The 144,179-nt window shown below is 34.8% G+C and overlaps 4 protein-coding genes and 1 long non-coding RNA gene across 6 annotated transcripts; 1 reads left to right on the plus strand and 4 right to left on the minus strand.

Annotated features, from left to right (window-relative positions):
* Positions 1–317: 317 nt before the first annotated feature.
* LOC120350412 lies at positions 318–5,648 on the minus strand. The gene is made up of 2 exons (XR_005570751.1): positions 5,431–5,648; positions 318–488 (listed from the first exon to the last, which is right to left on the minus strand). It is a non-coding gene; the product is annotated as an uncharacterized LOC120350412 (long non-coding RNA).
* Positions 5,649–6,783: 1,135 nt separating this feature from the next.
* Positions 6,784–23,375, minus strand: LOC111059488 (cell wall protein DAN4). 2 transcript variants are annotated; one of them, XM_039423631.1, is made up of 6 exons: positions 22,545–23,333; positions 20,759–20,982; positions 16,243–18,758; positions 10,599–10,652; positions 7,670–7,792; positions 6,821–7,025 (listed from the first exon to the last, which is right to left on the minus strand). In XM_039423631.1, the coding sequence occupies exons 1-6, from the start codon at positions 23,134–23,136 to the stop codon at positions 6,893–6,895; spliced, it is 3,642 nt and encodes a 1,213-aa protein (XP_039279565.1). In that variant the 5' UTR covers positions 23,137–23,333; the 3' UTR covers positions 6,821–6,892. The 2 variants fall into 2 exon arrangements, with proteins under 2 accessions (XP_039279570.1, XP_039279565.1); XM_039423636.1 differs by lacking the exon at positions 10,599–10,652 and having other exon boundaries at positions 6,784–7,025; positions 22,545–23,375.
* A 27,895-nt stretch (positions 23,376–51,270) lies between these two features.
* Positions 51,271–74,861, minus strand: LOC111048731 (protein TRC8 homolog). Its single transcript, XM_022334678.2, has 9 exons — positions 74,338–74,861; positions 72,243–72,756; positions 66,921–67,209; positions 65,458–65,687; positions 63,629–63,875; positions 61,529–61,662; positions 59,101–59,290; positions 56,798–57,015; positions 51,271–53,692 (listed from the first exon to the last, which is right to left on the minus strand). Exons 1-8 carry the CDS (start codon positions 74,606–74,608, stop codon positions 56,803–56,805), a joined length of 2,088 nt encoding a protein of 695 aa, XP_022190370.2. The 5' UTR covers positions 74,609–74,861; the 3' UTR covers positions 51,271–53,692; positions 56,798–56,802.
* Positions 74,862–75,195: 334 nt separating this feature from the next.
* Positions 75,196–93,252, plus strand: LOC111048732 (peroxiredoxin-2). Its single transcript, XM_022334679.2, has 7 exons — positions 75,196–75,398; positions 79,561–79,651; positions 80,551–80,680; positions 82,667–82,802; positions 88,407–88,535; positions 90,153–90,258; positions 92,912–93,252. Exons 1-7 carry the CDS (start codon positions 75,360–75,362, stop codon positions 92,998–93,000), a joined length of 720 nt encoding a protein of 239 aa, XP_022190371.2. The 5' UTR covers positions 75,196–75,359; the 3' UTR covers positions 93,001–93,252.
* Positions 93,253–124,310: 31,058 nt separating this feature from the next.
* On the minus strand, positions 124,311–125,132 carry LOC111058406. Its single transcript, XM_039419191.1, has one exon. The coding sequence runs from the start codon at positions 125,130–125,132 to the stop codon at positions 124,311–124,313; it is 822 nt and encodes a 273-aa protein (XP_039275125.1).
* Positions 125,133–144,179: the final 19,047 nt, after the last annotated feature.

The raw sequence follows: 144,179 nt of genomic DNA on the forward strand, positions 1-144,179 counted from the left end.
CCACCCAGGGGTAACATTTGCCGTGCTACCAATTTTCCTTAAACGGTTGAATAGCATATAACACCTATCACACTAAGGAAAGTTGTCGGCTCCAATAAAATAGATACTTGATAAACTGTAAATGGATCTATTGCCTATGAATGAGAAATCCAGTTTTTAATAATAAGAAAGTTTCTGTTGGCTAAAACTATTTTTAAAAATCCACAAAAATACAATATTTATATTGTGTTAGCCCCTCACATGCTGAGGCCAACTTTGTACTCCTACATTTAACACACATAAGTCTGGGTTATAAGATTTTTCAGGAAAATCTAGCATTGTATACATAAATTATTGTATTTTATATTAAACAATAGAAGTCGTATATTTAAAATCTCAGATCATAAAAATATTATTTTAGTATTTTGCTTGTTGTTTAGTTTCGTTTTCTGAGCACTCTTCTTGGGGCAACAGAGGTGGGAGAAGCAATTTCAACAACAGCAACGTTTCTGAAACACAATATGAAAGAGCATTAAAGAAAACCCAGAGAAAAATGAATTTTATTGTTAAAATATGTTATTGATATTTTGAAGAGATATCAAACACTGTAACGGTAACTGAAAAGCCCGGTCCTACATACTTATTATTAGTATGTGAAGGGTAGAAGTGCTGTAAAGCTGATTATTCGTGTGATATAAGTGAGATAAAGTGATATAGTGATATAAGCTAAAGTGATATAAAGCTGATAGATTCGAGAAATTCGAAGAACTACAAAACCTTTAATACAGTACCTTTTTTATCAATTGTATTTCTGGAATACGCGATATTTGACTTTTCATTCATGATTCAAATAAGCAATAAACATTGATGGTAATTCAATAACATTACAATAACACTGTAGTTCATAACATAACTTTATGAAATGCTGACCCTATGCAGCGCATAAGTACATCAAGGAATTATTCAATCTAAGCATCATAGAATCGGGTAACGGGCATTGTTGAGAATAACTGTTAATTTTCTTTGTTTGGACCCAATTGAAATAGCAATGAAAAACCAAATAAAACCAGCACCTAAGAGTAAACACCAGCGCTAACCTTTGTTTTGAATAACATTTGTCCAAAATTATTGACTTATTAATAAGGATTAACACTATGTGCCGGTCCAGTGTTCTCCCAGAGCCCTTACTCCCACCCCCCTCTTCTTCTTCAACATGCTCTGGATCTTTATCTCTTTGGAATGAACGTTTTTCTATTGACTTCGCTTTGTATCATGCTTTCTTTACTCATCTTTTATCTTCCTGTCTGGCCTTCCTTGGTCAAGCTCTTGCCTTTCAAGCCCTGGTCCCTAAACTACACGTTGGGGTCTAAGGGCTTATTTTTCCTTTCGATCAATTTTCCAACATGCTAGGCTATCAACTACATGTAGTGTAGTTCGAACAGCTATATGTACACTCCAGAGCGGACAGGCAAAATAACATCAGCCATAGGACACAGATATGTTTTTATACCCTTTTGTGTCCTTATAAACGCTTGGCGGTGGGGATTGTATTGGTTAGTAAATTAGTAATGAATTAATGATTGCATAAACAAACAAGGTACTTCCAGAGAAGTTAGTACACTGTCTTTACTTCGGTTGGCGACCAGACTAGCTTTGCTCTCCTGGTCAATATTAGAGCACACACAAACAAAATCTGGTGTGGCGCACTCACACAACTTTCCTTGCCGTTATGAAAATTGATCACTGACGCTAGTGTTCCCGCGCATCTCAAGTCTACTATTCAAATATTTGAGCCAGCTGGTGACAGGGCAATAACGCTGGAGACACACATGAGGTCTGCTATCTCTTCATAGTGAATGATTTAATAGAATCAACAATAATTTGCAATTGAATAATCACATTTTCTCGAATTTAAAGCTTATTTTCAATTTTAGGTGAAAATGTTACTGAACATTAATTGTAGAGATTTTCATGCTCAATCTACTCCACTTGATTTTTTTTGTTTCAATTGTATCTGAAGCCTGATAATTAGGAATCTATCTGCATTGATGGGGCGGAGCTCCTGAAATTTTTACAGATATGGGACTTGTGGCAGTTGATAGAGCTTATCGATGACTATTTTAGGTATGAATTTAATCAAAATCGTTGGAGCCGTTTCCGAGAAAATCACGAAAAACCCTGTTCTTGACAACATTTTCGCCATTTTAGCCGCCATCTTGAATTGCATTTGATCGAAATTGTTCGTGTCGGATCCTTATAGTGAAAGGACCTTAAGTTCCAAATTTCAAGTCATTCCGTTAATTGGGAGATGAGATATCGTGTACACAGACGCACATACACTCATACACACACACACACACACACACACACACACACACACACACATACAGACCAATACCCAAAAACCAGTTTTTTGGACTCAGGGGACCTTGAAACGTATAGAAATTTAGAAATTGGGGTACCTTAATTTTTTTCGGAAAGCAATACTTTCCTTACCTATGGTAATAGGACAAGGAAAGTAACAAGAAGAAGTAGCGAAATGAGCTAATGAACGAAATGAGTATCGAGCTAATGACCCAAATGGAATAGCACTGGTTGAATGGGTGGAGGATAATGACATAGAGCTTATTTTTGATGCTAAGGACAGAGCAAGTTTCCGCTCTGCTGCATGGAATAGCGAGTCAAATCCTGATCTTTGCTTTGCTTCGGTGGACAGTAGTGGCCAACATTAACCTATTAGATGAAGGGTCCTTTCTGACTTCCCACACAGCCAACACAGACCAGTTCTTTTTGAAACTGGATTACAAATACCACTTATCCAATCAACTCAACGACCAAGGTGGAATTTCAAGAAGGCTAACTGGAATGGGTTCACAACAGAATTGGATTAATGTATCAGTTGGATCCCTCCAACCCCAGAGAATTACAAGAGGTTTAAAGGTCTTGTTGTCGCAATTGCAAAGAAACATATACCAAGAGGTTTCAGGAAGGAATATATTCCAGGCTGGAGTAGAGAAAGTGACCATCTATACAAGCAGTTTCAGGAAAAATGACCAACGGATTGCAGGAGAGCTCCTTAACAGCTTGGATGAGGCACGTAGAAAGAAATGATCCTAGACAATGGAGGAGATGGACTTCAGACATTCTAGCCGCCGGGCTTGGAGTCTTCTCAGGAAACTGGGCAGTGCAAGAATTACTACACACCAGAGCTCCCCTATCCATCCAGATCAGGTGGCAGAACAAATAGTCAAAACATCTAAGGCTGCTGGGTGTTTGGATCATGCAGCGGAGGTAAGGAATGGACTGAAAGAGCTTAAAGCTATGGCTGTGGAGGACTTCCACCTGTCCAGTGATTTCTCAGTAGAGGAGGTGGATGCTGCTCTTTGTAATACCAAGTGTGGAAAGGCACCTGGCTTTGATGGAATCCATCCAGGGTTTCTGGTGCATGCTGGAGGGAAGGTTAGGCTGTGGTTGTCACGCTTTTAAACAAAAATTCTGCAAACTGGAAATCTCCCAGCAGAATTCAAGGAGTCTAAAATAGTTTCAATCCTCAAGCCTGGCAAGCCTTGTGATGATGTGAAAAGCTACCGCCAAATTGCACTGTTGAGTGTGAGTTACAAAGTTCTAGGAAGGCTTCTCTACAATAGGATAAGTAAAAGGATACTAGAGCATGTACCGATTGAACAGGCTGGATTTCGACCCAACCGGAGTTGTACAGACCAGGTTCTCTCTTTGACGACATATATCGAGGCAGGCTTCCAAAAGGGATAAAAAACATATGTTGCCTTTGTGAACCTGAGTGCTGCTTATGATACAGTGTGGAGAGAGGGACTCATCAAACTCCTGCATGTTCTACCAAGCCTAAAAATCATCCAATTTATAAATAACATGCTAAAGAACAGATGCTTCAGAGTGCTCATGGATGATAAGCTAAGCAGAAGAAAGGTACTGAATAATGGATTACCAAAGGGTTCAATCTTGTCCCCGCTCCTTTTCAACTTGTACTCAGCAGATCTTCCCAACATACCATCAAGGATCTTCATGTATGCTGATGACATTGCTGTGGCCACTCAAGACAAGAGTATGAAGACAACATCAGAGAGCCTCACTGAAGATCTATCTTCCCTTTCAGTTTATTTCCACAAGTGGAGGCTACACCCTAACATGAAAAAAACAGAGGTGTGCTGTTTTCACTTGAATAATGGGGAGGCTAGGGTAAAAGTGGATGTGAGGTTTGACAACACGCAATTGCAGCATAATTTCTTTCCAAATTACCTTGGTGTGGCGCTTGACCGCACTCTGTCCTACAAAAATCACCTTAATAATGTTGCTGAGAAACTATAAAACTAGGAATAATATTCTACAAAAACTCTGTGGAACAACATGGGGAGCATCAGCAACAACTTTGCGCTGTTCTGCCCTAGGACTAGTATACCCCACAGCTGAATACTGTGCGGCTGTGTGGATGAATAGTGCCCATGCGAATAGTCAACACTCAGCTGAATAATTCCATGCGACTTATTTCTGGGACCATTAGAACCACCCCCAAATATTGGCTGCCAGTTCTCAGGAACATTGCTCCACCAGGGCTGCGAAGATCTTTTGCTCTTGTTCGTGAGTATAATAAGATGAAAAATTACAGAGCACTCCCAATCCACAGAGATCTTCTGGAGCTCGGTAACAGGCTGAGGTCAAGGCGCCCTCCCATGCGCTTGGCTGAGCTGATAGAACGTGAGAATTTCTCTGTCGCTGATAGCTGGGAGAGAGAGTGGATGGATAGAGCGCCTCTCATGAGGTATTCTGTTGGGAGGAGTGTGGCTGGGTTTGATCTGCCAAGGCGAACACGGACAGCACTCAACAGGATTAGAACTGGGCACGGAAGATGTAGAGCATCTCTTAGTAACAGGGTAGATTGCCCTCCCCTGATTGTGATTGTAGAGAGGCTAGGCAAACAATGAATCATATCATCCGGAATTGTGCTATCCGAGTCTATCAGGGCGGTTCAGATGATTTTATAGCAGCTTTTCCACAAGCAATAGCCTACATAACCAACCTGGACATCCAAGTTTGGCTTGATTATTTCCTTGTGCACATATACACTTTCCTTTGTCATATATTTTTGTTTGTATGCTATAAACTAGATAGATGGTTTTATTTTGTTTTATTTTTTCAGGCTGACAAAGGTCAAATACCTGACTATTTTTGTGAATTTATGTGTGTGTATGTGTGTGTCTATGTGTTTGCCATACGCTAATAATAATAATATGTGCCGGTTAAACAACATCCGGTTAAATTTTAACCATGATTAATTACACGAGAACCAATCAGAAAAGCCTTCTCTGATTGGTTCTCGTTAAATTAATCACGGTTAAAATTTAACCAGCTTTTGTGCAACCGGGCCTATAACTGTAATTAAGAGTAGTTATGCAAGTCATGGGTGTGACGACTTACTCTTTGTTTTTAGCTTTCTTAGTCACCGTTGTTTTAGTGGGAGTAGATGATTCCACAACTGGCTCATCTTTTTTAGCTGTCACCTTTCTGCTTCTGGTCGTTTTGGCTTCCCTAGAGCAAAATTGGAATAATTAATGCGGGAACAATAACAATAACAGTGAATACATTAACATCTTGAATATGCGATCCTATTAAAACTATAGGACCGGCAAAGTATAATTACCTATAGTAAAACATTTACGGTAATTGATGAGAATTAGTAGAGCTTCATCAGCTTAAAATATAATGTTTCTTCATGTAACATTTTAGTTATCAAAGAGAATGAAATTCAACTCGAAATATGACACGTAATTTCGACAAGAAATGTGTGACCCAAACAACTTTCAAACTGGAAATGTGAAACCAAAACTGGAAAATATGTGTACTGCCAAAAAAATACAATAGGAGGTATATAGATTTACAAGATATTTAATTGATTTCTAAATTATTTAAATTTTTTGATAGGTACGGTAAGTTACACAATATTGGTTTTTAAGATTATACATTTTTTGCGGTTGATGCCTACATGAGTGTTTTGCTTTTGCGTGGGTGATGGAAAGTGCGAAGGTGGTTTGATTGGATAGAGTAATTCTATTGGAGGGCTATTTATGATTGGATGACCAAACGTCCACGCCTATTAGCAGGATTCGAACCCGCGACCAGGTAGCGCTAGTAGACTGAGTGCAACATCGCCTTAGTCGTCTCGCGATCCTGGCAGGAAAATTTATCAAAATTAATTTTATTGACTTATAGGCTAATTAATGTCCCTTGATTTCCTCATATCGGATTTTCTTCTTGAAATCTGACATATTTCCACTGAAAAGATTATGAAGCAACTAAGAAGGATAACAATATATAAGTAATTACTAAACAATATCCATTGCCCGAACTAACTTTGATTTGATGGTAAAGTCCCAGACGATAAATTAGAAGATGCACAAACTCAACAGTATCATCCGCCTTACCATTCTTCCTGCTCAGCCACTACTACGAAATGTATGTTCTAATTTTTATTGAACATTGAGCATCAGATACAATTTTAGAATTTCGTTTTGGGGACCCAAAACTTAATGTTCATGATAACTTGATCTTAGTAGATTTAGGCTCAACTCACACTTACGCGACTCAGTCGACAGCATGTGTTTTCAAATGGTGACGTCGCGGAGACTAGAATTGACTGGTCTGAGTTTCACCATTTGGAAACACATGCTGTCGACTAGAGTCGAGTCTCTTCTCGACCTGAGTCGCGTAAGTGTGAGTTGAGCCTTACTAATTCTTGACTTACGTACTCTCAATAATTATTGTACACCATCGAAAGGTAGTGCCAAAATTCGATCACAATATACTCGTAGGAATGTGAATTAGAATCGTATCGGTTGTAAATGTTTCCAAATAAATCGAAATATGAATATATAAAGATGTCTCACGTTGCTGCATTGTCCTTAGTTGTTCTGGTTGCGCGTTTCGCTTTCAATGGCTTGGCGGCTCCACTTGTTCCTTCACTGCTAGTCTCAGCAACAGCACCTCTCGTTCCTCTGGTGGGTTTCACTTCAGTGCTGAAAAACAATGACAGCATTTCAACCCCGAGTCAAGATTCTATTCAAACTAACAACTCTTTCTACAAAAACCTAAACACAATTCATTAGAGAAATTCAGGGATTTTTGGTTAGTCAGGCTATGCGAGTATGATAATATTTTCAAAACGTTACGTCATCAGGAAACAATACAGAGGAAAAACGTAAGAGTACGAGCATTTCCACAGGAAATTTCTTGTTAATGTGTGTTGCCAATCTTTGCATACGTTCTTGAACAGCTTTGCTTGAAAAGGTCCTCAAGTGTAGTAATGTATATAATATATCCAACTGTAAGCAAATTAAAATACAATCCAAAATCTCTTAATGGTGTGAATTTACGTTCATTTCAAAGTGTTTTAGCTGACTTTTAATTTATATAACTTGATAAATATTACTAGACAGATCAATGGGATGATCGTACTCAATTTATACAAGTTTTCATCTAAAATGGAGTCTTATAATTTGTTGAGATTTTCTTCAAATCCGAAGCTTCATTTTTTCATCTTTTTGTGGAGTCGTTATTTTCTGGTTCAAAATCTACCTAAGTTATTGAATAGAAGCACATTGATCCCAACTAGGAAAGGAACAACAGTAAATTGAACGATTATATGAATTTTGTAACTTACCTCTTCGTGGTTGTCTTAGTAGAGCGTCTACTTCTCGAAGGTGTTTCTTTCTCTGACAGGCTTTCTCCTTCACTATTTTCTGTCTTTTTGGTCTTTCTCTTTCCGCCTGAGGATTTCACTTCACTGTTAAACATTGAGAAAGAGATGAATGAATTAAAAATTATTTCTGTGACAGTATGGATGATTGTCGATACAATTTATTTACTGTTATGGTATGATATTAGTTTCAATGCAAGTACATTTTGAAAGAATAAGACGTTGATGTTGTCAATACCACTATATTTGTTTGAAAATTAATTCACATTACAGAACTTTATTCTTCCAATTATGGAGAAATACCACACCATCTCATACCATACAATCACATTATCAAGTTAATTTTGCTGATAACATATTCCAGGTACTTGAAATGTTTTTTAGTTTCTGTTTTTCTATTGTTGAATATTTTATAAGTGCAATTAATGATTCGATATGCGCAAATAGGAAAATAAGAATCCCATTAAGAGAGTTTATCCTATATTAGAAGTAATGAATGAAAACAATGAAATCCTTATTCTTTATTAAAACGATTATTCTTTAACTGAAATGATACATTGATATTTTTGTGAAAATTAAGCATTATTTTGTACGATTGTTTTTGTATGTCTTACTAAACTAAGACTTAGACGGAAGAGGCGTGAAACTTCAAGTTTCAATGGTTAAACGACTGATGGCAATACAAATAATTTCAATGTGGATAACGTTATGGACAAAAGCACAAAATAGCATAATAGTCAACAGGCTAGGTCTAAAGGTTAGTTATTAGAATGAATAGTCAGCATAAGGATAGCATGCCGATTCTTCAATGTTATTGGGAGAAGCTATTTCAGCCAACAAACATTCAAAGAAAGATATAAAAATGAGGAAAAGTGATAATAAATTCATATAAATATTGAGAGTTGATAATGTTGGTAATAAACTAATTAATTGTAGGCAGTCATAAACTTTATTTATACTAAGATCCGACTGAGTAGAAAAGTCATGATTACCTATGTCTCTTACTACTGAACTACTGACCTACTCGGCAATAACAGCTTTCTTAATCATGTATAGAGGTTTTCAAAAAATGTATACACTCTTTGACAGTGAATATATTGTTTACGCACAGGCATTTTTTACAGTTTGCATGCGGACTACTGATGTCACATTACCTACATCTTACTAAAGGCCCAATTCACACAGAACAGACGTCGGGCAGAGACGTGGCGCGGATATAGCACGGACGTGGCAGAGGCGTGACATATGCCATACACACCAAACGGGCGAGATGGTGTCATTTCAATTCCATGTTATTCAATTCAACTGTTTTTTTGTCCGTTCTCAATTTTGAGCAAGTGGCCCGTTCTTGTACGCCACATCCATTCTGTGTGAATTGGGCTTTACCTTCGATGCCTCGTCAACAGGAAATGTGGCATTTTATGAGTAGTCCACATGAAAACTTTAATAACTGCCATTGCGTTACCAAGATATTCACTATCAAAGAGTTTATATACATTTTTTGTACCCCTCTGTAGTTGAAGTGGCAAAACGGCATAATGAAATACTGGTTCATAATATCTGCATTAATTCATCATATAAACGTCATAAACTACCTTTCAGAGTTATTCACATATTGTGGAATTGCTATGATTGTTATGATAATCTCATCTAGACTAACTTATTAACCATTCAGGAGGGAAACTGTTTGGATTAATAATTTTGTAGTTTCTCTCCATCATTGTTTTGATTTAGTGCATGTGTAACTGGAAATAAATACAATACCGACGGAATACAAGTGTATTGATAATGAAATTGAAAGAAAATATATTATAAGTTTGTGATGTATTCATTGATTGGGTTCAAATAAAAATGTGTAGAATTAAGACTTTTCAATCAGACTCGTGTGTTCGTTCATTCAGTTGAATTTTCAGTGAGAATTTTTTATCGTGAGGAATTTATTTTTCTGTAGAAAAGTTATTTTCTCAAGTCAATATTTTGCTATCTCGCGTACGGGAAGACAGTCAGTTTTTAATTTAATACAGGGTTGAGGTATTCTCACGGATCTGTATTTCCGTTAGGGATGGAAAATATACTGGTATTTGGGAATATTTCAAACTTGCATTTTTCTTCTCTAAAATTGAAATTTAATTTTGCTCTGTCTCCACGTGGTCCGTCGTCTCGTTGGTGGAAGGGGAACATAATTTGCGTGGAAAAAAAGGATCAGTTCCATCTAGCCGCGTCCGGGATCACATTAAAATCCAGAGGTAGCCTCGAGGGCCCCGAATAAACGTGTTTGCTGTTTGAATGCATTATTTTGCGCCGTAAATTAGTATAAGTAGTTTATGATTAATTAGTGAAGTGAAATATGTAAATGTTCAGTGATATTATCAGTGAGTCATAAAAATAGTGTAGTAACAAGAGTTTCAAATCATAATGGATGAATAGTATTAACAATGGTGAGTGACATTATATTTTCCAGCTCGTGCTAAAAACCCTTGAATGAACGAGTCCCTAGAAATTTGCAAAAGTAAAATGAGTCCTTCTTTGGCAATTAGAATCCCCGATCAGTAAGCAAAATCTTACAGACAGTTTTCTTGAGTTACAGTGTTACAGATTCTTTGTTATCGACATTTCTAGTAGTTGATTCCGGCAATAAAATTTAGAAATCAAATAGAAAACAGAAGTTTGTTGTTTATAAAGTCCCATGACTCGGTACCTTTAGTGTAAGATATCTTCTGCCCCCATATGGGGTGGTTACACAAGCAAAAGAATACTGCTTGTGGACCCGTACTCTCAAATGTGTGTCTTGATATTCTCATTCGTAAGACATTTTAAAATAATTTCTACTTGTTATGAGTACAACAGATGTGATAGCTACTGCAATTCTATTGAAATTCTTTGATCGGCTCACCATTCTGGCGAATTATAATCCTCATTGAATGATATTGCATGAACTCGTATAAGTCTGTAATAAGAGAAATGATAAAATAACATCAGAAAATAGTTGAAAAGTTAACCCGATCAATAAGAGGTCCCACAAGAACTACAAAGGAATCTAATAAGAATACATTGATAAATGTTAGTGCTCTACAATGAAATATTTAAACATTAAACAAAGGATTATTTCAACATAGTTGTAATGAATTCGTTGCAACCGGATTCCTGCATGATTGTATTTGTGTGTGTCATTTTTTACAAAGATCCATGTACGAACGATTCGGTATTCACTAATAATTTGGCACAAACAGGGACCAACATCAATAACAAGCACAACAAACATTCTACAAAGAACGATTTCAACAAAATAGAACTGTTCGACATTTAAAAACACAAAACCAACGAGTTATTTGAGCCAATTTGATGATGAAATACAAAACTTATTGACTTCATAATTTTAAAAGAAAAGCATATTTTCCCCTACCGAAACAGAAAACCTAATCACAAACCCGAATTTAATAACCATTTCTTACCGATAATGAGCCGAATAAAACTGGAGTTAGTCACGACTACCATTTAGTAACGTCAAGTAAAAAACTATTCTTCGGAAAATTGGGGGATGGAGACGCAAGGCTGTGGACAAAGAGGAGTGGAGAGGCATTCTAGAGGAAGCCAAGGCCCTGGATGGGCTGTAGCGCCATGGAGTAAGTGAGTAAGTAAAAAACTATTACTTGGTAATGTGTAATTTGACAAGAAATGAACGACTTATAAAACTTATATTAACTAAAAATGAAACCTTTCCTAAAAGAAACCTAAGTTGGTTTGGACGAGAAAATTATCCTCTTACAATCGAATCAAGTCGTTTCATAAAATCCAGTCTAAGTTATTTTCAAATTGTGAATTTTACTGAAAATGAATTTTTTTATTACAGCGATTGTCTATCTAAATAAATATTATAGACATTTGTATAGTAGATCAGATTAGTTCTCATTTGTATGGAATTGCCATTGAGAGATACACTTCTATACATATTCTCTTTATATATAACATCATAGATGATATAATTACTTACTTTTCATTCATTTCACAAGAGCTATTTGATAGTTTTATTTATAGAATCACTAGTGCCCTCTTATTTATTTGAAAATCATGAATTTTATTTGAAAATAAAATAGTGCTAGAGATGCTATGTAATTAAATTATTTCTTTTTCGGGTGGATAAAATAGACATTCACCCAAAACTGTTGATTTAATAATTCCATCTCACATACAGAGTGGGTGAAAAGTCCGAGAAAGGCTTAATATCTCATACACTAATGTAATTTGATAGTGGGTGTGATTGGGGATCCTATTCGGATTGAAAATACTACTTTACTATGCACTATAAAAATCTGGTCCGCCATCTTGGATCCGCCATATTGAATGCAACTCAATTTTTTTAAATGGGAAGGTTGTCATGCGATACATGATTTTGATGCGGAATTTCAAGAAAACATGAATGGCGAAAACCGCATATTGGTATCTAAAACCGTTTCGAAGATATTCACTCTATTAATCAATACTATTCAAAGCAGAAAGGAGAGAAAAAAGTATGAGAACGGCTTCGTATCTCATAAAATATTGTGATTCCAAGGTGGGTGTGATTGGGGATCCCACTCAAATTGAAAATACTACTAACCTATGACTTTAAAAATCTGGTCCGCCATCTTGGATCCGCCATAATGAATGAAACTTTATTTTTTGAAATAGGAAGGTGGTCATGCGTTACATGATTTCGATGCGGAATTTCAAGGAAAAATGAATGGCGAGAACCACACATCGATATCTCAAACCGTTCAGAAGATATTCACATTATTTATCAATACCACTTATATAATTATTTAATTTCTATATGCATGATATTGATTAATAATGTGAATATCTTCTTAACAGTTTGAGATATCGATGTGCGGTTTTCGCCATTCATTTTTTCTTGAAATTCCGCATCGAAATCATGTATCGCATGACAACCTTCCCATTTAAAAAAAAGTTGCATTCAATATGGCGGATCCAAGATGGTGGACCAGATTTTTAAAGTCACAGGTTAGTAGTATTTTCAATTTGAGTAGGATTCCCAATCACACCCACCTTGGAATCACAATCTTCCATGAGATACGAAGCCGTTCTCATACTTTTTTCTCTTCTTTCTGCTTTGAATAGTATTGATTAATAATGTAAATATCTTCGAAACGGTTTGAGATATCGATGTGCGGTTTTCGCCATTCATTTTTACTTTCCTTGCCCTATTACCATAGGTAAGGAAAGTATTGCTTTCCAAAAAAAATTAAGGTACCCTAATTTCAAGTTTTCTATACGTTTCAAGGTCCCCTGAGTCCAAAAACATGATTTTTGGGTGTTGGTCTGTGTGTGTGTGTATGTGTGTATGTCTGTGAACACGATAACTCCATTCCTAATTAACCGATTGACTTGAAATTTTAAACTTAAGGTCCTTACACCATGAGGATCCGACAATAAGGAATTCAATAAAATTCAATTCAAGATGGCGGAAAAAATGGCGGATAATTACTAAAAAGCCATGTTTTTTTACGGTTTTCTCGAAAACGGCTCTAACGATTTTCTTCAAATTTATACCATGGATAGCTATTTATAAGCCCTATCAACTGACATGAGTCTCATTTCTGGGAAAATTGCAGAAGTTCCGTAATATTCTTAAGAAAAATTGCGGATAATCACTAAAAAAAAAAACATATTTTTCATGGTTTTCTCGAAAACGGCACAAACGATTCTCTTCAAATTTATACCATGGATAAGCTATTCATGAGCCCTAACGACTGACATGAGTCTCATTTCTGGGAAAATTGCTGGAGTTCCGTAATATTCCTAAGAAAAATGGCGGATAATTACTAAAAAACCATGTTTTTCACGTTTTTCTTAAAAATGACTTAACCGTTTTTTTTCAAATTCATACCCTGTATAGTTATTTATCAGCTCTATCAACTGGCATGAGTCTCCCTCCTGAGAAACTTATGGGGGGTCCACCCCATCCTAGAGAAATGAACTTTGCAACCTCCTTCTCGTGCATGAGGTAGGTAGGTAGGTAGAGCAGTTTATAAAAAGAACACATAGTCGAGATATTTCATCTGTAGAACAGCTGTTTTGACGACTTTAGAAAAAATCATCGAATTTCACAATTTACACAAAGGAAAAAGAACTCTGAAAACAATTATATATACACATATAGAGTAGTCTGATCGTAGTTCCTAATATATTACCGCCAATCGTCATTATGTTATTCCCCTAAATTCTTCTCGTTTGAGAATGAGGCTTACATTTCAATGAGCAAGGAAAGTTGTGTGAGTGTACCACACCAGATTTTTTCTTGAAATTCCGCATCGAAATCATATATCGCATGACAACCTTCCATTTAAAAAATAAAGTTGCATTCAATATGGCGGATCCAAGAGTGCGGACCAGATTTTTAAGGTCATAGTAAAGTAGTATTTTCAATCTGAATAGGATCTCCAATCACACCCAACGTCAAATTAAATTGGTGTTTGAGATATTAAGCCGTTCTCGGATTTTTCACCCACTATGTATAGTAACTTCAAGTCAAAAATGGCTACTACGAATAGGCTAAAAATATTATGCTTCAAAGGAGCGAACCAAAAATTGAACAGTAACTGAGGACCGGAATCGAAAACTATTCTGCCCTTTGTCTAGCATCAAGAAATGATTAATAGGATTTCCCACAGCATAGCAATTGAAAAACAGCTTTAAAATATTACCCGATGAACTTCAATTTGTTTCGACCAAGTTTCAGTTCATCACTTTTTCAGAAACCACAACTAGCTATCATGCTTATGTTAATATCATAAAAATATGCTTTGGCTATATTGAAAGGTGTGAGATTTACACATTTAAAATTGATCAACAAAATAACAAATTAATGAAAACAAGTGTATGCCAATCTAGGATATTTCTGATGTATTCTTGACAAATGAATTCTCAATTGCATTATTCGAACTTTCAAAATTATTATATTGAAATTCACTAGAATTCAAAGAGTTGGTTAAACACCTCCAACACAACGGAAAATTCAGATCTAATTTACACTGCATGCAACACTTTCAAACCAGACTACACATAAAGTCACAATTCGCAAAAAATATCGATAATAGATGAAAAAATTGTATGATAATCCATGCAACGTTTACAGAGTTGTTTAAAAACATAAATTTAATATAAAAATAAAATAAATATCCAATTTAAAAAAATAAAATTGAATAAATACCAATAAAAAATCATTTTAATGAATTGTGTTCTTTGTATCAATGAATAAAATAAATAAAAAACAAATTTTATTCCAAAGCAGTGTTATTAGTTTCACTTGACTTGCAATCAATAAAGTTTTAGCATAATTATGCTACTCTAGTTCTTTAGTATGTAGAATGGTTGACTCATCAAACTAGTGGATTACCAAAAGAATTCACACAATATTCAACAAGTACTGAAAAGGATAAACATAAGAGCTAAAGGAAAGTAACATTAGCTGAATAAGGTACTGAGAACATAGAAACAGGGATTCTAGCAAGCTCCAAACTGTTTCAAACCAATCCAACATGCAGCATTCACAATATAATTATGAACCCTGATGAAACGAATCACGGAAAGGTATAATTGGTTCAAGGTATTCTACATCACAAAGCCCTTTTTCGATAAGTTCTATTTTGTACAAATACGTTCAAGGCTATTCAAAATAATCAAATTAAGTGATTTGTTAAGTTCTATTTTGTGCAAATACGTTGACGGCTATTCAAAATAATGACATTATTTGTTTAATTGGCATGAATATGTGAACCGCGATTCAAACTATTTTTAATATTTAATTACGGTAATAACATAATCACGTGATACTGTTCTGTAAATTCGGCTCGTATTTGAAAAATGTTAAGCAAGTGATATGCAACGTAGTGTTGAGCATTTTAAGCATTATTATTATTCTATTTTTCTTATTATTATTATTCATTACATTAAAAATTCATTTTATGATGCTTCATACATGATTTATCGTATATGTATTTGAGCTGTATAATTCGAAATATATTAGCTCTAATTGGATTCAATTATCATCTCACAGGCTGAAAAATTCAGTAGCCTATAAGACTATATATATTATTGCAAGATAAAATTGTGATTGTATTGAAAGATAAGCAACCAATAGTCAATATAATCGTGCTTAGATGAAAAAGTACACGCATGATATTTTTGAAACGATGTTTTGACCTTTGATGGAGCAAACTTGATCTATCGTGAATAAATTGGAGTCACACTCTTGAAAATCACAGATTTTTCAGAGTAGACTCTATAGCCCTGGAGAATTATTGAGTTTAATCAACGTTCGCTCAGGCTGTCAAATTTAGTAGAATACTGTACTGCCATTGCAAAATTGAATTATAATCACGCCAAGTCGTTTATTACATTTATTATATGAATGGTCAATTTCAGTGACGATGACTATAAATTGTTGTACAGTATTGTAAAATTATTGATGTAAAAACTAAATAGTAAACTGTAAATGTAATGACAAAAACAAAATGTAAAAAATAGGTGTTACTTACGGGTTGAATTGAACTTTCTTGGCTGAAACAACGAGAACGCCACTGGACTTTCGTTTTCTCATATTTGATCGGAGTTTTGAGCTTCCAGAACTCCTTCTGGCCTCTGCAGATTTCTTCCCAGACTGTGTTACTGCTGATCTAGTTTCCTTGGCGACATTCTTCGTCGTCCTCTTGGATGCTCTAGGTTTTGCTGTCACAGCAGCATCAGCATTTACTTGCGATTTGCTACTGGTTTTTCTTGCTGTACTCTTTTTTCTTGAACTTGATTTACTTTCCACTTGTAAGTCTGACGATTCGGATTCCTCGTTCTTCAATTCGTTAACATTCCTTCTTGTTCTTCGTTGCACGACCTGTTTATCTTGAGGTTTAATAGTTGGTGAACTCATTTCTTGCTTCACTTTTCTCTTTGCAGGAACCTCTTTTGTCACTTCAGCCTTCCGTTTTGTCGGCTGAACATCGCATTCGGTCTTGATTTGATTATTTTTAGGAGATTCTACATCTACTTTTACTTCACCTCGGTTGGCTAACGTAGGTTTTTGATCTCGAGTTATTTTCTCAATTTTAGGGCTACATTTGGATGGTGTAGCCATCAATAGATTTAGGCCACTCACATTCCTTAAATCGTTCTTAGGATCTTTCTGAGTCAAAAGTAATCTTTTCACACCCATGACATCTCGGAGATCATTCGTGGGACTTTTCTGTGATTTTGGAGATGAGAGCAATTTCTTCACCCCTCTCACATCTCGTAGATCATTCTTGGGACTTTTTTGTGCTTTTGGAGATAACAATTTCTTTACTCCCCTGACATCTCGGAGATCATTCTTGGGACTTTTTTGTGCTTTTGGAGATGATAACATTTTCTTTACTCCCCTGACATCTCGGAGATCATTCTTGGGACTTTTTTGTGCTTTTGGAGATGATAACAATTTCTTTACCCCCCTGACATCTCGGAGATCATTCTTGGGACTTTTTTGTACTTTTGGAGATAACAATTTCTTCACTCCCCTGACATCTCGGAGATCATTCTTGGGACTTTTTTGTGCTTTTGGAGATGATAACATTTTCTTTACTCCCCTAACATCTCGGAGATCATTCTTAGGACTTTTTTGTGCTTTCGGGGGTGATAACAGTTTCTTCACTCCCCTGACATCTCGCAGATCATTATTGGGACTTTTTTGTATTTTTGGTGTTGATAGCAATTTCTTTACGCCTCTGACATCTCGTAGGTCATTCTTCGGACTATTCTGTTCAGAAGAAAGTAATCTTTTTACGCCACTCAAGTTTTTTCTCAAGTCATTCCCTGGACTTTTTCGGGTAAAAATTTGTTTTACTCCACTAACATCTTGCAGATTGTTTTTAGGGCTTTTGGTTGGATATGATGCCTTTGCAGCAGATCGTGTTTGTGATCTATTCAGAGATTGTCTTGTACTATTCGATGTAGAATTAAAAACCTCAAGCGAATCACTTACTGGTTTGGTTACCGATTTTCTTGTTTGACTGGATGACAATCTTGAAGCATTTTTCAGATTGAGTCCGAGAGCACCCTGTGTGAGCGGAGAAACGAAATTCTCAACAGATATGTTCAATGTGTCGGTACTGATGTGAGGAGTGAGATAGACTTCACAATAAGGAAGGTTGTGAGTTGTGTCATTGGACTTGGAAGAGTTCGAAACGGTGTTACTCGCACTGAAATCTAGTGCCTTGGAGGTTCCTGGAGCAGGGCTTTTCGAATGGCTTGGATGCAACATCAGCATCCTTGAAGAAGGCGTGTTCACCAGCCAATCCACCTGTCGAGCTGATTGGATGGGAGTTGACGCATGAATATGCTGCGATTTGACAGAGCTCCTCCTTGTCCTCTTCATAGGTGAGCTAATAATAGTGGTCCCATCCATAAAACTGTCACATGATAGTTCCAAGGCAGCAAGGAAACATTTCGAAGGTTCCTCTGAGTTCACAGAAGTGTCTTTCACATTGCGAATGTCTGAAGATATTGACGATTTTTTGTCGGCTTGACTTGATTTCAGATTCAAATGAGACATATCAAAGTTCACTTTCTTGCAAGATATCAGACCACGTTCTTGTTTCATGGAAGATTTTAGTAGAGATTCATTTTTCATCGAAATATATTTTATTCCTACCACAGATGGAGTACTTGAATCATCTGCTATACTGCTTTTATTAGCATTTAAGTTCCTCTTACTTCTGGAAGTTTCAAGTTTTGATGTTGAAGCATTCGATTTCAATATCATCGGAGTTTTTACCGCATCATTGACTTTGTTCGAGATTTTTTGGGGAAGGATTTTACTAGCCGATGCTCTTGGCGTTCTCACTGAGGATGGAACAAGGTTGGGTCTTGCAGAAGGCTTAAAAGTCTGTTTCGGAGTATTTGATTTCATAGGCTTTCTAAGGTCTTTTTTAACTGATCTATTTCCAAGAGATTTCAGAGATTGTTTTGAAATAATTATGGGATCAGGAGAGTTTATATGTCTGTTACTGAAAGCTGGCTTTTTATTCACCTGTGAAGAAACCCAAAATAGAACTTATCAATCATGAAAAAATGCACGACATGATTATTTACAAATTTCATAAAAATGAATTGCAATAAATGGATAATTCTTTAGGAAAATTGATTTTTGTATTTCAATGGTAATAAATATGAGGAAAAAGGTAGCCATTAACTGTGTAATTGGTAAGTCCTCCATTGGAACTTAATTTCCCCATGACGCTTTGCAGCATATTTATTGATTAGTATTCCATCAAATTCTTAACAGTCTCGTTGTTTTGGGACTGGGATGAATTTGATTTTAGAGTTCTGAATCAAACAGTGTCGAAGTGTTGTTATGAACACTGTGAATGCTTCATTTCCAGGCGGCATTATTTTTACCCGAAACAGAGGTAAATTCATTACCAAATACCACCCCACCCCGCACCAAAGATGTGACGACCTGCAACCTTATTCTATTCTATAGATTAGGATTTTCATTCTATAAAAGTTTTCCAGAACGGTCCACTCAGAATAATATCCCAGCACTGAAACAACGAATTCGGAGCAAAATTTTATGGAATACCAGTCAATATGCTGCAAAATGTCAGTTTTCATTTGCAAATGTAAAAAAACTCAATAATTGCATGGAATCCAATGGAGGACATTAAGCAGTCGTTATATTCGAAAAAAATCACTTATTGTACCGCACAGTAAATGGCTACATTGGTAAAATTTGCAATATTTATTTGACATTGAAATGGGAATAAAATTATTACTAATTTAAATTATACAAGCAAATTAACAATCAAATAGGAAGGTGAAATAGCACAAGTAATAAATGCAAAGAGAACCTCTTAAATTACTAAAACTAGCCTGAATCAACTCAGCACAATATTCGTACTATAAAGAAGAGATTAGCACCTTATGAACTTATGCCTCATTATCTGTGAATGATTGTGAATAAAGATGTACTTAAATCAATTCAATGTTGCACAAGTATTAGTTAGTACTTATAAAATGATTTTCTTTTGAACTACACGTATTATTTTAAAAGCTCCTACTCCAGTATATCCATGTGATACATAATACAGTACCGTATTTCAGAACCAATATCTTGTGGTTTTCAAGTGGACAGTTGCAAAGCTACTAAGCTTGGTTCAAGTTAATTGTTTCATTGTACAGGTACAATATTTAGATCACTTAGAAGACAGAAGAAATTTCAAGAGTCATTGTACAAAACTGTACTTCTGGCTTGAGTTTAGTAAGTTCGAAAAAACTAAGTATGTGTACGTTCTGGGAACACGAAAAAGTGGTAAATTGTTCTAATTCCAGTGGTAAATTGTTCAATCACGTGACTAGTGCAAAATGCTCCCATGGAACGCTATTTCAAAATCGTTGGTTCAAGCTTTTGGCGGGCACTGTCTTATGAAGTTGATTTACACGAAAATGTGTCGTTTAAGATGCGTGAATGAAGAAAAGCTGTTTTACAACTAACATACCGTCTAGAAAAGTGTGCATTTCTTTCATTCCATTGCTCTCAAATTTTCTATAGAGAAAAATTCATTTAACGAATGGTTATCAAACATCATTTTGTTGGTAATGTATTCTATGACTATGTCATGGTAAACAAACAAGCTATCAGCGCTTGCGCAGAGAATCAAGCAGACTACAATTTCAATCGACCAATGAGAGCTCTGAAAGTTTGAACTGTTACAATTTACCAGGCTTCGACTGTGGGGCAGGAACTTCGAACTGGAACTAGTTCCTGGTACAGAATCTGTCATAATTCCTCCCATGGGACGCGCAACTTTTTACCTGGTAAATTGTGAATCAGACAATTTACCACATTCCATGTTCCCAGAACGGGCTCTTTGGTAATATTCCAACGGATTTCAAATGTCAATTTCATAAAAAGCTGTATTCAGATGGTGTGAATTGTCAGGGAGCAGAAGAGCAGAATGAAAGATCCATTATTTAGATTCAAAATCAAATCTATGCAATTTCAAATCTTGAGATAATGGTTATAGTTACCTGTATCATGATGTTTCTTGGTATGGTCACAGGTTTTAGATCATCTGCCTTGGAAGTTTTAGGTAAAAGCTGTTTGTTTACAGGTTTACGTTTCACCGCAGAAGAGTAGGACATTTTCGTTACTTCTAATCTCATTTCTCTCTTTTGAGTTCCACTTTTCTCTTGAGTAATCACTTTGCCATTAGACGTTTTTATGAAAGATGTTTGATCAACCTTCATGTTACCTGCGAAATGATAATGATGATAGAAATGAGGCTCAGGCTTTGGTAAATCATTACAAAAATTTTTCCAACATACTTGAACTTCTAAAATCCGTTCAATTGATTCACAAGTCAATGATAACAAATACATTTGATTTATTCTGGATTAGCTTATATGTTGCTTCATGAAAAATTCATAATTACAAAAAAATATATAATAACGAAAGAATTCTCTAGTTTTGTTTACACTGCTATCTGAACAATATTGAAGAGAAACCACATTTTTCTGGTGAATTTTGAACTTCTAATGGGTACAGCTAATGCTCTTCAGGGGTGTATTTCCTTTAGTCCAGGTGTTCGATTACTCCAGGTCGGACTTTTCCGTTTAGACCAGGACCTGGTCTAAACGCACACCTCGGCTAAACGAGACGGAATGCTTCGATTAACCCAGTAGTTCGATTACACCAGGTGGTCTAAACGAAACCTGGTCTAATCGGAAAAGTCCGACCAGGTTTTCAGCTTCATTGTAGAATCATAGGACCTTGTGTATACGAAACCTGGTCTAATCGAGACACTCCCCTCCTCAGTTATCATAGGCAGGCCCAAACAGGTTCTAAGACATGAACCAGAAAGGAAACAAGCAACTATAAACATAGTTATAAATGTCTGAGAGCATTTAAAAGAATGTGACTGGCATCTTGAAGGTCACAATAGCCAAGAGTGCCAGTGCTACTAGTTAATGTGCCATTACTTAGCGACGACTCTACGATTCTAGCCGCGCGTCTCTAGTGAGGTGGCTGTAGCAATCACGGAGCGGCTGGAGCACATAACCTATGAACTCCTCGTATTTAATGATTCGTTGGATCGTTATGTTGTATAAACTTTATGACGGCAGATGAATAAGGGCCAGACCATATTAAGCGTTTCCAGAGTTGGCAGGGCAGGAAGCTCTCCGATTGGTTGATTGGGTTGGTGTCTGAAAAGCCGCTTAATGTGTTCTGGCCCTAAGAAGTGTTGGTTATATTGCTTTTACAAGAACATGAGCTATTGTTGGCAACTGAAAATGGATTTAATCTCAACTATAAAACAGTTCAAGCTTGAAGACGTCGCGTCTGTTAGGACGCTGCGATAGCAGACTATCGAGCGGCTCGAGTTGCCTCGCTAGACACGTGGCTTGAATCTTTGAGTTATCCCTAAGGAATTAAACCTTAAGGAAGGGGATAGCTATCCAGGAGAGCTACTTTGGAGGGGAGTAAATGTTTTTTTTTTATTTCAACTTTGGTTTGTCATTAATTTTCTTAAAAATATTTTAAGAGTAGCTGCAGAACAGTCACTTGGCGTTAATCATACTAAACGTTGATAGGTTGAACTATATCACAATACAACAGTATCCTCAAAGTATGACAATTAGAACTACAGGAAGAATCAATAATGATTCAAAAAGGAGCCTTGAATTTTGCAGTACATATTGATAATCAAGTTTACAATCCAACGTTTTATGAAAACATATTATAATACGAATGAATGCAAGTTTTCAGAAATAGATTACTAAAGAAATATACATTTAGGAAGAAACGTCTACAAACCTTTGGATGCTGGAGTTTTCACAGTAGATTTGTCAGCAGATCTGGCATTGGATTCACATTGGTTTGTAGCTTTCGCTTGAGCAGGTTTAGTTTTAGTCAACGATGATGATATCTTTGCTGGCATACTTTTATTGAGAGCAAGTGGAGTTTTTTTGGACGATGACGATTTTACCTCCATGCTCATGTTTTTGGAAATCTTTTTATTGTTTATTGACATTCTCACAGGCTTATTCTTCTTAATAGAAAAATTTATATTTTTAGCGGGAGTTTTAGCAGATGAAAGGTTCATCTTTATATTACTAAAAGCCTTTCTAAGAGCCAATTGTTTGGTCTCAGAAATACGATTGAGAGAAGTATTTTTGGGAGAAGTTTTGGTTGTCATACTTTCCTTTCTGGAGGATGAAAAGCTTTTGCTGAAATTAGGTTTCTTTATTGAAGCTTTTACTTGAGGATCGACACTTTTCTTAGATGATGATGATGATGATGATGGCTTGTTAACCTCCTTTTTAGGAGATACTTTAGTTGGAGGCAGTGTTTTGGAAGAAAATTTGAAAGAAGATGGTATTTTCGAAACAAACGTAACAGTTTGCATTGGAGCAGCTCTCTTGGAAGGAGATAATTTCCTAGCAACTCTATCAAGAACTGATTTCTTTAAACCACAAATTTTTTTCTATTTTTGCTCTTATAACTTTTTGAAAATCGACGGGAAAAATCCATGCTGATTATGAGCTTATAGAGCATCAAATTCTCTTCAATTTTATGTATAATTTCACACTTTTACGAATTTCCCTACTCCTTTTGATGCAGCTTTAGTGTTGAGTGTGGAATCTCCTTTTTTGCAACAATAGACCAATTGACAAAGGAATTTGGAGGGAATGTTTTAAACAAAATATTTGACTTTGCAGCTTTGTTGAGACTATTTAGGAGGAGAACATGTCAAAAGTCCCCATTCCTAACCCATGTGCTAAGGTGATGAGGTGATGAGGGTGGTTTAAAAGTTTCATTTTTCAGCGTTTTGCTTCCACGCTCATATCTCGAGAACAATGCGCCCAACAGACATAACTAACCATTCAAAAATGAAGCTTGATAAATTCTCTAAACTATTTTTTCAGTGGAATTTTGTGATATTCCCAATTCTTCCCGAGATATTCGCTCTTGAAGTTGTGTAATTGTTAAAATAACAGGTTTTTATACAATGTTTTGCACTTTAAGTGCTTATAACTCTCGAACAATGCATCATAAATACTGAAGCTTATCGTAGGTTTGTAGAGCATTTAAATTATGTATTATTTCACTATTCCAAGTTTTCCTTTCATTGTTATAGTAGTTTCAATGTAGGGGGTGAAATTTTCATTGCTGCAACAATTGATCGTTTGACAATTTGACATTTTTAAGGGGTGTCTGTGACACAATTTTTGACTTTGCAGCTCAATTTGGACTAGTTAGTTAGTGAACATAGCAAAAGTGCGAATCTTTATGGTAGCTGTGGAACCGCTGAGTTGACACTTGTTGCAGCAATGAAAATTTCACCCCCTACATTGAAACTGTTATAACGATGAAAGAAAAACTTGGAATACTGAAACAATACATCATTTAAAAGATAATTAAATGCTCTACAAACCTACGATAAGCATCAGTTTTTATGATGCATTTTTGGAGAGTTATAAGCCCTGAAAAAGCAAAACATTGTATAAATACCTGTTATTTTAACAATTACACAACTTCAAGAGCGAATATCTCGGGAAGAATTGGGAATATCACAAAATTCCACTGAAAAAATAGTTTAGAGAATTTATCAAGCTTCATTTTTGAATGGTTAGTTATGTCTGTTGGGCGCATTGTTCTCGAGATATGAGCGTGGAAGCAAAACGCTGAAAAATGAAACTTTTAAACCACCCTCATCACCTCATCACCTTAGCACATGGGTTAGGAATGGGGACTTTTGACATGTTCTCCTCCTAAATAGTCTCAATAAAGCTTGCAAAGTCAAATATTTTGTTTAAAACATTCCCTCCAAATTCCATTGTTAATTGGTCTATTGTTGCAAAAAAGGAGATTCCACACTCAACACTAAAGCTGCTGCAAAAGGAGTAGGGAAATTCGTAAAAGTGTGAAATTATACATAAAATTGAAGAGAATTTGATGCTCTATAAGCTCATAATCAGCATGGATTTTTCCCGTCGATTTTCAAAAAGTTATAAGAGCAAAAATAGAAAAAAATTTGTGGCAAACGTGTTTTTTTATGTCACACCTTCAAGAGCGGATATCTCGAAAACTAGGGGAGATATAAAAGAAGTTATAAGATGACTATTGTAGGAAATTATGTAAGCTTCAATTTGTTATATGGCAATCAAGTCCTTAGGATGCATAGTTTTCGAGGTTTATGCGATAAACCAAAAAATGGTACCTTTAAACCACCCCCACCCTCTTAGCACAGGGGGTAGGGGTGGGGACTTGATATGTTTACCTCCTTACTACTCTATACAGAACTGCGGGGTCAAAAATTGTCTTCCCAACATTTCCCTCTATACCCTTTTTTGAGCATTCATTGCCTGGACTACAATGAGTGAATGATGAAAATTACTGTACCTACCAAACATAATAACATATAACCTACCTACATTTGGACTATCATTGTAAAAATTTGAATTGCTCTCGTATATTTTTGATAGTTATATTAATAATGTGACAGCTCTTAATATGTGATCGCACATATCTGTGACTAGCTTTCCAATCAAATATGTATCTAGTTGGTCAACATTAAAAGTAGCTCTGTGAACAGTAGACCTTACGCATTTATAAACCACAGCCTCCTCTAATACTGTCCATCAGAGTAAATTGTGTCCTGTCCTGTCGTGTCGGCGGAATATCGGTATGAAAACGACTAAGGGCTGTTTGGGTTGGTGTATCGACAATGCTAATCATCTGCTGTGAACAACTACTGTCATCAAAAGTTGACCGAGTTGAAAGCAGAGAAAGGTCGGGAGAAAATATGTTATTTCAAGTTATAAATTGAATGCAATTAATTGACAAGCAAAGTGAGGTCTAAGGGTACAATCACACTGAAAGCGGAGCGTGGCTTGGCGTGGTTAGAGCGTTCATGATACACACAGGAAGCGTCTGAGCGTCATGCGTCAAGGGCCTAGAAAATGCCGTTGTCTTGCACAGACATTACTTTGTGAGAACAATAACTTAAAGTATTTGATTTTAGCTAAGCCTGCTAGGACAGAGTGGGTCAATGAAATTAACTTAGATCGTCGACTATTTGGTGAATACCACCATCTGTTTAATGTTTTAAGAAAGCATGAGTCGCGATTTTTTTTGTATATGCGAATGTTAACTTCAACCTTTGATTATATTTTGACAAGAGTGAAGCCTGATTTAGAAAAATATGTCACTAATTGGAGGAATCCAATATCTGCTGAAAAAAGAATTGTAATAACACTAAGGTAACCTTTTTTCATTAGGCCTAGTAATAAACGTTCAACTATAAATAAAATATGAACCAAATTTCCCCCACAATATTTACTAGATGGTGAGAGAATTGATGAATTTAATTTGTTTTAGAATAGAATGACTGCTCTTATTTTTGACCTAGGATGGCGAAGTTAGGGCGCAGTCGGCCCTCTCTTACACTTAACCCACCAATACAATAAGCCTACTAAATTATAATTCAACAACGATATTCAGTAAAAGAAAAATGAAACAAAACAATATTTTAGTTAGATGAAGAAAAAGTAAAAATAATAATAAGTGGACTAGTTTAATAAACTTAGAAGTAGACAAATAGTCTTAGTGGATATGAATGAAAATGGATTAGAAAAGCCTTACTTTTGATTTCAAAGTGCAATAAATGAATTGCACTTTACAATAAATACACATAACACGGAAATTTGGACAAACATTAAATATACTAGTGTAGTAGATTGTGGGAAAATGTAGTAGATAATTTGCATTATTATGTACTTAATACTATATTAATACAAGTAGGTTATATTAATCTTAGATTATTATGTACAAGAGTAGACCACAAGTATATACATTAGTAGGGCACTCTCACTTTGACGCTCCGCTCGTAGACGCTACAAAAAACAAACCAGCTTGTTCCAAAGTTTGACACCACGCTCCGCTCCACTCCGCTCTGCGAGTAGACGCTTCCAGTGTTTTAGCTCATTACCTAACATTATATTGTTCACGACGCTCCTCAACGCTACGCCACACTCCGCTCCGCTTTCAGTGTGGTTGTAACCTAAGATTCAAGTCAAAGGTTTTGCATTTCTCTTTATGAATGTATTTATTTATGTATGTTCCGCATTTACGGCAAAACGCGGCAGTGGATTTTCGTGAAATTTGGCAGGAATGCTTTTTAAATTGCGCGTCGATGTATTTATAAGGTTTTTTGAAATTTTGCATTTTAAGGATAATATAAAAGGAAAAGTTATTTCCATCGAATACGTCAATATTACTATAAAAATCAGACTATAAAATTATTCATAATTAATCAGCTGTCGAGTGGATAATTTATTAATAGCTCAAAGGGATATAGTATTAATTTTATCTATACCTTTCTCTGCTTTCAACTCGAGCTGACTACAGTAACTATATTACCCACAGTATGGTCATTGACTGTCACGCTTCTGATTGGTTAGCTCGGTCACATGGTACAAATCCGCCATTAAGATTCCAAACAAACTTTCAAGTCCTATCTTATAGCTTTAGAAATTTGGAACTTATCACTTCTTTTACCGATTGTAAACATATTTTGAACTCACAATGAGTTTGATATATCATTTTCGAAGGGAAATTGATTATACTTTAATATAGGCAATAAAGAGCATTTTAAAAACACTAATAAAGCTTGAAACATTAATTTTCCTTCCTTCGGACTCATCGCAGACCACTTCTAGAGCTTTCGCGGACAACTTATTGGGAACCAGTGATCTAGATAGAAACATAAATTTCAATTTCATTTTATTTCCTCATCCAATTTATTGGATCGAACTTCAAATAATCCAATTTCAAAAAACTTTTTGCGGCTCAAAAAGTACTGAGTACTCAGTACTGAGTACCCTTTCCATAACATGTTCAATAATTATTGGTCAATAGTTATTGATATAATATGGATTTAGAGTTTCATTACCACAAGCTTAAGATTTGAAATATTACTAAATATGAATAATAATGGTAATGTGTTTTCTTTTTCAATTGCTTACATGTTTATTGAATTATTAAGTAGAAATATGGCTAGAACAATTGGCATTTCCACAGTTTATATCCAATGTTGTGTTTAAAATATTTTGGTCAGACTTATTGGCTGTCAACTAATAAAACAAAATATTTGAATGTTATGGAATCTATTGTGATGTGAATTCCATCATATTTCCACAAATAGATATGAGAACTTCATTATTCTTTGTCAATGGAACAACATTTATTACAATATCATGACATATTTCAAAAGCTTTTTGGAGATTCAGCTTTCAGGTTACGTTACCTACCTTTCATTTTTACTCGCTATTATCTACGAATTACTATTTCAAATTCAAAAACTATATTGGGAATATAGAAAAAACATTAAAGAAATTATATCGAAGTTAATATTCACAAAAATATGCTTTGATAAGTAAAGGCAAGCGATTTTGCTTATAATCGCCTATAAGCTCCATTGTAAAATTCAAATATTTGGAATCTTCATGGCGGCGGCGGGAAAAAAACTCCAAAGGCCATACTGTGGGTAATATAGTTACTGTAGAGCTGACCAGTTACCAGTATGTCTTGTGGGAAATTAGCTTTCCATGATAGTAGTTGTTTACAACAGACGATTAGCATTGTCGATACACCAACCCAAACAGCCATTAGCCGTCATCAGCCATATATCGCCGACATGACAGGACAGGACAGAGTTTACTCTGATGGACAGTATTAAGGTGAGTTTTCGTTTGTGCGTAACTAAGTAAATGCCGTCGTCGACCACGAAAGGCTGAGGATCTCAGATTGGGTAGATTTCAATTCGAGTAAATAGCCTAAAATATTATTTTTAATTATGTTTTAATGATAAAGTCCATACTTTCACATGGCAATATGTTGATATTAAACTAAATGTTTTGATTATTAGATGATGGTAAACACAAATAACGAAAAGTCATTAGATTAGCTGCTTCAGCACACTTGAAATTTGGACAATATGAATGTATTCAGACAACAATGCATTTCGTCGACGACTGAGGAAGTTTACGCACAACGAAAAACTAACCTTCAGAGGAGGCTGTAGTTTGTAACTGCGTGAGATCTACTGTTCACAGAGCTACTAGTAATCCACTCGACAGCTGATTCATGATGAATCATTCTATAGTCTGATTTTTACGGTAATCTTGACATATGAAGGATGCTCCTTTACCTTCTTCATCACCCTTAAAATGCAAAAACCTTATACGTCGACGCGCAATCCAAAAAGGAGCATACCTGTCAAATTTCATTAAAATCTATTGCCGCGTTTCGCCGAAAATGCAGGACATAAATATATATATATATATATATATATATATATATAATATATATATATATATATATATATAAATATAAACATACACAAGAACATAAATAAAAAAGAGAAGAACAAAACCGTCGACATGAATCTTACACCTCACTACGCTCGGTCAATGAAGAATCTATGTTTATCATCCTTTAAAATATTACACTTATTTTCACAAATATCTTTGAATACAAAAAATTATATCTAAAATACAAATATAAATAAATTGCGATTGTTTCAGGGTCATCAGTGAAAGGCGTCAAGTCGTATTCCTGCAATTCGACTTGATAAAATTATTTGTGATTGCCTAGTTGGTTTTATTCTTATATTTCACTTCAAACACAGCTTTCCTTTGTAATATTTTAACATTAAATTAAAGTAAAACTGCAGAAAGAGGTGCTTTGTGAAGTGCGTAGTTACACATCTACAATTTTTTTATTGAGCATTTTTCACGACCGAAGTAGAATGGATGAAGATTGAGGACAACAGGTTTCCTGGTCATCACTCATATGTTCGATTGATTTGTAGCAGGAATTTTAATGTAATTATATAAAAAATGCCCGATTCCAGTTTGTAGTAATTAGGAGTTACTTACATTTCAGTTTTTACTAAACCTCTAGGAAGACTTCCACGACTTTTTGGAGATCTTATCGGATTAACGGGCTTCGGTGTCTTTGGAAGAAATTTTTCAAATTTCTTCGGAGTCGCAAGTGAAAGAGATTTGTTTTTCCTTGAAATAGTAAGTTCGCCATTCGTCTGAGCTCCATCAGCGCAACTTATTGTTTTACGTCGTTTGTTATTATTATCCTGTAATGATTATGGAAATTTCGAAATTTAGAATCAACAAGATACTTTTCAAAATTGTAAATCAACAAGTTTCAAAGTCATAAAAGATATCATATAGTCATCAATATGATAAAATAATAACCTGAGACAAAATCCTTTTCAACTGTTTCTTCATCGAACAAGTACCTAATTTGACAACCTAGAACTTGGCTCAATATTATCTCAAATTTTAAGTTTACAATAATGAGTCAAGCGGGGTATAAGGTGGAGCCGAGGTTATCATTCTACTGAATCTTAGAACAATAAGATGGAAATTGGTGAAGATGACGGATTGCTTCAAACTAACCAGTGAGCACTCCGATCAACTGAACCATTATCTGATAAATAACAGAAACGGTTTTTATTTCACAGAAAAACAAATAAAGTGTAACAATAGCAAATAGTAGCAGTAATCTATATAAATAAAAATCGAGCCTAAAATTTTGACATTCAACAACTTTTATGTGTGCACCGAATTTACTGATTTTTTTTTAGTTGTGTTCGTTATGTTCAGGACCAGGTTTATTGCCTATCAAATTCATAATCCGACTTCAGGACTTTTTCCTACAGTCCTTCAAAGTTTTTACATGTAATCCTTTTGGGAGAAGATTAAAAAATCAGCTGTTATAATCATTGCGTCATACAACAGCCGTCGGTAGATAGTAGACAAGCGTGTGTGCTGCTCCATAACTGCCCATGTATTTCATTCTAGACGACCCGATTAAAAAAAGACTATTCTGTGTGTAAACATCCAGCAGTGCGGCCTCAGGTTACAGACTTACATGTGCTAAAGACATTACTTTGTTTCGAATAATATTGTGATGTCTTCCGTGTTTAGAATTGATTTTTAGTAAATTATTTATTTTGGAGTTGGAAAGTTATCTATATAAATAAAATCCATTAAAATTAATAAGTGGAATAATATGAATAATAGCATATGTTATTCAAAACTAATAAGCAAGAAGCACCTGGATGCAAAATGCCGCATCACGCCTTCTCAGGTGTTCATCCAGCTAAATTTTGTCATGAGATGCATTAACTATTTGGCGGTACGAAGTTCGCCGGGCCAGCTAGTTATTTATAAAACCAAGCACATTAAGATGGTTGGTTCATAAGGAACTCATAACCCGTGGATTGCATGCTACTTGGGGTTCAGTTCGTTATGAACCATCTATAGGAGAGATTTACACAATTCTCATATTTTTCAGGTTGAACCATTAGTCTGACTTACAGCTAGATTTAGTGCACCCTTCTACCGTCCTATAGCGTATCAATATGAATAATACAGGGTGTTTAGAAAAAGGACTCCCTAGTTTTAATGTGTCATAGAATCTGTAAAAAGTGATATAGACTATTCTAGTTTGTGGTATTTGATTCAGCAACTGTCAAAGTTTTGTCCCCCTGCAGTTGCAGACCCACCAACAAAATGGCGACCCTCCTCATTACAATAACCATGTGCGCGCGGCTCGAGACACTCGCTTTCCGGGAAGGTGGATAGGTATAGCTGGCCCTATTGCTTGGCCACCACGGAGCCCGGACCCCTCTGGACTTTTCCTTTTGGGGGCACATGAAATGTTGTGTACAATGGAAAAATCCGTGACATAAACCATTTAGGGGAAAGAATCGTCACGGCGGTTGGGACAGTTACACTTGATATGTTGGTGAATACATGGCGAGAGCTTGAATGTCGTCTCGGCTTGTGTAGGGCAACAAATGGATCCCATGTTGAAGTGTACTGATGTGAAACACAACTTGAAGATTCCCTCTTTCATTATATTATGTACTTGTTGATGTAGTTTTTCATCAATTTACACATTAAATTTATACCTAAAACTGGGGAGTTCTTTTTCAAACACCCTTTACTTCCCGACAATTATACGATTATACGAGTACGTCTATACTGTATACTATTATATTGTACGGTGTAATATGAGTGTTGGCAAACTATCTTAAAAAGACATGCAAAACTAAAGACAGCCTATACAAAGGTTTGAATGAGACTATTTAAATGCGGTATGCGCATAGAAGCCTGTCCTTGCCCAAGCTTCATTTAAATTGGATCAGAAATGAAAAAACTCAAAATCCACTTGATGCTATTCAATTTTTTTTTCAATATTGATTGTATTTTCATTCTAGGTACACATACCGGTCTAGGAAAGTCCTCCGATCTTTTCCTTTTTCTTCTGAGTCCTTCAGCTGAGTCCATTCTGAAACACTGTAAGATTCAAGATTTCTTTATTGCGAAAAACATTTATATACAAATGCATAGCATCGTCATAATAAATTTAACATGGTAAATAAAAAGTATTTACATTCATAGAAATAAAAATTCAAACACAAGCATACAAACAGCAAACAAAAATACCCTCAAATTAAAAACTCCTCTTTTCTATACGGGCATTTTTCTATTAAAATATTTTTCATGGTTCTCTTAAATTTACCCACTTCTAGCTCCTTCAAATGTGCAGGAAGCTTATTATAAGCTCTTATACCAAACTCCTTGAAGCAGTTCAATGTATTTGCATAATTGCACTGGTTCACTCTAAGAGATTCAGAATTTCTTGTGTAATGGTTGTGAACGTTGCTATTTACAGAAATACTTGCTAAATTAATTTTCACATACATAAGACATTCAAGAATGTAAATAGCTGATACTGTCAAAATGTTGAATTTTCTAAATAAATCCACACAATGAAAACGACTATTCACATTAGCAATAACCCTTACTGCTCGTTTCTGTAACACAAATAGTTTCTTTACATTCGTATCATTACCCCAGGCAACAACACCATAATACAAATGAGAATGAAGATAAGCAAAATACACTGAAATTAAAACACTCTTATCAACAATGAACTTCAATCTATGCAATATAAAAATTCCCTTCGATAGTTTGCCACATAATATTTTGATGTGTAGGTCCCATTTTAAATTGCTTTGAACTGTTATACCAAGAAACTTTGCATTATCAGGTTGTAATCTAAATCCAAATACCAAAAGTTGAGTTTTATCCTTATTAAGACACAATGAATTAGAAGCTGTCCAATCTTCAATTATCTCATTAACCGTTTGCAAGCTACCAGGAAGACTATTATTTTTTATTTGAACAGCTAAATCATCAGCAAACATAAAAGTTTTTACATTTTTACAACTGATTGCTGCAGGAAGATCATTAACGTATATAATGAAGAGGATAGGGCCAAGTGTGGAACCCTGTGGAACACCTGATGATACTTTTAAATAATTAGAAAAACAGCCATCGTAAAAAACAGTTTGATATCTATCACTCAAGTAAGAAGCAATTAAATTGGTTGACATATCATCGAAACCATAAAATTTGAGCTTTTGTAATAGGATGGGATGAGATATTGTATCAAAAGCTCGGCTCATGTCATAAAAGCTGCCTAGCAGATTACACCTCTCATCAATGAAATAGATACAGTTTTCCATGAATTCAGATATAGCTGTATTTGTGCTTCTATTAGGTCTGAACCCAAATTGACTATCGGAGAACAGTGAGTTATTTTCAAAGAACTCAACAATCTGACAATACCGAAATAATGCAGAAAGTTAAGGTTAAATTTAACTTATAATTACAAAACTTCAACAGCAGAATCATAAAAAATAAAAAATATTGTGCAGAGAAAAGACTATAAAATGAAAATAAAAGAATTAAAATTAAATTGCTATATTTAAGGTAAAGAAATATTCCCTCTTAATCCACTCATTGACGCTCTTTTTACTAATTTTGAAATCTAAGTCAAAAGGAATTGCATTGATCAGTTTACTGCTTGTGTAAATTAGCTGTCTTCTGATCAATGAAAGTTTAGTAGGATAAACTTGAAATTCCTCTGTTACACCCGGTCTGAAATGATAAGAGTGTTCTTGATCAACTTTGGAAAGATATTTTTATTTTTTATTAAGTATTTTATTAAGACTTTGACATATAGGTGTCTCACGGTAAAAACATCAAAATCCAGGAAAATTAGATTTGTTGAGTATAACCTTGGTTTATTCAAGATAGTTTTTATTGTATTTTTTTAATGATAAATAGATTTTCCATGATTGTGTACATCATATGCAGCACCCCATATCACTAATCCATATTGTAAAACTGATTGAACTATGGCATGATAAACGATTTTCAAGTTTGTCACGTTATTCTTTATAGTTAAATAACGATTAGCCTCCTGCTTGGCATCAGTCGGTAAAGCATGAGATTTAATATAATTAGGGCGTGGTTTTCTAATAGTATTCAGTCTTAAAAAATCTTGATAGGCCTAGATATGGGCTTCTCCAATAACTCTTGTAATTCAATAATAATAAATATATATATATAAATGATACTTATACTATAGAGATGAGGAATATAAAATAAATTGCACACCATGAAATTTTTACACATATATTACATAAATAATGCAAAGATCAGTCGAGGCAAAAAATATATATAGAGCGATAAAAAATATAATATAAAAATAGAACAATATTTGAAATCAATAAAAATATCACAGGCTAACTTTATATTCTAGATTTATGGCACGAATCATTACCATGTGCCTTTATCTTGAAATCATATGCATTCTTTGGCATGTAGCTGTGACATGTACTTGCTAATACTTGTCTGCTTGGATAATTCAATCATAAATATGTGCTCTAAGATCAGCTTGATAAATTAGCCACTAATAATCCAAATATATCTATATATTAAAATCTCTAGTATATTTAGTAGATTTATTTGTATCGAATATATATTTTTATCTCAGGGTGTAAGATTCGGCACCTGACGGAATAGGTAGAGCCATTCATCTAGTGAATTAGAACTATGATAAATTATCGCAAATTGTATTGCAAAAATTAAATATTGTATGCATACGTTTGATAGCCTAGATTTCGTACTTCTTTGATTAAATAGAAATTTCTAAAATATTGATCTATATTTTTCTTTCAATTAAATACCTTTAATACTAATTTTTTTTTTTTTTACTTGCGCAAGTATTACTCTTAATAATTTCTTAATTTATAATAACCCTTTCGGCGAGCTAGCTTTGATCATCAGATTATTTCGAAGCACTAGGGCGCCCATCACTAAATTCAAATTTAAATCACTCACGTGTCGAAAATCTTCTTGTAAGCCGCCGATGTCGATCCAACTCCATGTGGTCCGGGAATATGGTAGCCGGAATCGTCTCCTCCAGGGGGTTATAAATTTAATAAAAACGAAAAATGACTTCTGCTTCACAATAGCATCACGAAGTCTTTTAAGAAATTTAATAATTTACTTTAACTTTAATTTTTACAAAATTATTAATAAGGTACTTCGCTCTAAAATATTTGGGGTCCTCTTATGGTGGCATCTGGCTGGCGAGTGCTGGTTCTTCCTTCTCCAGTTTTACAGATTCTCTTTCCGACTTTCAATTTAGCATAAAATTTAAATATCCCAATCCTCCGCCATTAAATTCAAATAGATCTTACAAAAAATGCCAAAATATTGCTTAGATTATATGATTAATAATTTCTTTGCATTCGAGCCATATTGATAACATAGATTACACAAATTTTTACACAAAATCTACTACAATTATATAAATATATATAAATATTTTTGAATTGGCCTACAGTTGCCGCCTATTAACTGCCGTTTTACTATTGGTGCATGCAAATTTTATTAGGTATTCATGCGCCTGGTAACTCTTATTTCCTGAATACATTAAATTATTTTTATTTGGTTTTTTATTTATGCCCTTTGCATGCTAGTTAATATTCTATGTATTAATATTAATTCCATGCTAACTAATAATTAGCCACGTGGACGAGTGTTTTTTCACATTGCACACCATCCGAATGCAATAAAGCTCTGCCAAGGGGTTTTGGTCAGATTCTACGTTCTTCGGTTTGATCGATCTCTAGGTCACCGATCTGTGAATACATCTACCTAACCTCAATCTTCAAATATTTTATAAATAATCTATCTATGAGTAATAAACTTCCTTCAAATCCTTTTTAAGTTCTTGTACCATTTAGCCAGAACAAGCTGATGCTATCTTATCTTGATTATTATCTGCTTGGCGATATTAGCCAATTACTTTATTTTTAGACCTATTACTATTTCTGTTAGGGCTTTTCATCTACCCAGATTTAAATATGTTACAAGTTATTTATATTCAATATTTTGTTTAATTTATAGAATTTATAAGAAATGTAAAAGTTATAAGAGATTGCTATTTAAAGTTTTCATCTATTATTACCCCAAGATATTTAGTATTATTTACTTTTTTATTTCTGAGCAGTTACATATTGAATGATTTGTACAAAGTGAATGCAGTTTCAGCTTGAAACGATTTTCTGTTTGTCCAGTTGAATTTAGTGAAAAGTAGGCTAATATGAATTATGAAAATTTCGATTTGTTAATGAATTAGATTTCATACACGATGAACAGAAAAATGTTTAATAGGAAATAAAATAAAGGAAGTTATCTGCAAATTCATAATTCTATGACGGATCGTGAGTTTGCAAGTAACAATTAGAAATTGAAAACAGCCAAACATTATACCGGGAATAATAAGAGGTCCGAACGATCGACATCTCTTTCAAAGGCTAGCTTCACACGCATTCGGTTTCATTCGGTTCGGTTCGGTTCGTTACCGAAAACGAATGAGGCTTTCATACATGTCAGGTTTAAATTCGTACGGTTCTAATTAGGTATTTTCTTCTCAAACACAGCTGTGTTTGGATTTTCACAGCTGTGTTTGGATTTTCACAGTTCATGCTGGTATATTTAAATATAACAGCGGGTGTTAAATTGTAAGATGTTATTTCTTGAACAACAAAATTTAAAGTTAATTAAAAATTGGGAATTATTTGAATAGTTTCTTTTTGATTATGATAATTTCGGACGTTCAGAGAGATTATTTTTACTTTCCTTGCCTTATTACCATAGGTAAGGGAAGTATTGCTTTCCAAAAAAATTTAAGGTACCCTAATTTCATGTTTTCTATACGTTTCAAGATCCCCTGAGTCCAAAAACATGATTTTGTGTGTGTGTGTGTGTGTGTGTGTGTGTGTATGTGTGTGTGTGTGTGTGTGTGTGTGTGTGTGTGTGTGTGTGTCTGTGAACACGATAACTCCATTCCTAATTAACCGATTGACTTGAAATTTTAAACTTAAGGTCCTTATACTATGAGGATCCGACAATAAGAAATTCAATAAAATTCAATTCAAAATGGCGGAAAAATGGTGGATAATGACTAAAAATGTTTTTCACGGTTTTCTCGAAAACGGCTCTAACGATTTTCTTCAAATTCATACCCTAGATTTATAAGCCCTATCAACTGACATGAGTCTCATTTCTGGGAAAATTGCAGGAGCTCCGTAATATTCTTGAGAAAAATTGCGGATAATCACTAAAAAAAACATGTTTTTCACGGTTTTCTCGAAAACGGCTCTAACAATATTCTTCAAATTTATACCATGGATAGCTATAATTATAAGCCCTATCAACTGACATGAGACTCATTTCTGGGAAAATTGCAGGAGCTCCGTAATATTCTTGAGAAAAATGAGGGATAATTACTAAAAAACCATGTTTTTCACGATTTTCTCAAAAATGACTTGACCGATTTTTTTCAAATTCATACCCTGTATAGTTATATATCAGCTCTATCAACTAGCATGAGTCACGTCGATATTATTTATTTGTAGAACAGCCGTTTTGACAACTTAAAAAATCATCAAATTTCATAATTCAAACAAAGGAAAATGTACTCTGAAAACAATAACAATAGTATAATCGTAGTTTTAATAAAATTATTTAGCCACCAATCGGCATAATGTTATTCCCCTAGATTATCCTCGTTTAAGAATCAGGCTTATAGATCAATGAGCAAGGAAAGTTGTGTGAGTGTACCACACCAGATTTTTACTTTCCTTGCCCTATTACCATAGGTAAGGAAAGTATTGCTTTCCAAAAAAAATTAAGGTACCCTGATTTCAAGTTTTCTATAAGTTTCAAGTCCCCCGGAGTCCAAAAACATTATTTTTGGGTGTTGGTCTGTGTGTGTGTATGTGTGTGTGTATGTGTGTATGTCTGTGAACACGATAACTCCATTCCTAATCAACCGATTGACTTGAAATTTTAAACTTAAGGTCCTTATACCATGAGGATCCGACGATAAGAAATTCAATAAAATTCAGTTCAAGATGGCGGAAAAAATGGCAGATAATTACTAAAAAACCATGTTTTTCACGGTTTTCTCGAAAACGGCTCTAACGATTTTCTTCAAATATACCATGGATAGCTATTTATAAGCCCTATCAACTGGCATGAGTCTCATTTCTGAGAAAATTCCAGGAGCTCCGTAATATTATTGAGAAAAATGGCGAATAATCACTAAAAAACCATGTTTTTCACGGTTTTCTCGAAAACGGCTATAACGATTTTCTTCAAATTTTTATCATAGATAGCTATCTATATGCCCTATCAACTGACATGAGTCTCATTTCTGGGGAAATATCAGGAGCTCCGTAATATTATTGAGAAAAATGGCGGATAATGACTAAAAACCATGTTTTTCACGATTTTCTCAAAAACGACTCTAACGATTTTTTTCAAATTCATACCCTGTATAGTTATTTATCAGATCTATGAACTGGCATGAGTCTTTTTCCTGGAGAACTAATGGGGGGTCCACCCTATCCTTGAGAAATGGACTTTGTAACCTCCATCTCGTGCATGAGGTAGATAGAGCAGTTTAAGAAAAGTACAGTCATAGTCAAGATATTTCATCTGTAGAACAGCTGTTTTGACGACTTTAAAAAAATCATCTAATTTCACAATTTACACGAAGGAAAAAGTACTCTGAAAACAATAATTATATATACACATATACAGTAGTCTGATCGTAGTTGCAAATAATATGTTGCCGCCAATAATTGTCATGATGTTATTCCCCTAAATTATTCTCGTTTGAGAATGAGGCTTACAGTTCAATGAGCAAGGAAAGTTGTGTGAGTGTACCACACCAGATTTTTTAAATTGAAAATTTGTTCCTTGTTTTGACACATGGTAGGCTATATAAACTTCATCTCCTCTCTCCATTGATGAGATCAAGTAATATTCATGGAAAATAGAAAAAAAATTAAAATTCTCCCTGAGTTTTTAATTTATATCTTCCATATTTTTTTAGCAAACTATCCATTGAGAAAAAAATGTTCCTGTGAACTAACAGAAATGAAATGAATTGACCATATGATTTTGACTTGGAAAATTTTGAAACAGATAATCACGATATCAGGTTAAAATAAAAACAAAAAAGGCAAACAACAAAGGTTTAAAAGACTTGGTTTTTTCTTGTTTTCCTAACGACGAATTCGAATATGATGAAACCCATTCGTGTCGAGGGGGCGTTCGGTGCTATGCGGTTGCTATTCGGTACCAAATTCAAACCGAATCATCTTTCTACACTTATCGGAATTTGCCGAAAACGAAACGAACCAAAAGTGAGTGAAAGTAGCCTCTCGCTAGCAACGAATTGAAACCTGATGGAATTTATTAGTCAAGTGGGCGTTCGGGTTCTATGCGGTTTCTATTCGGTACCGAATTGAAACCGAATTACCGTTTCACATTTATCGGAATTTGCCGAAAACGAAACAAACCGAATGAGTGTGAAACTAGCCAAATTCTCTTTGAAATGATTTTCTACTTGCATTGAATCATACTGAGTGTACAATTCAATTAAACTGAAATCTGAACCCTTGCAACAAAATGGTCTTTTACTTAACCATTTTTTTTTTTCTTTTTCAAATCTTATTTCTGGCAACTCTCGTATTTCTTTATGAAGTATATTAAACATCACACATCTTTGAAACAAATGGCACTTTCAAAATATCTATTGAGTGAGATCAGTGTTGATTCTAGTACTGTAATAATATTGTGTTTGTTGTTATAATTATGGGCAGAACTATTGAAATGAATTTTTACTTGTATTAAATCATATTAAATGAACAATTGAGACACTTTCATAATTTGAAATCTGAAAAAATTCTTGCTACCGAAACCCTGGATGTAGGTCTGCTATTATTCTAACGATCTATCTTTTTTGCATAACTGCTATTCCTCCCAAAAATACTCTATAATTCAGAAGAGAATTAAATAAGCCAAAATAGGTTATTAACAGTATTTCTTTGGTTACACCATAAGCCATGTCACATCGAGCTTGCTACGCGGCGTAAATTTTGCAAAATTTTTAAATCTCACCGTGTTATTAAATAGAACCCAGGCTACACGGCGGTAGTTTCAGAACCCCTTCTAGAACGATTTTTCATATTACAGCCGTGGTACTCCTTCAGCGGTATCAAACTCGATGTGGCCTGGTCCTATGATACTAGTAATGATAAGTTACTAGCGCATGCCCGGAGCTGCAAAATGCATGGTCTATAATGGGTCACATATAATATAATACTTACTACCAACATGCGTAGTCACTCCTGTTATAAATTAATTCGTGCCACTGAACAATCATTATTTAAAATTTTATTTTAAACTATTTAATTCAGGAGAATCAATTAAATTAATTTAGGGTTACTTTTCTTTAATTCCTTTTCAGGAAGTTGAAAAGGTACAGTTTTCAGGGCAGAGCATTGGGTATGGTTGCTGATTACCTTGGTAACAGACAGCAGGTGGTATCAATCATGGGCGCTACTTGGGATAGAGCAGGAGTACCACATGGAGTACCCCAGGGCTCAGTGCTTGGACCACTGTTATTCCTCATCATGATAAATGACCTGCATCTGCGGAACTCCAGCCTGCTTTTCGCGGATGATACCACCATCTTGAGCCAGGGCAAGGGGCCAGAGGAAGCTAAGATGAAGGCTCACGAGCTTTTTGAAGAGGCAAAGAGTTGGTTTTGCGCAAATAAGCTCAAGTTGAATGAGAGCAAAACCTAAGAGATGCTGTGTCCACTGACCAGAACAGCGGTTGTCAGTGCTGCACCTTTCACCTTGCTTGGCTTCAGCGTGGACACCAAGTTGTCATGGGAACCTGCATGAGTTGAATTGCCCCAAAATATAACACCGTATGAAAGAAGAGAATGGAACACAGCAAAATAAACACTTCTAAGCGTTCCTGCATCCAGCAATTTCTTCACGGTTCTAAGAACAAACTTCTACTACTACAGAAACTGTGATTCTAAACAACTTTTAGTTATAATTTGGCTAGTTGAATAATTTAGTTGGTTATAATTATTTTATCATTTAGTTGTTTTAGTCTTATTTCCAGTAGGTAATAAATACCCACAAGTGTAGGTAATGGATGAAGAAGGAGGTATAAGGTAAATTTTTCTTTGTATTTATTTTTAGACCTAGAATTAGTTTTGATAGTTTTAATAATTGAATTTAATAGTAGCCTATTAATGTTTTAATATCAATAGTAGCTATAAAGTAAAGTGTATATTAATCCCCCAATATTCAAAGGCAATATAAAAATAAAATTATTAGTATTTAATCAACATAGTTAACCAGCATCATAGGATTTTGTTACCTAGAAGACAAGGGCGGACCAGACAAAAAATTGGGATACAAAGAACATACAAGCTCAAATACCAAAAATTATAAACAGAGACCAATATTAACATTTTTTGGAGGGAAAGACTGTTCTACTTATAATAGAATCCATTTGGCTTCAAAATGATATTATTAGTTGTTACAATCAACATTAATCCAGCCGGTGTAACACCTCTAAAAACTACCTCGTCTTTCAACAATTAATGAAAAGTAAGTTAAATCATTCAAAACTTTCAACTTGAAAATACTTTGGCAGAGTAGGTTCAAAATAAGTCTAAACATTGCATACTCAAACTGACATAATCAGTCTTGAAAACTCTTAACGACTAGGCCTAATGCTGATATTTACTTACCTAGTAATCACATAGAAATTCTTGCAACATAAAATCAAAATCACGGCTTTATAGAATATGACATAAAATCAATTAAAAACTTCACAAATATGATATTTTACAAACACTCATCGTGATAATCATTTCGTGACGCTACACCAAAATTAGGCTACACAACAGCAGCCTGCACGACACCAGCAGCGCCATCAACTTTTGAATACGCTTCTGTGATTGGTCAACTATTCAACGTCAAACGCGGTATCAATTCTTATTAATAATCATGTATAATTCAAAGTTTTATTTATGTAATTTTTTCAAAATAATAAATTAATTATATTTTTGAGCTATAGTTGCCTAAACTTATTTTTTTCAATCAGGGAAGACAAAAATTTATTTTGAATAGAGAAATTATCATGGTAGCATAGCAAATAAAGCCTTGTGGCGTGGCGGGTATAAACACCATCATTTGAAATTTGGTATTAGCAGAGTCAACATAATTATTAAATTTATGCTATCTTTTTTATGTGGTATTAGATATTGTGAGCTAACTATCAAATTCTATACACGTAAACTTGATGAAGAAAACAGAATTAGTAAAAGTTTGAACTGGATAAAATAAACTTTTCTTTGAAATTGCTATTATACTCTTTTATTATTTTTGCCTCAATGGCTCAAAGAGTTCATAGAGCTCACATTCACAGTTTATTAGCACTTATTAGCACATAATTTGAGTAATAGGCACAGGACTGTTTAAATGTGCAGACTGGGCTTTTGCCACTATAGTGAGGTCCACGTTATAATGACAGTATTTGATCTACTTTGGTTTTGCTATCATTGTCTATCATTCGACAAAGCCGGTGGTACTATCCTTTTCTAGGTCCACAACGATGCCAATTATGTTTTTGACAGTGTAGAAATATGATTAATTAATGCAGAGAATCGGCATCTTTATCCACTGCCATAATAACATGGACCTCACTATACCTCCGTAAACCTCTGTTTACGGAGGTAGTGCTTTTGCCCAGAACGCCAAATTTTTGGGAGCAAATGATAAAATATAATAAAAACGAATTGGAGGTATAAATTACCCACTAAAAATATCCATAGTGAAGTCCACGTTATAATGGCAGTGGAGAAAGATAGGAGAGCAACGTTGCCGATCCTCAGTCTTGTCAATGCCTTCTATGGACGGTAGGTTTACAGGTTTATTGATGTAATACTAACTTTCCATTCTCATTTAAAATGATCAATTATATTTTATTAAGCAAGAAATTATATTTTTCAATAATTCAATAATGAATTCTCATATTGAGAATGAAATATTTTGTTGATTAATTTTTATAGTTCTACACTGTTAAAAGACGATGTGGCAACAGAGCAAAGCGAGATAGAGATAGCGCTATCCACATTGTTGAATGATAGGCAAGGATAGCAATACCATTGTTAATCAAACACCGCCATTATAATATGTAGAAAAAAACAAGTAAATAAAATACATGTTACCGGAAATGTGTTTGGCGATAGAAAAAGTTTCTCTAGACATAGGCCTACCCTAAACACAGGCACCAACTTGTCAACATTATTGGGAGGGGCTTTAACCGGGGGGTAGTAGGTCCTTCCCCGAAAAAATTTTGAATTTATAAGACCTAGAAATGCTTTATTTAACTACGCAGTACATAGAACATAGGCACACAAGAAAATCACAGTTTACTCTTTTAGACACTATATTAAACTAAAAATATCATAAAAACTACGGTAAAAAATATTATCATTACTGAATGAATGAATATGAATAAAAAAGGCATTTATTTAACAAAGCTAAGAATAAAAAACAAAAAATCATAAAAACATTTCATATGCATAATTAATTACCTATTCAAGGAAATAATAAAACAAACTAAGCCATTCAATTTTGGCATAACCGAGAAGGTTGTCTGCCAGGAGTCGGTTATCAATATATATTATCATTACTATTCAAAAAGTAAAATTTTGGAAGAAAAAAGCCTAAAACTATTTATGGAAAATACAGAGAGTATGAAGAATAAATTACCGTATTTAACCCAATACTAGATAAAATAACACAACTAAAAGTTATTTTTGGTAAATTGAATAACTTTCTCAAAAATTAATATTTTCAGGGCATTCAAATCAACGCCGAGCCGAGCGGATTTGTACAGTCGGCTTGACGCCCAACTCGAGCGTTTTCGGCCAAGTGGATTCTGCCTTCTTCCAGTTTAGTTCGATCTTCCCACGTAGTGAGTTGCGCAGTATTTTGTATTTTTGTATATTTGAGCGAATCGGCAATCGGCCCAGCTTTGGTGTGAAATCCGCCTAAGCCCTCACTTCACTCGGTAAATAATGATTATCATGAATAACGTAAATTATCATAACATACGGTACTGTGTAATGAGATAAATTCAATTCCAATCCTACTACATAATCATGTCCAGGAATTGAATATCCCCCATTGACGCACTATGATGCATATTTTTGCACATATATATTATTATAAAATATAATGTAGGCCACAAATATTATTTGGTTGATGCATCATTACTGTATTTAAAGATGAGAGATAAAATATGTCACAAAATTAAACCTTCAATATCATTTATTAATACAAAAAAAGATCCAATCTTTGAAAAAATTAGTACCGGCTGATGATAATATTTTCAAGTAGGAGGTATTTTTATACAAGTTACTAGCCGTCAGGCTCGCTTCGCTCGCCATATTCGTCTAGCAAGGGGGCTCCGCCCCCTGTACCCCCGACTGGATTGTCCAAGAATGAGATCAGCGGGCTCGCTTCGCTCGCCTGCATTTTTCATTTGAGTATGCTTCATTCCATCAGAAAGTGAAAGTACTGAGAAAACGCAGAAACGCTGAGAAAAACGTTGAAAAAACGTTAGCGTTATTTAAAATCCTTTCTAACACAACATTATCAACCCCCAGCTGAGCTTCTGTGGTAGATTTGAACATTTTCTGTTCATTTGTTTTCGATAAAGCTGAGAAAGCGCAAAAAAACGCAGATTTTTGGCGTACATTTGAGGTTATTTTAAATTCCTTCTAACACAACATTATTACACCCTAGCTTAGCTTCTGTACTAAATTTGAACAATTTCTGTTCATTTGTTCTTGATAAATCTGAGAAAAAGCAAAAAAACGCTGGAAAAACGATAATTTTGGGCGTATCTTTGACGTTATTGCAAATTACCCCTAACACAACATTATTACACCCTTGCTGAGCTTCCGTACTAAATTTGAACAATTTATGTTCATTTGTTCTCGATAAAGCTAAGAAAACTCTGGAAAAACGCAGATTTTGGGCGTATCTTTGGAAAATTTTCTAAATCCGTTCTTAGTGCGCCTCTAAAGGGCCAACTGAACATACCTACCAAATTTGAACGTTTTTGGTCCGGTAGATTTTTAGTTCTGCAAGTGAGTGAGTGAGTGAGTCAGTCAGTCAGTCAGTCAGTCAGTCAGTCAGTCAGTGAGTGAGAGAGTGCCATTTCGCTTTTATATAATTATAAAGATAGAACTTATATGAAAAATTCAGTAAGTCAATCCTAATCTTTCTTCCTAAGTAGAGTAGGAAGTATTTTCATATAAGAACTATATTAGGCCTACATTAAATATAAATACAGAGCAGATTAAAGGCTTCATGCTCGAGATTTTTCTTTGTGAGTACCGGTAATTAAAATTCTCTTTATTCCAAACAACCTATTCAACATTGATATTATTCAGTACGGTAGGTAGAGTCGTAGAGTAAATGATAATGTTAGTGCATGAATGTCAATGCCTTGCAATGTCATTGCAATATACCGCAATGACAGACATTAATATTGATGTAAAGTAAGTATTAACTTATATGTTACTATATTTATCCATTTTCTTAATCATTCATTCAATTTAATAACAGAAATACGCAATGGAGGAAAAACAGGCATAGCCCTAACTATTTCTAACACAGTTTTGAAAAAAACAAATTTATGTTTATGCTAAAGGTTTTTCACTGCCAAAACTCCCAAAAATCATAAAAAATTAATGATCAATTTTTAATTTTGATACGGTATCAAAGCCAGAGAACACAAATTAATTCCAAAGTTTTATTAAAGATTTCAGTACTGTAGGTCAAGTTTTTAATTAGACTCTTGTGGAGCACGGATTAGTCATTTATAGAACAAGTAATTGTTGAAATAATAGGTACATTTATGTTAGAAATACTCTATTTCAACTATAAATAAAAATATAAATTTGAGTACCCTTTTTGAAATTATTTCGTCACGACATGTTTCGGCTATATAATGCCATTATCTATTTTAACTGTACCGTACCGTATTTACCAATAAAATATTACTCTTGATTTTTTATTTCCAGTAAGAAATCAGACTTATTAATTCAGCAGTCAATTAAGGAAATGATTCCGAAGCTTTAAAAGCTATAAAAAATTATTTTGTATTGAATATTTTAAATATAAATTAAGTTCATCAATAATAACAGAATGTTATTCCTCAAATATGAGGAATTATGAGGATATTGGTAAGATTCACCAGCATGAAATCGTATTCATAATAAAAGTATCATTTGGACGGTTTATACGGTACCTAAACACAATATATAATATTAAAGTAGGTAGCTGATGATTGATATAAGAAGCATTCATAAAATACTATTAATTAGAAATATTTTTATCCCATCAATCAGACCCCCCTTCGAATTTCCTATGTTATTATTTCTGCGTGATATTCCAATGATAGAATAATTTTGCGGCGCTCAGTTAAGGGCCCTACACACCTACGGATTTGGCTCGCGGATTTGGCCTGTGTCCTTGAACGACTCGGAGCAAAATCACTACCTACACACTAGTAGTAAGCAACGCGAGCCCCGGCCTGCCCTACTAACAAAACGCTATCCAAACCACCAAAATCTAAATCGTCCAATAATGGAGATAGAGGAATTTTGATTTCAGATTTGAATTCAGCGACCCCAAATTCTTAAGAGCGTGAGTCCCATTTTCGAAAACACCCGAAAACAAGGGAGTTGTGGCTGTTTTTAATATAGCTTCCTATTATGATAGTAAAAACGTACTAGGTTAATACGATAGTAATTTTTTGCTCACAAAGGGACAGGCAAAGGTTTTTAGAAGTGTTTGAACACTTGAAAGTTCAGGTCTAAACATGAACATTTTAAAAACTTTTTTTAATTTTAAACTTTGAGAAGATGAATCCAAATAAGAAATCAGAAAATCAACTATATGAATATGAAAAGAGTTGAAGATGAATAATTCAACTCTGACCATTTTCACTTCCATTTCCTCCTTATTGTTATGTTATCTGTCTCTCTATACACACACACTCTCTCTTTCTCTCTCTCATTTCATTTTCTTTAATGAATCAATTTCTCTCTCTCTCTCTCTGACGGATGTGAATTCAGTAGGGTTTTTGAGGTCTGCTTAAGTGCAGTTTCATTATCAGATCTTTCAACGCCACTCAAAAGTAATTGTGCTTTATTTGTGGTTTCTTTTCAATATATATATATATATATAATATATATATATATTATATATATATATATATATATATATATTATATATATATATATATATATATATATAGGCTATATATTGATCTGTGAGCCTCATTCTTAAAAGAGGATAATTTCGGGGAATAACATTATGTCGATTGGCGGCTAAATAATTAAACTACAATTATATTATATTAATATCAATTGATTATTAATGAGCAAGGAAAGTTGTGTGAGTGTACCACACCAGATTTTTTTAGAAAGCAATACTTTCCTTACCTATGGTAATAGGGCAAGGAAAGTAACAAGATGTAAACCTACCATACCTATTACCATAGGTAAGAAAAGTATTGCTTTCCAAAAAAATCTGGTGTGGTACACTCACACAACTTTCCTTGCTCATTGAACTGTAAGCCTCATTCTTAGACGAGAATAATTTAGGAGATTAACATAATGACGGTTGGCGGCAAAATATTTGCAACTACGATCAGACTACTTTAATTAATCTATCTATATATATAAAAGCGAAATGGCACTCACTCACTCACTCACTCACTCGCATAACTAAAAATCTACCGGACCAAAAACGTTCAAATTTGGTAGGTGTGTTCAGTTGGCCCTTTAGAGGCGCACTAAGAAATCTTTTGGCAATATTTTAACTCTAAGGGTTTAAAGATCGTCTTTTAGCATGTATATTCTTTTTCTCCCAATCTCTTAATTATAATTGAAATTTCCATATCATATGTTACTATAGAACTATAATCTAGATAGAGTACCTCTTCGAAACAGTTGTTAACTGGCAACTAAATTAATAATTTTGTCAGGTTAGCATTAAGTTGAGTTGACTTTGTTAGGTTGGCACCAAGTTGAAGATTTAAATGCATTTATTGCGGAAAAATTGATTGGGCACTGCTACTTCAATCCTGGGAATATTATATTACTAGCCGTCAGGCTCGCTTCGCTCGCCATATCCGTTTAGCCAGACGTTTAGTCTGGACCCCCGACTGGATTGTCCTAACATATGATAAAAATGCTCAAATGAAAAATGCAGGCGAGCGAAGCGAGCCTGCTGATCTTATTCTTGGATGATGCAGTCGGGGGTCCAGGGGGCGGAGCCCCCTGGCTAGACGGATATGGCGAGCGAAGCGAGCCTGACGGCTAGTGTGTATATATAATTGTTTTCAGAGTACTTTTTCCTTTGTGTAAATATTGTGAAATTCGATGATTTTTTCAAAAGTCGTCAAAACAGCTGTTCTACAGATGAAATATCTCGACTATGACTGTATTCTTTCTATAAACTGCTCTACCTACCTACCTCATACACGAGAAGGAGGTTACAAAGTCCATTTCTCAAGGATGGGATGGACCCCCATTAGATTCCCAGGAGAAAGACTCATGCCAGTTGATAGAGCTGATAAATAACTATACAGGGTATAAATTTGAAGAAAATCGTTGAAGCCGTTCTCGAGAAAACCGTGAAAAAATGGTTTTTTAGTCATTATCCGCCATTTTTCTCATGGATATTACGGAGCTCCTGGAATTTCCCCAGAAATGAGACTCATGTCAGTTGATAGGGCTTATAAATAGCTAGCTATCCATGGTATAAATTTGAAGAAAATCGTTAGAGCCGTTTTCGAGAAAAACGTGAAAAACATGGTTTTTCAGTAATCATCCGCCATTTTTTACGCCATCTTGAATGGAATTTTATTGATTTCTTATTGTCAGATCCTTATGGTATAAGTTCAAAATTTCAAGTCAATCGGTTAATTAATTAGGAATGGAGTTATCATGTTCACAGATATATATATATACACACACACACACACACACACACACACACACCACACACACACACAGACCAACACCCAAAAATCATGTTTTTGGACTCAGGAGACCTTGAAATGTATAGAAAACTTGAAATTAGGGTACCTTAATTTTTTTTGGAAAGCAATACTTTCCTTACCTATGATAATAGGGCAAGGAAAGTAAAAATTAAGGTACCCTAATTTCAAGTTTTTTATACGTTTCAAGGTCCCCTGAGTCCAAAAATATGATTTTTTGGTGTGTGTGTGAACACGATAACTCCATTCCTAATCGACCGATTGCTTTAAGGTCCTAATACCATGAGGATCCGACAATAAGAAATTCAATAAAATTGAATTCAAAATGGCGGAAAAAATGGCGGATAATTAGTCTACTAAAAGACCATGTTTTCAACGGTTTTCTCGAAAACGGCTCTAACGATTTTCTTCAAATTTATACCAAGGATAGCTATTTATAAGCCCTATCAACTGACATGAGTCTCATTTCTGGGAAAATTGCAGCAGCTCCGTAATATTCTTGAGAAAAATTGGGGATTACTAAAAACCATGTTTTTCACGATTTTCTCAAAAATAACTTGACCGATTTTTTTCAAATTCATACCCTGTATAGTTATTTATCAGCTCTATCAACTGGCATAAGTCTCCTTCCTGGGAAACCAATGGGGGGTCCACCGCATCCTTGAGAAATGGATTTAGTAACCTCCTTCTCGTGCATGAGGTAGGTAGTAGCGCAGTTCATAAAAATAACACATAGTCGAGATATTTCATCTGTAGAACAGCTGTTTTGTCGACTTTAAAAAAATGACGACTAAAAAAATCATCGAATTTCACAATTTACACAAAGGAAAAAGTACTCTGAAAACAATTATATATACACATATACAGGAGTCTGATCGTAGTTTCAAATATGAGCAAGGAAAGTTGTGTGAGAGTGTACCACACCAGATTTTGTAATATAGTATTTAAAATATTATGACGATTCATTGATTGAAAAAGGTTGTCATACTCGATATTATCCTGTAAAAAAATCCTTCCTCAATAAAACTTCACACAAGTAGACAAGAAAAATATAAAAATAAGTTCATTTTCATTGAATAAAAAATTGAAATATGTTTATTCTACAGCCAATACAAATTCTGGGGAAACGCTGGTATTATTATTGTACAGTACTAGTACTTTCTTGCTACAGGTTCAACCAAATTCTTCATTAATAACATTAAAGTGCTCACCGAGTTTTTATTTTAGACTATTTTAGAGTTCCCGCGAACTATTTTACTAATTCGAGGGCGCTGAATCCGAATCTGAAATCAAAATTTTGCTATCTCGATTTTTGGTAACTACCCGCGCCCGGCCGGGAGAGCCTAAACACTAACGAATTTCGCCCGAGCCGAGCCGAACCGCGCCACTCTGGACGGATTTGGCCTGGCTCGGCTCGCAATAAAATCGCCTACACACTCACGGATTTCTCCCGAGCCTAGCCAAGACAGGCCAAATCCGCGAGCCAAATCAGTAGGTGTGTCACACACCGATTAGTCAAGACAAGACTAGTCACGTTTAGTCACAATACTTCACATAGTTGCTTATGGAGTCATGTCTAATTGCAATGACTAATCAGTGTGTGTTGCGTCATAAGCAGCAATGTTATGTGAAGTATTGTGACTAAACGCGACTAGTCTTTTCTTGACTAATCGGTGTGTGACCAGCCTTGCCGCTATTTTTCAAACATGACTAATCATTAACGTAGTGAAAAAATAACTTACAGTCTCACAATTTCGTCCTTTCTCTATATAATTGGTAGGCATACATAAATAAGAATAACAAGATATAATCAACAAAATATTCCTTTATTTTTTACTTATTAGGTATCAATTGGAAAATACTAGCCTACACAAAAAGGAAGAATTGTCACAATAATAAAATAGACCTGCCAACCAAGAAACATATTTATACAGGGAATTTAAAAAGGTACAGTAACACCTTATTCCCTAATATTATTCATTCGTACCGAAAATTATGAAGAAATCAATAGGCATTTTCTTTTGTCGAGTATTGAAACTAATTGATAAAATTGGAAGATTAGTGATATGAAACAAATACAATAATCGCAGAAATGTTTTATTGATATATCAATTACGGTACCTGTTTATAAAATAATAATTAAAATCAGATCAAAACATGATTGATTCTGATTAACAAACTAAATTACTTAAAGCGCTCTCAGAAAAACTGAGGTTCAATGAAGTGAACAGATAATACTAGAAATGAGGATCATTTAAATTAAAACATGTTTCATAATTCATACAATTGAAACATGAATCAATAAGTTTTGGTAACAACATTCATTGATAGAAATAAATCTTTCATTAAATTTGAATATTGCTGAAATAATCACTTTCCTTCAATTTCCATTAAGAGTAAAATTATATTCTGTTGCATTACTGTACAGGAATAAAATTTAGCCTGTGAAACGTCGGTAGTATCTAAGGATTTTTCGTAACAGAGCTAATTATTATTATTAAAACGAATTCTTACTATTGAGTAGCCAAAAGCTTATAATTGAATATGATTACTGCTGAGAATGAGATTCAAATTCTACGACATTATTGAAAAAATCAATTAAGCGATAATAATTCATAATAAGACTAGTTGTTAATGGTAATTTGTGCAGGACTTCTGATTTATTAATAAAATAACAATTTTGCGCGTTAATATTAATAAAATAAATTGAAATAATTTGTGCGTTGGGGAAATCAGCATTATTAGGCTATTTATTCTATGCCTGGATAATAATAGTATGAAAATAAAAAACATGATTCTTACAAATAATATACCATTCTAAGTTTGCAATTTGCGGAACGGAGTGATTTTTTAAACGAAAATGTCGTGATTTTCAATCAAGTCAAGCTTGTTGCTATTGTTATCTAGCAATAAATGGGGTCAATAATTTATTGCGGATGTAAGAATTATATGGTTCACTCAAGAGGTTATATTGTTTGAACTATTTTCCAGTAACTCCCACTCATTGGCTGTAATATTAGCCAATTAATTGAGAAATGAATCAAACTGACAAAAAAATGAATGATGAAATGTTCATTAGAAAATTCGTTTCCAATATCACGGTTTTTATTGAAAGAGTAGAAGGTGTAAAACTAGACATGGTCTTTGCAACAAGAACGAGAAAAAAATCAACGGTTAGATAAGGAAAATATTTCTTTCACAAAGGAGATGATCGACCAAAATTAAGATCAATAACCTTTTTTCATTAAATGACTTTAACAGAAAACTCAATCCAATGTGGCTAGATATAGTTATCTGTAAGGTATTTTATGAGATACAGTAATACAAACATATTAATTTGATCATAAGATTGAATATTGGTTACACGAAGCAGGTTACACTAACGTCGAACACAATCAAATCTCTGATCCACCATTGAGATTCTAAGTATCAGTAATCAAACTTGATTGAGAATAATTTTGTAACAGACTGTCACGGTTTTGATTAAATACAGTTACAAACAACAACCTCAAAATTAGAATTACAAACTGCATCATGAATAAAGTTTATAATAGAGCTAGCCAATCAACCAATCGATATAGGAGAGGACGGATCATGCCGTTACTAAAGTTTGGTAACTACGTTCGAAATCGAGCATTAAGGTATTTTCCTCTCCTAGAGGAAAACAGGCACTTTTTACTTCCATATTCAATAATTTACTTACACACGTGAATCAATTGACTCTGAGATCCAATAAATTCACCGAAAAAATATTGAAGATGTAATATTGTGGGGAAATGAGCTACTAAACTTCCTAAAGCACTTTCTTACAACGGTTAAACCTCCTTTGTAACTAATCAATGCTCATTTCAGGAGTATTAATAACTAAAAAAAAAGTAGTGAGTGGATAAGTTTTGACAAGACTTTGAAAACATACAACTACCTAGTGTAGATAAACTAATAGAAGATCACCAACTTAATGCAGTTCAACAGTCACTCGAAGTAAATGTTGATCATATATATACTGTATATCACTCCCAAATAATATTAACAAAAACATATCACTAAAGTTTCCCAAATTTTACAAAAATACATTCAGACATCGCTTACAAACATACAAATTGAAAAAAAAAACTAAAATTGAAAGTGACCAACAATCGAATCTATTGGTAATGAATTAAAACTAGTCTAATTTAAATGTTGCTTGTCGTTTCGATTAAGTGGTAATTATAATACATTTGATGAATTTTAATATAGCGTGTACGTTAATCGGGTGATTCACCCCTCAAGCACAGTTCATAGTGGAGTTTTAATAAGTGTGACAACTTGTCATTGGTAGTTACACAGGATACAAACTAATACTAGATTTTGGTACATAAGTAACAATGAACATTCTAGAAATTAGTGATCAACAATTTTCATTGTAAAAGATTTGTATAAACTGATTCAATTCCTATAAGAAATTAACAAAAGTCTTCACTCTTAATAATTACAGTAATAACACCTCTCCACCATTATAGAATACTTTTCCAACAACCAGAAGATTTCTTGTCTCTCATCCTGAAAAATATAAATTATATTGTGAATAATCTGATCTATAACACTATTGTACATAATTAATACTACTTGGAAGGATAATTTAGGGATATAACAACTGAAAAGTGTTGTGATGTAGCAATGATTGCCTTAGCCCTGAATCAAGAAAAATAAGAAGAGGAGGCGGAGGTAGTGGGGACAGTGCATCGAAATAAAGTTTTTTACATTCTAATACATTTTTACTATATGAAAAAGGCATTATTTATTGAAAGCAGAAAGAAGAGTAGCAATCCTATTTGCACTATATTTATTAGGTGATAGAAACGTAACCTATTTTTGAAGTAGTATATGAATCAAAATTCGGGGAAGGAGCAGGGTTTTGGGCTATGCCTGTTGGTCCTCCCCCAATAATTTTAATGAATGATGTGTATGATTGAATCAATAAATGAATATGGATACGAATATAATATATTATATTGAGTGATTTTATCAATCAATGATCGATCTCACTCATAATTTTATTTTTGTGTGACTGAAAGCCATCACACATTCCAATGTCTCCGTCATAAATGATTTTTTTGCGGATGATGCCCACATGAGCTTTTTGCTTGTGCGTGGGTAATGACAAGTGAGAGGATGATTTTATGAGATGATCAAACGTTCATGCCTACGGCGGGATTTGAACCCACGACCAATTAGCTATAGTCTGTGCAAACCTTAGTCTTATGGAGTATAGCGCTGCCAGATTTCACAGAATCAAGAGAGCGTGTAAAATAATTGTGAGAAAGAGCGAAAAAGAGAGGGTAAGCCTTTTTGATAGAATCAGCATAGAAACGGCAACCGTGATCTCCTATTGTTCTATTGAAATAACATTGGCCTTAAAGCTCCGCGCTGCAGATTAAGGTTTGCACGGACTATAGCACATTACATCAATTTAATGAACACTCTCACACTTGAACTGAATTAATTTTTTCACTGTTTTAAAAAATGGCACTCTGATATTTTGAACACCTTGATCGTATAGAACCAGGAATTCTTCAATAAATTGTTCGCTATTCATGTTGCAACATTACCAACAAAACAAGTATGTGACTGTGCCGGCAACAAATACCGTGACAGAGCTTGTCCTTACTTATGTCTTTCTTCTTGCGTTTTTTTCTCTCTTCCTTCGGATTCTTGTCGGCGCGTGATTGGAGCGGTCAAGTGTGTTCCGACCTCAAAGACGAACGCACACAGCTGTTTAAAGACGCGTGCAGACAGAAAAAAATCAAACGTCTGCATGCAGATGTGAGCAGACACATGAAGACGCAAGACACACAAGACAGACGGAACATCTGTGTACGTTGCAACATCCTAACACTGGGAAGGGAGTTTTCCTCAGTCTGCATACGTCCGTCGATTTATGTATGCGTTCGCCTTGACCTTAAAACCAGTTACACATACATTGATTTTTGTACGTACGATGTTTTGCGTCCATATAAATTCTATCGAATTAAACGGAACTTGACAAACATCATCTGTTTAATCTGATAGAATTTATAAGGACGGCAAAGCATCGTACGTACAAAAACCGATGTGTGTGTAACTAGCCAAAGATTAATGATATTGAGGGGGCCGTGACGTCATCACGCCAACATGAGATTACGAACAGCTGATGAGAGATAATATCTCTATAATCTAATCTAGGTTCATTCCAAACCTTTGTTAGCATAATTGAAAATATTAGTGCTGCTGAAATTTTTGAGCCTTTCATCTTTCAAGACACGACACGTCTACAGTAGATGATGCATTCAAATTATTGAGTGTCACATAAAAACAACAACGATTGAAAAAAGTTACAAGCCCTAAGATGATTCAGACTAAGACGAATTCAAAGATGATTCAGACTCCTTTTAAGGATAAATTTCACTTTCTACTACAATGTTATGCTGAATGAAATAAGTGGTATTGTATAGGCAAAAATAAATGAGCTCATAATTCAATTCAGAATAATTGAGAAATTTTCTATAATCCTGCTTGTAATCACAGCTTCTGAAAAGTTTTATATAGACTAATTTCCAAGAGCGCCCATATTTTTTGGTTAAAATACAGTAGCAGTTATTTGTATCTGCCATTATGGGCTGTCATGATCAGGCCAATGAGAGGCTCTCTTCTTAAAAGATCATGTACCGAGTTCATATTTGATCCATACAGGATATTCAAATTTAAATTTGCTATGCTGAATGTATATTCTTATCTATGTTAGAATAGTTATCTTACGCTTTGATAATGATGTATTGGCAAATTAATTATTGATGATTTAGCCAGTGTTACATCAATTTATTGTATTATGGGCTCAATAGAGAAGTTGCTATGATGATGCTTTTCGATACCCCAGTTTTAAAATACTGGAGACTGATCTATTCTATGGATTTCATTGATAGACATGTCATGTCGATGGTTACACCAAGCCGTAAAACTCAATGAGATAATAGTGAACATTGATAACAGCGTAACAACAGAAACTGGTCTCTCATTAAATGAATTACTAGTAATGTAGTTGTAATCAGAGTGTATAACAATGTTTTTAATAACGCGTGATTGATTGGTAGGGTGGACATTACTGTCCAAACTTCACCACGTCATCAAATAATGAAGTAATTTCATTCTTTTCTATAAAAACTGTAATATCAACTCGACCACAAACACAAAGAAATATAACCACCAGCAAGGCTAGTATTAAGCATTATTTTCATATTGTGAAAAATCAAAAATTTCTTTGAGCTCTTTTTCTTTCTTATAAAAGTACGCTTTATGAATAATCTAGATAGCCCATTGACTTGCACGAGATTGGGGAGAGAAAAGTTGATATTTCGCTCTCTTATAGACTTACTTGCTTCAATGTTAAACCAAAGACTAATAAAGACTAATTTCAGTGTTACCCAGACTAATAATACAAATTACAGTAAGATAAATGTCAATGAGACGAGCATTTTAGGGACAAGACTATGGAATATACTTGGATAATTCATTTCATTCTAACTTGGGTAACTTTTGAGAACCAAAAAATTCTAAATCAATGAGTGTTGAATCAATAGAGAATTGAAGATAGAGTTGATTTTTTTATTTGAAAGATAGAAAAATACATACTTTATTCAACTTGCGATTGGTGTGCGTTCTTCAACTTGCGATGGACGTAGATTTGTTGCTAATGTATTGGCATTTATAGCCACTGGTTCATAGTTATCTAAAGCTTCCTCTCCAATTTCTAATTGGTCCTCATCTTCCCCTTCGTCGCCTTCCCCATCCTTGCCCTCATCGGAGCTGTCCACTCTGTAGAGTATCTTGTGACAGAGCGGGCAACGATCCTGCAAAACAAAGGTAGACATTAATGAGCCTATTACGGAACTACAATGAATATGAATCTATAGCGTACAAATTAATTAAAGGCTACAAAAGTATACATTAACCTTCCGTCAGTCGCGCTGTTTTAAAAAGTACAACAGTGTCAGTTTTTTTGCTTCACAAAACTATTGAATGGGGTGGTGTCAGTGAATGAGTCGCCTATGCATTCCAAAACTTTCTCCCATCACTCCACTGAGTTGCAGTATCAACCGAGCAATGGTTCAGTCTTTAGGTGTTATTTAGTCGCGACAGTGCACAAGATAGGGAAAGACTGTATACGGGGACTGTAAACGAACCAATAACACAGAATTGATGGCTTTGCTTGATGTACCTTATTGGGCTATGAAATGGTAATCATCCAAATGTTCATAGGCGTAAAATAATCCAAGAAGATGGAAAAAGTAATTATACAATCAATTAATATGTTTTGACAGTAAACAGAATACATAACACTTGGAAAATTGGATGTTGTAAAAAATACAACACGCGACTGCTCGTGTGATTGAGTAGGGCGCGACTACCGGAAGGTTAATGAGCCTATTAAGGTGCTTACAGATATACGCGCCGCGAACATGAGCAATTCACTTTTAATCAGCTGACTATATCTGTATTTTTACAGAAACGGTAAGATACAGATATAAAAAGCTTGGCATCAGCTGATTAAAAGTGAATTGCTCATGTTCGCGGCGCGTAAATCTGTACGCACCTTTACGATTCTAGGATAAATATGAATTATAGCGTACACACTGATTAAAGGCTAGACATACACATCGATTTTTGTTCATACAATTTTTACCGTCCTTAAAAATTCTATAAGCTTAAACAGATGATTTCAAAGAGATGTTTGTCAAGTTCCGTTTAATCTGATAGAGTTCATAAGGACGGCAAATTATCGTACGAACAAAAATCGATGTGTGTGTAACTGGCTGTGTTACAGTTTCAACATAATATTTGGATATGTATGAAAATGAATCTAAATTCAACATAATCATATTGAATAATTATTCATGTTTGAATAGATAATTTTTTTTCGGTGGCATTAGCAGGTAATGCCATGCATACTCAAGTAACATGCATCAATACTTTGTCAATGCTAGTGGAGGATAATTTTGCTATTAAATTTGTTAGCAAAGGTACCTTAAGCCAAGAAAGTGATGGAGTCAAGTTCTCAAGAGCCTTCAGGCATCAAGGTCTCAATAATTTGATTGTATGGGAGGAGATGTTGTGGTATTTCTTCATAATTGAAAGAATAAGACGTTGATGTTGTCAATATCACTATATTTGATCAAAATCAATTTAAATTACAGAACCAGGTTTCATGGCAATACCTGCCACATCATTTCAGCTGAAGGTGTGGCAGGGGTAGTCCTGAAACCTGGTTTTGTGATTTAAATTGATTTTAAGCAAATATAGAGGTATTGACAACGTCAACGTCTTATTATTTCAATCATCAAGGTCTCGTTGAGTTACAGCTATAGGAAAAATTGACAGTCAACTTAATAGGGTGGTGTGCTAATAGAATATGGCTAAACTGAAATCAACCAAACATTAATTTACACTATGAGCAGAGATATTATGAAATTTCTCCATATTAAGGTGAAATAAAAATTGTATTAGAAACGATTATTTGGAACTGACAATATCGTTTTTATTACACCTTAATCAACCAAACACGTTGATTAAACTAGTCATAATTAATTTTGAAACTCCATTAAAATAATCAAATTAAATAGGTAGTCCAACCAATTATTCAGAGATGAAGCCTTAAAAAATTCTACAGCAAAATAGAATTTATACAAGAATTTTATTTAAAATCTATTTGAAGAAAATAATTTATCACATGTCAATTTATGCTTTTTAATAAAATAGCATGCTTGATGGAGAAAGATCAAAGATATCAAAAATTTCCATAACTATGTATTTCAACTGATTTAGCTGAACGCGATTCGAAAGTGAAGGAGGAAATGAAAAAAGAATTGGACAAATGTAGAATATATAGTACAAATATGATTTCAAGACAAAGAAAACAAAATGTTGTCTATACTCACTTGCACATACAGCCATTTCCTCAAGCAGACACCATGGAAAAAGTGATTACAACGAGTGATTTTTGCAGTTTGCATTTCTTGATAGCAAATGGCACAAACATCATCTAGCTTTTGCAACTGTGATTCGCTTGCTTCTGGTAGTGAATTGATTTTATTTGCTGCTGTTCTTCGTTTCATGAACACGTTCCACCTGCGTCATAATTGAATAGAATATAACTTCTTACTAGTCCAGACAGAATAAAGTTAATTAGTTAAGTACAATATTTTTAGGGTATATATTTTAGTTTATAGTCATTTTGGACGTAAAATTATGTGTAAATTCAACATAATCTCAACACTATTTCATTTTAATAAGGGTTCGAAATAGGACAAATGCCTGTTATTTCTACCCGCATTATATGTATTGTCTCAATAAGTAGCAATGCAATTAAAAAGAAAACCTTCAGTCAATAAAACTCATTTTTAAGACACAAAAAAGAAAACACAGTCAATTAGGCGTAAACATTAACATTACACTGTGATTCATTATTTAGAAGACTGCTAAGTTACACATAAATTTTTCCCATAAAATCTTCAACAATGAGAACTTTTACTCATAAGCTCAAGGGAAATTTTTCTAAAACCTTTTTGAGCCTCTTGTAATTAAGTTGTCTCACCTCACTAGAATATTAGTCTAATTTCTGCATTTCAGGGATTTTGGTCAGTTATATAGTTTCTGCTTCAGGTTACATTGAGAGAATAACTAGATCCTGTAATATGAGAACCTATAGCACTTCTAATCTTCATTTTAACTATTATCTATTCAAACAGTGAGCACTGTATTATACAGAGTTGGGCAGGAAGGTAAGGATGATTTGAGTTAACTGTTTTACCCTCATTTCCAAACAAAGCTTAAAATTTATCTTCCTATAGTGTATTTGGATATTGCCTTGAAATGAGAAGGAATAAATTAAAACATTGATTACGTACGAAAAAAATATCTATCAAATTCAGTTTTTGGCTATACACTCGTATAGACGATAGAAGTTGGGTATCGTTTTTTGAAGTATCACGAGCTACTGCTGGGAATTATTATGTTATTGTTTCACACATGGCTTCAAGTGAACGTGGTTCGCTCATGTAAACATGTGATTCACGGTAGCCTCTTGAAAAATATAATGACAAGGTGACAGGTTCGGTAACCGAGGATGCTAGTCGACATCTTCACGAAATAAAGCGTACACCAGTTAACAGATGTTATTTTTCTTACGTATGTTGACTATGTTTTTTTTCTCCTAGCTTTTTGTAATGGCAACATCCGAAGTACTCACTAGTAAAATAAATTCTGAGGTTTGTTTAAAAATTAGGGTTTAGCAGTAATTTTAAATCATCCATACCTCCCTGTCCACTCTGTATTTAAGGAGATGAATGATAATATGCGAAGTCCTAGTACAATTTTCAAGATTGTATACTCTGGTAATGACTATGACAGCTCTTTTCTACATAATAGGCATTTCTTGTGATTATGAAGGGCAACCCAAGACTATAAGGTTGTATGAAATTTGGGATTGGAAAATGTCAAGTCAATGCTTGATAATGGAAGATGTCTAGAGAAATTTGAAGTGAACAGAAATTTTAGAAAAGAGTTTTCTGCTACAGCTCATGAATTATCAGTGAATTGTTGTCATTTAACAGATACCAACATCATAAAAATCCGGATTATTTGATCTTTCTCACAATTCAATTAGAATGATTGAACAATTTGAATCTGTAGTCACAGTGCAAAGCTTTTCCGTCAATATTCCAGAGTTGGACGTCGATGTGCAGTGCCTCATCGAAATACTGTACTTGGATGGGTTGTAGCGTTAAGAAGTACTGGTTCTGTGATACCACCTGGTCTTCCCAGTTCAGTTTATACTCCGGAAAACGTAGTCCGAGTCAGAACGGCAGTTGTTACTAGTTCTAGACGATCGACTAGACGAAATGGTCTCAGAACTATACGACACTGACTCGGTCTACATTTTCCGGAGTACGAACTGCGAGGGGAAGACCAGATGGTTTCTTTTTCATCACAGAATGAAAAACGTTGCAACCCATTGGAGTTCGGTATTTCGATCAGGCACTGCACCTCGACGTCCTACTCTAAAATATTTACGGAAAAGAAGTTGCACTGAAACTACAGATTCATTGTTTCTAGAAAAACTGCTCGACAGTAAACACATGATGTACGTTACAACGCTCCATAGCGAATGAAACGGCATAGTATGGGCCGTCTGCCAACATTCGTTCAAGGGCAGTATCCCCTCCCGTCGCCGACGGCGGTTCGAAAAACATGCGTTTCCTCTGCACCACTTTGTATTATACTCAATTTCACATAAGGACATGATGTTTTCTCAATGGATGTAAATCAAGAGGAAGCATTAAAGGACTGAATCAAGAAAAATCTTACCCTGCTCTGGCTTCACTCCATATATTGAAGTAGGCATGGATTCCGATCATGCCTGCTCTTACGGCACCTCCGGACTCGAAAAGCAGAATCCACGCTCCGTTGAAAAACAGGAATATTCCAAAGCAGAACTCAACCTGGAAGCAACCATGATAAAAATTAATTAATGAAAATTTGAAAGAAATCATTAGAGCAAATTGAACTGAAATTGAGAAGAGATTTCCAAACATTAATAAATAACAGTGACTTGATAGCTGATCATGGTGATAATATCGTGTTATAAATTTATGATAACTTACTTAGTCTAAATAGACTGGCTATCTAATCTGAAATCTGAAGATTAATGATAGTTAGATTGAATAATGCTCGACATGCGCATGATTATTATTTAGATAATTAATATTATTTCTGGCCCATATCGATAAATAATATCTAAATTTGTACTTCTGAATTTTTACAAACCATCAAATTATAGTACGGATCGTACGGATGAATTATGTAGATGTAGAAGTGGTGTATGTCCATCAAGATGTGGTGTATGTAGAAATAGACCCTCGGCGCAGTGCATCTAATTATAACAATATAGGCGGGATATGATGAAATTCTTATATTTAGACAACGACACAATAGGTGGCATGTAACAGGAAGCATAATACTCCCTTTTGTCTATAGCTATTAGGTGATCCTCGAAAAACTTTCAGCAGATTTGTCAAATTGTTCCAAGGAACATGTGTGCTTTTGGGTGAATTAAATGCATGAAAGAGGTATTTACAAAGAAGAAATTGATTACTTACGAGTAATGAATTTGAAGGGATTATTAATGGTTGAAAATTATCAATCATCAGAATGCCCTGATGCAGACATTGATGATTGCCACACACGATTTTGGTGAAGATTATTATCAATAAAAATGATGCATAGTTCCTATTATATTAAGCGAGCAATTTATGTATTTATTTATATGGTTATTTGGTTTTATATTTATGTCCAACGGATCTCAAAAACAGCTCTAACAATTTTCACGAAAATTGAAACATAGCAGGTTTGTGATATAAAAATTCGATTGCACTAGGGTCTCATCCCTGGGAAAACTCACTGAAGGACAATAATTATCCATCCTTGGAAAAACAGATGATAATTTCGTCGTTGTCGATAACAGAAGTTACGAGTGCATGTGTGGGAGAGAGACAGAATTATGTTCAGCTGTTGAATCAATCACCTTATCTCACATGAAATTCTATTATCTAGAAATTCTAATTGACTTGATCAAAATAATCTCATTTGTTGACATGACATGGTATATCATTCTAAATTAGAGTATATCATAATTTTCAAAGTTAATCATTATTTTACAGTTTTAAGTGATTAGTGCGTGTTATTTTGTTATTAAATTGTTTGTAATCAATCTAAATTAGAACTTTTCTGTTTTCAAATGTTTGGACCGAAAATTGGACCTGAATTCAAGTGTATGGAACATAACCTACTTTTTGGACTATCTGTAGTGTATAAATCGAAATTCGGGTTTGAAACAGTTTTGGACTGTGCCTGTTAGTCCTTCCCCAATCATTTTAAAGATATGTGTTCTGTTTATCAATAAATAAATAAATAACGAGCAAAGCTCGGTGCCCCGATATTAACATGCTTTCCCTTTTGATAACTTGGCTTTATGGAACGAAGATGAGAGTACAGTAAGACTGTGAATAACTATTTATGTATTAAGAGCGTAATGCGCGACTTTACCGCTCGCGCAAAAAAGTTATCACGCGACGCGAAGCGGAGCGTGATAATTTTGCAAGAGCGATAAAGAAGCATTAGGCGCGAATTACATACACATTTTTTTATACAACTGCCCAAACCTGTTAAATTGCTTATATTTTATCTGGTACAATGACCGACTTTTTGATTAAGATCTGACCTACTTTTGGCGAGCTGCTTATTATCAGCTGATTGGCGAGCATAAAGAAACACTTCTGCGCATGCGCGAATGATTAGCGAGCGAAAAAGTAGATTCTCCTCAGAAATAAGCTGTTTTACGAGGAGAATTGAGTATGTAAATTCTTTTTTTACGCGCAGTTGTAGAAAAAAGATTTTTTAATTTCTTACCGTATTTCCAAATGCACGAATGTAGTACACGTAGTCATCCAGTTTTTCCCAGAAAGTCAAACGATTTGCATCGATCAAAAACAGCATGTAGATGAGCAACGAGACAATGACTTTGACTATGACTTCAACACTGAACGCAGACACAGCGAGCAGCCATGTGCTGATTGGATGATTGGTCCACAGGTAGATCAACAGCGAAGAAGGATAGATTATCAGAAATAGGCATACGCCTAATGCTCTCACATGTCTGAAATAAAAAAAAAATTCATTTTCATCTTGTATACCCATATTCGTAGCATATTTCAACAATGATAATTTGTGGTTGAGGTAGGGAATACGATTAACGTGGATAGAGAATTTATTTGGAAATAATGAACTCAATAACTTGATTTGGAACCGAGATATACTCGCTTTATAACCCCTTGCTTGCAGGTTTGAACTTTGGAGGGGTGCTGTGGGAGAAGCAAGCGGGGAGAATCTACGGTTCCAGGCTATGTAAGTAATGTATGTATATTACTTTTGTTGATGCAAATCGAAATTCAACATGTTTTCTTCTGGAAAGCAATCATTTGCTTATGTTTCTGTTTGTGATTATCAAGAATCTCATCGACTTCTCTTAGATTCTCTGCAACGATATTCATTTGTGGGATGATAAAAACTATTCAAAATAGTTTAAAAATATAAAATACAATATTACTACTTTTTATAGACAAAATTTTTAACAATTTCTAACTTATAAATTCCAGTACGATTTTATGAAAAATCATCTATATAAATAAAAATCGAGCCTCGAATTTTGACATTCGATAACTTTTTTATGTGTGTACCGAATTTGATGTTTTTTTTTTTAGTTGTGTTCGTTTTGTTCAGGACCAGGTTTATGGCCTATCAAATTTATAATCCGACTTCTTTCCTACGGTCCTTCAAAGTTTAAATATCCTTATGGGAGAGGATTTGTGAGCTGGCCACACACAGAAATGAAAATCGACTGTTATAATCATTGAGTCATACAACACCCGTCGGTAGATAAGAGTTTGTGCTGCTCCATAACCGCCCATGTATTTTATTCTAAACGCCCCAACTAAAAACAAAATGACTGTTCTGTGTGTAACCATCCAGCAGTACGGCCTCAGGTTAAAGACTTATATGCTCTAAAGACATTGTTTTGTTTCGAATGATTGTGCTGTCTTCGGTGCTCAAAAGTAATTGATTTTTAGTAAATTATTTATTTTGCAGTTGGAAAATTATCTATATAAATAAAATGCCGCATCGCGCCTCCTCAGGTGTGCATCAAGCTAAAGTTTGTCATGAGATGCATAAAACTATTTGGCGGTACGAAGTTCGCCAGGCCAGCTAGTAAGATATTAAAATTATCACTGAATTGATGACGTCTTTCTCAACTGAAGAGTCAAACTAAACAATGGTTTTCAAACAAAAATGTAAAAAATGTTATGGTGCTTAAAATGTATAACTAATTCATTGAATGTTGTTTTTATTACATAGAATCATGATATTTTGTTGAATTCAGATTAGTTATATACACAATATGTATTATATTATTGAGTTTATTGAGAGATTAATCCAATGGCTTTTAGCTACTTGGCATGAGAAAAAAATCAAGCATCTCGCATGAAATTGATAAGTACAAAATGCGATATGCTCATACTGTTTTTATGAGGACGGTATTCAATTGAACTACATGTGGTTTTGTTTAATAACAATCTCTTCTATTCTAAAAATTCTGCTTGGACTTAAGATCAAGCTATCTAAGATTGTTTGGATCTGCTTGGTACAAATCTTGTGAGAAACGTCAATGAGAGATTGCTGACCTGTGTATGGATGGATTGTGCGATGCGCTGAGTGACATGAGAAGAGGATTAACAATGTTATGCAGAAAGTGGAGAAGAGCTGTGAACAGGAGACAAAAGTTGCGACAAAGCCGGATGAATCGTTTTTCTGGTTCCAGTGTCGTTAGACCTGTTTGAAGTGCGAGGATGTAGAACAGTATTGCTGACACTGTGCCTATACTTTTATCATCTTCTTCGCCGGTTAAAAGGATCTAAAACAACATAAAAATCCAATTAAACTTAAGAGTATTATGTTAAAAGAACATCTTAAAGGAACACATAATTAATATGATATATATTTGGTACCGGCAACAGGTTATTAAAAAACCTAATCCTTGAAGTAAAGATTATGATGATGATGATATTGAAGTTTATATATAACAAATTGATGATTCACCATGAAAACGCTTTACAAAGATTAACTAGTGAGAGGAGAGTGAATCAACTGTGAGAACCATAACCACAGAATAGATAAAGAATGGAAACTGTCAATCAAAAGCCTATTAAACCAATGCTTTTTACATGGCATAAATACTAGACACGTCACGTGACCTTAGGAAGTTCCAATCCTTGTCTTCTGATTGGCTCGCGGCAGTGAACGAGATCAATTTATCCGGATCAGTGAAGTGATCCGATCCTCCCATCAATACTATTACAATGCAGAACTTCCTAACAAGATGGAGGATTTTTGTGCTAGGGTACTCGCCGAGTTTCCATACTGTAGCCTATGTATACTGTGCCGTAACTAATCGCAAAGATTAGATAAGCACCACGCTCTCGGGTTTCCTGTAGGAAGAGTGGCTGATTGGAGACAACTACGCTTACATACAGCTTCAAAATTACTTCCCAGTGGTTTAGAACGCAACAAAAACAGTGAATTCATTCATCGGTTATTCATTATCATCATCCTCATTTTACTCAAGTCTAGAGATGGGCATCATTCTTAGGGTACCACATTTCACCAACAGGTTCTACTGGACAGATAAAAACCTGGACGTTAATGCTAACAGCTTCCGATTAAGGTATGTCGGCGTAAAGCGCTGTACAAATGGTTGGAGAAGAATAGAAAATCTTTCTGTTCCAACGAGTTTTTACAGTTGACCGTTTGTGTGAACTATTTGGCGAACCTGCTCTGCGGTTGCTATCGTTTTTTTCGGACAACTTCAAGTATTCAGTGGAGTTTCAAGTACAAAGATGTTGTGTTTACATCACTGCTTTCGTGTTTCATGAGTCGTTTCAACATATTCTGTACTGATATTTATGTTTTAATGATATATTTGTTACCAAATCGCTCTATTCTTCTCGAAAATTCAAATCGTTTCGACTAATGAAAACAGTAGATTGAAAGTAGCGTTTGTGTGCTCTTGCAAGTGAGGTGGAATATACCTATATGATGAAACTTTGGCTGGCCTTAGGAAAAATAGCAAACAATTGAGAACACTTACCCATTGGAAGAAACAGCCAATGTAATGGCAGATGTAGGATATGATGGAGGTCATGCCGAGCACAGCTGTGAGGGTGTCGCAACCGGTGATGAGCAGCGATTTGAAGGCGGCGAGCACAGTTGGCAGGGGGGGATCGGTGAGGAATAGCGAGGCATTGTTGCCTTTCCACAGGTCGTAGGCCAACGCACCCGCATGCTCGGCCACACGCAGCAGCCAGAATGTGCGTAGCACGCAGGGCACATTCAGACGCTGCCACTGCGTCTCCAGTAGCGTAGACAGCCCGAAATTGCTGCAACACAACATCAACATTCATCAGTTCAATAGAATTTATATCTGAGGAACAATATATTCCATATTATTACCCTTGAGTTGACAATTTTGTTTCCACTGACATCCCACTTGCATACAAATCAAGAATAATTTAGCAAGTAGTATTTTTGTTTTGACAGAAACTAACTGTATATAAGTTTTCCATCTTTATTCCACTGAGTTAGTGGTAGTAAATGATTTTAATTATTGTATTGTTTTTGAAAACTAGGTTAATACACTACAGTTTAACGATTTGGAAGTATGATACCAAAGAATGGTGCAAATAAAAATATAAATCTGGGTACCCTTTTAAAACATTTTGTCACATGTTTCGGCTACTAATCATGTAACTATTATATCGTGACAAAATAATTTAAAAGGGTACTCATTTATATTTTGATTTATATTAAAAGTAGCCCTAAAAAAGAAAAGAATGATACGATATTTAAAATAAATTCAATTACGACCAAAGTAGGAATTAAAATGATGCATTCAATATTCAATACAACTTAATAAGAGGTATACTCCGAAGCAAAAGTTTTTCATACATTGATTTGAACTGCTTTCAATTGATCTCTAATATTCGATCAATCCACAGAAACAAAAATGAGGAAATGGTTTTGAATTTCAAGTAATTTTACTATCACTTTTTTTTATTTTTTTAAATCATTAACTTAATACAATTGAAATTCAAAAATAACTTGGAATGTTATGCTGTACTTCAATCAACTTGGCAATTCTGTATAGACTACCTTTGAGTGAAGTACTTGAAAATTTTAAACTCAAATCTAGATTCATTTTTCATCATAACACAAAAATAACATTCTTATAGACAATCATAGTTTGTGTGATTGATCGTATTTTATGTTATAGTATTCACAAAAATATGTTATAGTATCCCGAGTTATTTCTGAATTTCAATTGTATTAAGTTGAATGAATATATTTTTTCAAAATTCACCAATTTACAGGGATGATTCACGCTTAATTTGTTTAGATAATCAGTCATGATTTTTTAATAAATTGAAGAGTCTCTGCTAATTAGCCTATAATTGATTTTATTTATATAGACATTCCATAAATCATAATTATCAATATACGAAGCTATTTTGATTCAGACTTCACCAATAATCTATGAATAGCTTTCAATTGCAGTTATTGTAATATTAGTGTCATTGAATATATCAAGTCAATTTATTAGAATTGATTGAATTCATTTGCGTTTGAAAATTTAAAACAGATTCGTTCCTTGCACTTGTGAGTGAAAAGAATAAAAGAGTAAATTCACTTCTCTAGTCATTATTGAGAAATAATTATATTCCTTAATAAGGACAGAGTATTGAGAATTTGAATATGTATCAGGTTGGAACGAACAACAGCTATTGAGACCTTGAAAAATCAAATCGTCTACAATGATTCATGTTGATTTAATGAGTAATCTAATAAGAACTGGTGTTGATATGAAGAGTATAATTAGCTAGTGTTTACGCTATCGGTTGGCAAGAGCTATAAAACTGATTTTAGTTGATCTATTATAAAGGGTGAGTAAGTTACTAGAGTAAATTTCCATGTATACAGAGTGATTCATAATTATGGTAAAATAATTTAATACGTGATAGTAGAGGTAAAAATAAGAAAAAAGTTCCTATAAACATATATCCATAAACGCTTCATTAGCGAGCTATACAGGGTGAAAGATTTCGCCCGGAATTTAGTTCCTCTGGTGAAATACACCGATGCTGAATTGTTTGGGGACTAGTTTTTGAAAAACTTATGCTGGATTCATATGGAAAAATATCTGAAAAATTGAATAAAACTAGTCTGGAAGCTGTAGTGTCAGTAGTTTTTGAGAGAAAAGTTGAAATATGCAAAAAAATCTAAGTAGAAAAACACAGACTTCTACGTTTGATGCCCAATAACTTTCTTTAATGACCAGTAAACAAATAATTTTTCGCAATAAAAATTGTAGATTCAATTCTGGAAAGAAAGATGTAAGCTGTGTAAACTAAATTTAAATAAAAGTTGAATAAAATGTATTCTTACATCTCATTAGAGAGCTATATCTAATGAAGCGTTTATGGATATATGTTTATAAGAACTTTTTTTCTTATTTTTACCTCTACTATCACGTAATAAATTATTTTACCATAATTATGAATCACCCTGTATATCTATATAAATAAAAATCGAGCATCAAATTTTGACGTAACTTTTATATGTGTGCACCGAATTTGATTATTTTTTAGTTGCGTTCCTTATGTTCAGGACCAGGTTTATGGCCTATCAAATTTATAATCCGACTTCAGGACTCTTTCCTACGATCCTTCAAAGTTTACATGTTATCCTTATGGGAGAAGATTTGTGAGCTGGCCACACACAGAAATAAAAATCAGCTGTTATAATCATTGCGTCATCCAACAGCCGTCGATAGATAGAGGAAAAGAGTGTATGCTGCTCCATAACCACCCATGTATTTTATTCTAAACGCCCCGTCTAAAAACAAAATGACTGTTCTGTGTGTAACTATCCAGCAGTGCGGCGGGCGGCCTCAGGTTAAAGACTTACATGTACTAAAGACATAGCTTTGTTTCGAATAATAGTGTGCTGTCTTTAGTGTTCAGAATTAATTGATTTTTAGTAAATTATTTTGTTACAGTTATTACATTATATTAGTTATTAGTCACATATATTCAGTCACCTATTTAAACTTATTATTATTTGATCTGTTTTTCAATTTTCTTTCTGATTCACAAAAGTTCAATTCCTAATAAAGCCGCGGTACGAACGACGTCCAAACTTGGGTCCTAGAACTCGAAATGCTGTAAATTTAAAATATGTATGGGAAAATCAGCAGCAAGGGAATAAACCATTCAATTTCCAGCGAGCTGCATTCAACTATAACTCGGCAATCGAGTAAAGTTCACGGTCAATTGTTGCTATTAGCACAATGAACATTGTGTGTCAGTACTGTGGGGCATATAAGTATATAAATGAAGCACCCGGATTGTGTTGCGCCAGTGGTCAAGTCAAATTATTGTTTCAATTGACTCCACCACCAGAACCACTTCATCCATTGGTTTCCGAAAATGAAGCAGACTCCAAACATTTTTTTGAAAAATATCCAGCAATAAAACAAATGCTTTAAATGACATCATTTGGGGGAACAACAATTGTTCAGGATGGAATTATGCCTACTTTCAAAATTCAGGGACAAATTCATCACTTTCATAATATTTCATTTATTTTCATAATATAATTTTTTTTTCGACTCCTACTCACGCAGAAGGGCTTATTGCTATTTTTGTTAGTGGTAAAATACTAGTAGTTCTGTGAACAGTAGACCTCGCGCACAGTAATTTACATTGACCTGTTGTTATGTTTTCTCAAAAATTAATAAATAATCTATCAATTTGAATTGTCTAGAAAAAATTCCAAATATAGAGCTTTCTGTCCTATCGTACCGTGACGTGTCGTCCCCGGAATGTGAGTGTCAGGTCTGGCTGCAACTGTCTACAACGTTGATGAAAAGTTACATTTTCAAGATGTTTATTTTTTTTTTGAACGGGTAGTATTATAAATAGTCAACTGTCTACTAACGTTGATGGAAAGATACATTTTCAAGATGTTCGATGTTTTTGAACGGGTAGTGTTATAGTCCACTAGACAGCTGATTTATGATGAATAATTCTATAGTCTGATTTTTACTCCAATATTGGCGTATGAAGGAGGCTCCTTTTTCTTGTTATATTATCCTTGGAATGCAGAATTTTCAAAAACCTTGTATATACGTCGACGCGCAATTTAAAAAGGAACATACCTGTCAAATTTCATGAAAATATATTACCGCGTTTCGCCGTAAATGCGCAACATAAAAACATTTAAACATTAAGAGAAATGCCAAACCGTCGACTTGAATCTTAGACCTCACTTCGCTCGGTCAATTAATGTTTAGCTTACTTCAATCATTATTTCTCATGCTTATCGACAATAAGGGAGGGAAGGGAAAAGGCTAAAAAGAAGAAGAAGAAGATCGACAATAACTAGAATAAGATCCAATGTGGATTAATGTGGAAATAATTTAAATTTTTGCCAAATTTTATTAGGCCTAATTAAGAAAACCGACGTTTTATGCTTTGTTTTCATAATTGTATAGATGCATATGAGCTGTTATGTTGATCAAGCAATGTAAACAATAAATTTGAATTTGAATGTTATCCTTATTAATAAGTTAGGTTATCCGTTATCAGTATTGAAATTGATTTACCATGTCAAATCCTACATGGACTTAACATGTGAAACTCGATTAAGCTGCTCTTACATTGGACGAGTTTTTGAACGAAACTCGATATTACTAATACCTCAGAAAACGAATGAACGATCCCAATGAGTTTGAAATAGATGTGAGTAATCACACCGCATTCGAAATGGACGTCAACACGATAGTTTATATACGAGATGAACGACAACACTTTAGAATACAGTTTATTGAAGCCTATTAGTTCATTTACGTACGATTAATTTTCATTCAAACTAAGAGAGCAGCCTTATTTATATTTCATTTGTATTTAATAATTTATGTTCATTTATTTCATTTTATGATTAAACTCATTCATTTGTACAAGCAATAATGTTGAAATGAAGTATGTTAGTTATAATTCCACTTCCACATGCTGGCCCAATGAAAGCCAATGACGACCAGCGCCAGTGTGTGGATGGGTGGTTTGCCAACGCGGGCTACCGCTGTCCATGATTGGGCACTGGTCACATTGTAGGCTGGGCCAACATGTGGACTAGGCATAAAAGATGTTATTTAGTCGCACCCGACTTTATGCAAATAAAAGAGATTAAATTACATGAGATGTGAATTTTGAAAATAATATTGATTGACAATAACTGTCAATATTGTTAGATTGAGATAAATGGTTCATTCTTTCTTAATGCTTGCCAGTAAATGAATGGTCAAGTTTATGTTAAACATAGAGAGATATGATTAGACCTAATCGCGCCAACTTACCTCACAAAGTTCCTAGCATAGTGAAATCCTCCATATATGGTTTGTATGATGGGTAGCGCGCTACACCAGAGCACAAACTTGACCAATGCCAAAGGCAACAGGGCGGCGAAGACGGGCGCATGATGCAGCACGGAAGAAGGCAGCGGCAGCAGGGACAAGATGGAGGGCGCCAGGAAGCTGGCAGGCAGCAACTTCTGGAGCAACGCGTACCGTGGCCCCAGGTGCACGCACGCAAACCCATAGGCAAGCGCACACTGCAACGCGTAGTTCTGCAGCAACGGCCACATACAGTATTCCGGATTCGTCAAGTTATCAATGTTCAACGACAGAAAGTCTTCCAGCACACTGCTCTGTGTCACTGATGTTGTGGCGACCACGATTTGTACGGTCATTACGTTCGCCCAATACGAAACGAATATCATGCCTACCGAAACTAGATACGTGTATAGCACTATGAGGTGTCTCGTCCATAGCATGAATATGCATGATGCCGACAAAAAAGAGAGGCTGCTTCCTGCAACAGAGGACAACAATGTTTACAGTAATGTTCCAAAATCGTGAAGAATAACACATTCAACTACCTATAGTCCTTTTGCAGTATTTAGAATGATGGATGCGGTTTCTATTTTTCTGCTACATTGTCATTATATTATTGGCTCACATTCAATTGAAGAAATAATGAAAACGTTTGCTACTAGTGGGAGATTCCATGAGTGACCAAGTAATTGTTTATCAGTTACTTTGAAGATGGATTCTTTTTTCTATTCAATTTTCAGTGATGACATTTTTTCAGATACAGAGACCAATTTTCAAACAAGGATCAAATTCGAATTCAATTTATGGAGCCGAAACAGTATGTACAGGACAAGTCAAAATATCAAACAGAAATCAATAACAAAACAAAGTAAAATTTTATGACCCATCAACAAAGAAGTACCTAGATGAGCAGAATGAATTGGAAAAGGATATTACACTTGATAATTGATTTTTAATAGAAGGTATTCAATAAATAGAAATGTAACTTATATCTTTAAATTTCCAAAGGGTATTAAATTATACAATTTTAAACCTATGAATATTGATCAAGAACAAAAAACACCTGAATGGTCAGTGGGTTAATTGTGTAGCCAATTAATTCAATTCATTGAAAGAGTCTAAAGGTTCCGGGTTCGAACTCAGATATGACCAAACGTTTCTAGCCAGGTTTTCTTGTTTCATCCAATGGTCTAACAGTTGTTGGGCCATTCCCGTAAGAGAATCCCCAACAAGTAAAAGCCATAAGAGCTCACTAATTCACTTTATCATAGAAATAAGACTTTAGTCACACCATACCAAGCTTGTCTTATTGTCTATGTTCTATGTCGCCGACACAACACTTGGTAGCTTTTATGGAATCATTTCCAAGATAACTATGAAATCAAAAACTATTTCATGACATCTAGTCTATATTGCCCAGGTTTGACAGTTATAGATAACACTTATCACAGACAAAGAAGATAGGCTACTCCATTTGATTTTACGAAGTCATATATATTATTGATATCTCAAGGAGTTACAAATAAAACTGACTTTCAAGCTAATATCAAAACAAGACAAATCTCGAAGGAAAAAGTGAATTGATTAGCTTAGATTCTATTAAAAACCTACCATGTGCATTTACTGTCACACACACACATGTCTCAAGCTTGTACAATAGCCTACTACGATATAGACGTTATTTAGAGATAACTATTTTTTAAGTACGACTACACCGCACGTTTTTCAAGATTCAAGGGATAGGTTAATTATTGTAATAGCTAAAGAAACAACATTGGTTTTTAAATAAAGTTGATAGGCCTAAATTATTTCTGTATTTTTATGTAATTAACTGGACACTGAGAGTTGGTTATTTAACGGAAATCAACACGGAATATACATCCTTCAAAAATCTATCTTCAAGGCTAGTGTTTAATTCCTGTATTTAATATGGAACTTAGTGAATATAATACAATCAATACGTTCTGCAGAGTTTGGAAATACAAATTTATATTACAGCACATCATTCAATGAGTTTGAGTGTATTATTTATATTTATAATAAAACTTTAAAATCTTACCTAAAAAGCTAAGTAATTGGAAAGCAAAAAATCTATAGAACTGAGAGTCAAAATTTGTATCACTTCCTGAGAATATTAACTTCCTTCTAAAAAAATTCACATCACTTAAAGTGTCTACTTCATTTATGAAGCTCAAAGTAGAATTACTAGTGTCAATTTGCTGAAGACCTAATCGGGTTCGAAATAATTCATCAATGATGAACAGAGGTGGTACTCTTAAAATAATATCAACAAATCGCAGAACCTTCCTCACGGACATTGATTCCGCCATGAACAATCAATTAAAAATCGTGTCACTCATTTAACATTTAATGTTAGGCATTAAAAAACCACCAATACATTATAAAAATCATCCACATGAGGTGCATTCACAGTTCACACAAAATTTGACATCTATCACAGATCACAGAAAATCACGATTACGAATGTCGTCCTAACCAAAACAGGTATTATAATCAGCTGATACAACATTGCCAACATTTAGCTATGATGTAATAGTTATCCAGTTATGCATGCAATAAATTGATTATGAAAGTATGAATATTGAAACAAATGTAAGGATCACTTTTAAAAAATCGATTTATTATGAATTAAACTATACCATATATTCTTGAATTATGGAAAATTAAATAGTATTGCCTTAAAACTGATGCTGCTGATGAAAAACAATGTTGTATTCAACATCCCAAATCAATGAAAAAATATATTATTTGATTGAAAAGAGAAATATTCAACTAATTCGGAATATTTTTAATTGATTTTGATGAATTCAACAAGATAGATAGAAGACAAGCTTAATAATGAATTATATTTTTTGAATGTGAATGATATTATAGTGGCCTCTCTAGTCGTTTCCTTCTCTACATTAAAACTTTATCCGGCCTGTCTGCATTTGTTTGGTTATGTCACGATAAACTTAAAAAAGAACGAGAAGTTAAGTCTCTAAGTTTGGAAGTGAAGTCTCTTAAATATATTTATTTGTTAGAAATTTGGAATTATTACAAATCAAATTTATTATAAATATGCTTCGTCGAATTTTCTCAAATAATCTTCTCTCACATGTAAGTTGTACATTTTAAAAATATTTTACACTTGAAACTCTATGACTTTCTGGGTTATATAACATGAATTCACAAACAAATTTGTTGTTTTATGCAAAGGATCCATTACTGTATTATTCTTATTAAATCATGGTCTCCTAATTATTATGCAACTAAAATACTGCGTACCATATAATAATTTTGACTTTATTAAGATAATAGAATAACAAATGTAAAATGACTTTATTGAGATAAAAAATGTATTAGTTACCGTACATATTATGTAAACTTTACTTAAAAATTTTTTTTTGTAATAACTATAGATTCTGAACGGACGCATCTGGTATTTTTGAAGAATCTTATCAAGCTATTATTTATAGACATAAGATTCATATCATCATATAATTTCAAATGTTCATTATGTACGGTAGCCTATGAAAATAGCTTTATCAATATAAGCTTAGCTCTTTAAGTATATGAATCTGAATTAATTTGCAAGTATAAAATTCATTTATTCTTTTCAATTATGCATATTTTTAAAGTCTAAAATGCATCTAATAAGCTTGGTAAAATTTGGTCCCACTTTGGCCTGAATACACAAAAGTAACTTAGCCTAAAGATTTTTTTTGGTTGTAGGCTGTGTCGATTACCGGCCCACTTAAGTTACTGGGAGTCAAGTGGTTTTCCGGTTAGGTAGCCCAGTGAACGACACTAACCAATTTTTGTTTTCTAAATAACACTTAAGTTCTTGATAAGTTAGTTTACGATGAAATTGTTGTTTTTTATTAATGAAACGCTTGGAAACAATAAAATTTCAGAATCTGTTATAACAGACTTTGCTTGGCAATTAGTCTGTATAGGTTTACATACCAGCGGCAACAAATTTGACTATACCCACACATGAGCACCGGCCCCCACATGCCTCACTCGTTGAAAAAGTTATTATAAATTCTGCTGTAATTCATGTGTTGTTTCCTGCTAAAGCTTTCAATCACTTGGCTTCAGCCATAATTGGCTGAATCAATTGAAAAACCTCTTCAATATTCCCGAATGTACTCCGATAAATAATAATTTCAAAATACGACACTTGATACTTGTAGTTATCCCACTGGAAACGCTGCTGCGTCGTGGTCGTCACTCTGTAGATACTCTTCTACCGAGTAGTATGGATTGGCTAACAGATAGCTCTTGAATCTGTCCTCTCTCTCTATGCTTCTAATGTTAGCCGGAACCTTGTTATATATTTTTGAGCTGAGGAATTTAGGCCCATTCCTGGCTAGGGTTGATGTTACATGCTCCACTTGGATCATCTGTGTTTGGCGAGTGCTATGCTAATAAATTTCCTCATTCCTCACAAACAATTCAGGCTTCCTCTTCACCATCATGGCCGATTCCAGAATGAACATTGCTGGCAAAGTCAATATATTTTATTGTTGGAATAGCGGTTTACAATGTGCTAGGTATGGTGCTTTACAAATTGTTCGTACAATACGCTTTTGTAATATAAAAACTCTTTTGGCCTGTGTGCTTCCACCCCTCATCCGTAGTAAGCCTTCATTTTTTGACAGACAATAGATATTTATTTCGAGAAAAATGCTTTTTACAAAGTAATAATCTTATGTAGGCTACTCATTTTCAATATAAAACAACAACAAAGAATAAAAACAACCTCATGAATACACTAAGCCAAATAAATATGTAGAAAATGTTCTGCATGGGCCAAAAATGCCTGTGCGCAAACCAGAGTTGGATATTATAAGTTTGATAGAGAGAAAGGAAAAACCAATTTTGATGCATTCAGAATCTTATTTAATGAAATAAATATTACATACAGTGGATTATTGGATAGCTCAAAAAATTAAATAAAAGGTTAATTAGTGTAATGGTGCATACAGATTTCAAGAACAGTAGACAGGTTGTCACCACCAGCAAATTTATCGATCTAGGTAGGTATTATAATTTGTTGTGATGATGTTTTCTGCATTGTCCACTGCATTAAGATGCCATTGTCTACAATAGGCAAGAGTCTACGAATCCTATAGCAAATTGAAGTTAATTTCACTGATACATTTTCAATGCGCGATGCCATCAAAGGTTGCTATTTATTGTGATTCCTAGATTTTTTTGTGGATTTACCTACTAGAATACTACCGCCGTCCAGTTTAAGCAGTGGTGAGTGGTCAGGTTTGTTTCGATTGTAGAACTGAATTATATTTGTTTTGCCTATTTAGTAATAATTGTTTACTTGCGCACCATTCCTGCATTTGTTCAACCCTCTTTGCGTTCTATTTCTAAGCTGCTCATCAGTTTGATCCTAGATCAGGTGGCTTACATCATCAGCAAACATCCATATTTTTCCATCTGTAATATTAATTCAGGTAGGTCATTTACATAGAGAAGAAATAGCAATGGTCCCAAATTCGAACCTTGAGGACTCCTGCACTTGAAACATCCAAGGGTTTAGAAATATATTGTTTAGTCAAGCCATCCATACTAGTGTGCCTCACACAAACCGCCTGTTTTCTGTTCGATAGATAAGTTGTAATCCACTTTAATGCCATACCCTCTACGCCCAGAGCCTGCAGTTTTTTTAACAACTTCTTATGAGGGATAAGATCAAAGGCCTTTGTCATGTCGTAAAATACGCACAATGATTCTCCCTCAGTATTTAAATTCTCGTAAATGTTGATCAACAGTTCAAAGACTGCTTCTGATGTTAACCGGCCTTTTCTAAATCCAAACTGTTGAGAATTAAATATAATATTATTGTTTTTCGCAATAAGGATAGAAAGTATTTTTAAAAATATAATTTCAAAAATCTTTGAAAATACAATTTGCACTGCAACAGGTCTGTAGTTTCTAACATTCTTTGTTTCACTATTTTTTGGAATAATTGGTACAACCTTTGATATCTTTACTTGTCCTGGAAATACACCAGTCTCAAAGGATTTATTTAAAATCATAGTTACAGGCTTTTCGATTATTTATGATAGCAGTGTTTAAGCAGACTACAAGGTATCTCATCCATTCCAGCACCCGTCCTCGTACCAACCTCGTCAATAATCTCTCTCACTTCCCTCTCAGTAGCAGGCCACAGAATCATCCTTTCCCCACCACCACAACAGATCCCATCCTCCTCATCGTCATCCACTCTCAGTCTCTTAATCTCTTCTATGAAAAATATATTAAATATGTCCGCTATTTTACTGAGGTTCGTGATAAGCTCGTCATTTATAGTCAGCTGTACGTACAATACTATTCTTAAAGTCATCATCACAAGTCAAGTCTCGAACTATTTGACATGCTTCCTCATGAATGTTTTTTGAATGCTTTATGAATGAATAGTTAATTCTTGATTTGAAATACTCCTTTTTTGCTAGTTTAAGCAGATTATCATGCTTTATTTTAGCTCTTACTGTACTCCATCTTGAGTAAATTTTGGTTTATTTCATTTCTGCTCTGCCAATACAATACTTTCAAGTTTTTTTTGTTATTACATTTTTTTTGTCAGCATTTTCTCCTTGGCTGAGTGCCGTCAGGAGGTGTTGGCAAGCTATTTATATATGAATTTTAACATTATTTATATATTTTTTTAAATAGACAATATATACAAAAAATAAAAATGGTAAATACTATTTTACAGAGGAAGAGAGGGTAATAGTACATCTTGTGTGTATGGATTAAAAATTGAATTCTTGAATCAAGAAATATCTGTACACCCAAGCATCTCTGCAGTATTGTCCTATCAGCATCCAGTTGTCACCATTTAGGTACGTCTTCAGCTCCTCTACAAGCAAAGTCTTTCCGAAGTATCGCTCTCTGAACTCTGCAAGCACCGGGCACCTGGTTATGAAGTGGACTACATCCTCTTCCTCCTTCATGTTGCTTAGAGAACAGATCCTTACATACTGCCTGTGGGAATATTTGTTGAGACGAATGAGCTCGGTCCTTGACTTCATGAACCACTTAATCAAGTTATCTTTTGAGTCTTTTATTTCGCTTGTAGTCCATTTTATCTGCGACTTGTCTTTAATGTTAAATGTAGATTTTGGAAAGCAATTGTTGAACACTTATAAAAAAAGTTGTATAAACCCCTTCAAAGAGATCTTCGACATTCATGCAATCATCATCCACAGGCCAGACACGACACGATTTGTGCTAAACTGATGTTTTTGAATTTCAGGGATTCAAACTTGCAACCTGCACAAATGTTCCAATTGCTCTTCCTAGAACTATCAAGCTGGCTGGGATCTCAGGGTCTCGTTTTTTCCATGGTAAGTTTGTCATACAGATATGATAAGTGTTGGATTTTCAGTTGTATTCTAATTTTATAGCTATACTGAATAAGCTCCAAAATTACTTCCCAGTGATTTCAAAATTCAGTTTTATTGATGTTGATATCATATTTTGATTTCTTGAAAACTGCTTTAGTAGGCCTAATATTGTTGAAATAAAAGTATTATAGCTCTGGAAGAACCATAAAAAATAACGACCTATTGATATTCTTAAATAAATTTTACATCTCATTGTTATGCTCTCACTTTAGTGAGAACATTAAGCATTTGCTAATTGATATTTTTGCACTGGAATGTTTATTATACATTAAGAAAAACTTAGCCTGTTTTGTTTTGAATAGCTCTGTTCATAGCCATCATGCAAGAAATGCTTCTTCACTAAGACTGAATCAGTGTAATTATTCGTACACATTGAACTGTTTCATTGAGTTTGGTACAAGTTTTAATAATTATTTGCCTAATAGTCTTAAGATTGACGATTTTGAATGTTTTAAAAGTAATATCAAAACTTATCTTGTTGAAAAAATGTCCTTATAACAGGAATTAATTATTGATGAATATGTTATGTAACATTATACATTTACTATATTATATTTGGTGTTTGTATTGTTCTCATTGTTAATATTGAATTGTATAATACTTTCGACTTTGTTATACATTGTATCAATGTTTTTAACAATAAAATAAATTTGAATTTGATGCTACTTAATACAAAATCACCCACATTCCATTTAGGTTTTTCGTGTTCTCAGAATGTAACTATTTTTATAAATTGTAAGAATTTCCAGTTCGTGTAAAGATTGCTGCTCTTTGATGATACAACCCATTCATAGTTAATGAAATATTTATTTTATTCTAATTTGATATTCACATTGTAGATGGTCCGAAAGTGCAAAAGCCTGCTCCTGATTTCCAAGGAACTGCAGTTGTGAATAGCGACTTCAAAGAAATACAATTATCAGACTTTAAGGGAAAATATTTAGTTCTATTTTTCTATCCACTTGACTTGTGAGTATGAAATAATATATTTTCCCTAACTTCAATTTATATTGAAAAACATTGAATCAGGATTAAAATTAAGACTTCTAAGGATTGTTTTCAAAACAAATAATTTAATATAAGTTATATATTTAATAACTCATATATTTAATATAAGTAGGTATTGAAAGTAGAATATACTTATAAGTCAAATTCCATGCTTATCAGAATAGGGCTAATTCAATGAGATAAAAATCATTGGAAACCATCTGTCCATTCTCTCGTAAAAAGTGCTTGACATTTCTGTTTTTATTCATATAGATTAGCATTTAATCATGTAGAAGTAATATTGAACAAAAGGTAGCCAAACTACTATTACTCAAATTATTTGCTTCTCTTTCAATTCATGAAAGTATCAGAAACCTTGGTCATGCATCATATTTTACCAAATCACCATTTCTTCACTTTTAAAAATTCAAGAAAAATTTGAATGTCGAATATTACTATTACTTAGTAAATATGAGTGTTTCAAACAATAAATACGGTAACCAACTATGGAATCTTGACTTTACTAGATTGAATCCTTCAAGCGTCAAATTACTTCAGAATTAGTGCAAACATAGTGGAGTTGCGAAAATAGCTTCTAGCTTGAGAGTATTCCATTTAATCCATGTCACGGTCTATAAAAAGACCTTTCTATAGACCTTGACGAATTCAATTAAGGCAGTGCAACAGGCTAAAAAAACTTACTACTGATGATATTTTCAAAGTTTTTCGATTTGTATAGGCTATCAAGTTATCAAAATAAGAAAATTTCCTGTGGAAATTTTTTTTCGAATATTAATATTTGAGATATGAGCGCCTAAAGTTTATATTTTCGCGACAGATCATAACAAATTCGTTAAGAGATGAATTCATAAAATTTTTAGGATAAATTCTTCATGGGTCTGTTGATTAAATAAGAAGAACATTTTCTCAAAATATAACCAGTCATTTTTTGAAAATGGAATAACTTTCTCAAAAATTCATATTTTCAGGAAATCATCTTTTATTCAATCAACAATACTATAATGAATATATCCTCAGAATTTCATGAATTTATCTCTTACCGAATTTGAAATGATCCCGCCAAACATTTAAACTTCAGGCGCTCATAGCCTATGTATAGGCGTATATAGTAGCCTATACAAATCGAAAAACCTTGAAAAAAGGTTTTCTTAGCCTGTTGCACAGCTTTAAATAGTGGCGCAGTCTGGTGGTGAACAGTAGAACACTATGTGCGCTACCATTTGAATACATTCAACACTCTCATGCTTGAAGCCACCTTTGCCGCTCCATCATGTGCATCATCGCGCCCTATGTAGCTAATGTATTAACTGGTCTTCTCGTATCTTTGGCCAACTCTCGAAAGATGGGCGTCAAGTGCATTTTGAGGTTTTAAATAATAGAGTTGAGTTATTCAGTGATATAATACCATTAATGTGTATTACTTTAAAAAGTTAGTTATTCCAGTTTGCTTGTTATTAACACTTCTGAATGTTATACCTCACAAAGATGTCTTCACGTTTTTATTTCAAGTTTATTGTTGATTAACATTCTATATAACTTTTTAAAATTCAACATACGAAGAAAACCTGCTCGCTAAGCTTTGTTTTGCCGTGAACTATATGTAAACTCTCGCAATAGAATGTTACAGAGACAATCAGTTTTTCTGCAAAAGTCTTTGAATAATGATATCGATAGTCTTTTAATGAGTACTGTAGTATTCTTGATTTCTCTATGTCACATTATGAACCAAAATCAAACACACTAGCAGCTACGGCAGATGTTATATATCCAGTCACTTCTAGATAATCATTTCACGATAAAACTGAGCTCACAGAATAATATTATTATTGTAATTTATATTATTGTTACTATAGGCTGATTTAAGGTTTTGAAATTGCTATCAATCCAGTTTCCATGCTCATAATAATGTATTGTTATTTCTCTTACCACTTGGCAATTATTTTACAGTACATTTGTGTGTCCAACTGAAATAATTGCATTCAGTGATCGAATTGATGAATTCAAGCAATTGAACGCAGAGGTGATTGGGGTCTCCTGTGATTCGCACTTCAGCCATTTGGCCTGGATCAATACTCCCAGAAAGGTATGTAACCATTCACTTGGAAATAATGTTACTGTTCAATATCAATGATAATCAAATCCTTATTTAATGTTGTTTCATCCACATATACATTAATAAGTTGAAAATCAGGTGACATATTATCATAGGGTACTGATAATGTAACTTACTAAATTTAATATATTTATATTTTGTATCATTGTATATATTTGACTCTTGTATTGTATCTGAAAACCTCAGATATTGCTACAATAAAGATTCTATTCTATTCTACATTCCTGTCAAGGTAGGCTTTGAAATTTGAAAACATGTTGCCTTAATTTATTAAAAATATGGTCATGTTAAATTACACTTATCATAATTATTACATAACTATACAATTATGCATTATTTCAAGGAAATCCATAATATTAATCATTATTGTATTGGAAATGGGATCCTGAAATCTTGATTGTTTTGATATATCGAGTGCAGTGCAGTGTAGATTCCCACTTACAGGAGACTGGCATTTTCTACTCAATAATTATTTTATTCGTTAGTACTATTTTTTATTTATTCAACCTATTTATTTATTCATCTACCCCTTTATTCGATCACTTTCTTAGTATATTTATTTCTTCACTTACTTATTATTCAATCAATAAGATCAAACGCTATAGGATATTGTCCAAGGAGTGGCCGTAGTCGAGTGGATCAGATGCTGGCTTTGTGATTCAGAGGCCCGGGTTCAAATCCCGGCCCGGGCAAGATATTTATCTCGGGCCACTCCCGTGTTTCGGATGGACACGTTAAGCCGTCGGTCCCGGCTGCCTAAAAAGCAGTCGTTAGGTCATGTCAGAGGCCCTGAAATTGATCAGTTGCGACCTGAAAACTCTGACACCAGACCTGAGCCAGCCAGGTCACTCGATATTATTAATATTATTATTATTATTATTGTCCATCTGTATTCCTTTCCTATGACACAATAAAAAAAACTTTACTAACATCTTGCCTGTTGAATAGATTTACATAAATTAGATAGAAGTAGAAGTATTTAGGTTAAGAAACTTGCTAGATTGCAACCTAACTAACGCACAGACACATCAGTGTCTATGCTCACTTATTCCAAATATTTTCATATTATCATTGTGAATCTGAATACATATTATGTTTAGAATCTAGCAATAGATAATTAAAAAAAAGTAATTTATTTTATGGAATAAAGCTTGATTTGACTTTGACTTGACTTCAATCTTCTTCTTAGGATTGTTGAAATAAGTATATTATAATTCATTCCGATTTTACTATTATGTTTGTTCACTAAGAGATTATTTCTTGTGGACTTTCAGATCTCTATAAACAATAATCATATTTCCAGTCATGAAATTTGTAGTAGGTAATGTATCTTGCATTAATAACCTTCTATTTCAAACACTACAAACTATACCCCAAACCTCTTTATTAAATAAATAAATTAATTTTATTAACTCGAGAATTTGGTTCAAACATAGAGTATTGTCAATAAAAAGAATAAAAAATAATAATAATAATTACACATTGTTAGACATAGAACAATATCAATCAATTAATTATTTTCAGTTACAGTCCTAAGTTATTGTTTACTTAATTTCAGTTCAGTCTTACAGTTTTAGAAACATCACATTTTAATTAAATCTCTAGTCAAGATCAACAGTTGGGTGTCACAAAACAAAGTCAACTGCTAAAATTAATAATATTGTAAACAGACAATACAGACAGAAAACAAAACACAGCAAACAAGAAACACACATTCACAAAACATCCATATCACAGTTCAAATCAAGAATCACAGCCTACATGTCAAACTCAGTTTCATTCAAGAACTCAGTAATAAAGTAGAAAGGTTTCTTCTCAAACCACCTTTGAAGTCAACACTTATATTCATTGAAAGGAGCTATTCTTACATGGAGAGGTAAACTATTATATAATTTTATACCACCCACAAGCCAGTGGTCTTGTGTCTTTTTCAGTCTACACCGAGGGACATTAATAATATGACTAGATCTTACATTAAAGCTGTGCAAAGAACCACGTTCATCATTGTTTGATAATTATGGTTTTCTTAAAATGTATTAGAACAGTTAATATGTACAGGCTGTAAACAGTCAATAATTTAAATTGGATATAGAGAGGTCGACAAGATTCTCTGGGACTTTTTCCTAACATAGCTCTAAGAGCTCGCTTTTGACACAAAAGTATAATTTTTTACTGAGGGAGCATGACCCCATAGTTTAAGGCCATATTCTATATGGCATTGAAACAGAGCCAAGAACACAGTTCTCAATTTATCCACAGGAATTGTGTCTCTAAGTTTCCGGAGAGCATAAGTGACTCTAGACAGTTTAGTACAAACACCGTCCACATGGGATTTCCAGTCCAGTCGCGCGTCAAGATGGATCCCAAGAAGTTTAACAGATGATACAGGATTTGTAAGTCCACCCCTTAGACCACAGACAATACGTTGAGTCTTATTTTCATTGCGAGGAGCAGTCCATTTTCAGAAAACCAGGCTGCTGTTTGTTGGAAGGACTCATTTTCAATCTGCTTTAACATCTGTAGATCAGCATGACTCGAGACTAGCATAGTGGCATCAGCGTAGAGTACTGTTCCGCATGGGACACTTGATGACAGGTCATTAATCAAACAGAGGAAGAGAAAAGGCCCCAAGACAGATCCCTGCGGAACGCCGAACTCAACTGCCCTTGTATAAGATGTTGTGTTGCTGCAGCATACGAACTGTTGTCTACCACTTAGATATGATTCAAGTAGCCTCAGTGATTCATCCCGAATACCATATCTCCTCAATTTGGACGGTAAAATATGATGTGATACGCAGTCAAAAGCCTTTGTTAGGTCGCACAGAGTCAGTTGAGTAAATTCACTACTTTCAAATGATGACAAAATACACTTGACAATTTCCTCAACAGCCATTTCCCTCGTCGAAAACCAAACTGACTTTCTGATAACAGGTTATTTGTTTCAAAATAATCAGCCAGTTGCAGACACAATAGATACTCAAATATTTTGAAATAATTGGGACTATGCTAATAGGTCTGTAGTTCTCAAAACCATGGATCTGTCACCCTTCTTGTGAACTGGAATCACTTTTGATATTTTAAGACAGGGTAGTGACCCTCCTTCATAAATTGATTAAATAATATAGTAAGAGGTGAAACAATAAAACAAATTATTTTCTTCAAAATTAAATTTGAAAACCCATAAATGTCTACACTTTTTGAGTTGAAAAAGTACTCACAGCCCTTAAAACATCATTCTCACTTACTTCACACCATCTGAAATAACTCAACTTGTATATTATTGTCTGGAACATCAGTAATCTGTGGAATTGCTGCTTCCAGTATATTTCCAGTAATTGCTGCTATAGAGTCTAAGAAAAAGTCATTTAGAACGTTAAGGTTTAACTCTATTTTATTACAGTTGTAGGCTTTTGTTTCCTGTCTAACTAGTTTCCATACAGTCCGACATTTATTAGAAGAATTTGTTATAAGTTCACCATATGAAGATTTTTTAGCCTCAATTATTTTCTTCTTGTACAGCTTATTCAAAGAAACTCAAGCTTGTCTAGCCTGTGGAGAACCAGTAACTTTGAAGATGCTGAAGAGGAAAAGAATACATTCTTTAATGGCTCCAAGTTCAGCAGTGAACCATACACTCTTTCTAGCCAATGTATTCTGTTTCTTCCTGAGAGGACAACAACATTCAAATTTATTCTTAATGTGTTGAATGAATGGATGAACTGCCACAGATGATACAGATCCCATTACAGCTACCCAATCAGTTTGAAGAAGTTCATTGTAGAATAAATTCAAGTTTGTTTGACTATATTTTCTTGTAGTAATAGTTTTATCTTCACATACCTTCTCGCTCCTAGGTAGATTGATTTCCTACATTCTTGTCAATCTCCCTGTTAGCCTACTTGTATATACATACTCTGAGCTATTGTTATTCTTGATATTGTGTTATGTATCTTATTATGTACACTGTATTTTTTTAATTTTTGACGAGCTTATACATTGTAAAAAATGTCAGGCAGAATAAATTATTTGAATTTGAATTTGAAAATTTGAATTCCATTACAATAGAAAGATGATCAGCAATGCAAAGATCCTTTACCTCAACATTGTAGTGAGTCTGGTGAAGGCTGGTAAAAATGTAGTCAAGACATGAAGTTCCTCTAGTAGGAGAAAGACCTGACGGAAACAGATTATAAGACCTTAATAATGTCAAAATATATTGGGATTTTGAGTCATTCACGCGTAGATCAACATTGATATCAGTAGCAATATTATGATATCAGTAGCGATTGGTATTATTTCTGCTCAAGTGATCAAGAATATTTTCAAAGCGTTCAACAAAGTTTTTGAAATCACCATTGGGGATCTATACACTGATACCAGGATAAAGTTCAGATCACATAATAATATAGCACATGCCTCGCAATTCTTTTCAGAGTAAAATTGATCAACCTGAATCTCCTTAAACTTGACATTTTTCTTCAACATCATACAGGATCCACCATTTTTGAAAACAGAACGACTAAAAAAGGCACCAATCATGTAATCTTCAGGAACATGTAAAACTATCTCATCTGCATGCAGCCAATGTTCACACATACACAAGAAGTCAGGTTTTTCCACATGACACACAAACTCAAGTTCTGTATTTTCATTAAGTAGACTCTGCATATTCATGTGAATCAATTTCTCAATGTTGTCAGTATCTTTAGTTCTCACCTTCGATTTGAAATCTATGTCAAACTCCTCTCCGTCAGAGTAGGCCTTAAAAAATTACCGTTCAATTCAGATCCAGGCCTACTGAACCCTACTGAAATCGCTCAAATTACTGAACCCTAAGCAATATTCAGTACCTTCCAGCTCTATTTCGGTAGAAATGTCTGCTCGACTTTATTAGTTTTTATAAGATTTCATTCACCTGTATATTTTCAAATCATTTACATCTCTACCAATTCTTTAGAGTCATCGATTTGGTTCTAGCGTGTGTATTGTGTACATAAATATGCTTAAAAGTTCAATATTGGTTTCAATAAGTAGGAAAACTCTGTGGAATTTTGAAGCATTTGCTTATTATTTTTAGGACATACTAATACCTGATATTTATGAGTTACATAATAACTATGATACTGCTATTAAGTTCCAAACTGTAGGGAAATTTTATCAATGAATCTTTCTTCTTCGCTTAATTCATTTTGAATTGTTAAAATATGCTATAAAATAATAAATTAACTATGAGACATTTAATTAATTCGATTAGTTTGGTTGACCACCTTATATTTCTTCAGTTATATACCTTTACAATCTTCTTCTTCTTCTGGTTCCTTCTCCTATCGGAGGTTGGAAATCATCACGGCAATTTTCACCTTTACAATGCCAACGTATAAATACAGTATAAATATCAACGTAAATAATGGTAGTAAATAAGGTAATAGAATGGCTTTAGTGAGTGTACCGTCAGTGTGTGTGCAATTCTTTGAACTACATTTTATTTTAATAGATTGTTTTTTTGGAATTCCAAGTTTTTTTACTGCTCAATTCTGTTTGTTGTAATCAGTAATTTATTCTTTTATTTCAGGATGGTGGTCTTGGTGGTTTGAAATATCCACTTCTTGCTGACTTCAGCAAAGAAATATCAAAGAATTACGGAGTATTAATCGATGGCGATGGTATACCTTTGAGAGGACTTTTCATCATCGATCCAGAGGTATTCAACTAAATATTCTCAATCTATTCTGTAACAAAATATTTGTGATGATACACGACACTCATTTTGAAATCAAATCCTTGTAACTTGATCTCGATTTTTAAAAAAATGTGTCAAAAACACTGAAGCTTGAATGGAAATTCAGTTGTGGCTACCACCTAGCACTGAATGAATACTTGATTGGCTTGCTTTTTATTCTCTAATCGTGAATTTAGTGCTATCAATATCTATACAGAAAATTATACAGGGTTGGGTAATGAAGTATGGATAGTTTAAAATAGCTGTTATAAACTCATTTTTGACTAAACTCAACATTTTTCTTCTAGTGTGTACAGTACATTGAATGTTGTCATTTTGATAATTAGAGAGGAAAAATTTTAATTGTATTTATTATGTAGGAAGAAAATCATCTGTAAAATGGTGTTCGTTTTGTTCAAATCAAAGACCTTAAAGATGCATAGACTCACATGCAGCGCTAGTATCGTACTTGGAATTGAAATCGGCCATTGAGGGGGCAACCCATAAGATTATTACATACCAATACCTTTGTAATCTATAGTATTACAAATATTTAGATATAATATCTCGTGCTAAAATACCCCATTGGCGGCCTTCAATTTTTGGATAGTTGCTTTTTTGACTTAATGCATACGCAGCAGAACGCGGATCTTCACAAACTAAAACGTACCTTTACGTTTTTTGAGAAAACTTCACTGTCAATTTAAATTGCTTTCTTAAAATGCTGCGTGCTTTTTTCCCTTTATTGGGCAGATGGCATATAAATCTCAGTACTGTATAGTTCCAACATGCTATACATCGAGAGAAGCTCGATGGAGCGTGGAGTAGTGGAGTGGCTTCTTCAATTATTATCGGAGCTGTGCCCATGTGACTATATTCCATAGGGTACCAAAAAGCACAGTCATGTAAACATCAACAAACACATACATTCGAAGCCCGGAGTGATATAATAACACAAGAAATTCGAGTGATACCAAGAGCAACGCTTTAGAGGAGTATGACAATTTTTCACGACTTCTACAGAATGTATGGCCAAAACCGACGTCATTCTACAAAAATGTTATTTTTTGTAGGTAATACAAACCGTACAATTACAACTTAGTTCTCTAATTACTCTCTAATTATAGTGTATTGAAGGTGCACACGTGAAAATAAGTTGCCCAACGTTTCACAGTATATTTATACAACGATATTTTAATAATAGATTGTCATTACATATTTCATCTTCTTTACTCCATTAAATCCTCCATTCTTCACTTGAATGATGCATTCTCTCTTTTCAATGAGCATTGTGTATCATCCTTTTCTATGTTATCTATACGTGATTCAATTCTATCAATATTGAAAAAGTTGAAGTCAAGATTGACAAAAAATTATGTGCATTGTTGGATTCCTTTATTTGAAATTAATTTCTTCGTGCTTCATTTTGTAACTTAAGATTTCATGAATCGCGTACGCGTTCGATTGAAAATCTTCAATCGATTTATTGTTCATCTTCATGATTGAAAATCATGAAGATGAACAATAAATAATATAATTTTATCCTGTAAATTCAAATTTAATCCGCATCGTACTTATCTGAGTTTTCTTTTTCCGCAGAGTAAAATTAGACAAATCACAGTGAACGATCTACCGGTTGGAAGGAGTGTCGATGAAGTTCTGAGACTCATCAAGGCTTTCCAGTTTGTTGAGAAGCATGGTGAAGGTTAGTAATGCCTCCTGTGCAATCTAAATTTCTGTCAGACTTATTTTACCAATTACGTGATGGTTTGCATTTCACGTTGTAATTAGGTCTATGTCACGCTGGGCCACAATGGTGGCTCAATATTAACAACAAACCCCTTGTACAGTCACTTGAATTGCCACCGAAGTTAGAGTCCCATATTATAGTGGAAGTGAAATACAGTTGTAGTGAAGTGTTAAGTGGTTGACTGATGTTTTTTGTTGATGTGACTGAGCTGCCGTCAGTCGTTGCGACTATAGTGAGGTGCACGTTATAAGGACCGTGGGGAAAAATAGGAGAACAGCGTTGCCTTGCCACTGCCTTCTATAGAATATATACGCTAATACCGGCATATCTGATGAAATATTAACGGTTTATTCCTATTGACAATTATCAATTATATTTTATTCGTCAAGATAGTATAATTTTTATTATTTTACAGTGAATTTTCACTATATTGAGATTAAATATTTTGTATTATATTTCTACATTGTTGAAGAACGATCTGGCAACATTGATTGATTTGATTGATTAATTGCCTTTATTAAGGGTGGAGTTAGGACTCCAGGTCCTCTGCCATACAACCCTTTTCATTTCATAAAAATGAATACTATGATAACAAAATCAAGAATATAATAAATTAGAAAAATAAACTTCAGAAAATCTAAACTTCAAAACAAAATCAAGAATATAATAAATTAGAAAAATAAACTTCAGAAAATCTAAACTTCAAATTGATAACTAATACAAAATAAATTTTTACAAAAATGAATTTTGAATAGAAATTCAAAACTATGCCTAGGAAAAAAGTCGATGATAATGCAATTTAGAGCTAAAACTCAACTAATATGTATAACAGTTGAATACAAAATAAAATGTGAAATAGATAAATTCAAGACTAAAAATACAAAAAAAGATTAAAATCAAATTACAAAATGTAACTTAATTATCATTCACTCACACATGTACACAGTTGAAAACAATAATTAGACTTCCCAAGAACTAGAATATTAATCTGTATTCTACATCCTATTACGTCTACAAAGGAATAGAGAGATGCCAAATGAAGAAATGTAATAGAATAGATACTCAGAAAGTACAAACTGACATTGAAAAGCTCGACCCGACTCACACCTAATCCTCGCCACCCGCCACCCGCACTCAGCCAATCCAACACCGCCACGCCAAACAGAGCTCGACTGTCAAAACACCTAATTGTTGGAGGTAAGCGATTCCAAATTCGGCAAGCTGTCACGGGGAATGATTTGTTATGCATGGTTGTCCTATGATTGGGGATAGTTGTGCGCATATACATGAATGATCATTAATAATCTACATATTTCTTGCGCCTTGTCTCGTATCCCTCACACTTCGATCACCAATTGCAGAGGTAGAAAAGAATAGCGGTATCTGCTTTGTTGAATGATGGACAAGGATAGCAACACCAATGTTAATAAAATACTGCCATTATAACGTGGACCTCACTGTGGTAAAAATAGCAATAATTCAAAAGTAGAAACAAGAATATTGACGTAAAATAGAATATATATGAAACGTAACCGTAAACGAATAAAAACCATTATTTATTATGGCTATTCATAAACCATTCTTAGGAAAAGTTCCTGTTTCCACCTAAAAATTAGTATTTTTATTAAAATTATTTTGACCATTCGTTGCGGCCGATTGCAACTCAGTGCGTCAATCCGAAAATCCACCTTAGCGATAATAATGATGATGATACTGGAAACAGAGTGCGTCATGTATTATAGGAAACAATGCGATGACACCAACACACATAGCGTCATGCTCCACGTCACTCCATCACACGAGATGGGGGTAACAACTTTTGATATGTTTACATCCCAATCAAAATAAAGCTGCATAGTCTAAAATCGGGTTCCATAATGTTTTCCTTTATATATTTTTCGAGCATTCGTTGTCAGTACTTCTCTTCCACTACCTATAATTGAATTGAGTGAATTGGCTGGTTATAGTATGGGTTGCGTGTGTGCTGCTTAATCTTTGTTATCAGTGATGAGTTAGGAGTAAATTTGGGAAACTATAATTCAAAATTCTATTGGGAGTACTAATACGGATAAAGGGCTTGGAATTGAGTAGATAGAATCTTTATTATTCATATACACGAATTCGTGACCATTGATAATCTAAATATTTATTTCGCAATCTACATTATGAAGTTGTAGTTACGTTTTTATCTGCTACTCAATCTGGAGATCTGGACATTGAAGAGTTTGTAAATAATTTTTTGGGTGTGCTCACATTGAATGCTTATATATGTGCAAGTACACGTCAGATCATGCGTGAGCCGAAAAACAAAATCTGGACAATGACATTGAAAAACATGAGTCGAAAAAAACAGGAAAGTGCCATTGAAACATGTTGTGACTTGTCTGTGAGTAGCTGCTCACACTGAATGCAACCAGTACTTGCATGCGTTCAGTATAAGTGTTCCTATTGCCATAGTTTGTCAATAGTTTCACAAACCATCTTGTCATAGTTTGACAAACTATCTTGTTATAAATTGACAAACTATCTTGTCATAAATTGACAAACTATCTTGTTATAGATAAATTGAATAAATAAATTGACCATCCTCGTTTCTGTTTATTTCCAGTTTGTCCAGCCAATTGGAATCCAGAATCTCCAACTATCAAGCCTAATCCGGTAGAATCTCAAGAATATTTCAAGAAAGTCAACAAATGAAACGTTTAAGCAGGATTAGAAAAAAATAAGTTTTCCAATTGTGACCTGTTTCTAAAAGCGGGCTTATTAGTTATAGATCAACCATCGAGTTTGCACACTTAATGCGTTCTATGTACTTCTCCAGGGTAATTCCAAATTACCAAAATAATAAAAACTGCCATTTTAATAAGCTAAGCTCATACCACACACAAATAATATTGTTTCAAGTTACATTATTTTGTTCTCCAATAGAATAAACTATTTTTCTGTTAATCGTTTCTTAATAACTCGAATCTGCTATACCCTTATTGAATAATAACACTTTCTGTAGATAAAATAATCCGACAATCTATAGATGATAAACCTGATGTTCTCAAAAATGATCATATTAACCTTTATTAACTTACTAGATTGTTACTGGAATTACTACTCTCGCCTACTTAATAGCCTATTTGCATGCGGTATCTCTGTAGTGAGATTCACGTTATGAAGTTGGTGGAAATAATTGGACGTCACAGTTGCCAATTCTCTTTTTCGTCAACCTTCTATAGTAGATAGCTATTATTCGAGTCATCCCGGTGTATCTGATATAAGGTAATATTAATTGTTTATTCCTGCTAATAATGATCATATATATTTTATGATTTTATAAGGTACATTTTTATTATTGAGTTTAACTATTCTGTTAGTTCATTATATTTCTTCATAGCAACGATTTGGCAACAGTGCGGGTCTAGAAAAGATAGAGCTATCTGCTTCGTCTAATGAGAGACATGGATAGCAAACCAATGCTATTCAGGTGCTAACTATAATTAGCATAAAAATCACTATAGTGGCTGCAATATTTTTATTCTCAAATGCCATTTACAGTTTGAAAGCTTCATCCAATCCTAACAGTTCTTTTTTCAGCCACTCCCCAAGACTTCTCTGTCGCTCTGTGCCGATATCGGTTTGGTGATCCTACTATTCAAAAATGTAAAACTGAATGAATGTGATATTCATAAGGTTCAATCAAGAAATAATATTGCATAAATATTCTTTGGATAAATCTTTGATTTTCTAAGATCATAAAATAATAGAATTTGCTTGACATTTCGTTTTCCATTATCAAATTTTGATTTGACTGGCAAATTATCTAATTATACTCATGAATAATGAGTGAAATTGTGGCCATTATCGGCATTTCAGCTATAAGCATTATCAAATTGTGATTGATGATCAGCAATAGGGAAGAATAATCGGCTTTTTCAATTAACTGCTGTTGCAGCTATCATGCTGCTGCTGGAATATTGCAATGTTTTATTGGAATAATGATTGGAATGAGCGAGCGGCGACGACTATCATGGCAGAGGGCAGAGCTGCTGTTGCTGCAAATAGATCTGTTGGCAAAGTGGACTCAGTGAATTTTGTGGTTTGATTTACGAGTGAAGTGTTCGCTCACTCGAAAAAATGATTTATTCACCTGCCAATACACAGAATGTGCATTAAGAAATCCATCATTGTCAATTATCCAGAACCGTTATCGAAAAGGCAGCGTGCATTTAGCCACAAAATGTTTCCATTTCAAATTAAACGTTCGATTCTCGTTATCGGATTTGGTATTTACCAGTTGGCTTTATTCTCTCTCATTTGTGGCAGCCAATATCAATATTAATCGATTACTTATCCATTTCACATCTTTCATCGATTTCATGACGTTTGATATTGCTGGCTATCGTAGCTGAAATGATAACGAAGCGCCCAGGGATTTATGAAGTGAATGTTCAACTAATGTAACTCCAACAATGAATAATTGTGATCGATCACTCTCCTACTGTGAGTTCGATATCAGCAAAAGAATCACCGAAATCCACCTCTGTCAACATATGAATTTCTCGTGTTGACAACATTTCCCATTCTTATTTCTTGAGCTAACTTCTCCATATTTATTCTTTTATGACGATTCCTTATTATTGTTATATGGTAGACTATTGTGTTCCCTCATATTCACTCATATCGAATAAATATCTTTGGGTGTTAGTCTCGCTAAACTGGAGAACAGGTGGACGAATTTAAATAATGTTGGTATCATTCTATTCGTTTCTATCGATGTGTAGTTCAGTTTTTTACTCATACAACTGAAAAACTTGAACCACACATCGATATATTCAAAAAATGTCGAATTTATCCTTCGAGGAACATCTTCCAGAAGATTAGAATTCTCATCATAAATTTAACTACTAGTCGAAGTGACATGTGACATTTTTCCAACTGTTGTTACTTTGGTATATCATGCTACATATTACAAGGCGCAGCTGTGGCCAGATCCAATTCACTTCGATAGAAGTGCTGTGCTGTGCACAGTAGGAATGCTACCTTTTTACTAAGCGGTGCAGTATGCACACAGTGATGGAGAAATTTTTTTGAACATGTTGAATTTTAAACATAAAATATAATTATTATGTTCAGTCAAGTGAATGAAAAAAATGAATGAGAGCTGATATTTTACAAATGGTATGGTATGGTATGGTGATATGGTCATATTTATTAGTATAGATGCTGAATCCAGGCTCCTGAAAACATCATTTTCAAATATTTATCAACATTAACATTTTATTAAAATTTATTATAACATATTATCAAAGCTTTGTATTTTTTCTATGATATTATTTATCAATAGCAATTTTGTTCGTCTCCATTTATTAGCTACCGTACTATGAAACTTTCGTACCATAAACTATATAATTCATAAACATGTCGGTATATTTTTCATTATTAGAAGCTAGGTATATTTTTCGTTATTAGAAGCGTCTATTGCAAAATACAGCTAGTATTAAGTAATACAAAGTTTTGTAACGCAGAAATTGTATATAATTGTTTTGTATTTAGGTAGAGAAATATTCGAATATTTTCAATAATTAGAATCATCATTTCTAATTCCAATACACTTTTCACCTACGATTTTTCAAATCTCTCATAGCAATGCGTCCCTCTTAACAGTCAATTTAATTTTTGTAATCTGCCCAACTTCACAACCACTCTATTATAATATGAGGTGATGTGAAATACTGCCATTATTTTTACCATATACTAGTATATGGTATGCCGGTACTACTCAATATTCATATCAATAAATCGATGAATACTTCACAATAAATAGTTATTTCAATGAAACTATTAGTTCACTCAAATACTTTATAAATCAACGACTAACAGTCTATTTTTCAAACTTTCAAGTTCAAAAGCTACTCTCTTTGACAACAAGATCTTTCGGCTGGGTCGCCATCTTTGGGTTGTCAAAGTGAATATAACTTGTAAACCAAATAAAAACTGATAGTAAAACTGAATTATAGTCTGCTAGTCGTTAATTTATAAACAATTTCAAGTGAATTAATAATTATTATCACAGTTTGTGATGGAAACCACATTGATGAAATCAATTATTTTTTCGATCAGAATAATGAAAATGTTTCTTCAACCACTTATTACTTACTACACCTATCACAACATAATATTTTATTATAATTTTCATTAAACTAAAATCCAAACTAAAACATATTTTATTCAACATGTATATCCTAAAATGAAGATGAGCATTTACATAAGTCATAAAACATTTTCAATTTTATAATTATCATTACTTTAGGTAGAGCTTATTTGTATTGCAATACGTTTTTTCTTAACATAAACTGTAGTGACATAAGCCCAATCTAACTCACTTTCTGTACTGGTATTCGTACAACCATCCCTGTTTATTCACAGTTGACACTGCTAAGAGCTACTTATGAGAGCGAATAAACACAAAGGCTAATAGATGGAGGCACGACGGTGATGATACAATTAGATGTTTGGCTAAGGGATGCAGAGGGATGTTGAGGGGTGCGACGCGGCCGCCAAATCAGTGTGTATGCTCAAGAGAGCTGTTATTTATTATTCAGCCCCTCGCCGTCATGAACGTCAATAATCGGTCGAGTGAATAGTGCGAGCAATGCAAGGCAAGGCAGGGCGCAAAAAGAGGGTTGTGTTAAGGGCTTTGCCCAATGTGAACAATAATTAAGGACCCGGTCCACTGGGACAGGCTTCGGCGGCCGCGTTATAAATCCCAATACTTGGCCTGTTAACGGACCTCTGTAAGTACTGTGCTAGTGTAGGCCGGCCTCTTCGCCGATCACCCCGCCACTGATCACAACATCCCCATCATCTTCCTTCCCCTCCCCCTTCCCATCATGTTCACCCAAGAGATTCCAACTGTGGTCGAACCAAGCAACGCTTTTAAGCGTCCTAAAACATTGCTCGCATTGAAAAACCCCTTCCTGGAATAATAAAACACTAAACATGGGGTAAGGATTTGATGGATGATCATTATTGACACCCTCGGTTTCTACATCATATTCTTCTCGGTCTGTTCCGTTTCTGGTGTTATAGATGTAAATATTCCGTGCTACTCATTATTATTGTATTGGTTAGTTGCATTTTTTAAGAATAATTTATAATTTATTTATTTATTGACCGAGCGAAGTGCTGAGGTCTAAGATTCAAGTCGACGGTTTGGCATTTCTCTTAATGTTTAAATTTCAATTTCAGTTTATTAAAAACACACAAAACAAGACAAAACAAAATAACAAAGAATTACGAAACAAATAAAACACAATAAAATGTTACAAATATAAAAAACCATGGGCTTTGTGTTTGGGTGTGTTGGAGAAGAGAAAAAAAGAGAGGAAGATACCTAGCCAACTATGGTTTCCCATGTAATAGGCAGGCAAAGAAGAGAAGAGTGGTAATGAGGAAAAAAGGAAGGGAGAAATGGGGGAAGGAAGAAAACAGGGGAATAGGTACTCAAAATAAAGGTAAGCGAGTCCACTGAAAAATGAAAAAACAATGCTGGAGCAGAAATCTCGAGTCATATATCTAAATGGAAGGAGAAATTACTGTATGTCCAGTTTTTTTATATCCAGTTTAATTTTTCCGCTGATATTGTCCATGAGAAAGTGATTTGGAATGAGGTTTATTATTTTAGTACCTATGTAAATTAACTGCCTCCTTATACATTCAATATTAGTGTTATAGGTTACATATTTGTTAGCAATGGCCCTTAGATTATAATGATTAAGAGTAGAGTTTATTGTGAGAGGAAAATCGGATCTATATTTTATTAAGTACTCAATTACGGTTTTTAGGTATAATTGACGTATAGTCATGACCTCAAAATCACTAAAAACCGTTGGATAGAGCCTGGGTTTGCTTAATATAGTTTTTATTATCAGTTTTGTGCTACAAATAATTCAGCAATATGACAGTTGAAACAGCCTCCCCAAACAACTATGCCATAATACTGCAGAATTGACTTGACTAGAGCATGGTACATCATTTTCAGGTAGTTCTTATTAAGAATTCTGTTAACTTGGTAAAATTTTAAAGATGAATATCTAATTTTTCTACATATGTATTTAATATGAACATCCCATTTCAGGTTTTCATCAATTATGATTCCCAAATACTTAGTATTATTGACTTTTTTAATGGTGGGACAATCACAATTACCCAAGTTTAAATTGCACTGAGAATGGAGTCTCAAATCTTGATTCTCGTTAGGCTGCCCTACTCTATTTGCAGAGAAAGTTATGTAATTAGTTTTTTCAATATTTAAACTTAAGGTATTCTTATCTAACCACTTCTTAATTAAAAGCATATTATTTTCAGCTATGGTATGAACTTCATTCCATGAATTACCGTGGAAATAGCTGCAGTATCATCTGCAAAGGATATTACAGTTGAGTTTAGAAGTCTTAAATTTAAAAAGTCATTCACATAGAGTACGAAAAGGATGGGAGAAAGTACAGTACCTTGAGGAAGACCATAAAAAACTAAGTTAGTTACACTGGATTGATCATTTATGGTTAGGGACTGGGTTCTATTACTCAGATAGCTTTTGAACAATTCAAGCGAGACTCCTCTGAAACTATAGGACTCCAGTTTATTGATCAAAGTATTATGAGGTATTGTATCAAAAGCTTTGCGTATATCCAGGAAGACAGCAATAGTTTTCTTATTGGAGTTCATTTTATCAGATAAATGTTTGAATGTTTAAATGTTTATATGTTGCGCATTTAAGGCGAAACGCAGTAATAGATTTTCATGAAATTTGACAGGTATGTTTCTTTTTTAATTGCGCGTCGACGTATATACAAGGTTTTTTTGGAAATTTTGCATTTCAAGGAAAATATAAAAGGAAAAAGGAGCCTCCTTCATACGCCAATATAAGAGTAAAAATCTGGTGTAGCGCACTCACACAACTTTCCTTGCCGTTTTGAAAATTTATCACCTGACGCAAGTGTTCCCGTGCATCTCAAGTCTGCTATTCAAGCTGGTGACAGGATAATAACGCTGGAGACACACGAAGTCTGCTATCTCTCCATAGTGAATGATTTAATAGAATCAACAGTTGCCAACAGTTTGCATTATTGAATAGAAACATTTTCTCGAATTTCGAGCTTATTTTCAATTTTAGGTGAAAATGTCACTAAAAATTAATTGTAGAGACTTTTATGGTAAATCTTTTCCACTTGAATTTGTTTGTTGAAATTGTATCTGAAGCCTGATAATTGGGAATCTAAAATCACACTTTGCATTGATGGGGCGGAACTCCTGAAATTTTTACAGATATGGGACTTATGGCAGTTGATAGAGCGAATCGCGAAAAACCCTGTTTTTGACAACATTTTCGCCATTTCAGCGGCCATCTTGAATTGGATTTGTTCGAAATTTTTCGTGTCGGATCCTTATAGGGGAAGGACCTTGAGTTCCAAATTTCAAGTCATTCCGTTTATTGGGAGATGAGATATCGTGTACACAGACACACACACACACACACACACACACACCACACACACACACACATACACACACACACACACACATACACATACACACGCACAGAACAATACCCAAAATTTAGAAATTGGGGTAATTTATTTTTTTCCGAAAGCAATACTTTCCTTACCCATGGTAATAGGGCAAGGAAAGTAAAAATCAGACTATAGAAAATTATTCATCATAAATCAGCTGACAAGTGATTACACAGTTGATTGTGTGGAGAAGCCAGTCTATTGCTGTATGTAAAATTACTGTAATTCACTTTCGTTACTTTTTATTATAACTGAACTATTTTGTACAAGCTTTGTGATCTTACATGGGGAAAACTGATTGATTGATCATTCTTTAACGGAGTAACGTATAAATAAACATAACATTCATTTTACTTTTCAATTAATAAAATTGTGAGTTTATTATTATGCCCTTCATCGATAAGAGTCTCCATCAGCTTCTAGTTTTCTCGGTTGCTGTCTTAGAAACAATAATTATATGAATATTGTATGACAAGCACACTAAAGTCATACTAGCTCATTATCAAATAAATAGCTTAAAATATGCCAGTTCTTCACGATTTTTGTTTTAATTCTTTCTAAGACAATCATCATGAGTAAGGTAACATAATATACAATATCGGGGGACCGAGCTTCGCTTTGGAGTACAAAAGCACACAAATTTTATAACGAAAGAGGAAATTATAATATTTTTATAATTATTTTATAGAATGATATACTATGTATGCTACAATATTTATTAATTTACTATTTACTATTCTTTACTAATAGCATCTATAGTTACTTTTTTGGACTTTTTAGAGTGCAAATTTAGCACAACATCCACAACTATATGATGAAGTTTTCACTTGAGAATTATCGTACTTCTAATTCTACTATCCAAGAAAGGAATGTATTCATACACTATGAACACTGAAAATTTATGGTCATTGGTTACGTTGGTTACGTTAAATACCTTAAAAATCTTTAGGTCTTTTGCATCTTTAAGGTCTTTGGTTACGTGTCTCATCACTTTATAAACAAAATACCTACTACACATGCAAAGGCCAACCAACAGCTGTGTCACAGCCTACTATAGATAGATAAAGAAAGCCATGATTGTGTGTATCTGCTAAAAAATGTTTTAGTGTTGAAGAATTAAAAGGAAATTCAACTATTTGATGAATTTGGAAGCATCACGAAAATATGTTTCTATTTACAATATGATTATTATTTTTGATTTATAAAGCTAGATTTACTCTATGTAACTCTGCTATAATTATAGTAGAGCTATTTAAAATTTGAGCTACATATAGCTCTGCTATAAGTAGATTTTAACGCTAATTTTATCTAGCAGAGCTATATGTAGCTCTCCAAGATGTTTGGAATAAAGTTCACTGTTCAATTCCCAGCAAGATGCCGAATAAGATAGTTCTTGGATGCCAAGGTAGTTCTTGCAGCAGTCGCTGCTTTCGCCGCAGCTACTGTGATATTTTCAGCACAGAGAAGAGAAAGAAGATTTTGGATAAGACCCTCCCTTCAGGTTAGAAAACTATATAGTAGTAGTGACCTTTTAAAAGACCTAAATGAGGATGATAGAGACGATTTAACTTATGAAATTCGATGTGATAGCAATTTCAAGAGCTTTCTTCGCATGACAAGTGGTGATTTTGAATATTCACTCAATGCAGTTGGACACAAAATTTCAAAAATAGATACCTCTTTCAGAGATGCAATTCCTGCCCGTGAAAAATTGGCAATAACTTTAAGATTTCTTGCATCTGGGGACTCTTATCAGAGCTTAAGTTACCTTTTTAAAGTATCTAAGTCGAGTATTACATTTTTCATTCAGACGAAATTTGACGAAAATCTCAGCTGTTTTTCCAAGGATGAATTATCCTTTTAATGTCGTTCAGCGAGTTTTCCTAGGGATGAGACCTAGTGCAATCGAATTTTTATATCATAAACCTACTATGTTCCAAATTTCGTGAAAATCGTTAGAGCCGTTTTCGAGATCCGGTCACATACATAGATATATATATATATATTATCTATATATATATATATAATATATATATATATATATATATATATATATATAAACATAAAAACATCTAAACATATAAACAGAAATTGCTGGTTTAATAGTATAGGATTCAAAAATTATTTTTTCTGAAAGTTTCAGTTTTATAGAAGCTTTTCATCAGAAAACGGAATGCGGTAAAATAAAATGATTCCTTTTATACTGTGAAACTCACACAGCTCCTTATAATATGACTCTCATAAAAAGCAGGATAAAGACCATCTCAACTGGATTGTAGAGTGTTTCTATTCGGCTTGGAAAGTTCTCAGCCCTCGAGAATTGTCGGTGGTTGCCATTGTAATAAAAGGCGCTCCTGCACTCCAACCTAGAACAAATCAAGGAGGAGGAGGAGTGGGTGGGTTCACAAGGGATGACAATCATTAAAAAGACAATTATTTCATGGGGCATTGTTCTAGAAGTAGGATGAAGGCGATCGTAGCCGGGGCAGGCTGCAATAATTAAGGCAGCCGGAGGCCAGGAAGGCCGTTATAAATTCCAATATTTTGCACGACTATTCTGATAGGACGGAGTAAAAAGCGGTGTACAGGGCGCTGATTTTGTCCTATTAGTGCGACGCCCGCCCCTTCTCCGCACCTTTGCAAATACAAATACACATCCATTTTTATTCTCTTCGCGCACCCCTCACCCCTCACCTCACCGCACAAGATATTACACTCTTTATTACCTTTGATAGAGGGAGATTCGCTTTTCCCAGCCTTTTTTTCCTCGCGTTTTGTTTCGCCTCGGTTTTTTTATCATCAAAATGGAGGAGAAATGTTTTATGGCGAAGTTTAAAGCTCTGCCTGGCTGTTTCTGAATCGGGAAAAGGCTACCAACTGTTTTTTTATTTTCTCCCTATATTCGTCCCCGGTAATATAAAGCGCACATAGCATCGGCAACAACTGTCTAAGGCTTGAATGATCGGTTCGGACCCTGGCTTTGAACCACTGAAAAACTTTTTAAAAAATGGAAACAAATGTCTGTTTCCGACAACAATTTTTTTCAAGCTGGCTCCCCTTGAACAAGCCAACGGTCTGAGCCGAGTGCCGAGTTGTCGATTTATTCTCGCCACTGCAACTCTTCGGCAACTGGAATATCTAGGTAGTAATCGCAATAAAACGTCGGATCATGACGTTTTATAGGAACTACAGTATGTTGTGAATTTGAAATACTTTCAACATTATTCATCCTCGTGAACAACTCAGATACCACAAAACCAAAAGCTCAGTGTGGTATTAAAGAGGATCGAATATTTAAAATTGACTTTGCTGCACAATATTTCAAAGAGATTTTCCGATTTTTACGTGTAGACAGAAAAACGGCGGGGGAGAAATATATTACATAACTCCGAAAATCGCCTGTATTCGAGTCTGCATTCAATAAATTGAATGTGATTTTTAATCAAATAATTATAAGAACTGTAGTTTGATTTGTCTTATTTCAATTATATGTCAACAATACATTGATATATTATTAAGCATCCAATATTAGCTTTCGCCTACAGCTCAGTTTTTTCAATGGACATAACATTCCATGAAACTAGAAATTCCAAAAGTGGATTATCAATACAGTGGAATTTTTTAAAGAATAATTACAAGTATAGATTATAGGATCATGCTTCTTTAGCATCAATCATTCGATTTTTAGACAGCGTTCCATCGTTTTCTGTCCAGAGCTATACTTTTCAGTTGGAGGTAGGTCTGAATCCCACTTTGGTAGGTAACTTAATATGCTAAGTGATATTATATCAGTGTAATAAATGCGTGAAAAATTAATTCAAACTTGTATCATTACAATATAATATAATAATATTCTAGTGTTTACAGTAGTTGGATTTCACTAACAAGAAAAAATCACCAATAATGTTGAGACACATCACAAAATTTAATCTCCCGTATTTAAATGATGATAATACACTCTTTAGTTTTAGTATATGTGAGCTACCCGATAAATTTACCTTATTCCAACTTCCTTACAATAAAATTGATTTCTATTTCTAAGATTTTATAAAACTTCAACTTGCTAAATGCATGAATGAATCGTTCATGAAAAATATCTGAACACCAAGACTTCAAAAAGACAGTCTCTCCCATTAATTACTCTTCTACGTTTATTAGTTGTGCTTCTCATTTTCAATATTCACTGGAATAGATTAATTTCTAATTACGTCCTTTGAAAATTAAGGGTGTCTTGAATTTATTCTATTTCAAGTTGTAAAATCCAATAGACATCATACATATATGATACAGTTTCAGTGATTTGAGAAGTGAAAACGACATATTAATGTACTGTAGGTACATGTGGAAATTATGATTCTTCAAAGAAACTCTCCCAACTTGAGAGGATTGGAATATCAATGATTTTCAATTACTCTAAATTTTCTTATCAAAACTATGCGTCATTATTGGGAAGTCATTTATATACTGTTTTGGCATTTGATTACCACAGGTGATACTTTGATAGATTGTTATGATGATCCAAAGAATAAAAATAGTGAAATCCATCTTCACTCCATGGTTGATCTTACCAAATCACCTTTTTCATTGGCATTGTACTTTACTGGCTATTATTTATTGTGGCTAGCAGCAGATGTAATTAGATGACAGTGGAACCGATCCAGGAGAGTCTTTTGCAGCAGAAAAGGGTTTCAATATTTCAAGGTTAGGTTGGGAAGGCAGCGACGGTGATCCATCTGGATTTAAGCTCGGCCATCGAGTACCACGAATTAATTTATAAGTCCTGCGGGTGCCCTTTGTCCAGCTGCTCTGCTCCCGATTCCTGCAATTGATTTTTATTACTGTTTTCTACACTTTTCCACTCTTTCTTCTGCATTTCCACTCTCCCTCTCCTCTCTCATCACTGCTTGGCTCTCCCTAGCAGCGCATCATCCATGCCGGCGATTTATGATGATTCCCTTTTCACTTTTATTCGAATTTATCACCATCACGCGTTCCTTCCCTTTCCTACTTTATGGTGGAGGAACATCTGTTTTCTTGATGTACGGCATCATTCCACGAATATTTACACCACACCCTCGACTACACTGAGCCTTCTACAAAAAATGTAGCATTGTCGAATAAGCAAGGAAACTCGTCTTAAGATGAATGTTGCAAGTTTTCGAAGCTCACCGAGTAAAGTCCATAACAAATCACACAGCTAACAAGACATGCATGGAAGAGCAATACAATAGGCTACGGATTACGACGAAAAAGTAAAAGGAGTGAAGAAAGATTGGTCTCCAATTGTAGTTTTGAAGTTTATTCCAGGAGAATGCTTTCTATAATATACTACTGTATTTGCGTAGGTAGGACACCTATCAATTTTGCTTTAACGAATTGATTAGAAGTTTTTCAGACATCAAAACAAAACAACATAATATATCTTCAACAATTGGTTCAAAGAAAATTTAGACATCAGTTTATTGATACATGCAACTGAAATAAATGAACATGTACCATATTTGGAGAATCACATACCGCATTCAATAAGAGACATTGTCTATTGGAATTTGAATTTCAAGCCTTATTCTCAGACACTACATATATCACTATAAGTGAGAAAAAGGTACAATATAAGTACCTTATTATTTTAGGAAGCTTCACAAGAGGCATGACGAATTAGTAAATGGAATAAATTTATTTATCAACTGAAGGAGATGAAGAGGGAAAATGCCTCCAAAAACGTTATCAACAACCACAATTGAGTTTCAATTTCATGTTGTGTAGAAATAAAAATTCTAGGTATTCAAAAATGTGATTAGAGAAGGATAATTGGGAGTCAGGAAATCATGATATTTTCTTTCAAAAAATGTGGGATTGTAGGAAGAGAGTCCTAGATATTAATAAAAATACATGTAAAAGAGGAGAAATGCATGAAGAAGTGAGAGAAATCAGAACTCAGTACAGGAGATGGCCTGCCCACATTGATAGAAAACGAATAATAGAAAAACTGAGAGCTTGGCTTTGTGGCACGCACTGCTATTCATTGACACTATTGAATGCATGCTGGTGGTATCATCACTCACCAGAAATCTAATCCATTAGGTTATGGATTCTTAGGTGGCAAGTAGTAAAGTTTTATAGCCGGGTGGATGACGCGATGCTCTTTTCTTTGAGATGAGAACGGGGTAAGCGTCGAAATGTATTTGTTTGCAGACGTCAAGCGACAATAGGTATTGTTGTTTTGTGCGGGCGCGAAGAAAGAGGCGTCGATTGGCCGATGGGCCGTCGGGACGCCATTAGTCGCTGATGAGAAGCGTTGAAAGGCGGAGTGGGGGGAGGGGGGTCTAGGGAGAACAACAAAGGCGAGAGCAGCACTTTTCCGACGTCTCTACTTCTCGTTCACGTGTGTTAATAAAAGTTCTTTCCAGCTCGGGCTTTCTCCATTCTCCATTCTCCACCACGCCCTCTCATGTTACAAGCCATTAGGCCGACAGATAACGATATACCCTGCTTGACCATGCCCACCCTCCTTTTCTTCTCAAGAACTCAATTAAACTAACTAGTAAGTCTATATCTCATTAAGTACTTCCACTTTTTCCTAAGCCTCGCTGTTATTTTAACGATGACCGCTGCACTTCTCTCCTGCTGATGCTTCTTTGCCTGGCCTTAATAACAACAGTAACAGAATACTCGCCGTTCATCAACTCAATTTGCCAAAACATACGATGAATATTGCTCGACTTTGTTGCTTCCCATTTGGCCTCAGATGGAGCAGGGTCTCGGCTCGAACGTATGTGTGTAGCACAGGAACGGACGACGGCCTTTATGAATCACCAGCAATACAACCCTTGATTGGAAAATATCAATTATCACTCACTAAAACAACAGCATCATCTCTCTTATAACGAACCTCTATTTCATTGTCTTTTCTCTGAAATGTGTAGCGTCGTCTTTGGTTTCATTTTGAGTTGAAAATTGTTGATTATAATGCTGGAATCAATTGAGAAATGAAATTTGTAGTATCAGTTAGGGAGTCACTGGAACTATCTCCAATATTTATTTATTCAATGTCATAAATTATAAAACTATGGAATATACATTAAAAATCATGCTTGGTGATTGTATTGACACAAAATATATCTTATGTATTGATTCTATTAGGTATGATTGTTGAGCCTTTCCAGGTTCCAGTTATTAAAGCCAATTTATTCTTACCATAAGCCAAATATTTTTTTGTTATCATCATTATTATAATTATCGTTCTTTTTTGGTTGTTATCTCCTTTTTCATCCTAGGTTTCGTACATGACACAAATTATTAAAAATCGTCTGATATATTTCCTGCCTTCTTAGTAAAATGTTTCTAAAGCATTCAACTTTGCTAAATTGATTGAGATACAATATTGATCGTTGATATGAGGAGTTCTCAGATTTGCTTTATTTATACCAGTAAACCATGTACCAACACAATAATTTACTTGTGAATCATACAAATTACTAACTTGGAGTACTGACCTACATTACTTCCATTACATTACTTGGAGTAGGGGCCTAGTAGCCACCAATTCGAAAGTTATTGAGATTTCTTATTCACATGTCCAAAGAATTGGACTTTCAGCTCAATGACCTGATTGCTCATTTTCCGGGCATATATATTTATACATTTCTTTGGAAAACACGCTACAATACTTATAATTGCGGAGAAATCTCGTAGAGCGGATGTTCCTCAGAGCGTAAAAACCTGAAAATGAAAAATGGGAAAATCTGTTGAACTTCGGAGAAAACTCAAAATCTTAGAAGTTGGGTGCAATATTTGGAATTTTTATAATGCTCATAAGAATGGATATTTGAATTTTTTCAAAGTGTCGTGCCTATTGTGGTGGAATGTGTATCAACAATGCACAAAAAAGAGTATTAGCATCTTATCGCATATACTGTCACAACCACTAGGTGGCAGTAACCATCTAGGTGGTGGTGATACTGTATGTTAAAAATAATTATTGAAGTACTTCAGTACTTATTGAAAGATAAAATAATTAAAGTTCTACGGTGTACCTCGGTAGAACTCATAATTTTTCTCCAAAAGTGCATGACACATGACAGCCTCTAGATCATAAACTGTTTTATTTAATTTACGATGTTGAGCTTATGGCATGTGGACTGCATAGTTTCGAAAATTTCAGCAGTTGTTTCAAACAGATGTGCATCAATGAGGTTCTTTATTACGTCACGTCGTTTATTGGCTCTAGAAATATTTTGTGTTTCTTTATTGCTATCTTGACATCACTGGACCCTGGATAGTGGTGATATGGTTATATATGTATGGTTACATATCTAGTTATGCTGGATATCTGATGCTGTGATGGTTGATAGAGCAGAAAGTTGATGTTGTGTGGAAAAGATAATAGGTGTGTTGGCTGGCTTTGGCTCTGGCTCTAGCGGGTTTAGGATGCAGCAGCAGCAGCAGCCAGATGCAATGTCAAAGATGTGCCAGATGGCGTGTCAAGTTTAATCGCTCGTTTAATCAGACGGCCGGCTGAACTGACAGTGATCGCTTCATTAGACCGGGAGTCAATTAAAATCCCAAACCCAAACTATCTGCCCAAGATCTCCCTCGTGTCCTCGGCTTCTATTCAACGTCATCCTAGCTCCTATGTTTACTAGACCTTCACCACCCTCCAGCAATCTCCTTTCATCACATCTCCGGTCCCTCACAGCCTAAAGTTAACATGCCTGTTAGTCAATCAAATCTTCATCATCAGATATTTATGGCGTTGAAAACTGATATAATCAACTTAACTAGAGTGACAAATCGTCTACGATAATTAGCTTAGGTGAGGATTGTTACTTTTTAATACGACGCTGACAAGTTTCAGGACGTTAATAGATATGATCAAAAGATAATGAGAGTGATGATAACGTATCATTGGATTTGAAGTTTCATTGACAAACACCCAGCAGAAAATCAGAATTTTGGCCAAAATCTTCTCTTTCCAATTCTGATACACAGTTGAGATCTACTCTTATAAATAGGCTACATTCATTACTCAATATTTACACTGAACTCAAAATTCACAACCTTAAATATATTCACAATAAGAAATTATATGATTCGAAGGAGTTGAAATCAAATACTGTCAAACAATAAATGGGAAAACTATTATTAAAATTGAACAAAATTATACAAACATATACAGATAAATAAAATATGATTCAAGTGATGATAATATGGAAGCTTTCGTTTCTGCTTCCTCGAAATGACATAGTTAGTTACATTACAAGTTAACTCATTTTCTCCTGTTTCAGATCGTCAATCGAGAGAAATAAGAATGATGTAGAAATCACTAGTGCCATCTCTATATTTTCTACTTGAAGTGACAAATTAATTTAAACACTTGAAAAATGGCATGAGTGCTCGAAACGAGAAGTGTTTACATAAAAAAGTATAGAGGATGTACTAGCAACTTCTATAATAATTAAACAATAAAAGTTGCCCCATTAAAATACTTCATTAAAGAATAATAATTAACTTCAAGAATAAAAAATCAAGAGCTCTGATTAAATTATGATGATCTTGAATACTGGAGTAGAAGGAATGATTTACAGCTCAAAACAAAGAGCTGAGAGCACAGTTGTTATTGTTGAATGTATTTCAGGTGAATGAGTCCAGCTCCAAATATTCGACCAAATGGGCATTTCTATGCAATATCGTTCATATGAATTGATAGCTTGTGGAAACGTAACTTTTGTTCGGTTTTATTGTCAGCAGTTATCAACTGACATTTCAAATCGTTCTGTCACACACAAAATCTGATCTATGCTCAACATCAATCCAATAAATTGTTGGAAGGTCACCTCACGAGTGTTATAGGTAAAATTCTAGGACCAAACCAGCATCCAATCTTCTTCTTCTATATGCCGGCTCCGCGACGGAGATTGGCGATCATCAATGCAATTTGGATTCTATTGACTGCAGCTCGGAACAGAGATGTTGAGTCAATGTTGAACCACTCTCTCAGGTTCTTTAACCAGGATGTTTTCCTTCTTCCAGGCCGGCGTCTTCCTTCAATCTTGCCCTCCATTATCAACTGCAGGAATCTGTACTTCTCATTGCGCATCAATAACCAAGTAATAAGCAATAAACAAGTTATTTGTTACCAATCAGCTTCAGATGTTTTGAATCATTTTTGAGAACAATAAAAAGCTCTTATACCATATTCAATACTTTAGTACTAATTTTCAAGTGATATTGTCATTATTTATTATGAACTTTTCTTCATCATTACAGGACACAAAACGTGAAGATCTCAACAATAAGGACATCATTGCCCTGAGCAATAAATTCATCCTTCCTAGCATATCTAGCCACAGCTTCAATATCAAATATTAATTCGAAAGCATGGTCATTAATTTTGTTCTTTGTTTCATAATTATGATATTGGTGGCGAGTTACGAAAATGTGAAAAAATATAACTTTGTTGTAATCTAGACACTGTGTTTCCAGTGTGAAGACTACTAGACATACAAAGACTATCTAGACTAATATAGTTATTAGAAGTGATGATTGGTCATGGATAACAACATAATTTTCATAAAATTTCAAGTTGAAAATTTATGAATATAGTTTATATTCTCCCCTACTTTCTTTTAACATATTTTTTTGAATGAGGATCTGATTGCAATAGAACTATTCGTTCACCTTCAGTTTCAGCTACAGCGAAATATATATCTTAAGCAAGATCTAGTCCATTTCATTCACTTTTATTCTAGATATTTGAATTTCTCTGTTTGGAACCTTTTTTTGAGAAGTACATTATCAGTATTCATTTCTATTTATTCTATTTATCAGTATACATTTTTGTTGGGAAAAAATTGTTTGAAAAGGATTATCTATTTTCTTGAAATGCGTACAGATATACGCGCCTCCAACACGCTCCGCAATCGCTCCACGCACGCTCCGCAATCGCTCCGATCATGAACTGTTACATGCTCTTCTCGCGTTCCACTCTTGCTCCCCGCTCGATCATCAATCGTTCTGCTCGAGTGACGTTCGATTGCGGAGCAGAGCGAAAGTCTGTACGCACCTTCAAAAGTACTCTTTCAATGTTAGCCTTGGGCACATCGTGCTCCAATTTTTTGTTATGATGGTTGGCTGACAGAGATACCATACCATAATCAAACCCATATCATTCATCAGAATTTTTAGTTCCGATCATATCAACCTCATTCTCCTACAATTAATTAATTTCATTGTCCTGCTCTCATTCTCTCCTCCAATTCAAACACCTCTTACAATATTATTCTACAATTGGTCTGCCAGGAGGAAGGCTGGTGGCCGGTGTGGATGCAGTGAGCTGAGCGTTGATGATTGAGACTGGAGCCGCGGGCGGTTGAAGGCGGGACGCGCCGCGCCGCGCCGCTCAGAGTGGCTGGGCGCAATTAGCGTTATTGGACCGGAGGCGGTTTGGATGCTTGCTGCTCTGTGCGCCGTGCCACACTTGGCTACACTTGCCGATGCTTGGCTACTTGCCTCGAGTGCAGTGCGTCCGGTATGTAGTAAAGGGCCTCGGCCGATTGTTTGGGCTGTGGCAAAGTGGAGTATTGATTGTGATGCGGCCTCTCATCCTCATCCTCCTCCACCTCATTCTTGTCTAATGTCTAATCTGCCCCTCGGGGCTACTCGGCGCACGCGCTTTCACTTCCTTCAGTCCCCCCTTCCTTCTCTCTCCTCTTCCTCTCATTCGGATTAACAGCCAGCCCAACTACGACTACTACTATATAGTGACTCCCTCATAAACAGACTCCGCAATGAGCCATTAGCCGCTGTGGTTCCCCTTCACTAGCTCTCACCCCCCCCCCCCACTTGGTACTTTACTGTCATAGGTGACAACGCCCTCAGGTGGTTGGCTTCCTGCTGTTGGAAAAACTCTATTGGAAAATGAAGTGGGTGAAAGATTCAATTCATCTAATTTTTTCATTCTCGGAGCACACCAGGGTCAATTTTATCAGGGAGTCACTCCGATACTTCTTAGCAAGCCGGAGCTTCGATCAGATCTCAATCACATATGAAAATAATCTTAGTTCATATTTATATGATTCTTTACATCCGAATTCAATGTTCTTTTTCAAACCCTGCTGCCCAATACTTCTTAGCAAGGCTAAGATCCGATCAGCTCTCAATTATTTTATCTTCAATTATTTATCAAATTCAACTTGGTTTATATGATTTTTTACATCGAAATTGAGCATTTTTTATGCCCTGCTACCCTGCTTCGACTGATGAGTTCTTCATTCCCCTTCATTCATCTGGAAAACATGTGAAGTCTTGGCTGTCCTCAAGAGGAGACGACATTCTACCTTGTAAACGCAGCAAAAACAGAAGAAAAATGGAGCATGAAAAGATTATTGAGCTTTGTGAGAATATTTTTCCTAACTAAGTAGACCTACATCAAGACTTTTGATCAATGATATAGTAGGCCTGAATTTAATTTCAGTTCATATGCTTGAACAATTTAAAACATCTATTACTTAGTTCCACTGGATTGTATGTATGCTCTGCCTTCAAGTGAAAATAAATATTCACCAAAGTATAAAAATACTGTTAGCCAAATGATCTATTCAAACCTGACACAAGAAAAAATATTGTTTAAATCAAAATCAGAATTTATATAAATGAGCCAATCTATGTAAAGTTTTTGAAATATATCCCCTAGAAACATATCCCATCTCATGGAACAACCAGTTTGGAATAGCTCCGGTATTCTTATTCTAGAAATTAAGTCCTTCTTTACATGTTTTAATACATTGATAAAAAAAGTTTCTATATCATAACAATAAAGACAATACCTTAATAATAACAGCATAGAATTGTGTTGAGGTAATACAAAACTCAAATTTAAAATCTATAGTCTTGTGTGTGTGATAATAGAAACGATTTGTTTAAAGCTGAAGCAAATGGAATACTGCAATGTAAGTCCTGACGTGATTGATAAAAGTAAAGTATTTTTCAATGACCCAAATGGAATATAATATAATTGAATATTTATAAATCAATTTCTCACCTTACTGCACATTCATACACGTTATGTTGAACAAGATGGGCTTGGCCAAAGTAATAAGAAGCAGATAACGCTTGATTATATATTAATAATCAAAATATTAATATTAAATAAATATATTAATACTGAAAATTTTCGTTTGGTAAATGAGCGGAGAATGTTTGTATTATCACACACTCATCTACGTTATCTCACTTATAATGATCAATTAGATTAACAGAACTATGAACGGATGTGAATAGAACAATCAATTTTACAAGAAGTGACTACAATACAACATCAAGTGCCGGTTGCACAAAAGCCGGTAGAATTTTAATCGAGATTAATTTGACGAGAACCAATCAGAGTAGCCTTCTTCTCGACAAAGCCTACTCTGATCGCTTCTCGAGAAAACGATTAAAATTTAACCTGCTTTCGTGCAACCGGCCCTAAGTGAAATACTGAAAATATTCAGATAGTAGCAGTTTGAATACCGTTTCAAATGATCATCCTATAGAACGTACTTACCGGGAATAGTAGACCACCAATTAAGAAATTGATAATGGTTTTAAGTTTATCAATTATTCTCAGGCCTTGGGTAAAGAAGTTCTGTCAAATTGTACTAATTCAAAACAAACATATTTTTTCAGGAACTTGAAGACCTGCTCTGATAACTCGGTGTTCATATAAAAATAATTGATAAATTTGAAACCATTATCAATTTATTGATATTGGTTGGTGGTCTACTATTCCCGGTGTTATTACATGGTGTTGTTGTAACATTTCAATGTTGTGTGACAATAAATGATTTGATTTAATTTGATATAGCAGTCGTTACTATAGTAATATTATTAATTCGACTCCTGTAATAATGCATTCAATGTGCTGAAGGTGAATTTCTCTGGAAACTTGAACTAATAATAAAACATTATGTATTACAGTCCAAGTCTTGAAAGTTTAACTAAAGGAAAATCCATTTGAGGGTTTCTGCTTTAAAGGCTTTTCCGATTCCAGTGATGTGAGGGTAGTTTCAAATCTTAAGGTGCGTACAGATTTACGCGCCGCGAACACGAGCAATTCACTTTTAATCAGCTGATGCCAAGCTTTTTATGTCTGTATCTTACCGTTTCTGTTCGAATATAACTTAGATATAATAATCAGCTGATGAAAAATCTGTACGCACCTTAAAGGTGCGTACAGATATACGCGCCGCGAAAATGAGCAATTCACTTTTAATCAGCTGACTATATCTGTATTTTTACAGGAACGGTATAAGATATAAATATAAAAAGCTTGGCATCAGCTGATTGAAAGTGAATTGCTCATGTTCGCGGCGCGTAGATTTGTACGCACCTTTAGGCTACTTTCACACGATAGGAGACGTGCAACTTGAACACTGAACAGTGTTCACGTTTTTTAGTCGAAGTACATTGAGTCAAATCGTGTCTTTCACATGGTGACTCCTAGCCAGGAACTTCCTTTTGACACGTCTTTTCCCCTCGAGGCAAGCAGAAACCGGCTTGGATCGAGATACTAGCGGACAAATCGTCACTTTCACATGGTGATTCTACGTCTCTCCGGTCACCACTTTTTCTCAAAAACTATCTTTCTTGAAAATGAAGATAGAAAGATTCTAATTTCGGATTTGGATTCAGCGACCCCAAATTCTTTAAAGAGTAAGTCCCGTTTTCGAAAATATCCGAAAACAAGGAAGTTATGGCTGTTTTTAATAAAGCTTTCTATTATCATATAATTTTATACGGTAAAAACGAACAGGTACTGTACTATACAGTACGTATGTACTGTAGCTATTATAATACAACTAACACTGTATTCGTGTAGGAAATTTGGGGGGATATTTATCTTGATTTCTGAAAATACCCAAAAATAAGGGAGTAAGTTACTTTGAAAAACCAACGTTTTCCTGCTGATTGACAAAACAGATCAAAAATTATTCTAATACATATTATGTCTTGAACCAAAAACGTGTAACACATATCCAGATTACTATTCAAGCAATCAAGCTTTTCATAAATTTAGTCTCCTCATGGCAGTAGGTTTGCGCCCAACGTTTTCACTTAAACAATTTCTGTGATAATCATTAAAATTATGATAGAACACATTATCGTATTGATCTTCTAAATCCAGTTACATGCACATCGATTTCCGTAAAATTGATTTTTACCGTTCCAAATGAACTCTACCAGGTTCAGCGCAACTTGTTAAATATCATTACCATGTTTGATTCAACAGAATTCATAAGAACGGCAAAAAATCGAACAACAAAGAAGCCGAAGTTTGTATCGACGGTATACGACATAGAAAGCAAAAGCTCGCGCTTGGTCCATAGTTCTACGACTGAGGATTCAGCTCAGCGACTAAAATCGACAAGCCATGATTATGTTAATCACTACTCATATAATAATACAAAGTATAGAACTGCTTTTTACTATGATTTCATTCTTTAATAAAAATAAAACGAGATTCCGGTGTCAAAAGCATCAAAGTCGCCAGGCTGGTCTGGACTATTCATGACTTTCTCAGTATGCATTATCCACTCAGCAGTTCTAATACAAACACAGACATCAGTTTCGTTTTAGTTGGAATGGAATGACATTTTTTATTCTTTCAGTTCCTATTATTACCATGGATCGATTCAGATCACCACAATATTTATACTGTATGTTCATAATAGATTTTTCTGATTGTTGCAAAGAAATAATTATTGGTATATTCAAATATTTGAACCTGATAAATTAGATTGTTGAATGACAATTGAAATTCAGTGAAGTTTACTTGTCCTTTTCCTCGTATTTTATTCGGTGATGAGTAGAGATGATTTATGAGTTCATATTTGGATTAATCTTTTCAAAGTTTAATTTTTTTTGAACTTTTAAAAATTAAAAATGCTCATGTTTAAACTCTTTAGGTGTTTGAAAACTTCTTAAAACCTTCGCCTGTCTTTTCGTGAGGCAGGAGTATTGTTATCTTTGTACGTTTACTATATAAATCATATGATAATGGAAAGCTATATTAAAAACAGCTATAACTCCCTTGTTTTCGGGTATTTTTGAAAATGGGACCTACGTTTTAAAGAATTTGGGGTCGCTGAATCCAAATCCAAAATCAGAAATCTTCTATCTATATTTTTAAGGAAGTTAGACTTTGAGAAAAAGTGATGAGTCATACTTTGAGCAAACGTCGGCGTAGTTGTTAGATCTGTCGGCTTATTCGTAAGATCCCCATGTGAAAGCACAGGAGAGCTGCAAAATATGAAATATGATCTTCAGGAGCGAGGATTCTGCCGTGTGAAACTGAGATGTACATTGTCAATGTGTATTTTCAATCTGTTTTCTGATTGAATGAAAATCTATCACATTCTTCCTGGTTTATCAACTTCTGTACCTATCTATTTCACTGTACAGTTGAAATTATCAAGACCTATTGAAAAACGTTGATAGCTCAGGTATAAACTGTCAAACATCATTCCACCCATCGACCCTTTTTGCACATGTACTCTATTCCCTGTTCTATATCTCTCTTGTTCGCGTCAGGCTTTCTCACCTATTCTTATTGGAATATTGAATTTCGATCAGCAAAGAATCCATTTATTTTATTCTATGTATTCATGGTTCCACATTTGACGTGGTTGGAAAAAGCTATCTTTCATGCCTTCCTGTTTTTGTGTGTCAACCAGCAGTGTATCTCATTTGTCAAAATGATCACCTTAACCAGGTAGAGTGGAAATATTTTTGTCTTACCAATATGAAAATTGCACCATTTACATTTACCTACATTTTTTTCTTTGTCTAAATTTTCTAATCAAATTCCATCTTATTAAAAATAAAAACATTTTCCAGTGGATGAAATTCACTTTCTCCGTTAGGAATGTTCTGTACTCTGGAAATCAAATCAATTCCACCAATAGTAGAATCAGTACTATTTCAATGGTCATACTCATATTAATTGTATTGATATTCACATGAATTGATAATTTCTGCTTCAGATGAATTTAATAAAAGGGTTTGATTTTTCTTCTCCAATTTTTACTAATGCAATTGAAGTCCATGGAACAATAAGTTCACATAAGATCTGAATAAAGCCACTACTTTCATATTAGCTGGACTGAATTCCTTTAGGAATTCACCAACGAATGAGAAATTAAGAGTCACCAACGAATGAGAAATTAAGAGTCACAACGAATGGGAAATTCTCAAATTCAAAGATATATGTGACATGCTGGAGCAATTTATATGGAAAATATGAGAATTTTGGAGGGATGTTATCAGCTAGGACAGTAGCGATGATCCCTCTAGATTTCAATAACTACAATAGATAGAGATCTTTTAAAACCTGCAGAGAAGCTCATTAGTAAGAGTTGTCAAGACCTCACCGAAGCTACTTTACGTATAATAGATTCTTCACTTCCTATTTTTATTGTCAAAGTGAGGTGGATTGACACCAGAAAGGAGAGTGGAAGGAGAGAAAAAACGCTCTGGTTGGGGTTGACTTTTAAGTAATTGTCCGTTTGCCTCCCTTCTCTATAAAATAGATATAGAGCTTTTACTTGGTGGACCCATCTGTCGCGCAGTTGGATTCGAATCGTATCGAAAGCTATCTCCATTATGAAGCGAGCCACCCCTAAACGCTTCTTTATCATCAAGTAATTAAGCCATTCGCCCACCCCTGAGTTTTTTTGCCCCATTCCCTAGTCTACACACTTCTTTCCTAATGCAACTCACCCTCGCATCAGGCATCAGGCATCAGGTTCTTCTGCATCAGAACTGCGAGTGGGCGCGTGTGTACTGGTTACTCTGATCATCATCATCATCATCATCATCATCAGCAGCAGCAGCAGCAGCAGCAGCAGCAGCAAACACGCGCTAAGTAAATTGTATGGAGAGGAATCAAACGCATGAATTGATGTATCAACCAGGAAATGAATTGAAAACCGCATTAATTCATAATAAATTATTGCATATAGCTCAAGATGATGAGTTATTATAGTCTGTTTATTTATTTGTTGTATCATTTTGCTTCAAATCACCTAATAGCAAATACATGATTAAGAATTAGCACTGATAATGATGTGAGCTGTCTATCTCACATAAGAGAGGAACATACAATTGAAACTCTTCAATTCAAACGGAGAGAGAAGCATTTAGAGTTACCTTATTTCAGAAACTTGAGCCAAAAATTATGTCTTATCGAGTTTGCTATTGCATAAAAATAGTCATAATTTGAAGAGCCTGTATCCAAAATTGGAAAATAAAAATAGAAAGATGATGGCTTAAAACGAAAAAAAAATCGTTTTTGGAAAGCACTGTACTTTATAGTGTATAGTCGATGCTAAGAAATATGAGAGAAATCACATTTATGACATTTCATTTCTAAATATGAGACTGCAGTATATTCAAGGGAATTAATTGAATCCTTTCATACTAATTTAACTGAAAAATGAATGGAAACACATTGAACAATTCAGTTATTTCAAATGTCCCATACTCCAGTATTCATTTAATAATATTATTAATTTATAAACGCATTGTAAAGTGAAAGTGATATTAAAGTGCGACCGCAGATAGAGCTGCGTTGTTGCAATATCAGAAAAAGGCAGAAACGTTTCCATGTTGAGTGGAAAGATCTATTGATTTAGTAGAAACTAAGCTAATAACACTGAAGCTGCTTACCATCAGAGTTGTATAGGCTATCAGCATTACAGTGTTATCATGAGTGCAAGCACTAAGTCTGGGCTTTGAGGTACTCAATTTATTGAGATCCATTATTTCAATTTATTTTTTTCAATTTCAATTTCAATTTATTTATTAAAAACACACATAACAAGACAAAACAAAATTACAAAGAATTTGAAACAAATAAAACACAATAAAATGTTACAAATATAAAAAACCATGGGCTTTGTGGTTGGGTGTGTTGGAGAAGAGAAAAAAAGAGAGGAAGATACCTAGCCAACTATGGTTTCCCATGTAATAGGCAGGCAAAGAAGCGAAGAGAAGTAATGAGGGAAAAAGGTAAGGGAGAAATGGGGGGAAGGAAGAAAACAGAGGAATAGGTACTCAAAATAAAGGTAAGCGAGTCCACTGAAAAATGAAAAAACAATGCTGGAGCAGAAATCTCGAGTCATATATCTAAATGGAAGAAGAAATTACTGTATGTCCAGTTTTTTATATCCAGTTCAATTTTTCCGCTGATCTTATTGTCCATGAGAAAGTGATTTGGAATGAGGTTTATTATTTTAGTACCTATGTAAATTAACTGCCTCCTTATACATTCAATATTAGTGTTATAGGTTACATATTTGTTAGCAGTGGCCCTTAGATTATAATAATTAAGTGTAGAGTTTATTGTGAGAGGAAAATCGGATCTATATTTTATTAAGTACTCAATTACGGTTTTTGGGTATAATTTGACGTATAGTCATGACCTCAAAATCACTAAAAACCATATCCGTTGGATAGAGCCTGGGTTTGCTTAATATAGTTTTAATTATCAGTTTTTGTGCTACAAATAATTCAGCAATATGACAGTTGAAACAGCCTCCCCAAACAACTATGCCATACTGCAGAATTGACTTGACTAGAGCATGATACATCATTTTCAGGTGGTTCTTATTAAGAATTCTGTTAACTTGGTAAAATTAAAAGATAAATATCTAATTTTTCTACATATGTATTTAATATGAACATCCCATTTAAGGTTTTCATCAATTATGATTCCCAAGTACTTAGTATTATTGACTTTTTTAATGGTGGGACAATCACAATTAATTACCCAAGTTTAAATTGCACTGAGAATGGAGTCTCAAATCTTGATTCTCGTTGGGCTGTCCTACTCTATTTGCAGAGAAAGTTATGTAATTAGTTTTTTCAATATTTAAACTCAAGGTATTCTTATCTAACCACTTCTTGATTAAAAGCATATTATTTTCAGCTATGGTATGAACTTCATTCCATGAATTACCGTGAAAAATAGCTGCAGTATCATCTGCAAAGGATATCACAGTTGAGTTTAGAAGTCTTAAATTTAAAAAGTCATTTACATAGAGTATGAAAAGGATGGGAGAAAGTACAGTACCTTGAGGAAGACCATAAGAAGTTAAGTTAGTTACACTAGATTCCATTTACATTTCCATTTACAATGCAAATGACACTAATGTAATAACATTGAAAGATAAAATAATAAGGTAGTCCTTGTGCTATTTTTCTTCCAAATTTATAGGTGAAAAAGTCCGAAATAAGGTTAGAAATTCACGTGTACAATTTTGATAAAATTTCAGTCCAAAACAAAAATGAAAACTATAAATTTTGAATTTAGATGGCTTGAATTAATAAATTAATTAGAAATATTCCACTCAATTACCACTTGTAACGAATAATATTGAGTTATTTAAGAAAATTTGGAACCATTCAAGCAACACAAACTCGTAAACTCGTAAAGACTGATCATTTATGGTTAGGGACTGGGTTCTATTACTCAGATAGCTTTTGAACAATTTAAGCGAGACTCCTCTGAAACCATAGGACTCCAGTTTATTGAACAAAGTATTATGAGGTATTGTATCAAAAGCTTTGCGTATATCCAGGAAGACTGCAATCGTTTTCTTATTGGAGTTTATTTATCAGATAAAGTATTGACGAATTTTATTAGAGCGTCAGATGTACTTTTACCATTTTGGAAACCGAATTGGCTCTTGTTGATTATTTTGTTAAGATTCAAGAAAGAAACAACTCTTGACTTTATTATTTCCTCCATTATTTTAGCAAGGTTGCTGATAAGACTAATCGGTCTATAATTACAGGGATTAGTCGGGTCACCTTGTTTGAATAGAGGTTTTATTTTGGCTGACTTGAGGTGCTCAGGAAATATCCCTCCTCAAAGCATCTATTAAAAATGAAAGAGAGAGGTTGAGATATAAAATTGGCTATTTTCTTCAGCGTAATATTACCTGGACTATCAATACCAGGACTGCAGTTGTTCTTTAGATTTTTAATAGTTGCCTCAACCTCAACTGGGCACGTTGGTCTCATAAAAAACGTGTTATCGATCTGTATTTCAGGAAATCGATCACCAGTATTATCAGGGATATTGATAGTTTGAGCTTGTAATTTACCCACATTTGTGAAATAATTGTTGAGGGATTGAGCATCAAGTTCAGTACTCTTGTCGTTGATACTGTCCTCACCTATAACTTCGTTTATGCACTTCCACAACTTCATGCTGTTGTTATTACAATTTTCCCTTTATAGTAGACTTCCTTTGCATGATTTATGATCTTATTCAAACCATTACGATGAACTTTATATTTATTCTTTAATATATTGTTATTAGGATCTCTTCTGAGTCTAGAATGCATTTTGTCCCGCGTGATTATTGATCTTATGATGCCTTCAGATATCCAGGGCTTCAGGGGACGAAGTCTGTTAGGTATCTCTTTCACCTTTCTGCATTGGTTGATGAGACTGGTCAAACGATCGACAAATTTATCCATAATAGTGTCACGGTATAGATTTCTTCCCAATCTTCATTCCTTATGCGTTCCAATAGTGCATGATAGTTGGTTCTAGTTAATGTGTTCATCAATACTTTTCTATTATTCTTATTGATAAGAACCTTCACCAAGTTCAGTACAACCGCGTAGTGGTCAGTTATGGTTGTCCTAAATATAGCTCTTTTAATGGACATAGAATGGTTGCCTGAATTTTTATAAAAAATGTGGTCAATGCAAGAATTTGTTGTGGTTGTTACTCTGGTATCACCAGTTATGTAAGACCTATAGCCATTACTATTGAAAATATGCAGATAATCTTGAACAGGAACACTAGTTAATAAGTTTCTTATTATCCGTATGTAATGCTGATATTTGAATGTAACTATTGGAATGCTTAAAATTAATGTAGTTGTAATTAAAATAAAAAGAATTAGGAATGCACTCAAGTAGTTTATTGTACCTAGACTTTTTGCTAGTACGTTTAAGAATACTGATACAATGTTTCAAAACGATGTTACCTCTGTGAGCGCAAAAGAATATATTGATGCTGAAACTAATAATAGAACAATAATGACAATGAGTAATGATTGAATTGAACGTACAAAATTTAGCAATGTTTAAAAATGAATAAAATTTAGAATACTTGAAAAAAGATCGTAATATGAGAATCTTAACCTGACTAATAAAAACAGTCGAGAGACAAAAATCCTAGATAAAAGTCCTGCAAAATTCTTAGTAATCTTAAAGGTAAGAAAAAAACAGAAATTATATGAATATGAACAATTACCTAATTTCACAACAAATGAAAACTAGGAATTCAGTTTAGGTAGAATCCAATCGTACCTGAAGCTTTCAAGCTGTTGACTATGTAACACTGAAAGAGGACAAATATAGCAACTTGGCTATAATGTAAGCAGAAGGAGCAGAAAGTCTGTCCAGAACTGAAGGTTCGATTAATAATTAAAAATAGAAAAGGTTGAAAAATACCAAATACAATATTGAAAGGAGACAAAGCTCAGCATATTGTATTACATAAGCGGGCTGGGAAATGACAGCTTAACGCATGTCAAGTTACATGGGGAATATTACTATATGTAGAACACATAAGTAATAATAATAATAGAAGATAAAAAATTGAATGATTGATCGTATTAAAATAGTTATTATTTAGGAATAAAAGTTAATCAGGAACAAAATTGATGGGATGAAGACTACCAGTAAACACAGTGCCTCTGAGAGGGTAAGTACAAAAATGTGAATAATAGAATAAGACTTCCCTGAATAATTAATGATGTGTTGCCAAAGTGATAGGCCTACGGTGACTCAAAATCCGAGGATGGAACTTGACTCCTGTCAAGTACATTGTAGTTGCAGACAGCTGCTGGGCTAATAGAAGTTGAACGATGAAGATATCTTGATTATATCCTGATAAACGATGACCGATGCGGAAGAGAACTTGATTTGAGTACGTTGAGATATTGAAAGTTGAGACTGTTCCAATATTAAAATTGATAATGAATATAACGACGAATGGGCACTTCACAAATTGAATGAGTTTCACTGGTTGAATGTTAATTGGAAAAAAGGTTCCACCATGAGTTAAGTAGAATAATTTAATGTTTGAGGTTATGTCCTAAAGTTGATGTAATTGCAGTGAATAAATATTTGAAAAAGAGATAAAATGTTCTTGACAAATGAAATCACTGGCATCAGTAAGAATTGAGATTGACAAAGTTCGACTAAATAACTGATGAGTAGCTAAGACTGAGTAGCTAAAAATGAGTAGCGGTTGACAATGAAGGCAAACTGCACTTGCGCAAATTTCCTGAGTTGAAATATTGAATAAGGTAAGCTGCACTTGCACAAGACTTCCCAAGTTGAAAAATGTATCTCCTATGAGCATACAAGATGAATGAATGTAACCGCTAAAAAGTGTGTACTGATGCTCAGTAAAATTGAAGTGATAAATAATAAATCAAAAGTTCATATTGAGGATTGTTGAAAGTTCATGTGGAATTCATGTTGAAATTACTTACAGTTCATAATAATAATGTGATGAATAATTGAAAAACGTTGTACGCAGAAAGCATGGCGTGAATTGCAAAAAAGGACGCTTAGTAGAAAAGTCCCGAAAGGTAAGTTAAATTCATAGAAAATATGGTTGAAAAACGTTCACTGATGAAAAATGCGTTGAATGGTTCTTGAATAAGCACACAAACTAGGACATAATGAATGATGAAAATGGATAAAGTTTTCCAAAGATGGACGCGTTAAATTGAGATGTTACATCGTATGACTGTACAAAAGAAGTGACCCTTCTTGCTTGCTGGTTGACGAAACAGGAACTGCCCAAATAGCGGAAACATGACGTCCACGGCAGTCATGAGCACAAACTCTACGAATGAAGTGAACATATAAAATCGATATTAAGCGAACTGAAGGTGTTGAGGTTGAAGTGACTGTTGAAGTATACCAAAGGAGGTTCAAAAACAATGAAAATACAATTCAAAATACTTATAGACGAATATTAAACTAGAAAACATTGAAAGAAGCAGACGACAACTAGCGCTACTATCGATCAAGCGATCAATGAAACTGTGACGTCAGAGATCGCATGACACATGAGAAAGTTGTCGGCGGACTGTAGCAGCGGTAGATTCAAATGCTACAAAAACAAGATGGACGACCATAAGACTGGCTAAAACATGAGACGAAATCTAACATAAAGCTCCCCCCTCGATGCAGGAACAAGTCTTGTCAACCAAGACGTAGCGAGTGCAAAAAAATGATGAGTACGAAAAAATACATATATGTTAGATGAGTCGAATAGAAATACACGAGCAATACGAATAATAGGTGGATAACATGATGAATAAATGCTAATACAAAAAGGACAAGTAGTGAAAGACTACCAAAATTAATCATCTTCAAGTGCTGGAAGCGGAGCGAGACTAGAGATTGCTCTCTTGAACCTACCATGTGCAGTCTGCACTGTAACAACACGAACTTTTCCATCGGCACCTGGATGGGTTTCAATGATGCGAGCTAACTTCCATGTGGAAGGAGCAGAATTGAGATCTTTCAGAAGAACCATGGTGTCAACTGTGAGATTGTCCGATTCAGTAAGCCATTTGTGCTTGCGTTGAAGTGTGACTAAGTACTCCTTAGACCATCTGTCCCAAAGTTCTTGAGTGATTTTTTGAAGAAGTTTCCAACGACACCTGTTATCGACATGGGTGGTGGGCGGGCAATGGAAAGGCAACGCAGTCAATGGGCGACCAACTAAGAAGTGACCTGGCGAGAGATACTGAAGATCTTGAGGGTCCTCTGTAAGAGGTACGAGTGGACGAGAGTTAAGGATAGCTTCAATTTGAGCTGCGAATGTAGTCATATCTTCAAAATTAAGAATATGATTGAATGTGACGACTTTGAAAATTTTCTTGAAGTTCTTGACAGCATTCTCCCATAGACCTCCAAAAGATGGGGCGCGAGGTGGAATGAAGTGCCACTTGATATTGAGAACCGACGTGTAGTTATGAATATCTTGTTGAGTTTTAGATGACTCAAAAAACTGATGTAGATCTTGTAGTTCATTGTTTGCACCTACAAACGTGGTTGCATTGTCCGAAAATATGGAGTGTGGAATACCACGACGTGATGAGAAGCGAATGAGTGCCGCAATAAAGGCTTTCGTTGTCAACTCTGAGACGACTTCTACGTGTACTGCTTTCGTGACCATGCAGACGAAGATAGCTAAATAAGCTTTTGAATATGTGCGTGATTTCTTGGAACCAACAAGTAATGAAAACGGTCCAGCATAATCTATGCCAGAGTTATAGAATGGAAAATCAGACTGTATTCTGACAGGAGGAAGTTGTCCCATGATTTGTTCCGAACGAAATTTGGCGAAGCGAAAACATAAATGGCAGGATTTCAAAACTGATTTGACTGTACGACGAGTAGATAGTATCCAATAACGCTGACGTAATGAAGTCATGGTGCTCTGAACTCCATCATGAGAAAGACGTCGATGATATGACATGATGAGCGCACGAGTGAAACGATGCTTAGAAGGCAAGATGATTTGATGTTTGTAGTCGTACGGCAAGTCCGATTGACTCAATCTGCCGCCAACTCTCAATAATGAGTCATTGTCAATGAATGGCGATAGCGCTTTCAAGGAACTAGATGGAAGCAATTCTCTGCCTTGATGGAGAAGACGAATCTCTTCTGAGAATGCTTCTGCTTGAACCGTGCGGATGATCGCAATTTCTGCTTCTTGAATTTCTTCTACTGTGAGTAGACCACATCTGCGCTGATCAGGATGATGACGTCGAGTGATGTTATGGATGAAACGACGAACGTATGCTGTTGAACGGGTGATGCGATGATAATCAGACAATTTATGAATGATATTGTTCAACACTGAAGTTGTGACTCTAGTGGCATGTGATGATATAGGACGGATGATTGCAACATTACAGGAGATGTCATTCCATGTAGCTTCTTGCTTGGACAACCAAGACGGGCCGTTCCACCAAAGTGAACTGTTGATGAGTGTTGTTGGAGTGCAGCCTCTCGAAATTAGGTCAGCAGGATTATGTTTCGTAGTGACATGTTTCCATGTAAAATCTGCTGTAAGATTCTGAATCGTAGAGACGCGAACCGAAACAAAGATATCTGCTCTGTTTGGCAAAGCCTTGAGCCAATCGCACACAACCTTGGAATCAGTCCACAAGATTACCCTGGAAAATTTGAGCTTGGAAGCACGAATTGTTTTCACAACTAATTTCGATGACAAATATGCTGCTTGGAGTTCCAAACGAGGAATTGTGAGCAATGGTTTTATGGACGCTACCTTGGACTTTGACGTAAGCAATCTAACTTGAACCCCGTCCGATGATGAGCTGCGAACATAAAGACAAGCACCAAATGCTGTTGCGCTGGCATCAGAAAATGCATGCAGTTCCAAATCGACCTCTGAAGAGGGTGGCAAAACACAACGTGGAATAGAAACATTCGCAATGTTTGGTAAATCATGAAGTATGGATAACCATTCTGTGAGAAGCTCAGATGGTAGCTTTTGGTCCCAATCAAGTTTATGGAGCCAAAGCTTTTGAAATAACAATTTGGGACGAATGACAATGGGTGAGATGAGTCCAAGCGGATCAAATATGCTAGAAATGCATGACAATAATTGACGTTTAGTGAAAGATGTTTGATGAACAACTTTTGAAATGTTGGATGAAATAGTGAGTTGATCAGCCGTAGAATTCCAAATGAGACCAAGTGCCTTAACAACACTGTCGTTTGAATCAGATAATGGTCGTGATGTAGCTGTCTCGATGAGATGAGCTGGGATCGTTGAAAGTAATTCTGACGAATTAGACAACCACTTCCTGAGTTCAAAATTTCCTTTATTAAGTGTAGTAAGCAATTGATGAGCCAACTCTATGGCTGATGAGAGTGAAGATGAACCACTGATAAGATCATCCACGTAAAAATCTTCCTTAATGGCTTGATGAACTGCTGATTGCAGTGAACATTCAACATCTGCTAAGTGATTGAGTGTGCGTGTAGCAAGGTATGGAGCTGAGGATGTGCCGTAAGTGACAGTATTCAAGTGATACTCTTGAATAGGTTGATTCTGATCAGATCTCCAAAAGATGCGTTGAAAATTTCTGTCATTTGGATGAACAAGAATCTGGCGGTACATTTTCGCTATATCAGCAATGAATGCGATACGATGCATACGAAATCTGAGCACTGTGTCAAACAACTCAGGCTGCACTGTTGGACCAATGTGAAGAACATCATTGAGTGATAATCCTGAAGTGGACTTCGCTGAAGCATCAAACACAACTCGAAGTTTGGTAGTCGTGGAATCTGGCTTGAAAACTGGATGATGAGGAATGTGATAATATGGATCATATGGAGATGAAGGTGGTGCAAGAGACATGTGACCTAAATCAATATATTCATCCATGAATTGTATATATTGTTTCTTGAGTTCAGGATGAGTATCAAGACGTTTCTCCAGCGAGTGAAAGCGAGTCAATGCTTGTCTGAAGGATTGACCTAACGAATGAAATGAATCCTTTTTCGGCAAGGCTACAGAAAATCTGCCATCATCTTGACGTTGAACATTCTCAATGTAGTGCTGCTCAATTTGTGCGTGTTCTGCTGGCGTGCTGGATTCAGTATCAATTTCTTCAATTCGCCAAAATTTTTCCAATTGCTTAGAGATGTCTGCGTTGGACACATGTTCAATGCTAGAAACGAAATTGGAAATGTGTTGATGGGTGACAGATGATTTATAAGCAGGAATGGAGCCCCAGACTATCCAACCTAACTTGGTATTCTGAAGAATACAGCTTTCGGACAGGCGAATTTGACCAGGTAAATGAAGCATGGCGTAGACATCAACGTTTAAGAGTATATCCACTCCTGAAATTCTGAAGAAGGTAGGATCGGCTAAAACAACATTGGGGGGAATATTGAAATCTGAAAAATTAAGTCCAGATGGTGGAACACTAGGAACAATTTTCTCTGTGACAATGCAATCAATGTGAGTTGACCAAGTTCGGTCAGGTGAGTGAATACTCAAAGATGACAAATTCAATAAGGTAGCATTACTGCCAGACACAGTGTGAACTGTGCTGCCAGTACAAATAGTGGGTAATTGAAGTTGAGTAGCTAATTGACGTGAAATAAAACAGCTGTCAGAGCCACTGTCGAGGAGTGCGCGGCAAATTACAGCTTGACCACTCTTGTCAAAGACGATCAGCTGGGCTGTAGGCATGATGCAAGTGCGTCTGCTATCAATGGATTTGATTTGTGGTGCGCTGTGGGCATAGCTGACTGTCTGATTGTGAGATTCAACCACATTTGTGGCAGGCTGCAAACTGGATTGAGATGAATCAAATTGACGACTTCCCTCAGAATTTGATGACTGAGGTCTAGAGGGAATTGAATTGACAACAACACTAGAAGTCGGCAACTGCTGGACAAGGCTAGTTGATATTTGCGGCGCAGGTGAAACCATGTGTGTCATTGGCACTGCTGAATTGGAGTTCATTGATGTTGGATGCACTGATGACATTTGCGATGGCTGGTTGTATTGATTATCATACCTTAATTGTTGTTGTGACTGATGAGGTATGTTATACTCACAGTACGGCATGCTCTGCGACAGATTTTTCACTGGATTGCGCGCATGGTTCGATGTTGTGACATAGTTGGACCTCTTAGGGACAGGACTTGACCCATGAAGTAGCGTGTGATGTCGTAAATTGCACGTCTTGCAGGAACCTTGACATTGGTGAGCTCGATCCCATGGCCGAATACAGTTGACACACAAGGATTTTTTCAATACAGCAGAGGTTCGCTCTGAAGTTGGAATTTTGAGAAGTTGATTACAATTGAAAATGTTGTGAGAGCCATTGCGACAAAAATAACACTCAGAAGTTGATGCTCTGTTGAAAACATTTGGTGAATTTGAAGTGTTGAAATTCATGATATTGGCTTTGGGCTGTGATGGTTGTCGACTGGTGCTAGGCTGGTTATTAGCCGGCGTATTGCGTTGCACTGATGTGTTGTTGAATGAGCTCGACATTGCTTGTGCGATTTTATGTTGCGACTCTAAAAAGTCCCAAAGGCAATCAATGGTAAGTTGAGATTTGGTAGAACAAAATCTCTCCCAATCTCTAATCGTAGCATTGTCAAATCGTGACACAGTGAGAAAAATAAAAATGAGATCTTTCACACTGATATTGAGCGCAAGGGCTTCAAGAGCAGAGATATTTGTCTTTTGATTGTCAATAAATAATCTCCACGATTGGGATGATCTACAGTCAAGTTTAGGAGGGTTGAGTATGGCTGAAATATGAGTTTCGGCAATCAATAATGAATTATCGTAACGTTGAGTCAAGAGTTCCCAGCTAACTCAAAATCTCCAGAAGGAGAATTAGAAATTCTATTAAGTGCTTCTCCAGAAAGGACTTGACGCAGGTAATGAAATTTCAATGTATTATCAAGGTTACGGTTATTGATAACAAGACTTGTAAAGGTCGATTTGAAATTGAGCCAAGCGCTGAGACTACCGTCAAATTTTGGCAATGGAATGTCCGGTAGACGAGCGCTCACCATGTGAGGAGAATCAACGTGATTTGAGTGAGATGGAGAGCTGACTTCACTTACTCTTTTAGTTTTCAATTCATATTCATATATGGCATTGGAGAGTACAGAATTGACAGTACCAAAATTCTGGCGAATTTGGTGACACAATTCAATGTCAACAGGCAAACCTTTGTTGGAAAAATTTTCAGTAGTACTATGAAAATTTTTCTTAAGCATTAACATCTCTTGTTTGAGATCTTCAGCAAAAAAATAGTCATTACGATTTTGAATTTCTTTGATAACACCATCTTGAATTAATCGAATCAATTGCTGATTGATAGTGTCAAGATTGTTAGGAATGGTGGGAGACGGACATTGTCTGACCTCACCTTGAGAAACTTCACCTTCAAAGGTGACGAGCGAGTCGTTTGGATTCTCCATACTGAATTGTACAAAATATATAGACTTGAAAAAATTAATTAATATTTGAGTAATATAAGAATAGATATATGAATATAATGTTGAATGGACGTAATAAAACGATGTAACACAATAACTAGCGCAATAAGTACACAATGGTTGATTATAGAAATTGTCAATGAAACTAATCGGTTGATTGTTTGAAATAAATGAATGTCGTCAATGGTTTGTTGACTAATTGCGTAAAAATTAATGATAATTGCACAATGAAAATTGCTTGTCAAGATAGCACCAAATGCGTGGTAAGTATTAATATTTGCATGAATTCAATGCATTTAAAATATTAAGTAAATTGATGAATAGATAAGTCTCTTGAAATAGCAAGAATTGATTAGTAATCCTAAAAAATTTATGACGCTCACAGAGAAAAGATATTACAAAAGGTATGTCGGTAAAATGAATTTACAGAGTTGATAAATGGTTCGGTCTTACAAATTGAATAGCCAGCGACTGATTCGGTCCCCAGATGAGTTGCCTTTAGACTTGGCAAGATGCGAGGTGCAGCAGTGTTCTGAATGCTTCTGTGCTTGGAATCGGCTCTCGCTCAGGTCTGGGTCCACGAACAGTTTACAGGTTGGCTGGTTCACTGCGCCGATACAACGTAGTGTACCTTTCTGGCCACAGTGCTGGTTCACCCTTCGATAACTGAAATATATACGAGTATTATCAGAATGATGTAAGACTAATGTATGCTAGAATGCAGTTGATAAACATGGACGATGACTGCTCTACCTGTATTGGGTATATTCAACTAACTACAGAGGACTTAAAAAGAATTAAGGTACCCAAAGAGAAACTTGAAAATTAGCAATCCAATAAAATAGTTACGAATCACCACAGGATGCCAGACGATCCGTGCCCGTACGAGGACCAAGAAATAATCCGGCCCGGAGGACCAAGAAATAATGTTGACTGTCAGTAGACCGGGTTGTAAGGCCGATCTGCAAAGTAGTGGACTGTGAAAGTGTATAGATGAGATCTATATCTGATCTAGGCACTGACAGCTTTTCATTATTTGCTATGAGCGGATTTACAAACCTTGAATGTGTAGATCCGAAAAAATACCTCTGGTTTACTGTGCGTCTGAGCACAAGTAAAATGCACAAAAGTAGTGCAATAATGATGACTAATAATAAAGAATAATAGATAATAAGTTTCTTATTATCCGTATGTAATGCTGATATTTGAATGTAACTATTGGAATGCTTAAAATTAATGTAGTTGTAATTAAAATAAAAAGAATTAGGAATGCACTCAAGTAGTTTATTGTACCTAGACTTTTTGCTAGTACGTTTAAGAATACTGATACAATGTTTCAAAACGATGTTACCTCTGTGAGCGCAAAAGAATATATTGATGCTGAAACTAATAATAGAACAATAATGACAATGAGTAATGATTGAATTGAACGTACAAAATTTAGCAATGTTTAAAAATGAATAAAATTTAGAATACTTGAAAAAAGATCGTAAATATGAGAATCTTAACCTGACTAATAAAAACAGTCGAGAGACAAAAATCCTAGATAAAAGTCCTGCAAAATTCTTAGTAATCTTAAAGGTAAGAAAAAAACAGAAATTATATGAATATGAACAATTACCTAATTTCACAACAAATGAAAACTAGGAATTCAGTTTAGGTAGAATCCAATCGTACCTGAAGCTTTCAAGCTGTTGACTATGTAACACTGAAAGAGGACAAATATAGCAACTTGGCTATAATGTAAGCAGAAGGAGCAGAAAGTCTGTCCAGAACTGAAGGTTCGATTAATAATTAAAAATAGAAAAGGTTGAAAAATACCAAATACAATATTGAAAGGAGACAAAGCTCAGCATATTGTATTACATAAGCGGGCTGGGAAATGACAGCTTAACGCATGTCAAGTTACATGGGGAATATTACTATATGTAGAACACATAAGTAATAATAATATAGAAGATAAAAAATTGAATGATTGATCGTATTAAAATAGTTATTATTTAGGAATAAAAGTTAATCAGGAACAAAATTGATGGGATGAAGACTACCAGTAACACAGTGCCTCTGAGAGGGTAAGTACAAAAATGTGAATAATAGAATAAGACTTCCCTGAATAATTAATGATGTGTTGCCAAAGTGATAGGCCTACGGTGACTCAAAATCCGAGGATGGAACTTGACTCCTGTCAAGTACATTGTAGTTGCAGACAGCTGCTGGGCTAATAGAAGTTGAACGATGAAGATATCTTGATTATATCCTGATAAACGATGACCGATGCGGAAGAGAACTTGATTTGAGTACGTTGAGATATTGAAAGTTGAGACTGTTCCAATATTAAAATTGATAATGAATATAACGACGAATGGGCACTTCACAAATTGAATGAGTTTCACTGGTTGAATGTTAATTGGAAAAAAGGTTCCACCATGAGTTAAGTAGAATAATTTAATGTTTGAGGTTATGTCCTAAAGTTGATGTAATTGCAGTGAATAAATATTTGAAAAAGAGATAAAATGTTCTTGACAATGAAATCACTGGCATCAGTAAGAATTGAGATTGACAAAGTTCGACTAAATAACTGATGAGTAGCTAAGACTGAGTAGCTAAAAATGAGTAGCGGTTGACAATGAAAGGCAAACTGCACTTGCGCAAATTTCCTGAGTTGAAATATTGAATAAGGTAAGCTGCACTTGCACAAGACTTCCCAAGTTGAAAAATGTATCTCCTATGAGCATACAAGATGAATGAATGTAACCGCTAAAAAGTGTGTACTGATGCTCAGTAAAATTGAAGTGATAAATAATAAATCAAAAGTTCATATTGAGGATTGTTGAAAGTTCATGTGGAATTCATGTTGAAATTACTTACAGTTCATAATAATAATGTGATGAATAATTGAAAAACGTTGTACGCAGAAAGCATGGCGTGAATTGCAAAAAAGGACGCTTAGTAGAAAAGTCCCGAAAGGTAAGTTAAATTCATAGAAAATATGGTTGAAAAACGTTCACTGATGAAAAATGCGTTGAATGGTTCTTGAATAAGCACACAAACTAGGACATAATGAATGATGAAAATGGATAAAGTTTTCCAAAGATGGACGCGTTAAATTGAGATGTTACATCGTATGACTGTACAAAAGAAGTGACCCTTCTTGCTTGCTGGTTGACGAAACAGGAACTGCCCAAATAGCGGAAACATGACGTCCACGGCAGTCATGAGCACAAACTCTACGAATGAAGTGAACATATAAAATCGATATTAAGCGAACTGAAGGTGTTGAGGTTGAAGTGACTGTTGAAGTATACCAAAGGAGGTTCAAAAACAATGAAAATACAATTCAAAATACTTATAGACGAATATTAAACTAGAAAACATTGAAAGAAGCAGACGACAACTAGCGCTACTATCGATCAAGCGATCAATGAAACTGTGACGTCAGAGATCGCATGACACATGAGAAAGTTGTCGGCGGACTGTAGCAGCGGTAGATTCAAATGCTACAAAAACAAGATGGACGACCATAAGACTGGCTAAAACATGAGACGAAATCTAACAATAGACATAATATTGAAACACTCAGCATATTTATTTCTGTCCTCGAGAAAATGATAGTTCAAATAATCGTCGATTACAATCTGTTTTCATTTTCTGTTTCTAAACATTCAGACTTCTTCAGTGTCACTCATAACTTAATAATCATCAGGTCCACTTCTTCTTTTCCTTGTTCCATTTAACAAGCCCCTCACTATCTATGAATTTAAGTTTCTTAATAGTTTGTCCACAGCATCATCTACTAGACTGGTTGTTAAATACCTGAAAGTTTCAGTGTGTCTAGACAAAGCGACAATCGCATGGGGCATGCTGTTATAGATTTCATTCTCCTTGTACTTAATTCTGATTAGAATAACATTTTTATGAGTTAGCCCTTGTGCTTCATGGATTGTGTGAAGTGCAACCTCCTCTCGCCACTTTAATAGATATCACTCAGCATAATTTTTTCCTCTTGGGTGAATGTCAATATCAAAGTGTCGGGTTGTATCAGATGGTATTCCCCATTTCTGTAAGTAGGCAGAATTGAGATAGCTCTTTCCATAATCGTCGTAATATTTCATAGACAGTGGAAAGGACAAAACAAACATCGATAGGACATCTACGAGTTACCGTTGCTTTGTAAAAGGTTCGCAGAATTCTGAAATTTTATGCCATCTTGTGGCATAATTACTTCTCTCAATATAGGGTATTTGGTTTGCGTCACCAACAACAATCATTTCTGAGGCCTTACTCAAGTTAGCAATAAACCCGATGTAACCCGCATGCATAAGTAGAGCTTCATCAATAAAAACTCTATCGTATGTTTTATTCTGATTATGATTTATTATTATGAGCCAACTGTCCTGTAATCAAGCTTAAGACGATTACAATGTTTTCGACCATACCCTTCTCAATGACAGTTTCACGGATTGCTTTAATACCTGCCCGTGTTTGAGTGAGTACTAGATCCTTGCCAGGCTCATGATGCGAGACTATAAGTAAGATTTACCACAGCCGGGAACACCGTCATACCACTTTATTTTAGGAAGTTTACACTCATGAAGAGTTATTCTATTGATAGTTTTATTAATTCGCTATTCAACATAAGTGTAGTATTACGTGTGACTAAAACATATCGTTCTTAGTAGAGAATTTTAAAGTATCCTCTTGAAATTCTACGTAACTTCCACCCTGCTCCAAGCAATATCCCATTCGGTATTTAGAGTTTGTTTTGAATAGGAATCTTTTCAAATTATTATCATAGATGTTCATATTGTTATTCAGGACGCTTATTAGTTCATCACCTGATATTGACATGTTTCTATGCGTGATCCTAAGAAGAATATTTTTATATATTTTAGCATTTTGTTATCAGTGTTTTGAAGTAGGGTCCGTAATTCAATCATAGAGTTTATGAATGCTTCACGTTTATTATTACCTTCAAAGAATCCTACAGGGTACTCAACTCCCGGACTATCAGATAGCTTAGGTATATTAAGAAAATTAATTTCACAATAACCTCGATAATAAAAATAAACTTCAAATCTCTAGCTCCTATGACAGTACTCAAGAGTTCAGTGGCAGGAATATCAAAATAAGTTTCACCAAGATTGTTAAAAGAATCAATTCCTATAATCAAAGGGTAATTGAATTTACTCCAATCATTTATTCTATTCAAAGATCAATAAGTACCCCATTTTCACCATCATTTAATATGAAAATAGGAATGTTTTTATCAGAAAACAAAACTCTTATACAATTAGAATCTCGTAACACATTCAGGTGATTCCATTCTTCAAGAGAGAAATATTTTTTATTTCTAAGCAGAGAGAGTCCTTTGGATGTTTTAATACTATTTCCTATTTTTGTAAAAGATATCATAACATCAACCCTCTCACCAAAATTATAAACCAGACTTATCTTACTTTTATCAGTATTAGTTGTTACGTAGAAACTATCAATTTTGTTAAGGATGGAATTTAAAGTAATCATTTTTTGTTGGGTTGATTGCTTGATTTTACTATCACTATTATTTTTATTTATCCTCAGTATATTGAATATTTTTCTTTCAGATTCCATAATCAGTTCTATCAATTATTTGTTGTAACGCTTTTGATAGGAAGGGCACTCTCTGTCACCTACTTTGTGATCGAAAGCTTTTTTATCATTGCGGCAATTTAAACATGAGGGCTTTTTGTCTCTATTAGGGCACTCTTTAACATCATGTCCTGTAGTGGAACAGTGAGCACAGGTGTTTTGTGCTTGAGTGCAATGCTTACTGATATGTCCAATTTTTGGCACTTGAAGCAACGAGAGACGGCAACATAGTCTCCAACTCGGCACACCCTCCAATCAATACCAATCCGCGATTTGTTAATAAATTCTTTTCTTAATTCACCAGTGCACTCCACTACCCAGTGCACGGTGTTTTTGTTTTTCGGTCCTATTTTAAAAATCGGCCTAAAGTTTTTCAAGAAATTTTCCCTACTCAGTGACGATGACTCGAGATTTCTCTCATACACATCGTTTGCCAATTCAGCAGCAGTTATATCTGCAGCGACGTGATACAGAATTATTCTTGGCAATTTGGATTGTGGCTCGCTTACCTTTATGTTTGGATGTTGCAGGACCTTATCACCCAAACATTTTCCTTATTGGCCCTTGGGTGAAGCACCAACAGCACACCCCCACCACGGACATCAACAGCTTTTTTAATGTTCAAATTTTGTTCACGGGTGATGTTCTTCTTTATTGTTTCTCGAATTTTTCCGCTTTGTTCCTTTTCCGTTCCATTTATTTTTGCTGGCTTCAGGATGATCACATTCTCCTTGGGCGACAGCTTCTTGGTCCGGGGCGGAGACTCCCTGGCTGCAGCAGTGGAGGCGGCACTCGATAATGTAGAAGGTGCGGTCCTCTTCTTTGGCAGTTGCACGGCCTCAGCAAATGAGATCGGCTTGTTGTGGCTTTTTGCAACTTCACTTGCTAGTTTATTCACACTCTGCTCCAGAGTGTGAATTTTTCCAAACATTTCCGCGTTGTTATCTTGTATATGTTGCTTAACGTCTATTCTTTCGATACTTATGTTAAGTTCATTGCACACATTTAAAAACGAATCATAGTCCTCTCTGGATACTTCTTTTTCAAGATAATTTCACTCCCCCATTTCAGAAATTTCTCTTGTATATTTTTAAGAGAACGTACCTCGAAACGTATTCCGCTATCGTTTTTACTTTTCGGTGGCAATTCGGGAGGCATATTCATTTCATCCTTTTCCTCCTCTTCCTCGTATTCTAGCTGCGCGGATGGTGGTAGTTTTGTTGGCGTATTTATTGGCGAATGGATCATCTTAAGGCTGATAGATCCAAAACACCATAATTTATTGATAGTTTGATAATTATTTTTTAAAGAAACAGAACCTAATTTTTAAAGAGAGCAATGTTCAAACGAAAAATTTGGTGACACACTTTTCACTCAGAAAAAAAAACGTTGAGTAGTTTTCACTGTGAAAAACTGCTGAGTAGACTGCTGGTTGTTGGTGTTGACACAACTTGTTCCACTTTCACTACTAATACTACTCTACACTAATTATTCGCTACGATCTGCACTCTACGGAGGTCTGATTACGACTCCAAAATTAATTGGTACGACGTGTATTTTACAGTGAACTTAAAATATTATTAACTTTTTGGTGTTGTAAAATACAGGGTTTGACAATAGAATATGGATAATTTGAAATTGAAATTAGACACTCATTTTTGAACATTCAATTCTTTTCTTCCAGTGAGTACTTCTAATGTTTATTCATTTATTTAATAATTCAGAATTACATAATTTAAAGAAAAGTACCACAGGCTCCATTTCAAATGTTCCCATTTTAAAAATAATTGTAGAGAACAAGAAGAAGAGTCATTGAGTGTTGTTAAAAAAAGTATGCGTGACTCCTTTTTCGAATTATCCATCTTTCATTGCCCAACTCTGTAAAATGAACTTCAATGCTGATGAAGAGCTTTATCAGACTTCTCACATCTCATCATATGTGAAATGTTTTATCTTTAAATGATCACTTTATCAATATCGGGGTACCGAGCTTCACTAGTTATTTATTTATTGATAAACAGAGCACAATTCTTCAAAATGATTGGGGAAGGACAAACAGGCACAGCCCAAAACTCTGGTTCTTCCCCGAATTTTGATTTATACGCTATAAATGGTCCAAAAAGTAGGTTATGTTTCATACACTTGAATTCAGGTCCAATTTTCAGTAAAAATATTTAAAAACAGAAAAATTCCAATTTAGATTGTTTACAAACCAAACCAAATTGAATAACAAAATAACACTCACTAATCACTTAAAACTGTAAAATAATTATTAACTTCGAATACCTATTATGATATACTCTAATATGTAGAGTGGTAAACCATGTCTTGTCAACAAATCAGATTATTTTGATAGAGTCTATTAAAATTTCTATATAATATTTCTCGCGAGATACGGTAAGCTGTTTGAATGAATACACAGCTGATCTCCCACACAGGCACACGCATCTTCTGTTATCGACAGACGACGAAATCTATTCTTCCAAGGATCCTTTTAATGTCCTTCAGAGAGTCTTTCCAGGGATGAGACCTAGTGCAATCAAATCTTCATATTATAAACCTACTATGTTCTGAATTCCGTGAGAATCGTTAGAGCCGTTTTCGAGATCCGGTGAAATACAAACATATAAACATCTAAACATACTGTATAAACAGAAATTGCTCGTTTAATAGTATAGGATATAGTATTATTACTCTGTAAATAAGAAATATTCTCACTCTATAAATGTGGGAGCTACTTCGTATCAAACTACGAGTTCAAAGTAGGCAAACTTTCGCTCTTACAATTTTGATTGACGTTTTAGAATATTATTTTGTACGGGAAATATCATCGTGAGGTTTCCACTACACAGTATTGAGCCTCCAGTTTTATCCTGGATGATAAAATATTTATTTCAAATATTCATGATGATCTCTCAGATTCAGTTTCTACTTATATAATAATTCATAAGCTTCAAATTAACTTATCATCATAAGAATTACTCAATTTAATCTTACGTGAATATTATTCATGATCCTACAGTTGAAGATATATCAATGTTGACCTTCTCTGAATTTGGGAGATCTTCTTCTACAACTGCTCAAGGGACTAGACCCTTTCGTATTTTTAAAGAGAGGAATTTCCAACTAATTTCCTCCACTGGTGATTTTTCATATTTTCGAAGCTAACCACCTAAATAGAGTTGGGAGATTGCTTGTGTTGGACTAGCGGCGTGACCCGTGGTGCAGTGAGTGAGAGTGGTTGAAGGGAGCAGAGCAGAGCAAGCAGTTAAGGGCTGAAGGAGATTGTAATCAAGCCGGTGGGAGGGAGCTCGCCGCCTTTTGTTGGCCTGTCACCGTTGCCGCGTGCTCTCGAGGACGCTAAATGACTCTGGGGTTAAGAGACAAGACATCAGAGTGATTACTATGCGAGACAATAGTCCTGGCTCGGATGAAAAGTTCAAAGTACAATTTGCCCGATGAGATGAGGCGATATTAATATCTTAAAAGATCTTTTTCCTTGCTAAAAGATTGAACCCTTTGTCTCCAGACCTGAATATGCCGGGTCAAATGCTTTCGCTCAACAAAGGAAACTTCTTTTGGCTGACTGTCCATTTCTAGACCATTCCCTGATCCATACTCCTCGACACCGAAATCTCTTGGAAGGTTTTGTTCATCCACCTCTATCTTTCATTGTGCCAACTCTTTTCAAGTAAATGCACAACTACATTTCACACAGCGGACTTCACTCCAACCTTTGAGCATCATGACAAAGTATTTTCCATGCTATAGCAAAGTCTTTTGTGATAAGATCCACATGAAGAGGAAAACATCTCTTTATTTCTTTGTGAAGTATGCAAGTACTGGGGTTATGAGTATACCTATGGCCTGACCTTCCAATGCATTTTCCAGTTGAAAAAATGACACCTCTTTCAGAAAATAGAGAATATCAAACTCTCGAACAAGAAATTTAGACAAGGTGAAAATATAAACAAATCTATTGTGGTATACTACGCACTATGAGCATACCCGTGACAAGTTTATCCATTTTCAAAAATACATTGAATATGAAGATATTTTTTTACCAATTTTCACTTGAGGTTGAATTGAGGTGGTGACTTCCTCACTAACTCAAGAAAGCTTTGTCAATCAATGATTGCATAGGTGTGCTTGTGTGTTGCAAACTGTCGTCTTTGATTTCGCTTCCGAGTGGGTACTTCCATGACAGGGAAAAGAATGAAGGCTAGTCGATGACAGTATTCAATTTTGAGAATATGATGCCCGAATCCTTTGTGTTTTGCAGAGGTTGGAACAGGACAAGACACGATCGGCGAGAGGGGGTTGGAGGGTTGGTAATCCTAGTGGAAATCGGGCGATAGAGCGAGTGATTGCCAGGCGAACTGTGATTGGGCCTCCAAAAGTAATCTTTGGTCTCCTCCGAAACGGGGATTAGTTTGGGGTGTGAGGGGTGGCATGATGGAGCTTGAAGCTTCCTACCGCTCTCTGCGTCACAGTTTCGCACGGATCTAACCGCTCGCTACTTTTCACTCTTCCTCATCCAACTTATAACTTACATCTACAACTCCTCGTCTCCTCTCATCTCACTTATAAGTCACATAGGTTATAACTGCGTCTCTCACTATTCTTTTGACTTGTCCAATAAAATAATAAGAGCAGTCCTGGAGCTGAACCTTCTTTTATTGTGGACTTTTTTCTTTATGAGAACTTGGAAGGAAATATCATATGATATGAAACACGAAATTGGATGACTTATAACTGCAGACGCAAGCTTCATTCATGTTGCAATTTCCCAATCAACTTGCTTTAAAAATCGAGCTTCTTCTTCTGACAAGAGTCTAAAGAGAAAAGTAGTTATACTGGATGTTTGAACATTTTATCGCACTAAATGATTGTAGAGTACAGTAGATATCAACTCCCATTATTTCACCTCTACTCTCGTCCTGGAAGATATATAATATAATCCAAACAGTCATTATTCCAAATTATATCAGAGCTTTTAGATTCCATAATATAAAATACTAAGACGGAAGACTTTTTAACTAGTTTGGGATCAGTTTGTGATAATGTATGCAGACTATATTATTTCTATTGTTTTCATAATCTCAGAACCACTTGAGTTATCAATGAATGAACTGAAGTTGTATAGTTTCCAATAGTGTAAGATTTATAGTGAAATGAAAATCAATGGTTTGTCTCTGAGACTGGTATTAATGACAATCAACTTGAGAAAAAAAATGGTATAGAGAGAAATGTTGATGTAATTAATTTTGCCCTACATCGATAAAGAAGAAATAATTATTTAGCTCTTTGATATTGAGCTAGCATGTTTAAAATGAGAAGTTTGATAAATCAAATAAATAAATAGCTAACCAGCTAACTGATAAGCTAACATTGGATCAAAACACTTTCATAAGGATTTATGTGTAGACTTACTTTATATGTATACGACTACGTATACTTACTTCGAAATTGTGTACACAAGGGGAAAAAATAAGTTTTACGAAGATGAAAATATTGTCTAAGGGAAGGGGGGGTAGAATACTATGACTATCAGCTTCTATGAACAATTCTCTGTTGTTAGATGTAGGTGTACCTGAAAGACTAAATCTTGTATTCATTTATTGCTGATTCCTCCCACCCTTTATTACATCCATTCAAAACAGGGTTCAACCGCAAATCACTTGCATCTTGCATCCATTTAACGATGCAGAATAGAGTTTCATCCTGCCTTGCAGTGAAGAATGATTCTCCGAGAAGAGATTTATATTGGAAGGAGCAAGTTGAGTGTCGTTTCCGACATGGCTTTATATCGACACATTTCCACTTTGTCATCGGCGATGGCGTTCAGAAGGTTTATTGAGGAGGCAGAATAAATGGGTGGAGAAAGAGAGAGAGAGAGAGAGAGTTTGAGTAAGATAGAATGTGAGAGAGAAATTTTCTTGTAGCACGCGCTAGAATGAGTTGAGGTTATTGCGCTGAACGACACTTCGTTTAGTGTTGCCGGTCCAAGAGAGGAAGAGTTCCTTGTAAGAAGGGGGTCGAAACGAAGAGTATTCTGTCAGAAATATTAAATTTTTGCTGTCGCTTCAACCGCCTCGGCCCCATAAAGCCTTCCTTTCGACTTGAGAGTGGATGCGCTCGACTATCTATAATGCCACCACCGCCATTCAATCGCTTACTTTCATACAACACTTGCTCGCCGAAAAATCTCAACGTTATTGACGTCCTCTTGATATTACAAGGCTTAGAGATTTTGACTTTTTCTTTCTCTTTGAATTCAAAGCCTCACGAAATTGAACGCGAAATACACAACTACTGGAAATCGTTTTTCAATTTTTCTTCAATACAGAATCATTGGAGATAAGAATATTTGTGTAGGTGTGGAAAGAAACAAACGTACTTACAACAGGTATGTTCAAATGACTGAGTAGTGTGATATTTTATGTTGAGAGTACAGTTAGTATATAAGATACAGAACCATACAGTAACTGTGGTTGAAAGTGATTCATTAAGTTGATAGGAAATGTATTTCTAACCAGCAAAGCGTTCCTCATCTCTGGGAACTACTGAGAGAGGTACAATCCTATTTGATCGCGATATTTGAGATGAAGTCCTCATTTAAATCGTTCAATAATAAATAGATCGTCACTCATCATCTCTATCAATTTTAGACTGGGAAAATCCAAAGATTTTCACGTATTACACTTGGTAACCAGGCTAGGTGGCCAGTGTGTCACCAAATAGCCACCGGTGGTGTCCGTGTGTAAAGTAAGCTGGAACACCAATACTAGTGTCTTATTGTATTCTTTTCACTGATTCAAATTAGAAAGAAGTTTTGATTTTTTTTTCTTTGTTTCATTCGCTATTTGGAAGTTTTTATTATTTTCTAAAATTAGTTTTTTTAAATATTTCAATCTTTGTTGTGCAGTGTTTTAGTTTTACTTAGAACTGTATTGGAGGGTTAAGTGTAAGAGAGTGCCGGCTGCGCCCTAACTTCGCTCTCCTAGGTTTTTAATAGAGGCAGCTAATCAATCAATCAATCAATCAGCGGTGTTCGGCCTGGTGACCCGAGTGAGACACCACCAAACGCCAAACGTGGTATCCCGGCTGATGGTATCTCTAGTGTAACCAACGCAATGATAACTTCTCGTCTTCTTCTTCTTCTTCTTCTTCTTCTTCTTCTTCTTCTTCTTCTAAATGCCGTCTCCGCGACGGAGATTGGCGATCATCAATGCAATCTGGATTCTACTGACTGCAGCTCGAAACAGGGATGTTGACACAATGTTGAACCACTCTCTCAGTTTCTTCAACCAGGATGTTTTCCTTCTTCCAGGCCGGCGTCTTCCTTCAATCTTGCCCTCCATGATGAACTGCAGGAATTTGTACTTTTCATTGCGCATCACATGCCAAAAATACCGAAGCTTCTGGCTCTTAATACAGTGAACAACCTCCACTGTCGTCCCAATTCGTTCTAATACCTCAGAACTCTTCACCCTTTCTGTACATGAAATACGAAGAATGCGCCGATACAACCTCAGTTCAAACGCCTGCAGCTTTCCCTACATTGCCTTCGTTAATGTACATCCCTCGTGCCCATACAAAACTGGAATGATGTAGCACTACAAGAAACGGATTCTAGTCTTGAGAACAAGGTTCCGATTGCATAATACCCCTTTCAATCTGAAAAATGCCGCCCTTGCCTGTTCAATCCTACTCCTCACCTTCTGGTCGAAATTCCATTTCTCATTGACACAACAAATCACAACACATCCAATATATTTGAAGCTTCGTAGACGTTCCACAAATTTGCCAGCAATTCTCACTGTTGCCTCAACACATTCTCTACTAATAACCATGAACTTTGTTTTGCGTACATTCATAAACAATCCATTCTTATTGCTGGCTGTACTGTATTCACATGGTTCAACAGCACTCGGAGATCGTCTGCACTTCCAGCCAACAACACTGTGTCACCCGCATACCTGATATTATTCACAACTTCACCGTTGACAACCAGACCACATGTGTATCCATCAAGAGCCACAGAGAGGATAGCTTCTGAATATAAATTGAATAATGTTGGTGACAACACACATCCCTGTCTAATCCCTCTACGAACTTCTACATCTTTTGACAACTCCTTATCCCATCGGACATTTGCTGTCTGGTTCCAGTAAAGATTGGCAATAAGAACACTAATGCCCCACAAATCGCTTGGACACTTGGGGTCCCACTGGCGACCCAACATGGTGTCCTAATGTAATAAGGGTAACTTATCCAGCTTCACAATCACAATAGGAATACCAAACAATGGTCGATTTCTCTGATCCGTCTATTATTTATTTATTTATTTATTTATTTGTCATTACAGATCATAATTATAATAAATATAATATGATTAGGAGAAGACAACAGGCATAGCCCAAAACTGTCTTCTCCGAAATTTTTACAAATAAAAGTTTCAAAAAAGAATAAGGTTAAGATTTAACTTTCACTTCAAAATGTCCAATTTCCACTTCAAAACTAAAGACTGAACTAAAAATTTTGATATTTAAAAACTGATTAAAAACAAAAATATTTC

Source organism: Nilaparvata lugens, chromosome 1 (assembly GCF_014356525.2).
Source record: "Nilaparvata lugens isolate BPH chromosome 1, ASM1435652v1, whole genome shotgun sequence".
Classification (NCBI taxonomy): Eukaryota; Metazoa; Arthropoda; class Insecta; order Hemiptera; family Delphacidae; genus Nilaparvata; species Nilaparvata lugens.

Excerpts from the sequence above, each read along its gene's own strand:
- LOC111059488 (XM_039423631.1), bottom strand. The coding sequence starts at position 23,136 with ATGCAAACTGTTACGTTTGTTTCGAAAATACCATCTTCTTTCAAATTT. Across the intron at positions 20,983-22,544 it reads GAAAACTCCAGCATCCAAAG|GTAACATGAAGGTTGATCAA; the intron begins GTTTGTAGACGT and ends ATCATTTCGCAG. Across the intron at positions 10,653-16,242 it reads AAGAAAGTTCAATTCAACCC|ACTTATACGAGTTCATGCAA; the intron begins GTAAGTAACACC and ends CTCTTATTACAG.
- LOC111048731 (XM_022334678.2), bottom strand. The coding sequence starts at position 74,608 with ATGGCGGAATCAATGTCCGTGAGGAAGGTTCTGCGATTTGTTGATATT. Across the intron at positions 59,291-61,528 it reads TGGAGTGAAGCCAGAGCAGG|GTGGAACGTGTTCATGAAAC; the intron begins GTAAGATTTTTC and ends ATTATGACGCAG. Across the intron at positions 57,016-59,100 it reads GGAAATGGCTGTATGTGCAA|GATCGTTGCCCGCTCTGTCA; the intron begins GTGAGTATAGAC and ends TTTGTTTTGCAG.
- LOC111048732 (XM_022334679.2), top strand. The coding sequence starts at position 75,360 with ATGCTTCGTCGAATTTTCTCAAATAATCTTCTCTCACAT. Across the intron at positions 79,652-80,550 it reads AGGGTCTCGTTTTTTCCATG|ATGGTCCGAAAGTGCAAAAG; the intron begins GTAAGTTTGTCA and ends TTCACATTGTAG. Across the intron at positions 82,803-88,406 it reads GGATCAATACTCCCAGAAAG|GATGGTGGTCTTGGTGGTTT; the intron begins GTATGTAACCAT and ends CTTTTATTTCAG.
- LOC111058406 (XM_039419191.1), bottom strand. The coding sequence starts at position 125,132 with ATGGTCACGAAAGCAGTACACGTAGAAGTCGTCTCAGAGTTGACAACG.